The following is a 144,179-nucleotide window of genomic DNA, read 5'->3' as shown; positions in this document are numbered from 1 at the left end:
AACCACACATCTCGTTCATCGGCGTACAAAAGCGCGATAAACTGCTGTATAATGTCCTGGTACACAATAGAATTCACTCGGTTTTCGAAAAAAAATCCTCCTCCACCGACAAAGTCATCCTTGCAACTGGCGTGATTATTTTGTTACCAGCACTGCTCGTAGTTCATTTCCTCGCCACGACTGCTAGCGCCACTCCCCAGCGCCATCTCTTGTGTCGTGTACAGCCAAGACCCTCGCAAACCAGCTTCCACAGAAATTTTGACATTATCATAATAACGACCGGCGAAAAAAATAATTGAAGTTTGGGTTCGGGGACTTTTCGATCACCCTGTATAAAGACAAGAAAAAACACACAAGCACACTCACAGAAAAATAAAGAGATGTGAAGTCAAAGATAAGTACGATGGAGGGGGAGACAGGCAGTAAGACTGAGAGAGAGAGAGAGAGAGAATAAATGAAAGTGCACGGTGGCTGAAAAGAAGAGAAAATAAAAGAGAGATAGATATTGAGCAAGGGCAGCATGAAGATATGTATAACGTTCCAAGGTGAACATCGTTCAAAATTGTCCAGCTGTCAACAAGAAGGAAATGTATATTGAACATTGAACAGAGTGACTACTTCCTGATTACATATAGTACAAAGCATACATAATGTGTACATATCCGTCATGTGTATCATTGGTTGAGAAAGAAAACTGCTCCAAAGTCACGTGGTTCGGAATAATAATGATAATAATAAAAGAAACAGAGGTTCTTATAATCTCGATGAGCTACTTGCACTTTCAAAATGTCAATGCGCGGTACCTAAACCCACTTTGTTGCTCAAATAAAACTATTTTATTCGTCGTCAAGGCAAGCAGAATGAGATACGGTTAAGATACAAAGAAGGCAATGGGAGGGAAAAAAATGTCTGCAATATTTGCGTTCGCTGTCTGGTAGGGTTTGCTGGGACCATAATTTGTCATCTATTATCAAGATAGCCTAGCGGTTTGGCCTTGATCCTTCCTTAAACCGAGAGGAGCTGAATATGCGAACAGGAAGACAAGCGACACACACACATCAAGTGAAATCAAAACAAATCCTAATATTGCGTAGCGTGCACAGAACGTTGCCCACGATTTTTCGTCCGTAACGACTTGTAGCGGTTTGAGTAGGAACGTAACTTTTGCGGACCTTGACATACTGATCTGTCGCTTATTCAATGTGCTCTCCGTTTCTTCCTTTTACGAAAGTCAGGGCATGGACCGATTGGTGGAGTGAACATTACTTTCTGAAGTAGAGAACTCGGAATATGTGGTACTCGTAGGTTTCCCATGACGCTTTAGAAATAAAATACCGGACAATTATTATTTCAAAATATTGGAAAAGGAGCAACCAATGTTTACAACGTTTGTTGAAGTTCACTTTTTTTTCATCTGAACTACCTAGACCTATACTTTAAAGTGGGATCGAAACCACTGTGCCTAAAAGTAGAACATCTAAATCCTGAATATTCGCTCTTCTACATGACGGCATGTGTGTTGCCTAACTCGACCCCGGTTGCAGAACATGCCGTTGAAGATTTGCTTTGGAAATTCAGCCATCGCCGTAGAGAGATAGTCTATTACAGATAGGCAACACACATAACGCCATGCAGGAAAGCGAATATTTCAGGATCTAGATGCCCCACTTTTATTGCCGGTGACTGTACCTTCATCGGGATCGAACCAGGGAACTCTTCATTACAAGAGCCTTACCACTACGTCATTGGGAAGGTTTTTTAATGTTTACTATGAAACTATACTTAAAAAACACACTCGTCCTCAATTTTTTTTCTGAAACGTTTCCGGCAGTTTTTGAGCATGGAACGGTAGGTTTACGAACGGATTCATACCACAGTGCACTTCCCCAGTACATAGAGGGATAGAATGTAATATTATACAGAGAAGTTCTCTAAAATGAGACCAGTTTGACTCAATAATTATACTCCACGGTGGAGGCACATGGTGATTCGAGTCTCACTTTAAATTGTATGTCCAGTACCGATTAGGCTTTCTGTGCATAAAGTGGACTTAAAAACAAACTCAAACTTTACATTGAGGCCAACATCTTGCCCCTGAAGGTATCTACGCAAGAGCTGTGGTCAGGGTTGTTTTGTTGAATTTGTCTTTTTATCTCTTTTTCATCCTCATCGGTGCGATTAACTCAAAGAGCTCGAACAAGTAAATTCGTTTTAGGTTATTTTTCAAATATAATACCAGAGTCTCGAACACAAGCTACGTATAGTTTAGTAATTTAAAGCTTTGAAATATAGAGCCTCACAAATGTTTTGTTCACGCCAACGTCCGTAAAATTTGATCTTTTGATCTGAAATTTTTCATAGGAGTACTGGTCTGGTATTGAGTGAAATGAGTCAAGGCACTTCAATATGGCAGATTTATCCTACTGTAACATAAACTTTGGAAAGTACACTTGGCACAGTTGGTGCAGAAAGATATGCTATTTTTTTCTGATATCATTTCGACTCCTCACCCCATTTAAACAACACACTGATCAGAAAGTGAAATGATGTCCTGAATTTTCTGAGAATTTTATTTCATTAATACGAAAATGTATTCTACAAAAATATGAGCACAATTTTAGTCTCACTAGATAGAGAAAAGAGATTTTTCACCCACCACAATCAAACGTGTTGACCGACAAATGAAGCATCAGATCAACCCTTCAAATTATATGTAGGAATTTCAGATCCAAAATTTTAAATTTACGTATTTGTAACTTGGCAACCACTGCTCTCTTAAACTACGAATAATTTTAAAATCTTATTGCAAAATTGTATTTCCCTATCTTCTAAAATTACTGAGCCTAGTTTCTTACACAATAAAAAGCATTCTAGACAGTTTCTTCTTAGACAGGGGTTGGGGGTCTATAGCATGCGAAAACATACCTACCGCAAGTAAAATGGGTTTTTCGCCGATCCTGAAATGTGTTATTCGGATTCTCTCAAATACAGCTACCGTTGCATTGCTATGTTACTGAGATAATGCTTGATTTGTTAAATCCACTTTATGCAATATAGGCTAATCGGGACTGAACCTACAGTGGGATCCGAACCACTGTGCAATGTGCCTCCACCGGGTAGCGAACTCTTGACCCCTTGATTACAAGGCGACGACGTTACACTACGCCATCGGGGATACCACTAAGACAAGACGATCGATCCATAAAACCTGTCCTTGGCTTAGGTTATACCATGAGGGTTTCCGCAACAGTGCGGGATAAACGAATAAGGGGTAGTAGATAAGAAAAGAAGAAAATGAGTGTGTAGAGGAAGTAACGTTGAGACTATGCACACTAATAAAAAATATTTGGATTTGAGATGAATTTTATACAGCTAAAACAAGCAATGTGCTTCTTTTATTGTGATGTTAGCAGGGTGCATGTTCGTGGAAACAGCAAAGGAAATCCCAGAGATTCTGGACATAGGCTTCGGAACAGTGTTGAAAGATATTTTCAAACAGAAGCAAGAAGTCCGTGTCAGGAAATGCCGATATGTATTTCTGCAATTCACGAAACTTAATTGGGCAAACCGTTTGATAGCAACGCGATCTCTTTCAAGCCTATTGTTTGGAATGAAGATCCCATTTCGTTCTGTGAGGCGAGGCTTTCCATAAGGTTTTGCCTTTGTGAATTGCATGTTTTCAGCGCCACGCCCAAAATTGAGTGTGTGTTGGGGGAGGGAGGGTTATATCTCTCCAAACCAAACAACCCGCGGCGCTCCTGTGCCGTGATCACGAATCTCCCGTCCAATAAAAAGAACGCACCTGTAGACAACACCCACACTCAATTCCTTGGATCATTAGCACATATACTTCCACGGCTCACACGAAATCACTTCGCCCGAGACGAGGTTGCCAGGAGCGAAGAATTTGTCGCGCAGAATTGCGAAAATTGCGTGGCGACAGGGACGTCGGAACCGGGAGGGGCCAGGATGAAATACTGTCCCCACCCCCAGTCATCATCGAAGGGGGCATGATAGTCTTTTTGACTCCCCGGTCGCATCCTACAAATAGAAGAGTACATCTTTTCCAACGTACCTTTGGTCTTCAATAAAATTTGGAAAAATATTTTTGCACTAATTAAATCAAGAAGACTTAGGTGGGCAGGCCATGTGACACGAATGGGAGAGGAAAGAAGAGTTTACAGGATTCATGTTGGAAAACCTGATGGTAAGAGACCAGTAGAAAGACCAAGACGAAGATGGAGGGATAACGTTGAGATGGACCTAAAGGAAATCGGTAAGGATAAAAAAGATTGGATTGATCTTGTCCAGGCCAGGATATGGACAGATGGAAGGCTGCAGCCATAAACCTTCGGGTTTAAGAAGGCTAGAGAGTTAGTTAAAGTCCATTTTTTTCCACTACGAAGTGGATGTAAACAAAAGCACGTGTTCTAGAGAAAGCCAGTGCAGCCCTATTGGTGGATTCTGGCAGTAGTCCCTCCGCAGACCTTTTGCACCCTGATAGATAGTCCATTCAATGCCGTCTTGAAACTAGAGTAATACAGCATTGTATGCTGTTCGAAGCATTTACTAGCCTTATTCTTGCTTATGAATTCATAATCATTCTTTAGTAAAGCACCTACGGTGACATTCACTCATTCAAATAAACGAAATTCCCGCTACTTGTCCGTCACTATTACCCTCAAGCACACGGCTATTTATAGCTTGCCTCCCCTCGACCCTGCAAAACCTGCCCTCCTCTCCCTTGCCGTGTGGTGGTTCTCGAGATTTTGCGTAGTGTTTATAGGTTGTAAATATCATTGAATGTTGATGTGGCTTAAACAGCAAGTTACATTTGAAACTTTGAACAAGTGGCGATACCAAAATTGCGGTGGATCCAGAGTATTGTGTTGAATCGTTAACTTCTGATTGTCTTAAAAACAAGCATTTATGCGGTCCGCAAGGAAATTCAGCCGAACAAAAAAGCGGATGGCACATTTTAGCCGATTTTGGACTTGCTGCCGTTAGCAGAAAAGTGGACGTTTTTTTTCCTCATGGATATGAGTTTGTCTACGCTGGTTAAATCATTGCATGAGTCATTTGGTTTATTTTACTTCGCATTTCTGCCACATTTGGTTAATTGCGAGGATGAGTGATAATATGGTGAAATTGATGAAATAACACTCATAAAGAACATCCATGCCCAGGCCAAGATTCAAACTCGGGACTCCTGGCGTCGTAGCGCACAGTGATAACCACTCCGCTACAACGGACAGCTGTGTAAATTCTTCTTACATGGTATATTACCACTGACGAGAACTGCCATCGTTGGTAAGTTTTTACCTCTATTTTATTATATTTTCTTCATCTCTCGTATTTACAACAGTGTTCATTTTAAAAACTAATATTTGCACATTTTTAAAAGTCACTCTAGTCTCGAAACGTTGTGGAAAATACTGACACTGAAGCTAACACGTGCGCTGGGAGGGAGGGGCAAGTGCTGGCGAATAGAAAGTGGGACCCGTGCGCATTAATACAAATTTCGGTAACTTATTGGCCACACCTACTTCGTTTTAAAGCTGGAAACAGGCACTAGTTAAATGAACGTGGATCCAGGTTTATATATCCAGATCCAAAAAGATCCAAAACCAAGTTTATATATGAAGATCCATAAAGATCCACAAATATATAAAAATCGCAGTCAGGCCTCTGCAAATCAAGTGAAACGTGGAATTATTCTCGTAGGACGTTGCCTCTGTGTACAGTTCCTCTGAAGTTTACCAGATTTTGTACGTACAGGTGTGCTCGTGAGTAACAATAACTCGGGGAAGGGGGCCAGAGAACAGCTCAGCTGCAAATCCCTTCTTTTCTATCTCCAACTGCGTGCATGGATGCAAGCGCTCCGAGCAGAAGGGATAGAGTAAGCCTGAGCTCTCGCTGAAATAAAAATAAATTGAAAGTGGAAGAACCCCGAGACGGGCTTTTAAAAATCTCGACGAGATAAGACTAGGAATGGCCAGATCCGGATCCGGATCCGGTACTTTCGGATCCGGATCCAGAACTTTCGGATCCGGATCCGTTTTGCCATCCCACATGCGCTTCTTTGGAAAGTAAGAATGTGCTTATAACATATTGTTACCTTCTAATACACACACACACACACACACACACACACACACACACACACACACATATATATATATATATATATATATATATATATATATATATATATATATATATATATATATATATATATATATATATAGTGTGTGTGCGCGCGTGCGCGATTTGTAATTAATTAATACACTTACAAGGGAGGTCTAAGTCTCGCCCTCCAATTTCCATGAAACTTGGCAGGTGTATAGAGTCCCCCCTCAAATGTCAAGATGAGGAGAAATTGAAGTGGGGATCTGACCCTGAAACCACGTAAATATGGCATAGGAAGAAACAGGGGGCATAGGGCCTCTCTATACACCTGTCAAATTCCATGGAAATCGGAGGGGGACACAGGGGTCAGATGATCCCCACGTCAATTTGTCCTCATCTTGACATTTGAAGCGGGTTTTGCCCCCTAAAACAGTTTTTTAGCCAAAACAAAAAAAACACGTATTTCTTCCTTTGGGCCCCTGTATACACCTGCCACGTTTCATGGAAATCGGAGGGGAACTCAGGGGTCAGATCCCCACTTCAATTTGTCCTCATCTTCACATTTGAGGGCCGGACCCTGTGGCTGAGTGGTTAGCAAATCGCGCTGCAACGTCAGGGGCCCCGGCACGGTTGTTTGTGAATGTCCATTCATCACTTTCATCATATCATCACTCATCCCCATCTTCGCAAATTAGCCAAGAGGCACAAAACGCGAAGTAAAATAAAAACATAAATCAATCAATTGACATTTGAGGGGATTTTGCCCCCTAAAACAGTTTTTAGCTGAAACAAAAAAAAACACGTATTTCTTCCTTTTGGCCCCTCTATACACCTACCACGTTTCATGGAAATCGGAGGGGTCAGATCCCCACTTCAATTTGTCCTCATCTTGACATTTGAGGGGAGGTTGCCCCCTAGAACAGATTTTTAGCCGAAACAAAAAAAAAACACGTATTTCTTCATTTGGGCCCGTTTATACACACACCTGCCAAGTATCATGGAAATCGGAGGGGGACACAGGGGTCAGATCCTTACTTTAATTTGTCCTCATCTTGACATTTGAGGGGGTTTTGCCCCCTAAAACAGTTTTTTAGCTGAAACAAAAAAACACGTAATTCTTCCTTTGGGCCCCACTATACGCCTGCCAAGTTTCATGGAAATCGGAGGGGGATACTTAGATAATCTCCCTTGTTAGTCTTACACTTTGTAATTATATAACACTGCATATATTATAATGTTTTATTTTAATTTGTAAAACTGTAACTGTAGAAGAATTGTATAATTTTTGTATAACATTTCTATCTTGTTATATGTGTTAAAGGTTTCATCCTGGAATGGAATGTCTCACATTTATGTGTGTTTTCATTTCCAATACATTCGAATGAATACATATTCGTTTCAATGGCATTTACAAAATCACCTCTGACATTTTATGTTAAACAAGTAAGATTATTTTTGTGCACGAGTGTGTTAGCCGATGCGTAGCAAAGTATTTTAGGAACAACACTTGAAAAAAAATCTTGTAGGACTAACTAATGAAAAATTTCTTTGTAATCGAAGATCATAATACCTTTTAAGGTGTGGTAATATTATAATGGGATTGAGATACGAAACTCTCGGATCCGGATCCAGATCCGGAACTTTCGAAACGAGACAAGAACGAGAAAGTACCTCTGCAAAATAGAAACTGATAAAGAGATTGAAATGTGTGTTCTGTTTGTTTTTGTTTATGTACGTCGAAACTCGACCCAGTTGAAGATAGGCATATACAACTGAAGACAAGACGGAGAACGAGGTAACCTCTTCACCTAGGAGAGGAGACAAGAGACTGCTAAATATAATCTCAATACCATCTCTACTCTGCCCCTCGATTTTCAGTGCTGCAAACTTTGGAGTGCGTATTGTATAGTTCACTTCCCAACACATAGCAATGATAAATTAAAGATAAAAAGATGAATAAATCTTGCTCAGTTTATTGACTTCACATCAGGCAACATTGTAAGCATACTTGTTGGTAGTGGTGGAGCACCCACCCACCTTCTCTCGTGAGAATGGAGGAGTAGATGACCCACTCTTTTGATTATCGTCTGTTAGTTTAGACTCCTGTCCGGGGCCTGTTGTTCGCTTAGTTTCAGACGTAAGAGAGACGTGTTGCCATTTATTCTTGTGCGAAATGTGTTCGGGACTGTAGCAAGGGCCCTAGTAGAGATAGATAAGAAATCCAGAGTATGTTAGTGAGTTATTTAATTCTTTACATCATTATCATCTGTCACCTTCACGACGATGACAGGTTCTTGAGTGCATATCATTAATAAATTTACTCGTAGGCTACAGTATTATATACTTCTCCAAACAGATTTTTGTCACTTCATTTTTTCCTATTGAAAACGAGTATTTTGTACCTAAAAAAAATACCATACGCGGTATTTGCACATGTTGTTCGATTCCTTTTTATATCGAATTTCATAGGACATCTAATTCCATAGGATCACGTCTGTTCTGTGCCTGCATGATAAATCTCTTTGCTACGCCAAGCATATTTTCCTCAGTTTAGCTATGGTAGGTTACATATGTATATCCACAATATTGAACGCCTTGACTGATTGACTTCAAATGCAATACCAGGTGTCTAGCTGTTTGAAAATTACAGATAAAAAATATAAAGTTTTAATGCAGTTTCCGTAGTCAAAACATTGATGGCTGACTTGCCTCATATTTGACACCTGGCCCTCTCCAAGTACGCACTTTACGTCAAAGTCTCCACTGCCAGTGAAATAATTATCATTATCTACGTGGAGGCGATTAGGAGGAGCGATGCCCCCCTAGTTTTGGAATACAATCGCCGCTACTGCTACGTACATAAGTACATGTAAATATAAACAGGTAGAGCTTGGCAACCCTGATTTTAGGACACCCAAATGACCACGGTACATCGATGGAGGGGCAGTTGTAAAACTTACATGCAGACAGCTCCATCTTGAGCTTCCAGCTTTTAATTTGCAAGATGTCGAAGGTTGCCGTCAAATGCTATCAATCCTTTATGCACATTGTAAATTGATTCTCTTGTGCTGGGGCGGAAGTGCTGCGTCCGTCTACGGCAACAACAAAAAGTCACCTTGGCTGTGCGATCCATCTCCAGGAGGCTCTGCAGCAGATTGGTTTAACTCTGAAGAGTGCAGTCAAGTTTATTATCGCGCCTATAAACATCCGTGGAAGAATACTGTGAAAATATACGGTCCTCGTCCAAGAGTTCGTTACCTTGACACTGCGACATCCGTGGCATCTGCGTCTACAGAGAATTCATATATGTGCAGTGTATAATTGAGGCCACGTTCTCTCTCTGCATGAATCATCTTCTGTCCTTAACAACTTTTCCGCGATGCTTCATTGTCCATGTGGAGTGCTCGACTCACAACCTTACTGCCGACCCATCTACGTTCCAGTTCCGGGCTGGACATTCCAGTTCCGTTGCACTTGATTCTTCAATGTATTCGTGTGATCACCGCTCATCCTCATCGCCGCGATTAACCTGAAGATGTAATTGGCACACAGGAAGCAATGCAAACTTTCCCATCTGTTTTCAGAGTGCATGATTACCGTCAACCTTTGCTCAGTACGATGGATTTCCAATTTCTGCTCAAATCACTAACATTTCTGTTGATTTAATTTACTTTTGCGTTGATTTTATGCCACTTTTGGCTAATCGCGACGATTGTGATAAATGGTGATAGGATGAAATAGATGAAGGGACACTCACAAAGAACAACCAAGTCCAGGCCTGGATTTGAATCCTGGACCACTGACATCTTAGAGCGCTGTGCTAACCGCTCCACCAAGAAGGTCGGCAGAGTGGGGAATATACTCAATGTGGGTTCAGGCGCCAGAATGCCGTTGGTCTGCACAAGGGTGTACTACGTGGAAGTGAGTTTGAGTTTTGGGTACCTGCTCTTTTGCATACGGAAGCTTCTCCGATGGCGTAGTGGTAACGTCGTCCCGCTTTCTATTTCCGGTGGAGGTACATTGCACAGTAGTTCAAATACCACATTATACTTTAAGTCCAGTTTCGGTTAGCCTTTCTGTGCATAAAGTGGAATTAAAAGCAAAGCTTATACTATTTTGCATTCCGTCATTGTGCATGACTAGCATTTGTAGTAATTTAAAACAGCGAATTTCTACGCATACTACTGTAATGTTTTCATAAACCTTCTGTCTATACCAGGGATCCCCAAACCGTCAATCGAGAGTTACCGGTAACTCACGCTATTTTCATTGGTTCGTGAATGGTTGGCTTGACACCGCAGGTACTGGAAGCGATATTGAGGGGAACTTTCCAACTTAGGGTCTTCATGCTGATTACACCTCGACTCTAGACAGCTTACACCCCGGCCACAATATTGCGAGATAAAAACAATAACAATTATCCTACAATACACTAGAATCGTACTCAGTCTCACGTACAACTGAACTTTGACAATGATGAATGGACGCCTACTTAGGTATGTACCAATAAAATATTAGGCAAAAAATCAGCAAAACTGAAGAAAGAAAGGACCCTCATGCATCGGTTATATGTCTGTCCACTACAAAGATAAATTTTGGTGGACTAATATACCTACCAATAGTAGCTCAAGGTAACGTAAATGAACTCGATCAATCTGTTTGGCTGTGGGAGACAACAATCAATATAAAGTTATTGTCGATATATAGCTCCACATTTAAAGACAGGTGGATAAATTTTGTTGTGTTCAGCATTAGTAGTACATTATCAACCTTTGGTGTTTATTTTGCTGATACAGATCTGTAATCAGACATACTCGCACATGTTTGCTGGCGTACTCAGGAATTTTTTTTTCTAGGGGCAGCGGGATACACATTAAAATATATCGTAATTACCATTATTAACCTTCGATTTGAAAGTTGTTGTCGAGTTGAAAGTTTTTGAATGAGAGAAATGCCAATCAGGGGTTATTTTATGGAGGGATTGCATTTGAAACTTCGGTATATCCAGAGTTCTTTACTCTTTTTAATTGGAAATTTCGATTTCTCAAAATTTCGGAGGGGGTTGTAGCCCCATCAGCTCCCACCTGCGTACCCTATTGATGATGTTAGTCCTTTGTATGGACTCTGACTGTCGACGCTGCTGTATTGTTAATCGGTGGAGCGCTGTTGGTTGAACCTCTGTGGCCGAACTGTTTCCTCTGAGGCTGTGTGAGGTCGAGACTCCGTGCTGAGACAAAATAATGTTCCATTGCGTCTTTGGTAGCCAGGGGAGAAAACACAAAGATCAGGCATTACGACGTGGACAAATGGGCTAGAGCTGACAGGTCTGAGAGAATGGATGTCAAGCTGCATATTCAACTACCTTATCTCCCTAATGCTGCCCAAAGCTTGAACGGTTGGTAGAGTCGCATTTAGATTTGAGATATCCTTAGAGTACTTGTAAACGATGTTTGTAGTTCTGAAAAAAAAAATAGTGAACTCTCAAACACTATTTTCATCAGTGTTTCGTTCCTTAGAAGCCATATCTTTATATGGTATGCAACTCCATATACTTCCAGTGTAATTTCGGTTGTCTATGTACAAGGGTACAAATTCAAGTCTTGAAGTTTTGGGAATTACAACCTCTATTTTTACGTCAATGTGTTCGGTGAGCGATTCTGATTGAGTAATTGGTTCATATTTTGCTTTCACAGAAAAGTATACAGACAATATTGCCTCCAGCTGTACTTTTAGACACCTTTCATTTGCTTTATTTCTTAATTTGTTTCCGGGTCTTAGCCAGTACAATAGTGTATGAGACGATTAGTGCTTCGAATTACATTTAAAGTGTAGGGTCGGACCTCATTGAACCTCCGTTCCAACCCTGCAATTGGCCAGTTCGACTGAGCTTTTACGTGGTTTTACATTGTGTATTTCAGAATTCTGATACAGAACCTTTAACACCTGCTACGCACGTTTTTCAATACCTTTCTCTCCAACTTCGTTCTTTCATCTTTCGTGTAAGAAATAAGCAACAATAAGTAGGCTAAAATAGCTACTCCCGATTTACCTCTGTACATAAAGTTAACGTCCTCCTCCGTGGCCGTGCAATCTAAGGCGTTGTGCTTTGGATTCCACCTGGGTTCATTCTCTGGGTTCTCGACCTGTGTATAGGACCGGTGGCAACCCACCATCGTGAGGAAATTGGGGAGCTACGAGTGAGTAGCGTAACCCGGTCTGGGAAATCTCCTATAACGGCTGAGGGTTCGACGTACTGACCTCACGTCATCCCATTACCGGTTGAAGATGTCAACATCTCTAGGTAGGATTGTGGGAGGGAGACTGGCAGTCGGGAGATAGGCCAAGGCCCTTCCAGGGCTGTAGAGCCACGGGCTAGTTATTTTATGTTATAAAGTGGACAGGAAACAATCTTCGAAAAATCTTTCCCTCGTCATTATCTTATTTGTAATTCTCCTGGATACATGGAAATGAGACTAAACTAACGGAAAGAAGACAAAAATAATATTTAAAAGTAATTTTAAAATGTGGAAAACTCATCTGAGCTATTTCCTCAATGTCAAAGTTGTGGTCACACCCTCCTACAGCGGGAAATCAACGAGTGCTCGCTTGGAAACAGGCGAGTTTCTTCCAGGGTCCGCTAGCAAAGACGTCCGTGGGGTAATTGTTTCGCTCGTCTCTTGAAGCCACCGCCATGTCAGATGCTGTTTGTCTCGGAAGAAGTGAAGCGAGATAAGACTCTGATCTGTCTCCTGCCCCGATAGCATCTCCCGGGAGGCTAAGTGGCTCTTCGGCTGCGGAGTCCCGCTGGGTGACCTTCTCCGGGGACAAGTCGACCGAACATCTCATTACAAAAAGAGAATGCAGAGGACTGCTTCTCCCTTTCTCCATGTGCGTGGATACATAATATGGATTTTATGCTAGCCATGTGTCCTGTACAGATTACACCTACGTGGGGTTTGTCGAGTCGCTGCTCGACCCTTCTGTGAATTTCCATACATGAAAATTTTCTGCTGGGTAATCTTGTGAAGGGAAATCCACACATATTCCACACGTGTTGGTTGGGCGTATCTCTCCTCTGCTTGAATGACTAGGAATTTTTCATCGCGAGAAATGGATGATAAAGGGAATAATGCAAGGTACTCTTCATGCACATACGATAATCGGAACTAAATCTGCAGCTGTCTGAGATACCAAAAGTATAAAACAAGTAAATGCAAGGGTATATGAAAGATCTCGTACAATTGTCCAAGTCTGTTCCTGAGGATTACTAGTGAATAACGTATGCTGTGTGGTACTTGAAAATTTCCAGTGCGAAAGGGGAATTTTCTTTACTTCTTTCGAAGCATTACCAGGGTCCCGGGTTTGAATCCAGACCTGGGCATGGGTGTTCTTTGTGAGTGTCCCTTCATAAATTTCATCAATTATATCATCACTCATTCTCATCTTTGCAATTAGCCAAAAGTGGCAGAAAAGTGAAGTAAAATGAACCAAATCAATCAATCAACTTTCGAAGCATTAAGAATAATGCACTTGTGACTATTCAGCGATAGTTTCTCAATTATATCATAAAATTTACTACTTTAAAACTACAAAAATTTAGTGAATTTAATATTGAGACAGATAGATGGAATTTATTGAAGCTTTATTGTATTTTAGTAGTAAATTTTATTATAAAAGCTTAAAACCATCTTTGATGGTTACAGGTGTAACGTGAATATGTTACTGCATCCCCTCAAAAGCCAAAAAATATTATATCTTCTACAAACATCGATCTGTGCCTGCTACTAAGTGGACGTTCGGTGTTCTTTACATTTCCTTTGTTCGTTTGTCTATGGACATTTTGTTCTTTGTAACCATGGCTGAGGCAGGAAGCTGGGCGACTATATATCCCACGTTGCCTGAGATGTACGTACAAACAAACCATTGAAAAATTAAAAATATGAAGGAAATATGTATAGTTTTGACAAGAAAATATGATTAATTCCTCCATTTCCTCACCTTCTCATATCTTAGTAAAAGAAGTGAATGCTGAATCGTATGAAAAGTAAAAGGAAGAACAGGAACTGTCAATCTAGCCTTGACAAGAAAAGTGGAGAGAACTACACACTTACGTTATTTCTATTACCTAATCGATGGTCATTTGCATAACATCAAAGGCCAGATTTCGACTCGTTTAGTAGACCGTGTGAAAAGTACAACCAAGTACAATGTCTCTTGGATGTCGTGCTTAAGTGGAAGGAAGCGGCTCGTGTGAAAAAATATCGAGGAAAACGCACATTTTTAAACCATGTTTCCACGCGAATTGAAGACAAGTCACTGAGCACGAACACACAATAACAACAATAATTCTGTTCGTTTGCTCAAGCCATTGCACTCGACGTTAACTTGAAGCATAACTGCGTTCCAAGGTTGAATAATCAAGTTCAGAGTCATGAGATTTTTAAGTTTCTGGAACGATGGATTCAAGTGAAAAGCAATATATTTTTCAAGTTCGAAGAATACTACTGCTTTTTTCTTGTCTTGTCCTTGTCTGTTTACGATCTACTTGCCGCTGATTATGTGTTTCACTCGAAATTAGGAGAGATATGAAAGTTGTTGTGAACGATCACACAAACTCGCCAAGCGAAGACGTTTAAATTTGTGTGATTTCGTGTCTGCTTGATAATTTGAAAATATGATGTTACAGAAGAACACTATAGGACGACATACAATTTTATCCCACGGTGAATAACATTTATTTAAAGTGAAAACTTTCCAATTTCGAAAAGGAAAACAGGACAATCATCTGCCCTGCAACTGGATTACCTTCTCAGGACCTAGATGGGCATTTATCTAAACGTCCTAGACCAATTCATTATTAGACACATTAAGTCATTTTAGAGCGAGGTATAATTGTTAAAAAATATTGGCTGAAATATTTCGAAATGTAAGAAATTTGCAGGAAAATTGATTGCTTCAAATATTCATGTATTAATTAATCTATCTTGAACCCGACGCACATAAGGGTGATAACAACCTGTTCCTTCTGATATCGATACTTGAATATATTGTTAAGTTAAAAGGATAGTTATGATAGTTATATTATAAGAATTCCATTGCAAAAAGATCTGTTACAAATATCCACAGGTTCACACATGAGAAAATCAGAATCTGTCAAATCGAAAGATTTAGATTGAAGTACATATGAATGTAAAATCGGTGTTCTAAAACAAATTTCCTTTCTTTCCCATTCTGTACGATATTATTGTAAAATTTTCATACGTGATATAAGTAATCAAAGATATGCTAAGATGAACTGTACCCTTGGGCCTCGATAATTGAACAAAACGTCATCTGTGTAAATTTAATAGAAACGGCATTGAGCGTTGAGCAGGAGAACCGCCCGAGATTCGAAAGTCATCACCGAAGGGCAAGTCCAGAAGGTCCTTTCAGAAATGTAGGTAAATTTCATATCATCCTAGTACTAGAATTCTGTAATTTTGCCGAATTGGGTAGTAATATGGTGATAAAGGGTTTTCCTAAATTTGTTCCATTTTTTACATAAATTCACCGCCGCTCGTTCATCCCTTTTCTCCGAGATGAGCAACCGCCGCAGACATTCCCAAAACAGAGACTTTACCTCTCTCACCCCTTCCTAACTTCTTGGAAAGATACAGTATAGAGTGGTTACTTACTAACAAAACTTTTATAGCGATCTGCAAGCAGTGGCGGATCCAGAAATTACTGCTGGGAGGGGCGAATTTCAGAGTTGGGTACCGAACCGAACCTACAATTGTACTGTTTTATATGAACAATATATGGTTCTTTTAGCAGGAGACAGCTATGCTATACGGATTAGCTTTTTTAAGGGGTCCAGAGTGAAGTAGATGGTTATTTTAGTCTCGTATTTTAGGTAGTCTACTCAGATTGGTCCGTCAAAAGAAACAATCGCGTTGTAGATTATGAATATGTATGGGTTTATAAGCGACATAGGGAGTTTAAATGTATGAGTGCTACCAATTTATTTATTACAGACTCAACTTTTGAAGTTACATAATCCATGTCATCGTTGCATTTCTCATAATTTTACACCTAGATATTTAGCTTCCTTTACTCTTCTAAAAAAGTTTCTCTGAGTTTCATCTGTGGATGTTTATTAGCATTCAGCTTACCCTGTAGGATTATAAAGTGGGTCTCCTGGGTGGCAATCATCAATTTCGCCGTATCACACAAGTCCTCGAAAGAGTTTATCGCAATACTGGACTTCCTTTCCAACTCTGTTACAATTATTACGTCATCTGCATAGTATATTTGTGCTTTTGATCCCGAAATATTTCCTAATTTTTCTAGAGATGGTTCCAAGTTTAGATTACACATTTCTGGACCAAGAATTCGTCTCTGTGAACATCCTTGTGTTGTTGATTTTGAGGCCGTGAAGTTAGGACATCTGATATGCTTTCCTGTCCGTGCAGTAGCTTCCATAATTCTGTCGAGGGTTCCTGGGCAATACCTATATGTCTCTTAAGATCCTGAAAAGATTCGGTTTGGTTGGTACAGGTAGATGTCAGTTCAAAGCCTCACAACGCCGTCAACGTCTCTACCATCTGTGAGGGCCTCTTTCTTCTGTTGGAAGAGGGACGCAAGGCCAGTTGTACCTTACAACCTTGCGCCGGAGAACCAACTGCAATCGACTTGATATATCGCATGGAAATACACTCGATATAAATGTCGATTGCATCTGTGTATGACAAGATCTCGCTTTCATGTCCACAGCGATCTCTTATAATACACCATTCTTCCTTTTGAGTCTGCAATACTAACATGGTTAAATCTAAGGTAATAAAAATTGCACAAAGCACTTGAAATACCTATCAGTCAACTAACCTGCAAACCCAAAAGGCAAAACCGTTAGTGGTCTTACATTATATACCTACTATTTGCATACATACACACTGGCTATCAAGACTTACTTCATTATATAGCTACATTTTCCTGAAGTGACATGGAAGATCTCAGGGATTACTGCTATTACTGTAATTGTACCGTGGTAAGCTGGCCAAGCTCACCCCAACATAACAACAGTGGATAGTGGATGCTGAGCGACAGTAGGACCTTCCCGACCCAGCAATATTCCAGAGCTGACGAACTCGTACAGCTCGGAAAACGTCATGTACTATCACACCATAGTATAGGGCCACCAACGCAGAGGCAGGCCCATTGTCCTAGGTGGAACTTCCACGACGTCTCCTACCAAACGGTAAAAACCTTATCGGGAGAGGTCCTACAGTTTTACTTGCCATCCAAATAACAGGAATCCATTAGATATAGGGTGCAAACTTAACGTGTATAGTGCTTTTAATTTTAAAAAAGAAAAAGAAAACTGGCTTTGTTAGCAAAGTGTGTTTAATATGGAAACAAGGCATAATCGTGTTACAGCAAGAATCCAAGTTACTTCAGGAAAATCCTGTGTGTTATATTTTGTTAGCACAAAATATAACACACAGGATATAACTAGTAGATAAAATAGCAGATAAAGAGAATAACTAGCATTCATTCTGCAATCTGATCTATCAAGCTGCATACAGCAGCGGTGATGGGACTCTATGAGTTCACTAGGCGCCATCTAACTGAAATCTGGTTGGCAGGTATTGCCACTGTAAGACCTGATGGCCACAGGTTTATATATTTTACAGAAAAACACCTTTGAACATATATAGCATTAATAAGGCTCCTGGGTTCGAATGATGGCCTGGGAATGGGTATTCTTTGTGACTGTCCCAACATCTTCATCTTCGTGAGTGGCCAAAATTGGCAGAAAAGTGAAGAAAAATAAGCTAAATCAATGTAGCATTAATAACATAAACACGCCGGTTCGGTTCCATCTTGCCAGAGGAGTTCCCGTGTTCGAATCTCGATCTGGGCATGGGTGTCCTTCTAAGTGCCCTTTCTTTAATTCAACCACTTCATCACTCATCCGCATCGTCGCTACTAGCCAGAAATTACAGAAAAGCGACTGAAAAATAATAAAATTCAAAAACTTACGTGCTATCCTGCAGCTGGCAGCATCTCTCCACTTTTGAATGGAAATCCGGCATGAAGAACTTCTACTTTAAGTAAAAGTATAACAGAATTCTTATGCGTGTTGGGTCGTCAGTTTTTGGATGTAGTTTCATAGCTACTGAAACGAACTTCAACAATGAATAATAAGTTTTGCATGTTAAAAACATTGTTGTGCTGTTGTGTGTTATCACTTACAAGATAATCTAGAATGTAAAAGAAGTAGTTTCGAACTTAAAGAAAGTAAATATTGGAACTGAACGTGAAGTTAGTAAATCTCTAGACTTAATTTTTTGTTTCTTAATATAGCCATTTTTACATTGTTGCTCTTTACCTGTATCAGTTCATTTTGAATTTCAGATCGTGGATAATTATTGCGAATCTCATTTTATTGTATTCGTCTGAAATGTTCTTGTTTTAATTGGTCATATTTCGAAAGAAATTTCACCAAATACGTGAATTTTGCTTAATTTTCTGTTGATTCTGCTGTGTATAATGTTTCTCGATGTTTTCGAACCGCTAAATTATGATACGTCAAAAATTGTGTTTATGCTTATCAACCTTTGTAAGAGAACGTTTCATTGTTGTTTGGCTTCCTGGATATTCTAAAATCAGACGGCTGCCACCTGGTTTATTTAAAATTCTAAGTAGTTGACGTATTCAATCAAAGTGTAATGTTTCACTAGAATTTATAACCGGTTAAAATGTTGTAGTTTTATCGGTCACAAAAATTTGCCCTACCCATCTATCTTTCTCACTTCTATCTAATACATTTAAAAAAACAATAATAAGCCCATGGGACCCGAGGCCCCGGGTGCTCGCCCGCTTCACCCACCCATTGCTACGCCTCTGTTGTTATCATAATTCCTCACATTGTTACGGTAAACTGAAGGTCAGATATGAGAAGTAAAAAGAATAAACAAAGATATAAAAACGCATTCTCTGCAGTGGCCTCAGCTCCGATTTGCATTTAACGCATCTTGTAGACTCGTTCTGATACAAATTTAAACTGTAGGTCCAGTTCCGATTAGCCTATCATGAGCATGAAGTGGACTTCTCGAGCCTGTTAAACGTGGTGATAAAGAAGCAGAACGAATGAGTCTTGAATATTATTAGGCATAATAATATATCCAAAGCATGGCAGTTGGGAGGGGCTATTGCCCCTATCGGCCTCCCCGTGGATCCGCGCCTGTCTGCAAGTGACGATGAAGAATAAAACTCTATCACATAAAATGAAGAATAACAAGTTACTAGAGTGGACGAGTTGTATCTTTGCGGGTGAACCTTGACCATGACTGGCTGCGCAGTAGCAAAGGGAGGAGCTACCGGCTGCCTTAGCCAATGGGAGTCATTCTCCTCTAACTTTGTAAGAGCTGTCGACCACTGAACGGCGAGTAGGTAGCATCTACGGACATGTATCTGCGCGAATTAGTCAAGGTCACCCGCAGAGATACAGCTCGTCATCTCTAACACTGATATACTGATGCAAAGGAAGGAAATCAGAACAGGGGATAGAGAAAAAAACAACTGAAAGAGACTAAATATCAACGATGAAATGATTGGAAAAATTTTCACAATTGGAAAAGTTTCCGCTCCAGTCTCTATTTGTGGCAAGAATCCATGCCAGGCGTAACAGAGAGTTGTCACTCATTCGTTCTAATGGACATTTCCTGTGACGACACTTGGTGTATGCGTATACAGCTGAATCCTCAACAAGCCAACATACAGCATCTAAAGTTGACATCCGCATGTTTCGACAATACTTTCTCTCCGTTGAATCCCGCTTGGATATGTGTGCCGGTAGAAGGGCACATCTGTGCATTAACATACGCAGGACTGCAAGGGGGGAAAAAATCGTATTTCATTCACATGAGCCACGCACACTGGCGAGTGAATAGTGGAGAGCGGAATCCGACGTAATTCGCTTTTATGTTACGAGATTTTCGGTCGAAGGACGGTCAAAGTAACAATGCCTGATGTCCGAGCTATTCATGCACTTCCTGCGTTCCCACACGGAACACTTTTTATTTCTAACAAATGGAGGCCGCCCTCCGTCCGGTGGACGCACAATGTTGCTTAATCTCCCCGATGTTGTCATGTTTCCCCCTTTCGTGCAGAAATCACAACTAACCACAAGTCGCGTTGGTAGTAACCTACGCCTCTACGTGTCTCCGAAGTTCCTCACTAAGGACTTTTCCAGGCATTTCCCACCTCCCATTTCCTGGGGGAGGTGCAAAAATGCGAGTTTTCATCAGAGGCGTAGCGACATTCATGGGGGCCCCGGGGCAAACTTACAAGGTGGGACCCCTAGCTACTGCTATTATAGCGGCTGGATATACTAATTCAAAAAAATGCTTAATTTTAACATATGGGGTGGTAAACAAATATAATTAATTATCTTGATTATGATTGAAGATGTGTTTATTTTTTATGACAAATGCTAGTGACTAATATAATAAGAGTATGCGCAAGATCACCAATAAAATAAATACTGTGAAGTACAATACATTCTTTACTCATTAACAAATGAAGATTAATGATTAATTACAATGCTTACACCATTAATTAATTATCGTTTACAATATTACACCTAAGACTTATATGATTTCTTTCTTGATTTTTTCTTCAAAAGCATATATTACTTTGTGAAAATTGATTAGAGACTTGGGGCTCACACGTCACTATAATCTGCAACCAGTGAGCCAGTCCAACAAAAAAAAAATATTCCTGCCATTTGGGGCCCCTTTATCTCGTGGGCCCCGCGGCACGGCCCCGGGTGGCGCAGCCTAGTTACGCCCCTGGTTTTCATCACATTAAACTTTTTACAATTTTTATCATGACACACTTAGCATACATTCATTGTATTTTATGTAAACATAGACCTCAGATTTAGAGAAGGTGCCGAGACTGAGATGGGCATGCAAAACTCAAGACCACTACAAGATCAAACTGTTCGAGACATGACGAGACGACATGTACGTAAGTTATAATAGTGGTTTAATATGTTACTTTATTGAATATGCTGCTATGGTGCTTCGTAATTAGTACCTTTTACAACGAGACAAACCTCTGTAAAATCGAGACAAGACCGAGAATTAGTGTCCGAGCCTCTCGGTCTTGTTCGAAACTTAGATATAATATTTAAAAATTTACCTAACCGATTTACTTTTGCCCAATTGGAGCTCGTTTTTTAGAATTACTGGGAACGACAGAAGATAGTATCTTAAAATATGTTCTAAATTGTTTCAATTTAAAAAAGGAGGACCGAGGAACGAATTCTAAGGTAGGGATGACCTCGTAACTCTGATATCGAATTCTTACGTTCCGTTCCTTGAAAATTGTAAGTTTCTGACGTCAACCTCGTAATCCTATTGACATGTTTGCCAGCTGCAAGTCTAATGCCATATTTCTGTCATGCAAGTGGTATTATGAACATGTAATGCAGTACCAAGTGTAATAACACATTGTCGTCAGTAAAACAAATGCAGAGCTCATTATCTCTTTGGATTATGAAAGCAGATCCACAATGTCAGTACTTTGTACCTGAGATGGGTTGTGTGTATGTTAACCTTCATAATATATATATATATATATATATATATATATATATATATATATATATATATATATATATATATATATATATATATATATATATACATATATACATACATACATACATACATACATATATATATACACACACACAGGGTGTTCATAAAGTCCCGGTACCATTACAAAGAAACATAGCTCGGAAACTACATGCAATAGAACAATGTTGTTGATTGCAAAATGAGCTACAACTCTCCACATTTATATGCCATACACCTCAATGTGCACCCCTCTAGTTGCTCTCAGAACATCAAGGCGGCAATCCCCTTCTGAACATACACGCCCCAGCATATCACCAGTAACAGTTAAGATACTCTCCGTTATTCTTCTTCGAAGAGTAGCAACAGGAAGAGTGGAACAGGAGTGCGGTAAACACAATCTTTGACATCGAAGGGTGTGATATCAGGAGAGCGCGGTGGCCAGGGAATAGGTCCATCACGGCCTACCTGACAGGGAAACGCATTGTGCTTTCTCTTGTAGTGTTGTCATTTTGGTCAATCACACCTGCAACAAAAGTAAACAAACAAACCGTCATTTTGCAATCAACAGCATTGTTATATTGCTTGTAGTTTCCGAGCTACGAGGGTTAAGTCATAAGTCATGGCAAGTATTTTTTTTCCTCGCGAACAGGGGAAACACGAAAAATCTAAGATATACGTTTGAAAGTGTATGGAATGTACCTTCGAATGAAGCTACCAGATGAACTCTGGATGCAGAGGACTCTCGTAGGTAAGAGGCAGAACACAGGATATTGGACAACAGTGTTTTATTATGGCATGAATAACAAGTACAAATAGTACAAAGACGAAATCATTAAGAACAAATGTAAAAAAGATGGAAAATTTCCACTTGAATGAGGAAAATATTGAAGAGGTTAAGGAGTTTACATATCTGGGGAGTTTGGTGACAAATACAGGGGGAACAGAAGATGATGTTAGATCAAGAATTAGGAAAGCAAATGTGGCATTTATTCAGCTATATAAAGTTTGGAAAGCCAGAGAAATTTCAATAAGAACTAAGCTGCGAATTTTTAGAACTAATGTGAAGTCAGTTCTCCTTTATGGATGTGAAACTTGGAAAGTAACAAAGAAAATTACTAAAGACCTACAGACATTCATAAACAGATGCCTAAGGAAACTTCTGGGAATATATTGGCCAGATATTATCTCAAATGAAGATCTATGGAAACGTACGCAAGAGGAACCGGTGGCAATACAGATCAAAAGAAGAAAGTGGAAGTGGATTGGCCACACATTGAGGAAAGATCCATCGGCAATAGAGAGACAAGCATTGAGCTGGAATCCACAAGGACAACGTAGGAGAGGAAGGCCAAGAATGAGTTGGAGAAGGACAATAGAGCAAGAAATATGGGAAGCAGGAAAGACCTGGAACGAGATAAGGAAGATGGCTGGAAACAGAGTCCGTTGGCGATGCTTCGTTGAGGCCCTATGCTCCGTAGCGGAGTAACAGGAAATAAGTCAAGTAAGTCAAGAATAACAAGTACACAAGACTACACTGTTTAACAACCTTCAAACTATTCACCCAGGTTATCCACTGTTCGATGCCAGCGATTGTGTAGGCGTTGAATACCATCCGCTGCGACCCGAACCCGCAACCTCTCGGTTTCCAACCTGTCAAGCTTTCTTCCCACGTTCCCCCTTGTCACCTTGGCTTAGCTGCTTGTGCAGCGCTAACGAGTGCCACCTCTCGCCGAAATACTGTTACGATCTCTTCTTTGCTTGCAAACCGTTTCCCACGCAATGGCATCTTCACTTTGGGGATGAGATCATAAGCACATGGACTTAGATCAGGAGAATAAGGCGGGTGTGGAAGAACCTCCCATCCCCAGCGCTGTAAGCGACGCCTAACAATGTCCGCCGTGTGAGCTGTCGCGTTATCGTGTTGGATAATGGCGTTGTCCAAAAGTTGGTCCGTGCTGCACGGCGCAATTGTGACATCAAAAATGAAGTGTAATACGCTGCATTCACAGTGTGCCCCTCACGAACTGGAAGGCACACAAGAACACCTTGACAGTCGTATGCCAGAATGACCTCCATTTTCGAACGCTTTCACTCACCGACTGAACTTGGGTGCGTGCTTACTACCCCACCGTTGTTCACATACACCATCTGGTGGCTTATTTCGAAAGTACATTCCATACACTTTCAAACGTATATCTTAGATTTTTCATGTTGTCCCCTGTTCGCGAGAAAAAAATAGTTGCCATGACTTAATATGACTTAACCCCCGATTTTTTTTGTAATGGTACGGGAGCTTTATGAACACCCTGTATATTAAAAGGGAGAATAGTATATTAATTCAATAGTACTTTATCAATGATATTTCCACTTGTTAAAATTGCTCCTAAATATTCAAAATTAGATACATTTGTTTCGGAAATGTCTCGAAGGGTCTCGCCGAACACTGTGGCCGAGTGGTTAGCACATCACGCTGCGATGCCAAGGGTTCCGGGTTTGAATCCCGCTCGGGCTTGGTTGTTTGTGAAAGTCCATTCATCAATTTCATCATTTCATCACTCATCCTCATCGTCGCGATTAGCCATAAGTGGCAGAAGAGCGACGCTAAGTAACCAATATAATGTCATAATATCAAAGGAACCTTGCTTTCGAAACTTGTTCTGTTAACCACGAGGACCCACAGTTTGCATATCTTTCATTAAATGAACGAGTCAAAGAAGCCTTACTCATCCCAACTCTGACGTAATTTACTCTCCCATAGATTCTCTATTTGCATCTACATTACAAGAAAGATGGCTATCAGTGACAGTCAAAGACAGTGAATTTCAGCTGTCATCCAGCTAGCGTAAAAATGACCATGGAAGTTTTTTTAAAGTATTAACGGCCACTACATGGTTAGCCCAATTAATGGAATTTTAATTACATAGTTTTTAAAAGTATATGTATGGTGCACTCAACTGCAATTTATAAGCATTATTTATCTTTGTGCACGATAATATATTCAATTTTTTAAAAAAAAACAGTGGCGTCTCGTTTTTGTAAATTAACCACCTGACTAAAATTTTAACGGTAGAATGTAAATTTTACAATTACAATTTAATAGTGTACCAGGAATAAAATAGTTTCTTTGTCATATTTATTCACAACTTTTCTTATCCTTTTGGCTACTCATGACGATGAGGATGAATGACGATTAGATAAAATTGATGAAGGAATTCATCAAACCCGGAACCTTCGTTGGTGTAGCAACTACTAGCTGAATTTCTCTAAACAGAGATAGATAATTTCTAATCCTTATTCTATTTCTAAAAGTGCATATTTCAGGGGTCCCGGTGTTCATACCCGATGAAGGCACATTGTACAGTCACCGGCAATAAATATGAGACACTTAGATCCTGAAATGCTCACTTCCCTGCAAGGTCTTATGTGTGGCGATAAGTGGATTTTTAATAGCAAATTTTCAACTTCTATCACAGCCGTAGAGTTAGGCAACACACATAACGTCATGCAGTGAAGCGAGTATTTCAGGATCTAGGGGGTCCAATTTTTATTGCCGATGACTGTACAGTGGTTCGGATCCAACTTTAAATTGTAGGTCCAGTCCTAATTAGCCTATCTGTGCATAAAGTGGATTTCAAATAACAATTCAAACTATTTCTAAAAACCGGATGTCGGAAATTTGGCAATAGTATCGTCATCGCCATGTGTCACGAAAACCGATCCCACCGACCTCTGTGGTGGAGTGGTTAGAAGAGTGCGCTACGACGCCACGGGTTCCGGGTTCGAATCCCGCCCTGGGCATGGGTGTTCCTTCATCAATGTCATCATATCAGCTTTCATCGTCATCTTCGTGATTAGCCAAACGTGGTAGAAAAGCGAAGTAAAATACACCACAATCAAAACCGATCCTTTTTTACATCTCGGAACAAAGTCGGATGCACGAGAGACTAGCAAAGTGTGGTACGCCATTGCCGTCTGGAAATCATGATATCAATTTCCGAATTTAACAGGTATCTAAGTCGCATACTTAAATTTTAATAGTGGAACATGTTATTTTTATTTTTGTTTTTATTTACCCCATTTGGACAACACAAAAAGCAACCCGTTTGCTTAGTCAAACGCGAGAATTTATTTTCCAGTAATTTCCTCGTCCGTTTTCTTCAAGTGCGTGTAAACTCAAGGTAACTCGGTCAAGTTCTCTCTCGTCTGACTGCCTTTGTATACCCCCCTCCTCCTCCCTTCCCGTGCACTCGCTTTGCTTTATTCTTTTAGCGAAACCATCTGCTTTTACCTCCCACATGTACACATGTTTACTTTCGCGGAATATTGTTATCACTTGCCGCTGACAGATGCGCGGTTTTGGCGCGTCTCGATAGAGGACTCTGTGAGCGCAGCAGAAGAAATCAGGGTTGCCGGACGCACCTTTTCATTGTTTGTCCTCTCAAGTTTCGCTCTGTCCTGGATTCTGTAAAAGTTTTATAGCTAGAAGTTAGCTTGAAAACCAAGTCTAAATTTGAGAGACATTTCATGAAAAGATATGGAATTTCTTTCAACATCATGGAAACATTGTAGCTGGACTGCATTTCAAACACTTCATAACCAGGCCCGTAGCCAGGCTTTTATTTCGGGGGGCTCATCCCTTGTCAGCAAAGGTGTCGCCAAAAATATTTGTAGAGGGGGCAGAGCATTAATAAAATTTGATTAGTAGAAATAATAATGACAGTCAGTAATAATTATTACCAAGGTTAAAATTGTCATTTTACAATAGTAACTATTATAAGTTATTAAAAATAAACAAATTTTAATGAAAATTTATTGTTATTATTATTATTATTATTATTATCATAATTATATAAATGGAGGGACGTTTCCACTCGATCCACCGTATGAGTGACATTTTTCTTACATTTTGTGCAGTTAGTATACTGAAATTCATAGTTACTGTATTTTGATATTAACTTTTACGCATTCCGTTAAAAAAATACTTTAAAAGTTAGGGGAAATATTTACTCATAACGTTTATATTGTGTGACCTCTCACAAAGAAAACTATAAAATTTGGGAGTTGTGGATCCATTTATTCTTTGGATTAAATTGTAGAATATAAAAATATAAGCTGGTTTCTCTATTACACTAAACGTTTTTTCGCTATGATGTTTAATCTTGCTGAGGAAGTAAAATTAATTACCACTATACACTATTTACATTATATATTTGTAGGATTTCGGGGGGGCTACATCCCCCTTAGCCTTCCCCCTGGCTACGTGCCTGTTCATAACAATCCCAATGTTTAATTGTCATCGACAGTGGCGGTGATTAGGAGGGGAGAGGGGGCAGTTGTCCCCCCCCCCAGACACTTTTTGCCACTTTTACCCCACCTTATCTACGAGGAAAAGTAAACTGTCTTTGCCCCCATAGTTTTGGAACACAATCGCCGCCACTGGTCATCGAGAACCTTTGAGCAGACAACAATTTACTGCTCAAGTTAGCTCGCGTCCCCAGTTGTATTGTTTTGTGTACAGCCTGCATTTTGTAGACTAACGAGGCTCTGGCGTCGGGATCTTTGTCTGTGGTATAATCGTATGGCTATGTGCGTGCTGTCCTGTGTTCTGTCCTTATGTGTGATGAGTGCCCCTTTACAGCCTCGGCTTTTAAGCGAAGTAAGAATATTTTAGTCCCTCGACATTACAGTTATGTTATCTTAGTTATATCTTACTTATGGTAAGGGGCTGTTTCTAATGTTATCCAGCAGTACAGATTATTTCCCTTTTATCTTAATTACTTACTGCCAGCAGTGTTTAATGCATTTTAAAAATTTGGAAAATAAGGGAACGCTAGGAAGTTTCGCTCAGGAAGTATGAAAATGCATACAACAAATTTTTATTTTATTGACGCTGGCTACCCTGCTGTGGATACTAGCAGACAACGCTCCACATGACAGCTGGTAGTTTACATCGCGAACTTTCAGCGGGAAGGCGTTGCAGCGTGGTATCGCAGAAGCTACTACTACACGCGTGCCGCCAACTTCGATACAACAAACTTACAGTTCGGGAAAGATAGCGAAAGTGTTCAGTACCTCGCATAGTTGACGCCAACCACACTGCCTGTAATTGTTTCTGTGTACAGTGTTTTTTTGAGTGATTCTTATTATTTATCGTTTTTGGGAACAGAAGAACCGAGTGACATTTTGTTTGGATTTCATACGCAATTGTGCTTTTACCTATTGCTTTATTCTTTATTTTTGGCGGTTTCGGTTGTTAAGAAAACTTCCCACCCTGGCTACGAAGAGTCTGTCCTCAGATGGACAAACAGGTAAGTTCATGTACTAATTTCTCTTAACTTGAGTGCTGTGCAAATATTTTTTTTTTAGGAATTTTTTGAAAGGGTGAGCGAGAAAATGTTTAGCACAATTATGATTAGGAAAAAGGCTTCAATTAATTAAATTTTGCCATTACCTTCTAAAAGAAGTCCACTATCATAAACCCCACTTCGGTTCAGTGGCGTGCCCAGGATTTCCGAAAGGGAGGGGTTATATGTACATTTCTTAAGTAGTCAGTCTTCATTTTGCCATATTTTCCTGCCTTTGAATTCTTTTTTTTAATGGCACCCCTTGGGCACGCCACTGCTTCGTTTCTAGTTATTTCTGATCATTTTTTCACAAGTAGAAACAAGTATTCTTGTTTTTACAGTAGTTTCAATTTGTTTCCAGTAGCAGTAGCCCACATTTTCCGTGCATTTTTAAAAATATATGTGGACCAGCGGACTATAACACACGACTGGTTAAAACTGCAATATTTCGCAAAATAGTGAAATTGAATGGATGGGGAAAATCACCTAAATTAGGAAATTAAATTTACCCAAGGACTTTTTTCGAGAGAAAACAATTAGCCATCCCATACTGAAATACTTAAAATATTGAGTTAACACTAGATCATTTCAAAAGCTTTGTCAATTAATTTTTAAACAATAAACGAACGATCTTAGTGATACGATAAGGAAAGATTACGCACCTTTACTTTTTTTCTCTCTCTAGAGTAGCTAGGCCTCGGGATAGCTTGCTGGTTGCGCTGTCATCTGGTAATGAGGGCCTCTCGGGTTCGATTCTTTGCAGAATTGCATTGTACACAATGGTTCCAATCCAACCTCAAACGGAAGTTTTGGACCCAATTAGCCTGTCTGAGCATAAAGCGTACTGAAAACAAATTTGGCGCAATTTTTTGTGAGAGTGTTGAGAAGTGTTTTCTCTCGAAAAATTCATTGTGTAAAGAAATGAAAAATTGGTAAAATATACTGCTGATACTGACTAGGTTCGAAGAGTCAAAGTTGAAAAACACTATTCTGTTTCTATTTGCATCTTTGTGACTTAAGTATTGTTTTTCTTCTAATTTTTGCTAATCGCAGGGGTAAGTAAATATAAAAAAGAAACAGTCTACGTTATGCTGAGATAGGCTAATCTGGACTGCACTTATTGTTGAAAGTAGGACCACTGGAATCCAAAGTTCCAAACGTACCTTCACTGGAAATTGAACGTGGGATCGGAACGACTTAAGATGACCGGACCCCTCTCCGATTTTCTTCATATTTGGCATACTTACTAATTGAGACCTCCTAATCACGAATCTGAAGTTAAAAGTTGTCGAAAACGTCTAGAAATTGCAAAATAAGTAGTCAGTTTTCGGAATGGAAACCGTCGATTTTCGCGAAATTTTGTTTCACAAGGAAATGTATATATTCCTGATACTACCCCGACACCAAATTTTAACTATTTTTGCCTAACCTAACCGCACGTCAATGGTTCGTGGGGCTAGCGTCAACGATTCGCAATTATTTTGCAATTTCTAGATCCTGATACTACCACGACACCAAATTTTAACTATGTTTGCCTAACCTAACCGAAACTAACCTAACCACACGTCAATGGTTCGTGGGGCTAGCGTCAATGGTTCGCAATTATTTTGCAATTTCTAGACGTTTCCGACAAGTTTTAACTTCAGATTCGTCATTAGCAGGCCTCAATTAGTAAGTATGCCAAATATGAAGAAAATCGGAGAGGGGTCCGGTCATCTTCAGTCATACCCTTGGGATCCTCTGATTAGTCTCGAAAATTGCATTTAGAATTTAGATTCTACTATTAATACAGGCTTTGTTGATACTTAATTGTATCAATGGTTTTAAGCAAGTGATGGAGTGAAATTAATTTTGGCTGGAATATAGTAGATGAGGGGTTTGGGGATTGCACATCTTCACTTCCAATTTTACTCATGTGTTGATCGAGGTAGGAGGTTTCAAGTGTTCTCTATCTGGTCTCGAAATCGACCAATTTCTTAGCCACTTAATGACAATGATCAATAATAGCATCCATTGGTTTTGCTGTGGGCCTGTGTTCGATTCACGATAATGTACCAATGTGCTTGTCTCTCGCCTGTTTTGCCAGTTCACCTTCCACCGTCATCGCAATTAACGGATAGAGGCAGAGAAAAGACTCCAGATAATTAAAATACCGAAGCAACATGCGAGGACCAATTATAACTTTTTTCCGTATTTAACTCCCATTCTTGTCTTGCAACACACCGTAACGAAATGCCATCACTAAACTTGTCTTTTGGGCGGTGCAGCTTTTACTGAAACCTTAAAAACCCATACTTGGCATTACGTAATATACGGGAAGCTTCGTGCGAATGCATTACATTGCACGATGATTTTTACTTTCATTACACTCGCTCAGTGTTAATGAAAGGGAACTAATTTTTGTGTTCAGAATTCGAACACGTCAACCTGATAAGAATTTCGTTGAGTGCCGGGTACTTTTGCGAGCGATAGAAAATTCGATCAGAACTGTTACGTCCATCGTGGTTAAGGTCCGCATTTTTCTACACGTAAAACCTGTAGGAATCAGATCTGCTTAATGCATAATTCATTCCATATGTCCTTAACGCAAAATTTTATCCAAATCAAGTAATGTTGGCGTCGGATAGGAAATGACAATTGTTACTATTATAATCATATCACCCAACCCGACATGGTCGTTTGGTAGTGTCTCTTCATGAATTTCATGTGTTCATTTATTCTCTTCGTTGCTACTAGCCTTAAGAGGAAGAAAAGAAACGCAAGATTAGAAAATTACAAACAGAAATAACCATATCCTAACAATAACGTGACGGTAGTTTCAAGGTCAGGATCTGTGTATCGAAAGAGATAGGATTGTGTTAGCTCCACAATGCAGGCGGGCAGTGAATCCTCTGTAATAAACTGTAAGCATTTAGAGAACAAGTAGTGTACGTACTTTGTGACGTTCTTTCTTTTGAATCCGCAGATAGCCAACGCTACTGTTCGGAACTCACTTTGAAATGCACCCAGTCCCACCTGAGAATAAATTCAAACTTTATTTTTTGTAAAGGTGGGAAAAATCTTAATTTTAGGATGAGATCACTTGTAATTTATTCGTCAAAATAACAGTCGAAAATGGGTACTGAGCTTCATCATAACCAGTTAAGAATGTACGCTATGTAAGTTTGTAATTGTGTACAGAGTTGTTATTCATTATAATTGTTATAATTATTCTAATAATATTAGGAGATGGATGTAGTTCACATTGCAGGGAAACGTTGTTAGGAAGTACGTTGTACTAAATCACAATCTCTCCTGGGAGACTCGACGATGGCATAGTGGTAACGTCGCCACCTTGTTATCTATGGATTCCAGGTTCGATGCCCGGTGAAGGCATATAGCGGTTCGGACCGCACTTTGAACCGTAGGTCCATTTCCGATTAGCCTATATGTGCATAAAATGGACTTAAAACAAAAGCCATACTTCACTCATTAATATCTCCCTTTTTAAAATGTAAAGAACCTTTTGACACCACCTTAAAAGAAAACTACGCTACTTCTTGCACTTTTCTCTTATTTCTGGCATCAAATGCCGTTTGAGATCTTGGCAGGATACCAGATCAGGTTGCATAAGCGTACAAGAGCACTTCTTTGGCACTTTGCTATGCCTCGCGTGCACCCACCAAGGCGTGAAGGACGGCTTCTCCACCTGATTTAATCACTGACCTATCCCAAGCTTCTTGTTCCATCTTTAGAAATGGCACGGAGAGTGGGATTTCTGATTTAGTATTCCAATTAAGATTCTGTTTCTATCTGTGTGGATGCTTTCTCCTCTCACTGGCTTCCTGCATCAACTTCTGCACTCTCGCTTTCATCCAACAGAGTACATTTATCATCACCTTATTTATTATATTTCCTGCTTTTCTTCTAATTAAATATTCATGAATTGCTTTTGGGAGAAAGTCTAACTGGTTTAAACTAAGGTGGCATTCAGCTTTATTTTTTACACTTTCCAGTGAAGTAGTGGCCTTGTAACCAAAGGGTGGGTGTCGTGTCCGATTCCTTGTAGATTAGGGGGCCTCAACGATGGTGCAGTGGTAATGCTGTCGGATTGTAATCAAGGCGTCTCGGGTTCGATACCCAGTATAGTCATATTGTACAGTGCTTCGGATCTCTCTTTAAACTGTAGGCCCAGTCCCGGTTATGTGAATAAAGTGGACTTAAAACAATTAAAACAAACAAATTCCTTCTAAATTACGGTTTGCCAGGAGGCAAAGGTAAGATAAGGCAAAGTTCCCCGTGCATATAGCACCGTGCCATGAAGGCACATTTTGGGGATGTGGGGTTAGGCCTTTACCCCCTCATCCCCTCAGGTACACATTGATTCGAGGCTGGGTGAGCCCCAGAGCTGCTTTATGCAGAGACAAGGTCGAAAAAATTCCAACCTTAGATCACCCAACCCGGGAATCGAACCTGAAATATAATTATTGCGAACGGATATAATTTAGATATGATGTAAATATCGTGGGCGGATTAAGGTGAAACTACTAAGACCATCGATACATATTCAGAGAACATATACTAACGTACACAACAGATAAGACATCCACCGCAAGCGAGTTCAAGATCTGGGCTAGATTACAATACTGTAATATTCGAATTGGAAAAAAAAATGCTGGAAATGGGGTTCGTGCTCGTTCATGTTTTGGGATTTTTTAAGTGAAAAGGCATTGTACTTTTAATTTGAAAAATTTAAATCGGCAGTGACAAAATAGATATTATTATTTCTCTGGACCCATGTTCATAGACATGGAAACGTCGAACTCGGAAATAAAATATAGAGGCCCAGCTTTTACAAAACATAAGTAGTCGAAAATCATAGGCGTAACTTGGCGGGGTCAAAACTTTCAGGTTAATCAATTTTGAACTTAAGGATACTTTTGTCCCAAAGTTAAGACGCAAGTGTGATTCCATTCAACCCACCAGAGTTTGGCTTCAAGTTACGCCCATGGTCCAAATGCTACATGTCTATGGTGCTTTCGCTTAATCTTGAAAGAAGCCAGGTTGAAGAAACCCAAAGACCATCTGAATGGACTCTTGGACGCTTGAAGTAGAAATTATTAGATGGAGCCTTTTGGCTAGCTGGAGTGGATGTTCTTATGTTTAACATTGCGACAGTGAGATGGCTGGAAAGGATGGTTGCTTAAATTTTCCTAACCGGGGAATGCCATCCATCCGCTTCACCTCTCACTTCGAGCGTTACCTGAAACACCATCTTATTGAAACGAACAATTTCAGGCACAATTTCTAATCGATTTTTCTTTTGCCTTTGGACTTCGCGGATAGCGTAGGTAGCCTAGAATGTAAGTCTCACATACACATACATCACACATATCGGTAGCGATCAACTATTAAATAATTATGTATGGTGATATAAACGTACATACGTGTTTTACCAGGATCTGGATACTGGGCCATCGCTCTCAGCGCATCCGAAACTGTTTTATTACATTTTCCGGCGAGTGAAGTGGAAGTAATTGTACCGGAAGTCTGTTAATGATTCAAAGGAATTCGTATAAATCACCCTTCGTAGGTTTTCAGATCGTGGAGTTAACGGCAGCAGAGCTCTGAACATTCCTAACGTAAGGAGCAATTTGGTTCTGCATAACTGGGTGCGAGTGAAGTTTACCGACAGGAATAATTATCTATTCGCCACGCTTTGTATGTCCACGTCCACTTGTCGATTAAGTGTTGCGTGTACGTAGTCCGCCACTTCACACAAGAGCCCTTGGCCTCGTCACAATTTCATGGTGTGGTTAAAGATGGTGGAAGTGTTGCGTAAGGATTTATGGAATTTGGGATGTTGAGATTTGGTTCCAGTGGCATTTGGCAATTTATAGAGCTCTTTTGTGTACGATACCAGTGATTGTGAACAAACGAGTATTCGTTGTTGGTTGGTTAATTTGCTTCTCAAATTTTTAGACGTTAAACACCTTGATGAGGAATATCGGAGAAGTCCTCTGAAATGCCAAATAAAAAAAATTAACAATGTCTCTGACAATGAAGCGACGCATGAAAGCATGGTAGAACAACCAAAAGTTCAACATGGATTCGAACACACGGTCCTCGATCTTATGCGTGTAATTCAGAGGTTGCTCGATTAGTGAAATAGGCTGCCTACTCAAATTTGGAAATTTATGGACAGAAACATGAGGATAGAAAATGACATCACAAACGTGATAAAAGTCTAGAGAAATGAGGTTTTGAGTTATCGAGAACATATACCCTCGAAATTAGATCGAGGCTGATTTAGATTTCCCCCAGAGCCATTTTTTGCATACATGACACATACCCTATACTTGTTCTTTTGTCGCTATATATTCATTTACATATAGAGTTTAATTAAACCTCCGTGAATATAGTCTCGTTACGAAATTGGATTTTATCATAACAACAGCAGATATAACCCGACCAGTGATTTATAATACTCATAAAATACGGTAATTGTAGGTTAAATCAACCTTACACTCCCATCCTCCAATGGCCATACCCCAGTTTGATATAATTCTCGCTAAACCCCTAAACTCGCGGCAAAATTACATTTTCTATATTTCCATTCTCTCTGACACTTTAGGGCCTCCCCGATGGCGCAGTAGAAGCGTCGTCACCTTGTAATCAAGGGGTTCCGGGTTCGATACCCGGTGGAGGCACGTAGTGGTTCGGATCCCACTTTAAACTGTAGGTCCAGTCCCGATTAGCCTTACTGTGCATAAAGTGGACCTAAAACAACCCAATCTCTGACACTTTAATCGTGACGATAAGGATGAATAATCTTATGAAATAGACGATGGAATAAGCTGAAACATAGTCAGTGATTCGAATCCAGAACCTATCAAGGTTACCAAGGCTTCGAATGATCCCCGGCTTCGTAGTACGCTGTAATTAGCTGAGGCTTTCAAGTTTTGATGATTGGGAAGATATTTACTTCGACGACGTCGTTCGTGTCTCCAAATTTCACGACACAGGCATTATACAGTGGAGCTCGGGAGATCGTTAGTGTCAAGGCAAAATGGACGGGCGATTGATGCACCGACTGATGACTTGGGAAGGGAAATGTCAGCACATTCCTCGGAGAACAGCGACCGCAACCTGCGAAAAAACCTTCTGCACGTGCAGCTCTATTTACGGAACAATTGCTCTTGGCGGGGGACGAAAGGAGAATAGAGAAGAATTTTCGGAAAGAAAACTAAGATATGTGTACAAGTATGAAATTTCCTTACTGCCTGACAAGTAATCAGTAGTGTTGCCAGGTATTGATATGTGCTAGGAAGGATGAAATTTGACATAATCACTTGTGCACTTGTACATATACAATACATAACTAGAAAGCCATTGTTTCAAATTTCGTGTAATGTTCATAAATTTTGGACGGTGATTGAAAGACCTATATTTTACAGATAACGATAACAACTTAGTTTTTGCACTCTATCTTGAGTTTCGGCTTAGGAATGACATCGTCTCGTCTCGAGTTTTAAATGTCTGTTTCGTCCCGTCTCTATTTATAAACATCAGTCTCGATCTCGTGTCGACTCGCAAAGTATACAGTGGCGAGCACTGTAATATGGAGATATGTTGGAGCTAGAAAACATCCCTCACTCCTTCGTTTTTCAAGTATGTATTTATGTATGACACTTTTTTTCTTTCCACGTTCACTATATCGACAAAAATATTCAATATCAGCTGACCATCCACCCCATAGACAGGCGTAGCGCACGCTACCTCTGGATATGTAGATAAGAGGTTCGCCACTGAGTATAAACAACATACACACAGTGTCTTGCCATTGGCAGAGGCAATTATTGGGCGTATTGTCAGTCAGAATACCGTGAATACGTTTGTTGTCCTAGCATCTAATGGAAGTAAAAGTATTGACTCTGTGGTCTAGTTTACTGTGCATAAAGTGGACTTAAAACAACAAGTCAATCAATCAATCTGTGGTCTAGGGATTAGCGAAGCCGTAGTTTCGATTGATTGATAGATTTGGTGTTTTAAGTCCACTTTATGCACAGTTAGGCTAATTGGGACTGGACCTACAGTTTAAAGTGGAATCCGAACCATTATGTGCCTCCACCGGGAATCGAACCCGGGACTCCGTAGTTTCGAGTCTAGGGCAAGGTATTTTTATATGCTTCTTTCTTTTCTTTCGGCTGTATTAATATTTGCATCTTTCCCAGTTATAATGCTACAACACTGAAAATGTTCACAATAAATCTGTAGATGTTTCGTTACTACTATATATTCATTGTCTGATAATTTCGGTTCATTCGCGGAATCAAATTAAAATTCTGAAATTTAATGTAGACGTTGGACTGAATTGTTTATTGCTTTGATTTGATATTAAAATTAAGTGGATGCGTCAGCCATAATTGCTATTTGCACCTTTCACACAGTGCAGGATAGTTTATGGATTTAAACCACTGACCATACTGAGTTGACGCTGGTTTTTTTATTCTGAGCGGCCGTAGAGAAAAAAAATCTTGGCTACGATGCTCGTGTGCACGCACTTTTTTTCTTTTGAAGTGTGAAAACATGATTGCCTGGTATTAGCTGAATTCAACTGCTTTTAAAAGTAACGAATCTCTTCTTTATTTTTTTTACACCATATATCACTCCGCGGCTATAAATCGACAAACGAAAATATTCAAGGTGAACTCATACATATTCCTTATACGGAAGTTTTCCGGTTACGAGGCAGGACGAATAAAAAAAGAGAGAAATGAATGTCGACATTTCGATTGCTTTGTAGTTCCTAGAGCCATAAAGCGAATAAAAAGTTCTGATTCAGGGTTGCAGCAGATGTTTGATTGTTACGCAGACTGTGTAATTAAACCACGTAACTGCGTTTTAATGCCGAGATAAAGGGGCGAAACTGGAAGCTCGGGGCAAAACAAATGAAGAGTGCGATTATAGAGGGATCCATGGATGAAGCCATGTTGGTGACCTTGAAACAGTGAATTATACATTTGCAGGAAGCCAGTGGCTATTCACTTTCTTAATGAGCGATGCTTTTGCCTCCACCCAGCCACGTAACACTCGAAACTATGTGGTACAGTTTCGAAAACGGCCTGATTCTCCTAACGCGTTCCGCAAAGTAAAGCAATTCCAGCAGTGATGTGCGTTGTACGCGTAAACAAGGACCTGGTTTTAGATGACGCAATTTGTAATGCACACACACACACACGTTATCTCTGGAAAGGGGACATGTAGATGATGCCGAAAGAGAGGAAGCAGATTTCGAAAAAGGGACTTAAAAGAAAGAGATTGACTTAAAAGAGTGAGAAAATGGGGAAAAGAGAGAAGGAAAATCTGTGTAGACAGGGAGGAGAAACTGTAGGTACGTAATAGGGAAAGGAAATAGAAACAGAGAGATGAGGATAAGAGAGTGTGTGTGTGTGTGTGTGTGTGTGTGTAAGAGAGAGGTAAGAAAACAGGCAATATGAAGAGCTAGAGAGCATTTCTGCGAGGATGACGTTTTCACGAGTATATTTTTACAAGCGGCTAAATTCCGAGTTTACTAATTTGAAAGGTCATGAAGAAGAACATTTTTTCTTCACAATGTTTTCCTCGCTAGGTCTCGAGGAATTTATAGACTCGTAGCCTACATTCTATTTATCATGTAGAAAATAGAATAGTTCAGCTTACAGTAGATGGAAGTCGAAGTTTGAAAATTAGTTTGCTCTTGAAGGATCTGTCGGACATAGAAATTGGATTATAACTGCAAAACTAGCATGTGGGTATTTTTCATTGTACGAACTTTTTTGTTAGCATGCAACACTGATAATTGTCTCGTAATCAGTGGGTCCTGGGTTTAATTCACGGTGGAGGAACATTGCGCAGTGGTTCGGGTCCCACTTTAAACTGTAGATCCTGTCCCTATTTACCTCTGTACATAAAGTGAATTTAAAAATAAACTCAAACTCAATATTAATGATTGTTCTACTTCGTACTGTTCAGAGAATGGACATTAAAAAAAACTTGATGTTACCCATACAATAGGAAGTTTTTCTAATGTAGTGATAGTTTCTGGAAACGTTAATTTGTTTTATGTGCTCCTCCCTTCTCAGGTTAACAAATAGTCAATGAGGTCCTTGAACTTCCTTGAACAATACGTGTAACTCTTTTCCCCAGAATCCATGTTATTGTGCTATACAGACAAAAAACAACAACCCTGAAACAAAACAAACAGAAGAAAAGAAGCAAGAACATAGCACGTTACCATTTCTCGTTTCGTGTAAACCCGCCTCCTAGAAGTTCAAGGTTATTCAAGGTCATTAATACAAGGAGCGCACGTAATGCTATTATACACTGTGAGGCTTCTGAGAACCAAGACGGCGAATTGTTAAATTCTTTCTTTTCGGGAAGATTCCGTGACATGCTAAATGTGAAAATGTGCCCTATGATGAGCAAACCGGTCTGCGTGTCTTCCAAAGCTGCAGTGGCTATTTCGTCACGACGGGCTTGGCTAATCTTACCTCAAGTTCTCCCTTGTCATTTATCATGAGGGCTTTTTTTTTAATCTTATCCCATGTTGTCCGTGCAGAGTGGTATTGCAAGATAGTGCGTTTCTTCCGTATATTTCGTGTTTGTTTCGTCACGTCTTCCTTTTAGGTTTGAGCATGGTGACGGTCTAGTAGCTAATATGGGTGTTGTTGTCAGAGGACAATCAGCCAAAAATAAGTCTTCCTCGCAGTATGCCCTGACAAGTCTCCCAGCGGTTAGGTGGTCAGAAATCTTGTTTTCCATCTTTGTATAACTCCAGTGAACTTTCCCTGGATAGTTATGCGAGAAGCGTCAACGCCCCTTGGGCACGTGGCTGTACAAGTCCAGCTATATATAGTGATTGGGGCACCTAATCTTCTCCACCCCTCCTTTAGTGGAGGTGGTGTGAGCAGCATCACGCTCCGGCCACCAAAGTTTTACTGGAAATTAGCTTCTATTAACTCAACTACTGTCCAACCATTCAAAATTAATCAGGAAGAATAATTAACTTTGAATGCTCTTCACAATACTGGCTGGCAATTATAATTGGTGCAAGTTAAGTTTCACATATCTGTATCTCAAGGTTCCAGATCCAATTGTCGTCTATGGTTGGAGATCAATGGACAGATCTACCATGGTATGCTAAACTCCCATATAAGGATGGCGCTGACGCTTATTTGGTGTTCAGACCTCCGTAGAAGAGTGGTTAGCACGACGCCAGAGGTCCCGGTTTCGAATCCTGGCCTGGACATGGGTGTTCTTTGTGAGTGTCCCTTCATAAATTTTATATAATCACGCACGTTCATCTTCGTGATTAACCAAAAGTGACAGAAAAGCGAAGTAAAATAAACTAAATCAAACAATTAAATCTTACTTGGTCCCATAATTTCAGTACGAATGATTTAAAACGTGGCGAAAGTAGTGTTCCCCATAATCCAGACTGACAGTTAAGAGTGGTTCCGTCTGCTGCTAATTTATTGGATGGATGCATCCATCAGTGACATCTTTCTGCCTGTATCTCGTAATGATCTCACACGTTATATGTTCATTGGCTTTCTCGTAAGACGGCGCAGTTGCAGTGTAATCAGATTTGCAGCACGCTAAGGCCCATGACTACATAACAAGCTACATCATAAAGTGATTTTGCTCACAGACTGAAAGAGAGGCGGAAGCCAATATTTATGTTCACACGCCAGTCTTTCTGATTGGGAAGAGAGAGGGGGAGAAGAGTTGTATTTCTATTATTCTGGGTGGATGTACATCGTTACGAGTCGCGTTTCAGGACCCTTTAGTATGTTTTCGGATCTCGAACCATCGATCGCCTGAACGGTAGGTAAACTCGAGACTATCTTCGATAGAGGCATTGCTTACTCAGATCATTAATTTAAGAAACTTAGAGACGTCAGCTTACGGAAGGCGAATTTTACTACGGTTTTGTGTACAATCACAATAATATTTGGTACCTTTAAGCAAAAAATCAAGGCTCAAATAAAGCCTGTTGACCTAAATTAAAATTATTTTTAGTGTCTAGGTCAATACTGAACAGAGATCGCATCTGCAACCTAACTGGTGAAAATCTCGTTTGGTCTTAACAAACAAGCTTTTGGTAGTCATTAGACCATTGCTCGTATTTGTATTTTGTTATTTTACGACGATATTTCTTCACTTCTGTTGAATAGTGGCGATGAGGTAGAATGATAATTAGGCGAAAAATATAAAAAAAATAAAAAGGTCATTATAACGAGCTTCTAAACCAGAGGTCCCAGGTTTAGAAACCTGGACTAGGCATAGATGCATCTTTGTGTTTGTCCCATCATCAATTTCATCAGTTCTTTATTCATCTCCATCGTCCCTGTTAACCCAAGAGAGAAAAGCGACCTAAAATAACCGACATAGAAAGAAATAGGGGACATTATTGTTGGTCGTGCGCGATCATATAGATTAGTGAAAGTAATTGAAGAAAATTGAATAGGACATCTTAAGACTGCATCCTTATACGAACAGGTGTTCTCGTGTTAACAGCCAGGTTAAATCGGAAGCTAACTCCAATTTAACCTGGCTGTTAACCCGAGAACACCTGTTCGAATCACGTCGGCAGGAAACCTACAATTCCTATTTACGTCCTTATAGATTGACAACCCGATATTCACTGAAAATATATCTGGTGGAATACCTTGTGAGGCTGTGCCATTCTAAGAGTAAACAATGATGAAAAGGGTAAACGTGAGCGAAATATCGGTTCTTGGAACTGCAAACTATTTTTTACAACAACTGTACCACCTATTCAGAAAAACTGTTTCGGTACAAATACACAGTGAATATACCTGACGTTTTTGCGGATACCAGTGCTGTTACTTGACCCATAGAGTGTAAAGCTAACGTGGGACGTTTGGTTCTGAATACCGTTGTCCCGACAAAGCCTTACCTTTTTCCAAGCTTTACAAAGTTTCTCCCGTCGCCGATTGAATAGAAGCGGGCGAAAGAGTCTTTGCGAGGGGGCAGGGCGACAGTGGAAGAAATTCCCCCATATGTTCGCTAGCACCCTGGCATCATATATTTCATGCGTGATGGAGGCTGGGTGAGGACCAGTGTTTCCACCTGTGAAGTTTTCATTTTTGGTGTCCGTTTTTGCTTCCTCTTTTCTTATACACTGAAAGAGAGGTAATATTTTACCAACTCGCTTGCACAGACGTCCGCGACATTAACGAACACTCTAGTTTTGTAATGCAGTGGACTGGGTTCAATTCCTGATCAGGACTCAGCGGTTCCATAATCTAACCGTTGCTGTGTGCTAGGAAAACCAGAGGTTCTGCGTTCCAGACATTGTTACTTGTCAAGAAATTGAGATTTTTCATATAAACATTCTAATTGCGCGCAGAAACTAATTAAGACCAGATATGTAATTTTAATGAGAATCTGAACCCTATCAACCTGTTCTTTGAATATCAGTATATCAATAGATATGTGTCATTAGCTTCTTGATTGTAAAAAGTAAGTTTGTTTTACGTTCACTCTATACTCATATAGGCTGATCGAGACTGAACTTACAGCTTAAACTTGGATGGAACTATTGTGCCTCCACCGGGGATCGAACCAAGGTGCCTCCACCGGGGATCGAACCAAGAACCCCGTGATTTCAAGGTGAAAGCACTGCCAATACATCACTAAACAGGCCCGACTTCGTGATTCATTCGTGACAATGAATTTCCCGAATATGGTGGCTCTCTCTCAATGTTCGGTTCCTAACCAAGACCAGCAAAAGGCTGGGTCCGTGCCATGTTGAGATTTTCCTGCAGAGTTGCAAACGCTGCGAGTGAATATGGGTAAGCGTCCACCTGGGTACTTGTTGTCGTGGTCTAATCGGCACCTGGTTGAGGCACGTGGCAGATGTTAGGTCCCCGTGCGCTTGGCGTCATTCAGCGACGGTTGAAGCGTGCCCAGCGACTCATCACTGCCCCTACACAATTCACCCGCACCCTTCTTCGGGCTATGCGTCATTATTCGAGGCCTGGGGGAACGATTGATAGGGGCAACGGACATATGGCACGGGCTAACGATACAAATGCACATGCCGGTATATGAAAGGCGACCAGCACCCACAATGAATTCGTTGGCCAGGTGCCGAATGTTTATTTGTGTTATTATTTTTGCAGTTTCTGTGTTTTCCGATGATGATTTCACTCGGCTTTAGTCGGGGTGGTCGTGGGTTCTGTGTTTCACTCAGTGACGCGAGCACAATTGGCGAGCTTCTTCACAAGAAGCATTTTCCACAAGCATCACTCAAAATGTTATGATGACTGTAAATAATATTTGTTCTACTAAACAAAATGTGAATCAAATTTACAGGATTTTTATACATCACAAGGCTTGATTGATGTTTTTTTTCAACTGATGCTGGTACCCTCTCCCCACAAGAATCCAAAACGTTTTATATAACACAAATCCTTAATGGACTGATGAAAACTGCATTTTTTTAAGTAATTATTTTTATATAATATATATTTTTTGCAAATTTCATATCTGGACAAAAAAATTAGAAGGTAAAGAAAGCTGCATTAGGGTAGAAGGCTGTTACTTTCTTCCCCCCCTCAAATTTTGGCATTGATCTAGAAAACAAGGTAGCCCGTTACCACTACCACCAACAACAACCATTATTTATGTAATAAATTTTAGTTTTTTCAAGAAGATGCTTCACGCAGAGAAATACCCTTACACAAAATTAGTGCTGAAGGCTTGTAGATTTGATTATTAGAAAGATCATATGCGCATCATCACCTGTGTTATTTTCAACTTCTACCTAATACAACAAAACCAATTTTTTGGTTAGCAAATGAAGTTAACAAATAATGTCTCTGACAAAAATATTATGCAGATACGTAAAACTCCTTACCAATAACAGTTTAAAACATATCAGAAAGCTAAAATTACCGTGCCTGTGATAAAAGCAGTTTTTCAGGCTACCGGGACACTCGGCACAGAGACAGGCTCACGGGATTTCACTGGGTGTAGATCCACGTCTCAGAGCCCCGTTAGACTCCAAACATGCAGTTTTCTATCCAAAAAGGACACACCACTCACTCCCTGGGAAAGATCGGTTATTGGAAAAACAAAGTAGCTATGGTATGCATATAAAGTAATGGAGGGAAATGACTGATATATTTACGATTAATAAATATGGCAAAATTCAGGAGAATGAGAAACCACAATGAAAATAAATAAATATATATATATATATATATATATATATATATATATATATATATATATGCAAGGTAACAGATCAAAGGCCAGGATTGAATTCCTCGAACAGGAACAGAAACCTTCTCCTGTCTGTGTCAACCTGCGCAAACGAAGGTGTTATTTTCATACGTGATTAGTAGCAGCAACTACTCTGCTAATGTTACTGCATCTTACCACATTTCTTCCGGTGCCAAGTGCGATCTGTCTCCAGCACTTGGTGGGAGGATGTTATTCTTCGTGAGGATCTAAGCAACAGTTAGTGAGGGTAACATGATATGTCCGATTGCCTCCAGTACTATTGCATTTTCGCTTACTTTGCGAGTGTTGTTTCTCTTTTTGTGTTGCTGCCGAACAGTTACTTCCAGCGACTGTTGTTGTAACCTGTTTGAATGTCATGGGAAACCTAAACGGGCTGAAAGAGATTGTATATTTGGTGTCAAGTTTAGCTTCTGCACTCAGCTGCCTACAAGAGTCCGTGTAACTCATGGTAATCCGTTACGATACAGAAAAAAAAGCAGAGAGAAACGTTACGATTTATTGGTAAACTACTGAAAGCCCTCTAAAGGTTTCACTTTACATCGGTGATGCATTGATCATCAATGTAATAATAATAAAAATTGTGGTGTTTCGGTATATACTGTTATTTGGACTACATATTATGTTTCAATCAGGTAGTTTTTGCAATGGTGAATTCGATAAGGTGATGGATTGTCGAGCAGGGAACCAGGGTTAGGCTTCCGGGTTGTGGTCTCGGCTGCAAATTTGTCCGCCGATGTCCCTGCAGAAGTGGCTGCGGAACCTACTTTGATTATACCATGATGCATGCTAGGAAGAGATAGAAGTGAAGTGACTGTAGCTTGCTACTTATTGCATCATCACCTCCAGTACGATTGACAGGGAATATATGAGGTCCTACCTCAACACTGTTATGTATCTTTGTGGTATAAAGGCACATATCATCTGTGACGGAGTGACTAGTATTTGCTTGGGTTCTAGGTTTTAAGTTCGAATCCTGCAGTACAAAAAGTGTGGTGTAAAATGCAAGCAAGCGTGGCCTTAGTGTTAATTCGGGATTGGCGTTGTTCATCATCATCTATGGTGTTTTGTTACACGATTAGATGTTCAGTTACACATTTGATGGCAACCAAGTAGCTTATGTAGAGTGCAAGTAAGGCGTATATGTTTGTCCGTTCAATTCATACCATCGGATCACCATTATTAACCTAGAGAGGTAGAAAAGCGACGTAAAATAACCAAAATAGAGAAAGAGCAATATGAGTGAATAACTTTATTCTTTTTATTTGAAAGAAATATCGAACGTTTTCTCGACAGCGTATTGGCTAACGCTGTCGCCTTGTAATCAACGAACCTTGGGTTCGATTCCGGAGGCCCGATAAGAATGTCTGTATTTGTATTTTTTTAAAAAAAATCACTTTTGGCTAATATCTAATCTTAAAGCAGACAAACTACGAAAAATAATGTTTGAAGTGTTCAATTTTAGCTCAAAATATAGTTTTCAGTTTAGATACTCACTATAAAGTTGAACTAATATGATTTACAACCTATGATATATAACCTCATCTTTTGAAATAGGGAACAAAGGCATGTTCTTAGCTTCATGAAAAAACTGGATTTGTATATTACAGCAAGTTCGGGATCAACTCGAAGGTACGCATCCCCCATGAAGAGGTATTGAATTCGTTGACTCTTGCGTTCTTTCAGCGTCAGTCTTTTGGCATCTGGCTAAATGTAAAGAACTTCGTCGTTTAGGGGGAAGATAAAGAGTCACGCTTTGTCAAACGAGAACAATCCGCACGCAGTTTGACCGTTTTTCTTGCTACGTGATGTTTCGTTGGGGAGGTTACCGTCTCACCCCCACACGCAGAAATTCGTTGGCAGCAACAGACCGAGACCTCTACAAGAGAATCAAGAAGAAAACGCTTTCGTTGCGTCAGGATGCGATGCGACCGCAATTGCACCTCTCAGCGTCACGTGACTTCATTCATGCGGCCGGTTTTGCCAGTCGTCCTTTTCTTTCGGCCTTGAACCTACTTAATTTCTCCCCTTAAGGAAACATCATTTTCATTTTTATGGCTGATTTTTCTTACGCTTCGTGGTTTGCTTGGTGATTGGACGGCGAGATGGGTGTTGTGTGTGGTATGACTGAGTGCTGGAACGATGATAATTGGATTACCTCTTGACTGTTACAACCGAATGGGCTGATCTGGATTTTGACACCCATGTCCTGAAAGAGAGAAAGCCAGATTCAACTGTTCTGAAGAAAGAGAGAGAGAATGGGAAAATGCGGTTGTACCTCTTGTAGCTTTGGGTGAATATGCAAATTGGTTGCTTTTGTCGAGTCAGCCAGAGAATGTTTGATGGCAGGAAAGAAATGAATGTTTAATTCAGGTAGTTAAGAGATAGATGGAGCAAGTCTTAGGAGAGAGCTTTGAGTTTGAAGTGATGTAACGTTTTGCTTGAGGTTACCAAAGCAGTCGAATGCCCCCACCCCCCGAAAAAAAAACAGTAGAATAAAGCCCGTAGCTAGACTAGACCTTCAGATGGGGCTCATTAAAAAAAATGAAAACCTCTTCACATTTCTAGCAATATAAAATGAAGATAAAATCTGTCTGCGTGTAACACGCCAGCTACCAATGCTACAAGAATTATATATGTATATGTAAGTATTTGCACAAAATCGACATCCATAGATAACCAAATAGAACTATCATTCAAATGTAGATTTCTCAAGGAATGTCCTCTCTGTACCAGCCTTGATTGAATTTCACGTATGACACAGATTTGATTAATTCATTGTTTTGTATCAATTGGACAGCAAAAGTGATACTTCACTTTGTCTGCTGACTACAAAACGAAAAACATAAGCAAATGCAAAGCCATGGGCCCTTGTCCTCCCTGGACTTGAAAGAGTGGTGTTCTTGACCCAGAGGGAAATTTCCTTGTACGTCAATTTCCTTCACTTTTCCACCTTAAAATTTCGTTATTTCTCACAAACAAGAAATAGGGCCTCTCCGATTGCCTAGTGGTAACGTTGTCGTCTTGTAATCATGGGGTATCGGGTTCGATACCGGTGGAGGCACATTGCACAGTGGTTTGATCCCACTTTAAACTGTAGGTCCGATTCCGATAAGCGTATGTGCATAAAGTGGACTTAAAACAACAATCAACCAACCACATACAATAAATACTAAAAAAAGGTAAATAAATGGTCATTAATTGCAGTGTTTATAAACAATTAGCAATTGTGTTGTGTTGTAAGAATTAGTTGGCCTGTTTTTATGAAGTTGTAGGTGTATGCAGTGGCGACGATTAGGGGGGCAGTTGTCCCCCACTTTTTGCCACTTTTGCCTCCGCACTATGCTAAACCTTATGTACCATGAAAAAGTAAACTGTTCTTGCCCCCCTAGTTTTGGGAACGCCCCCCCCCCCCCCAGTTTTGGAACCCAATCGCCTCCACTGGGTGTATGTATTGTTTTTGGTTGAAACAACACACACTTCTTAAAAGCACATCAATTACTCTTACAAGACATACATCTTAGAGCAGCATCTTCTCTTTTTATTATTAATGAAACTTAAAAGCTCTTACACTTTTTAGCTCAATTGCGTTCAGCGAGTTAATGTAAAGACGACAAACAGAAGCAACACTGAATCAGAAACAAGCATTGGTATAACGCATTAATGCATGACGTCTAATTTCCCAATTTCTTGCACATTGTTAGAGGTTTCTCCCGTATTCACTTTCCAATCATTTGTGGCTCTAAAATCCTCCGTTCGTGGGAAAATCCTAGCTGGAAAGAAGGAAGACAGTGTCTTAAGTTTTGTATATTAATATTTTATCAAGTAAAGCGGTTTATTGGGTGTACGGTTGCAGTAATGCAACAAGACAAAAGTTTTCAACATTTCTGTCTTGGTCCTTTGCTGGGTGAAAATGTACAGAGACCCGGAAGAGGGTCCTCGTAACGTGCTGAACTTGCACAGGTCACGACATATCGTGCTAATTAATTCTGTCGCGTCTGGCGAGGACGGATAATGCGTCTCCAAGTGTCGCAACATGTTATTCAAAGTACGACCCGCGCACATCACGACCTGGATCCTCTTGAGGCAGTGTCTGAGCGCAAGAGGGCCTGGCCCCCCCTATCTTGACATCTCGAGCTCTTCGTTACTTATGCAGTCAGCTATTTCTTCATGCATGTGGCTCCTCTCGTATTCGTCTCGTAGATGTAGTAAAAGTTCATGCCATAAGTCAAATTTAGCATCTCATTGCTGATACAGTGTTTGCTAAGCACGGGCGTTAACTCTGTTCAGTCTGGAAGGCCAATAGGACAATGTCTGGATCGTCAACGTTATCAATTTATTATTATTTTCAATTTCACACACCGGGACTGGTATAGTGTTGGTGTTGTTTTTAAGAACAGATGCGTCGTAGTCTTGGTATCAGTTCCTTTGCTTGGTAAGAAGCAGAAGATGAAAACAGGACTATATTAAACAGACTGACTTATGAATGCGGGTCGAAATTGCGGTGCCTTTAGTTCCCAATAAATCTGTCTAGTCGCACTTATGCTCCCACTAAGTACATTCCCGATTTAGTTGAATTTCGATTATTGTACGCCACTTTTCTGCCAATGTAGGTTAGTCCCGACCAGGGGTAGAAAAATACAGGTCTCCATGGCGCCTGAAAATTTTCAAATTCAGTTCTAAAAAAAATATGTTATTTTAATATTTCGAGTTCGCTTATGGAAAATCACATGTATAATTAAATCAGAACAATAAACATGCTACTAAAAAAATCTGCAATCTTGCTAGCCATGATAAATTTCTACGATGTTGGTAGCCGAATTTTAAAATCTGCGGTGATATGGTAGGGAAGGCCACTCCAGCGCAAGAATTAATTACTTTTAATCCAATCTTCTATTAATTAATAAATTAAATGTTTAAGATCATATTTAATAATTTATCTTAGTTGGATTCATACCTTTCATACACCGTATATATTTGCGTAAAAAAAATGGCTCCTGAGAAAAAGGGGCTGGTGCTTGAAAAGGTTTTTCAACCCCTGGTCCCGACAATGAGGAAATAGCCAATGGAATGCACACAATCGCCCAGGAATCGAACCTAGTACCCATGGTCGCTGATGGACATGAGGCGAGAGCTGAAGACTCGCCAAGTTCGAGCTTAGGGTAATTGATATGCAACTAAGCAGAAACAATTAAAGGAAGCTGGAAGAGACATAAGTAATTGATAAGATTGGATTGAAGAGCAATCAAACTGGGAGCGATAAGTTATCAGGGCGCTTCTCATTGCGTGTGTTAACACACCAATCACTTCCTGTGACTCAGGCGTTCCGTCACTCGTCGCTGCCTTTACCTTGCCGTCACGCTCCGCTATGTGTTGTCCGCTCACCACGTGCTGCTATGAACTCACGCTTAGGGCGGCGTCTGCGTGCAAGGAGTGCATGGAAGATTGCGAATGCCATGACTCAGGTGAGACATCACTTCTAACGTTTCTTGATTCTATTTTGGTCTTTTTACCTCGATTCCTTAAGTCTTTAGCTTCGAGATTAAAGACCGAGCTGATGGAATATTTGATGTTACACACATACCCATGCCTTATTCCGGATTCGAATCTAAGATCTTCTACGCTAAGCACTCCGCCACAGAGGCTGGCTAACATGTTTTATGAGGTGCCTTTTGATCCTTTGATGAATAGCGACTTGTGTTTGAGATGCTGCTTCATTTTTACCATGCTTTTAGGTATGACGATTGCTAATACACACCCAAATGTGCATATTCTGCTTGCGATTTGAACCAGGAACCTTTGGTTTCGCTTTGTGTTATTTCTCTTTTGGTGATTTTATGTCGTTTACTACTCCTAGGTGATCACACGATGAGGCTGCAGGATGAATTTATGAAAGAGACTATTGGGCTCGAACTCTTGGCTTCATGGCACGTCACGTTATCCATCCCGTCACAGAAGCTGCCACATGGCGTGCTTGTCTAAGAACCACTTTCTTACTAATGCTTTTCTTTATATCAAAATTGTAATGTTGTGGGTGACTAGAGTAAATTTTATATTTGTGCTCATCATTCACTCCTGTCACTACAGTGTGTTTTCAATAGTTTCGATGGTTTGCTCACAGGACTGTTCCTCGTTTCGCACATTTTATTCTATTGTAATACCTGAGCTAAAAAGCTTTAAAAATTCACTCGTTGCATTCATCGAATAGGAAGAAACATTTTGATAAATTATTTCTCTGCTTAAGAATAAAGTTAGTTGAGGGTTGAGATATCTAATATTTACGAGTAGTAGCCTATACCGCAATTCATACATTTGCCCACAGCCAGCTGATACACCCATTTAATAGCTATCATAATGTCAATAAGCGTGCCGGTCATGTGTTTGTAGATAGCTGGGTTACTTTTGTTTAACACTTGCGTCACCGTTATCAGAACAAACTTCTTACTTGTCAATAATCGTGTTCAGGAAAAGCAACGAGCACATCAACCTAAGACACTAAAATATCAAGAGCTAGTCTTCGTGGTGTAACGGTTAGCATTAGCGCTTATCGGCGTGGACGCAGATAAGCTAAACAAAAGTTTAAAGCTGTAAATTAAATTGATAGAGCAAATTGTTCAACATGTTCCATTTCTGTAAGGGGCAATTAAAAATGGAACCACTTTCTTGAATTCACTGGTATGCAGGCTGCAGCATTGCAGATGCACGATTCGACGTTTCGGAATTCACCAATATCCACCATTTTATCGTCCCTTCAGACACAAAGGTGTGTTTGTGTTTTTGTTTTTTCTTGCTTGCTCAGGAGATAATGCCTTTTCTCCATTTTCTTATCCTTCTTTACTTTCTGAAATACACACACACTCATGGGCACTGTATCTTCATAATCGTTAAGATTTGATTTCATTTTGTTTATTTTACTTCGCTTTTCTTCCACTTTTTGCTGATGGCGCCGTGGCGTTAAGGTTTGAGAAACGTAACTTTGCTATTTTGTAGATTCCCTGGTGAACTTACCTGTTTTTTTTCGGTCTCCTTAAGGTAGTGTAAGAATTACATTTGATTTTAGCCACAGAATTCGCTCAATGTTCACAGTATACTTGGTTTATAAAATAAACTAGAGCGAGTGAAATTTCTGTTGTACTTCCTCGATGTAGTTCCATGTTACGTAGTGCTGAAAAAAATCCTCGATCGCTTGAGAATTGAGGGAGAAGCAGGTGAAATAATCGGTTTGCTTTGTTGAGTCGTGACATTGTCGGCCCTTGGAGTAAGGTCGCACGCTTCGTTCCGTGCGATGCTCGTTCACCTAAACAGGAAGATCCAAGTTTTTCTTTCATTTTCTGAGATCCGAAACACCGTCATTTCGATAAGTCATTACGTCACCTTTTTCTTCTTGATGTTTCTCATCTCAGCTTGTTCTGTGATGTGTTTATTCGTGACGAAGCGGTTTGATTAGCTCTTCCTGGACCACTTGCGCGAGTTTTTTTTGTGTTTGAAGGCTTCATGTCTCGCACGTTGCGTCCGAAGAACTTTTCTTTTTGTGAAATCAACATTTCTTGCAGTTCCCAGTGGGGGGACAGACCATTGGTTCTAATCCAGAATAGCTTATCTGTGCATAAAATATGGCTTGCAGATCACTACATTGACATGTATGGTATTAGACCTGTTTGAATTTTCTTATTTACACTTCTGGGGAAACTGCATTCAATTATGCCCGCTGATCAACCGAGGGGAAAAGACAAAACGGGAAGTTAATGTAACGTTATGTGTGGCCGTTACTTACAGATCGCGTCGCTTATGCAGAGGAATGTAGTGGACACCTCCGACAGTGCCTCTCCGGTATGAGTGCGAACAAGGGGCGTGGCTTCCGTTTGTTGAGAAAAATGGAGAGTCTGTGTCACTCATTTCCTCCATCAGTGAACTGTTGTAAATCCGGTGAATACCAGCTTGTGTAGACTGCTGAATGTTCTTTCCCTTCTCAGTTTTAGCCGTTGAAATAATTCCAAGGTTATGTTTTACTTCTCTTCGTACTTTCAAGCCTATGGGTAGAACGTATTTATAATGTTTATTTTGTCTACAAAATGTGAGAATTATTGATATCATTGAAACAGCTTTTGACTATTGTGATTAGGAATGTCCTAACGTAAGGTGTTTTGACTTCGATAGATTCAAGTACCTTGACATTGAAGTGACACTCTTCCATGTGTAACGTGTCACATGAAAACAAGCCAATGAAATACTGGCATGTGCTGCAATTTAACCCACACGAGGTGACAGGTTGCATGCATATCCACAGTTCGGTTAATTCGAAACGAGATCGAAACCCGCTGCCCAAAAGAGACTTCAGCAAATTAGAATGTTAGCGAGATGAAAATTTCACCTGCCGACCTTCGTGGCGGAGTGGTTAGCATAGCGCGTATGGCACGAGGGATCCCAGGTTCGAATCCCGGAATAGATATTCCTTGTGAGTGTCCGTTCATTAATTTTCGCCGGCCCCTGTGGTGGAGTGGTTAGCACATCGCGCTACGACGCCAGGGGTACCGGGTTCGAATACTGGCCTGGGCAGGGATATTTGTGAGTGTCCATTCATCAATTTCATCATATCATCACTCATCTCCATCATCGCAAATTAGCCAAAAGTGGCACAAAAAGCGAAGTAAAATAAATCAAATCAAATCAAATTCATCAATTTTCGTCGTGATTAGCCAAAAGTGGAAAAAAGAGACACTAAATAACAAAATTCAAATCAAATAAAAATATTCGCCTACTATGCGACTTATTCGGACAATGAAGATAGTGGCTGTCTCATTATATGTACTGAGCAGTGTACCAAGTATGTTTTTAACATTTTGTACAATTTATCATTTTCAAAATCAAGTCAAGATTGAGATTGGAGTTGACAAAGGCGAGACAAGGTTTCTTATTCGCTAGATGAGACAAGGTCTCCCCGATGGCGTAGTGGTAACGATCCGGATTCGATGCCTATTAACTGTGGTTTAGATCCTACATTAAGCTGTAGGTCCATTATCGATTACCTTATATTTGTATAAAACGGACTTAAAACAAAAATTAAAATTGAAACGAGATGAGGTAAAACCATGCTAAGTCCCGTCCCAGTACCATCACTAACGAAGAGCAACACCTTACATATGGAGTAAGACGAGCATGTGGGAATATGAGATCGACATTGCAATTATCTCTAGTTTTTACGTTCCTCGTGGGTTTTATGAAACTATACGCGTGGGTCTGCGGGAACCATTATTAGTTAAAATTGCTTTAAAATATAGGGAGGAAATGGCTCCACCCTGCATTGTGGCTGTCAGGGCGACTGGAATCTGAGCATGAAAAGGGCAATTACACAAATTATATAATAGAGAGTCTGGTACTTTCTTAGAATGTGATGGTTCGAGCTTAAAGGATACAAAGTCTCACTGTAATTTTCCACCCAGTTGCAGAATTGCAAACGATTTGCAGAGAAAGAGCTGACAAAAACCAGCAAGTAGAGCCGTATAATTTACATGGAACTGAAACTATTCCTTATGGAATGGAAAAGCGAGATGACTTGTCGTTGTTGAAAAGTTGCTTAGGTTTACCGCAATGTGGAAGATTACGGGACAAAATGGAAAGAAAAAACAATAAAAGTGAAGGGTGCCCGGTCTGAAGTTTAACCTGCAACCTTTTGAATACTGGTCCATCATCTTAACCACTTCACTTGTTCAGTGAGACGCAATAGCCTATCACGAGAATGGTATCTGAAATGAAAAACAAAATTACAACAGGGACAAAAGGTGTGAACTGTAAAGAAAACCACGATATGAATAGAACAAGGACACTAAAGAAAACTATGAAGATAATAAGTTATTAAACGGAACACTACTTGCTTGTTTAGTATAGTCTTAAGCATTTTTTAAATGATTATTTTTATTATCATTCCAAGTTTACGTAGTGAATTTTATGGAACTGGAAAGCAATGGGATGGAAGGGAAACTGCTAATCAGAATAGAAGAGGGGGTGTAATAGATATGCCCTGTACTTTGGATGTCCACAGTTCAAGCTGGTAAAATTTCTTCACCACCAAAATACGTAGTTATCCAAAAAGGAACGTTTATTTTTGGACGGTACCAGCAGTTTCCATATCGCGCTAAGAAGCTAGTGGTTCTACGTTCGAATCCTGGATAAGGCATGACATTTGTTCCTTCATCAATTCATCATCTGCCTCATCTGGGCCTCCCCGCTGGCGTATTGGTAGCGTCGTCGCCTTGTAATCAAGGGGTCCCGGGTTCAATACCCGGTGGAGGCACATAGTGGTTCGGATTCCACTATAAACTGTAGGCCCAGTCCCAATTTGCCTTACTGTGCATAAAGTGGACTTAAAACACCAAATCAATTCAATTCATCTGCCTCATCGACGTGATTAGCTTGGAGAGGTAGGAAAAGCTACGTAAAATAACTAAAAACACAATTTTAAAGCCTGACGACACATGGTAGCTTGTAAGTCCACGAATGATGACACCCATTGTAATTTTTAATTCGATGACATTTTAAGCCCAACGCCACTCACGGCAACAGTTACCATTCCGCCACCGAGGATGCCACATCGCCAGCAACCGAAACGGAAGTTAACTTCGGCGTGTGCAAGTAACGAATAACACAATTAGTCTACTTTTTGCAACCGCTGCGGATGCCTGCACGTGCACACGAAGGGCTGCATCTTATCATCTGATCGGCGATAACCAACTTTCACAGTTGCAGTGGGAATTTGGGAGGAAAATGTTCGGGCCCAAATGCCAGCGATTATCTCGTTAGGCTGTTCGCTGCATAACAGAACCTTTCCCGTCGTTAATTGCACCTTTCATGGCAATTTTCTCTTCTCTTTTATCTCGGTGCATGGTTCTTATGTCATTCTAGCGCGAAAAGATGGCAAACCGATTCATTCCTTAGAGCTGGAACTACCCGTCAGGGTTTTGGGGCTACAACGAGTATAACAGGATCATCGGCACCGGTAGACCAGAGAGAAAGGGAGGGGGGGGGGGGCTAAGTCACCCTTTTGCTCACCAAAATATAAGTTCTCTGAATTCTTTAGAGTAGAGCAAGAAGGAGAAGTAAAGAATGAAAGAGAGATGTAGAAATAAACAAGAAGAACGAAAGGGAGAATTCTACACATGGCGATCAAATCAAAGATACCCGAACAAAAATCTCTGGCAACCCACTCAACCAGATTATCACAGAGCAGTTAGAAGTAAATCCAGTTTCCTTGTGGTTCTGAGAATTTTTTGACAACGAAAATACTCATATTCCAACTTACGTTTTTATATGTATGTATATGTATGTACAGCCTCTTCTCGTAAATGTGGAAGTCTGTCTCGTCTCGAATTGTAAATGTCTCGAAGAGAATGCCACCACTGTCGCGAGTCTACCAAAGTACTGGTCAGGGTCTGTGATGTTTTGAGGGTGTTTTACGCACAATGGATTCAGGTCGCTGGTCGAAGGTGATTGTGAACTTGAGCCACCAGAACGACCTAGTGTTGCTTTTTGTTCAGCATATCAAAGAGGAGCACATACTTTACACCCAATCTTCTAGTGTAACAAGAAGACAGGACTAGAACCGTCGGTGAATGTTACGACGAGTATTCCAAGAACCTCTCTCACCTTGACCGGCCAGCAAAGTCTCCCGATTTCAATATTACTTGGATCGAAGAGTCAAACGCCGACATGGAGATCAGACCATTCTGGTTGAACCTCAGGAGCAGCTGATGTCAGAGTGGGTTAATGTTGATCACTTGCGGAGTCCGTGCCAAAGAGATATTCGGTCATGGGGAGGAATAACGCGATATCAGGTACTATGTTAATGGAGTCCGATGCTCTATGCTAATGGAGTTTATTTGTTTAAACACTTTTTGAATTTACGGTATATCATTTTCAGAATACAAATTAGTGCACACCTGGTTATGGCCATATTCCTAGTTTTTTTTGACACTATGTATACTTTTCTGGTGTTACATATGAGCTACAAATACTACAGTAGTAGGCTATATGAATCCTTAAACTCGAACACCGACGCGGCGTGAATCATTCCGTTGCCACATTCGCATTGAGAGAGGTGCGTCACCCTTTGTGTTCCTTCGGAGATCAAGGTGGCAGGTTTCCAAGAGGTGGATAGAGGGACAGATTACACACAACAGCAAATTGGCCACGTAATCCCCCTCCCACGCCCTCAAGTGCAGGGAGAGTGGCTGAGAAGGAATTTCCTTTTCTACTACAATGTTTCATTTCGGTCGTCTCGTCTCGCACCGGTGAGGACACCTCTTCCCGCGAAAAACTTGACTCACTCGCAAGGCCTTGCGCTTACCACCTGAGAGCAGCGTTGCCAGCCGAAACAAAATTACTTGACCGACAAATTCAACTCCACTTTGTCTCTTCTGCTTTTAGCTGCCGGTTAATCGCGACAATGGTGATGAATGACGGGAAAATAAAATGGATGAGGGGATGGGACAAACATAGTGCTACACCTGTACTTTACTCAGGGATCGAACCTGGGCGTCACTGACGCCGGCAGCGCCACTGTGACAAGACATGATGCTACGATGTTAAAATACATTTACATCATAGCCTATCTTCGTTAATTCTGCCACTCGTCCAAGGGCCCATCTTTAGTTTCTACTTGTTTCTACCAAATAAAGGATTGTGTATCTTGTTTCCAGTTCTTCTTCCTTCTACCTTTTGACACTACACATTACCAAGGTTTTATTAATATACTCGTATGTTTCGTATCTACATTTTTGTATCGTATTTTTATTTGTCTCTCCACCGAATCTTCTGGGTTCGAGTCCTGACTTATGCAACGCTAGGGTTCCTTCGTTAGATTCATCTAATCATTTATCCTCATCGTCACGATTATCCAAGAGGTGAAGAGAAGCGACGCACGGCACTCATTTGTACTCTGTTTTTTGCATCGTCATATCCTACTTACGGTTGTACTTCCGTGAAAATTTATTTAATTTTGTACTACCTATAGAACTTCCCTGATAGTGATAACTTGGTGGTTAATGCTATTGCCCTGTAATTAAGATATTCCAGTTCAATCTTAGTATTTCAATGGTTGTAATTTAACGTTAGATTCAGCCTCGATTAGAGGCGTCTTGTGAACACATGCGGTGCATGCTGCGCATGCGTCAATTGTTGGAAAAAGGACAGCTTGCTCTGCGGCGACATTCATAAGCGTTTCTACATTCTTATTTCTTCATATAGGAGAAGTATTTATTTTACACGAGAGCGGTGAACCAAGCTTATATTACATTTCTTGGATCTGAAGTGACGCATGCGTCAATTGTGGGAAAAGAATTATTACTTTCTTTCACTTCAGATCCAAGAAATGTAATATAAGCTTAGTTATGTTATAATTATGCTCATTAATGTCGTCGCAGAGCAAGCTGTCCTTTTTCCCACAATTGACGCATGCGCAGCATGCGCCGCCTCTGGTCTCGATATATTGTTTTGTGTACAAAGACTTAAAGCAACACACACACACACACACACACACACACACACCCCACCCCCCCCCCCACACACACACACACACACAAACCTACTATGTACAGGGTGACTCAAAATATTTAGTAACTATTTGATTACATTTTTTGGGCCACCCTGTATAATTTTAGCAAGAGTTAGATGCGTCTCTTCGTCTGAATACGACGACCACCACCACCACCACTACTACCACTACGTTTTCTTCTACTGCTTCGCTACCAGTATTCAATTCAGTTGTGCACCTGTCTTATCTGTGACTGACAAGTAGAAAATTAAACAACGAAATCGTATCTTTTTATCGCGGAACTGGCAACACTTCGGAAGGTTCCTCAGCGAGCGTTCGGTAGCCTAGTCATACTCGTAAATTGGTTTTGATTCATTCTCGATGTGTGAAGGAAGTCATTCGACCCCCTCCCCTTCCTTTCTGAGAGGCGTGGTGGAATTCGCTATCTACGCAGCACGAATTACTTTTGATCTTGTCATCTAACAAAGACCCGCTGTATCTGCTATTCTACGTATGCGGCCATTGTGTATCCTGTCCACGAATAATTGTCCATTGTGTGTGTGGACTTTCACGTTACCCTATGATTGCCGAATGCTTAACGTTACAATGTACTCGGGTCGTCTACAAGATGCGCGTGATCGGCTGCTTTTAGGCGCGTATCAATTCTCCCTTTTCAGTATCTTCTTTTGTGTGGAGTGATTCGAGCTCGTGTTTCTTGTTACTTTTCTTACGTAGTTTTATTTTTGGACGATTTACTCTGATTTGGTGCTTCAGTAACACATTCTGCACTTGCCCTCTCCAGTTCTCTTTCGCTCTTTTTCTCTTTCGCTTTTTTTCTGTCTTACGCTCTTTCTCTTTCTCCTTCTTTCTTCCCTTGCTCTTTCTATTATCACACGTCTCTTCTGTCACCTTTCTGTTCCCCTCTCGCTCTTTCTATTATCATTATTACCCTTCTCTTTCTACCTTCTGTCGCCTGTCTGTTTCCTCTAGCTCTTTCTATTAGCATTATTACCCTTCTCTTTCTACCTTTTGTCGCCTGTCTGTTCCCCTCTCGCTCTTTCTATTATCATTATTCTCCCTTCTCTTTCTACCTTCTGTCGCCTGTCTGTTCCCTCTCGCTTTTTACTATCATTATCACCCTTCTCTTTCTACCTTCTCTCGCCTGTGTCTCCTCTCGCTCTTTCTATTATCATTATCATCCTTCTCTTTCTACCTTTTGTCGCCTGTCTGCTCCCCTCTCGCTCTTTGTATTATCATTATTCATTATTACCCTTCTCTTTCTACCTTCTGTCGCCTGTCTGTTTCCTCTAGCTCTTTCTATTAGCATTATTACCCTTCTCTTTCTACCTTTTGTCGCCTGTATGTTCCCCTCTCGCTCTTTCTATTATCATTATTCTCCCTTCTCTTTCTACCTTCTGTCGCCTGTCTGTTCCCTCTCGCTTTTTACTATCATTATCACCCTTCTCTTTCTACCTTCTCTCGCCTGTGTCTCCTCTCGCTCTTTCTATTATCATTATCATCCTTCTCTTTCTACCTTTTGTCGCCTGTCTGTTCCCCTCTCGCTCTTTCTATTATCATTATTCTCCCTTCTCTTTCTACTTTCTGTCGCCTGTCTGTTCCCTCTCGCTTTTTTACTATCATTATTCTTCCTTCTCTTTCTACCTTCTGTCGCTGTCTGTTCCCCTCTCGCTCTTTCTATTATCATTATCACCCTTCTCTTTCTTCCTTCTCTCGCTTGTCTGTTCCCCTCTAGTTCATCTCTTTCTCTCTCTCACCTTTTTCGTCTGACTTGCTATTTCTCTGACCCTTCTCACTCTCGATTCTCTTCACTTTCTTTCTCCTCTCTCCTTTCCCCTTTTCTTCCTCGCTTTTCCCTCTCGGTCTTTCTTTTCCTCTCAATATTTCTATATCTCCACCCTCTCCATTTTCAGTTTCCTTTTCGTTGCCTCCTCTTCCCCTTCTGTGTCTCGCTCTCTGGACCTTCCCGTCTTGTCTCTCCCTCTTTTTCCTTCTCTCCTGCTCTCTCTTTTTGACTCCACACTCCTCTGTAAGCCTTGACCTCCATGTAGTTTACAATTCTCCTTCTCAGCCCTTTAATCTTCAGCATCCTCAAATCTCATATCGTTTTCTTCTCTGATGAAACCTTTCTCGAAATATTTTAAGGCACCAGATTCTCTGCTGTTTTGAGGTATATGCTCTCTTTTATGTATCTTACAGGAACGATTTTAATTGGTATAGCAACGGTTTTGTGGTGTTCGAATTCTTATTTTATGTTGCTTCTCTGGTCCTTTAGGCTAATCAGAACGATAGGATGGCTGATGATTAGATTAAATTAATGAAGGGGCCCTCATAAAGAAACATCCATGCGCACGCCAGGACTCGAACCTGGGCTATCGGTGACGGAATCTAAATCCAGCTCGACCACCGGGGCGACACAATTATTTTGAACAGCATTAACAACTGGTTAGCAACACTGCATTCCAGAGAAATTGCTGTATGTATTTGATGTAATTTGGTCATTCGGAAACTTAATTTGTTCAAAGAAAGAGCCGCTCCTCAATTTTTTTGAAAAATGTATTTCATGGCACAAACCTAAGAACAGATCTCGACTTCTGTGTTCTCTTTTGGCCTCCGGCAGTTTCCAATTAGGTCTTTTCCTTTTGTTCATAAAATGGCCGGCCATAAATGTCAGGGTAGGATGTATTGTTTCTAGAACTAGGCTTAAGGTTGCACATTGGCCAATGGTATAACGCGGCACCGCTTTGGGACCAAAGAAAGAGGACGGGAAAGAAATGCAATGGAAGAAAAATGGAGCACATGAATAACATGGCGGAAGAATGAACCAAAAACCTGCAGCTAAATTAGTTAACTTGGAGTTGCTGGCATCGCATACCGAAATGTCTGTGGTTTAGTGTAATTGGTGGATTACAAGAATGTGTTGAGTTCGTTAGCATAAATGCTATTTGCGCCCATTAGAATGGGTACAAGTTCTTTAACAGAACTAACACGTCGACAGGTCTGAGGATATAAACCAACCACCACATTTTTTTTTCTCAAAGGGCATCTGTTTGGGAGAAAGCCCTAATAAGCAGTATAAGAAAAAAACGTTATATTCTAAATGTCTGAAAAAATTCTTAGGCACCTGTAAGGAATAAGAAAGTATTTTTCTAAGGAACATATTTCGATTTCGTTATTTGATATCGTGCAGTAGAGGCGATTGGGTGACAAAACGTGGGGGTGCAAGGCAGTTCACTTTCTCTTGGTAGACAAGGCTTAGCATTGCTATAGTGCAGGGACAAAAAGTGGATGCAACTGCCCCCGCCCGAATCACGACCACTGATGTCGTGTATTAACTTTTGGAAGAATTGAAAATTTCATCCTCACAAGTCTCTGAATATAGTGAACACATTCATATATTCTCAAGTTTTTTTTCTTTTTATTGTTGTTCATTAGCGTATCTTTTTGTAACTTTTCGGTTAATCTCTACGTTGAGATTGATCAATGACTTGGTGAAAATTGGTGACAGAAAGAGAAACAACAAAGAGTTTCCAGTACTTTACCTGGAATCAAACGTCAGAATTGTAACCCCTGGCCGCTGCTGGAATAACACAGACTATTAACGAAGTGTTTTCATAGCCTACGAAACTATGGGGCTTCTTTGTTACCAACAACAATAGCTGCAACAAACCAACCCAGAATCAGATGGGCCCTTACTGAAAAGAAAAAAAACGAAGGCAACATAAACAAGACATCTACCTTTTGTAGATCTCTGTACTTAACAACAACACTAAATAGGGAGCAATAAATTAGTCTTGTCATGTTTCCCGCACTTGAAAACCGGCGTGGGAGTGAAGAAGGCGAGCGGAAGCATCGGTCCTTGCGTTCGAGCCCCAAGTGACGACAAGGAAAGGGCCCGGCTATATGCACGGATATTAAATGTACAGTTAGTATTTGGCCTCTAGATATTTGCTCATGTTTTTCCCTGCGTAGCATGCGGATGTTAATAAGGCTAGGCCCACGCGGGTTCTCCTCAATGGCTGCTCCCTTACGGTAGCGAGAGGGCAGAGGATTTTTGCCAGAGGACATGGCTTGCAAAACATCAAAATTGCACGTATAGCTCGAGATAGCTAATTAACTCTCCTTTGTAATTTCCCTACAAATGTAATTGGTACCAGTAGATAATTGAAGATCAAATAAGTACTTGTCAACATTTGTTGGGATTTTTTTCGGAATTACCGTCACAAAACTATTTATACAATAGCCTATCTAGTAATTAAATCTTGTAAAAGATTATAGATTTTATTCTCGTAGAAAGTGTGAACCTTCTGTCAATATTATTGTTTGTTTTTTTGTACGCCAATGTAAAATCTCCATAGAATACATTTTATACGTAAATATATTGGAGAAAACCATATTTGCGTGTGCGACAATGAATGTGAAAATGGTTCATAGTGTTGCAAACTCAAATTACTTGTATCCAGATTTCAATATTTGTAGCGAAGAAAAGTTCCTACTCTCTCTACTCTAGCGATTTATTGAATTGAACAAGGATGCCGGAGCTTTAATACAGTGTTGCTTAGGACCAAGTCACTCGTATTTGTGGCCCTACCTGCAGTTTGAAGTGGGATCCGAACGACTGTACGATCTACTCAACAGGTATTGAACTTGGAAACCCTTGATTACAAGGCGACAACATTGTCACAGACCATCGGGGAGGCCCCTCGAGAAGTTGTAGCAATATTGTATATGAGATGAGTATACTTCTAGATTTTTGATCAACTTTTTATTTCATGCTATTTACATAACTCGTACAATATATGCATAATTAATCTATTATCTTATACATTTTTCTTGAATTGAATTATTTCGTGACACTCAGACACGTGTATATATGGTGAAGTGAAAACTATTTGTTTCATTACCATCAAGAACGCACGCATGATTTTTTTCTCAAACAGGGCAGCAGTGCTCAAAGTGGGGAGAACGTTTACAATGGTAACCCCCCAGTTAAGAAAATTCTCATAAAGCATCCCCTGCTAGGATAATTGTACAGGAATCCGCCCAACCATTGCATTTTCTCCATGTTGATGCATACAAGCATGCCCAATCTTTCTCCAAACTGGGCAAAGTTTTCCCCCATAAATTTTCACTTCGAGCACTGGGGAGCAGAGTATGATTTCATATCTTACCCTTTAGTCATAAAAAACTTGTTTTACCTTTTAGTATTATTTTTACAAATCATAAAACTGAAATTGAATTGAAAATACCTTGGCGTTGTTGTCAGGTCGATACTTGTTTTGCTTATTTTCCTCTGTTTGACAGTAACCTGCCTTAAGGCTCTACATGTTACTTGTTCCGTTACTGCCACAGGTGAATAAGATGCAAAAACATAATAAACTAACAATACGGTTCATTCGAAATAATAACTACCATACAATTTCCTGTTATTTTTCTGTACCATGGATATAAGGGAAATCTCTTTTTCTCTCTCATGAATGAAAGTTCGGACGTTCAGATAAAAAAGATATAGTAAAGAGACTATTTATTTCTTGTTTAAATATGTTCAAATGAATTACAAATGCAACAACCCCCACATGATCCAAATTAATTGAAATTACATATTTTATATATATATATATATATATATATATATATATATATATATATATATATATATATATATGTGTGTGTGTGTGTGTGTGTGTGTGTGTATGTGTGTGTGTGTGTGTGTTGTAGAGGTTCGTTCGTTGGTCTAGACCATCAGAACTATCTCTATTTAAATATGATTACCCCGTGACCGCTAGCCCTCTTAGACTAGCCACAGCCACTACCGGCATCGAGAGAACTTCCACGGTCTCTCCTCTTGCAACGAAAAAATGCCAGCCCCCGCTACTCAATAGAATCCCTTATATAGGCGATTCGAAAAAAGCCAGTAAACGACTTCTTTTTCACCCCTCCGGGTTTTTAAAAGACAAGTTTTTAAACTACCCGCTTTCTGAGCAACTGGATTTCCCAGACACGTAGGCCACCTCTGTAGCACGTTTCATTAGAAACTGAATAACAAATATTACCTTCACCAACCCAAGAAAATAATATTAATGAACATATACCAACATTTAATAAAGAAAAGGATCATGTACTGGTTCTACCATTACATACTTGAGCCCGTTATTTAAATGGAAACTGGATTCAACCTGCTTCTTTCCATAAACATGAATCACTTATTTGAAGCATAGTTTTGTCTTTATGTACTATTTCACGATGCGCAGGCAGGTATCAAACAGAGACCACCTTATCTGTTTTCATGCCACCTCTCATCCATTTTTCTCATGGTACAATTTTGCCATTTGAATTGTGAGAACTTTTTTCATGGCTTTCCCTCTGCGGGTGCTTTTCATTACCATAATTAATTTCAGTTTTGCGTTAATTTTCATTTTTCTTATTTTATGTCGTAAAATTGATATGCAATTTGTTTGTATGTTTGTAGCACGTTAACGGACAAATTGCCTTGACTGCTCTTAAGTTCTGCAACGGTTTCTTGTCCTTCTGTTGCTTCGTTCGAGCGGTTGCAGCCCCCCTAAACGCAACACTAGCATCTTGATCACAAAGGGCTACTTTTCTTACTTTTCTGTGTGAATTGGGTCACTCAGTAGGAACATACGTGCGTTTTTACGCGCTCGTAGCGACACGCAGGAAACCAATTAGGTTCTTTGAGCCGGAAATCAGTGGAAAACGGCATGGCACGCAACATCGCATTATGTTTAGGTTGTAAAACAAAATGATTCGAATGATGCGTTTACTGGTTTTGGTGTCAGGGCTTCCGAGTTTATGCAAATGTTCATATGTGTTCAGTACTCAGGTCATCGCCTGTTCGAACAGAAACACACGAACAGAAATCTTTACTGTCAAGGAAAGAACCATGAAAAATGAAAACTCTCTACTCTTTCTCGTCCTGTTTCTCCTCCTCCTCTCTCCTCTTTCTTCTTCTTCCCTCTCTCCCTCTGTCTTCTATCCTCGTTATCTCTCCTTATATTCTATTCCTTACTTCTTCCCTTCTCCTTTTCCCTCTCGTTTCCTTCTCTTTCTCGTTTCCTTCTTCTTTTTCTTTTCCTTCTCTTATTCTCTCTTTCTTCCCTTATTCTCTCTTTCTTCATTTATTCTCTCTTTTCTCTCTTTTCCTTCTATTTTTCTATCTTTTCATTCACTTCATCTCTCTCTCCTTCTGAAGCGCATTTATCTAGTTTTCTTGCTTGCTTAATGGGAGACAGAGGTGGATCCCCTGCAAGGGCGTTTGACCTTTTGACCCCTCTGACGCCATTACTAAACGGAAGAGGAAGGAGTATATAAATGAAGCGAGAGATAAAGCTAGCAAGCATGCTACCCTGAGCAAGGGAGAAAAGATATAGCATAGTCTTAGTTGTATAATAATATAATACACACACACAGAGAGAGAGAGAGAGAGATGGGAAGGCAGAGAACAGTATGGAACAAAAGTACCTATAAGATATAAATGGACGAAGTAGAGAGATGATAAAATATATTATAAGAAAATATATTACGTTTATCCAAGGGGCACCCACAACGTCATTTTTACCATCATAAGCTCATTTTACTAAATACTTCCTTCCGTCACATAAGCAAGTAACATGCAAGCCTGGAAGGAAACAAAATAATTAGTAAATTATGAGGTGGAACTATACGTACAGTGAATATAGTTACTTAATTTACTTTAATCCTGCCTCTTAGCTAAATGTATAATGACGCATGCACGATGAAGTCGAAAAATATATTGCCCAGGAAATACATCTGACGATTTCAGCATTTCATGTAACAAGTAATCTTGTAATATATTTTCAGGGAAAAATTATGTGTGTTGTAATGCAATGTTGTTGGTGCTTGTCTTGATTTATGCATACGTGCGTGCATTGCATGTGGCTTGATTTTTCGGTTTCTAAAATATCGTCGAACCGATAAAATATGGAGTTACACGCTCGCACACAAAATCAAGAGCTGTACAAACTGTTTTCCTTAACTTCGGTGAAGAAGAACAAGATCTGGTTTGGTGAGAATAGAGAAAGGGGGAGCAGGTGGATGTCTTTGATTTGTCCTCGAGGTTGTAATTAAACTAAACATCGTCGTCCGGTTCGGTGGTGACAAACGCGACCCGAAACCCCGATCTGACATTCGGAGGGTGTGAGCGGAGAGCCAGACAGATGCTATCGGTCGCCAGCAACCCCTCCAGAATGTCCAACAGCCCTCCCAAGGCCTCGCTCTCACATACGTCCACTTTTGTTATTCCAGGAGGGACCCCGGCGCTCATATGTAGTCTCCTCACGAGGAGCAGAAAAACTCATACAAAAACATGTGACAGAAGAGGCTGGGTGGAATTGGTCGTGTTTTGCCTCTGTTGCACAGGTGTTTGGAATGAAAGCCTGGATCTTGGCTTTATGTTGAGATTGGATTTGGGTTGTCTACGATTTCAATAGCACCAAATACTATTGGAATAGTAGAATGTCTAAATCCAATCTCAACTTATAGAAAGACGCAAGAATCTTATTTTATGTTAGCAATATTTGGAAATGAACTGTAAGAACAGGCTGACAGTTTAAGATTAGTATTAAGCTTTTTCAGTGTGCTAAATCATTAAAAATTAGTGAGAAAAGTCCCATTTACCCCCCCCCCCCACACACACACACACACATACACATACACGACAGACGGCCTGAAAGGGTGAAAGGTACAGAGAAACAGAGAAAGCATGCAAGAAACAGGAAAAAGAAAGAGAAACAAAATCTTAGTATCCACAACCTTTGTCCACCCTTGAGCTCACCCATACCAAATTATCTGGCAATGCCACTGATTTACTCGGCTTCATGCCTTACCTTATCACTCTTATCACATTGAAGTTTTTACACAAATATACTTATTTCTTAACATTATTAATATTATATTATTTTTTCTCTTTTTAGGTAAGTCTTTTCCCACAATTTGAAGAGTGTTCTTAGGAAGTTATATTGAAGCAGATGTAAGTAAGGACACTGTTTTTTCTATAACTTTTATCTTTGTTCTTTTTGAACACCTAGTAAATGCGACTGGATTACACGGGTCTCACTAGTCGCACATCATTTTGAGCTCCCTCGTCTACTGACGTCAGGGCGGAATGCCTTCGTTGTCAGGTTAGAGACTTAAATCTAACCTAACAACAAAGGCATTCCACACTGATGATTTCAATACCACCAAAATCTGCATTGCAATATTTCGGGGCTTGACCAAAAATGTATTATTTATGCTAAGAGAACTAAACCTAACAAGCCTAACCTATCGAGAACGTTTATCGTGACGTCACTAGACTAGGGAGCTCAAAACGGTGTGCGACTAGTGAGACCCAGATTACACAGCCTACGAGTTCCAGAAAGATATCGGACATCATTTATTTTTCACACAAATACAATCCCTTTTCAACTGTTGGAAACTATTTTCTTTAATCTTTTGCGTTATTGGGCAATATATGTGAGCTTGGTTCTTGTATGTCTGAAAATTACGGGAAATATGAGTCTGAGAATTTATTTTATTTTGAAAAGTTGCGGAAGAAAAATTACATCATAAATATTGTCAAGACTCTTACTGAAACAGTTATATTTGAAATATACATTTTCAATAAAAAAAAGTGCATTTGCATATAAACCCTCAGTCTAGTAGGGGTAATGGTCAAAGCCTGAAATTTTCCGGTATGTAAACTTCCATATCGGAAAGGAGAACTAATTGGTACTTGCACGAGGAAATTTGAGAAGCACAAGCCAGGAAGTGGCAACACCTTCTTGTATTTGCAACTATTAATATCGCTTATCACTGCCGACTTGTATTTTACGGTTGGGAATCGACGCAAGCAATCACGCAGTTCTTTTCTACGGAACAAATCGTTGCTCTGCACTGCAGTCAGGGTTGCCAGGTTCTAAAGGTAAATCTCATCCAATAAAAAATTAAATAATTTCGCTGTGTAAAATTTTCCATGTGTGAAAGTGTGCAGGGCGGAAACTTTTGAAAGCATTGGGTGGGCTACAGATAAAAAAAACCCTCATAAATCCTCCCTTCCGTGTATCATGATATTAAAACGCACCAACAATGCGCTCTTACTTTTTCTTTTTAAAAATTCTGTTATTTAATGATTTCAATAAGCAATCCACCACAAATCACTATGATACATATATAATCAGGGGTGCCCATCCCCCTCCCACGGCCAATGGCGCAGTCCCCCTCCTAAAATCATATAATGCGTCCCCCCGGGCCCCGAATCATATCATTCGTCCCCTCAAACCATGTTATAATCTCTATAAAGTGCGCGTATTTAATTACGACAGCGTGTCTACTGACAGTAACTATGTTTTTTAGCTTTACAGAACATTATAATTTATCTGTCCCTCCTCTCTAAACAGTGATGTCCATCACCCTAGATCATGAATGCATTACCCCCCCCCCCCACCTTAATTAATTAATCAAAATCCCCCACAATAGTTTGGATGAATACATAATAGTTGATGTTTATTTGAGTTCACTTTTCGAAATAACGGAACATTGATTGCTTAAATGTAATAAATTAAATTATATAAATATGCATTTAAACAGTGTTTGTGAATTGGAGAATAAGATTTATAAAATCCACACATTTAACACTAATTGTTACACAACTTAAGATAGAAAATTCAACTGGCCAAAGGAAATAACTTGCTGCAGCCCCGCGACAGGTTAAGTGTGCAGTAACATTTCACACATGTAGACCCACACGTGCGCGCAGAATATAGTTCCGCTGCAATACTGTCGATTTTCTCGCTGCCTGTGACATGAAACAGCTTGACGGTTGAGGAAAGATTGGCACGGGAGATGCTGAGCGCCGTTCTCGCGTGGATTAATACATAAAACTTGCTGCAAATTTAACCTGTCGCGAGGCTTAGATAGAAATTTCTAAGCTCAGGGCGAGAATATAATACGGTTCCTCCTTCAAAGAACTCTCTCCCTCTGTTTGAGGCAAATATAATTATTTTGGTAATCCATAGCAATAATTATCTGGATTTTATCTTCAATGCAAATTTCACTTGTTAACGTAACATTGTCCTGTGACAAGAAGAAGGGGAGGAGGGAAATCGAGTGGGCAGAGCGAACAGAGCGAAGCAGTACACGCTGCTGGGAAGGCTGGTAACTGCAGTCGCTCCCTCCCCCCCGCCCCCTTTCATGCAATCTCAATACTCTCATGTGTTCATTGGTGGAGCCGTCTCGAGCTACTACTTGCGTAGAGAATTTTTCTCGTTCGCTTGCTCCAGGGTATAACTAAAATGCCAGCCATAATCAAAGACTTAACGCTGATATTGAAGAGTTGGATGTATTGTCCCCCCAACATTTAATTCTCATTCCCCCCAGAATCCAAGTGCCAATTTAAGGCCTAATATGTAAGATTTAATATTGCCCCCCCCCCAATAACACATATTACCCGTTACAATTCACTTGGAAGTCTACAAATTGATATCTATACCTAGGTAAAGCAGCAATGGTTAATTGACGTAATCAATGTAGCATTGGACACAAGTTTGAATTACCATTGAAATTTTAATTATAAAAATACCCCCCCCCCCCCCCAAAGCTCCAAACTTGAGTGGACACAACGTGCGTCCAGAAACCCAGCTGTGGGCACCCCCTACCCCTATATACATTATTTTCTTCATCTAATGGATTCAATATTATTTGAAGGTAAAAAAAATCCCCCCCAAAAAATCTCGAGGCGCAGTCTGCGCCATAATACCCTCCCTGTGGGCACCCCTGTATATAATATTGATAATAATAATAATAATAATAATAATAATAATGATGATGATGATGCGACAAAATTATTGCGTGAGCTCGAGCCCCATGTCCCATATAAGTTGGCTCCACTGAATGTGTGGTTGATTCCATCATGAGAGGAAGTGGAGGCAAGGCTACAAATTTTCGATTTCGGCCATAGTACAGGTGGTATGGTCAGCACCACATGCCTGCCGCCTTTACCGATCTCTCATACCTATTGTATATGCCAAACACCCAGAGCCCCCTTACGCATTACTTCGACGCAAAATTTCCACTTGAGATTACTCATCCAGGCATCCTGCAGGTCATACTCGACTGACTGAATCACAATGGTTAATTAAAAATGTAAATAGAATTAAAAGTGAATAACATTAGTTTTATGTGTAGGTTTTTGAATCTACAGTTCAAAGTGAAATCAAAATCACCGGGAATAGAATCGGTTATCTTCTATATCGTCAGTTGTATGTGTTTGGTTCCATTCACACGAAAACTGTTTGTCCAGTAAGATCTAAATGTGAAAAATTACAGCTATCGCTTGTGCATTCTACCGTGCCATGAATGCAGAAAGTAGGATCCCACTCATTCTCGATCTCTGCCACATTGGAGGTGATGTGATCAGCACTATGCTCCGGCCGCCTCTACACTCCAGGGTTACCCCGGGTAATTATTGGAAGCTTAATGTGCCCAGTGCTGCTCTATGTCGGACATTCCTGGCCCAGGAATCGAACCCGGGTCTCCCGCGTGGCAGCCTCGCAAAATGTTACAAAAAATTATCTCGGTCGTGGGATTGTTCTCTTCAAGGAGAGGGGGTAGATCTCTTACGTACAGCAATTAATCAGCAAACTTTCTTCTCTTGAGCGCTTACTGCTTCTGCGAGCGCGAATATATGACGTCACCATGGGAGAAAACTCAGATCTACTTCAGGAAGTCCCCCTGTGTGTTGACGATACGTACGCATTCCCAGAATGTGTTTACGGTGCAGGAAATTCTCAGCCAGGAAAAATTCCATAAGCGTGCAGTGGTACATTAGGACATGAAGAAAAAGCGCTTTCCTCCTCCTCTTCTCGTCGTAAGGAACCGGCGTCCAATTGATGAAGCGATAATGGGACGAAAATAGTTCTCACATTTACCTGTAGATGAGCTCTAAGTAGGAAAAAGGATAAACAAAGGTTCTGTCCCGTCGTGTATAATAAGTGTACGGGTGGAAAACATGTTTTTGTCAAAAGCTTTTGCATTAGTGCACACTTTTTTTCCTGCGGATATCCCTGGAGTATATATGCTTCCTTTGCTGTTATTTATTTTTGTCAAATTGAGAAAATATTTTGTAAAAATAGACACTGGTTGCTTGAAAGAAATAGCCAACTAAATTTACAATAAAAAGTAGAATCTAAAAAATCATATGCGCAACTTCACTTCTAGAATTTTCAACCTTACACAGAAAACACAATTAACCAAAAAGTTTGGTTATCATAAATTTTTATTACAAATTATTTTTGGCGAGAAAGATATTGCAATGGGTTGTTGTGAGAGTATGGATACTGCTTGTATGGTGTTTGATTTTCTTGAAGATGAATTAAAACTAACAAAATTTAATATACGCAGAAAAAAGAACAGTGAAACCTCGTTAATCCGGACCCCGATAGCCGGACTTCGCTTAATCCGGACAGGAAAAAAATAACAGAATGTAAGGTTTTAAACGTATCTACCTGTACGTACTGCATTGTCGTATTGCTTTACATTTTACTGTACTGTAAAGTGTATTTAGGCCTATGCCCTTTAAATACGCCATTATAAACGTGTTTTGTTGCTATAAACGGAGTTTTAATGCACTTCGGACTTTCGTTAAACCGGTCAACTTATTCTCCCATTAGTCCGGATAAACGAGGTTTTACTGTATTAACAAAAAGTAGTTTGTCGTAACGAAATTTTGCTTAAATAGACGACAAACAAATGTTCTCCGGAACCAAGTTATTTTAGTAATTGTAATAGATAAGCATTTGCTTAGTTAACCAAATAAATAAGTCAAAATTCCCAAATTTAGTAAAGCAAACGCTACCAAATGTATTGCTTGCGGCTACCAAAAAGCTTCGCCAAACGTGTTATTTTTTTAAAATTCAAATAATTCTGTTCGCTCTCTCCCCCTCTTTGTGTGTTTGTGTGTGTGTGGGTGTTTGTGTGTGTGTGTGTTTTAGTATAAACATAATTATTAATGATAATATATTTATACGTGCCATTAATATTATGTTTAGAAATCTAACTCCGTGTGCTGTTTCCAAACCGATAGGTTTTGTACATGGTATGAAAGTGTTTGTAGCTTGTGAAAGATTCAAGTATTGTACCACATTCGGGTAGCTGAGATAATTTTTAATTGCTGCTTCTCGTTTTTCCGATCGGAGCATTCATGGAAGCAGCTCACTCGGAATTCCTGTTGGCTTTTTTCAGCGCCGCGTGGCAGCGAATGTGACGTGTCGCCTACGTATTCGGATGCTTGCAGAGCAATTACGTGATTTCATCGTTTTGTGCGTCATTATGTGCCTTTGGTATTGCTTACGCAAAACTTTTTACGTGCTCTTGGCTCGCAATTCTGCACGTAGCGGTTTCACAATGTGTTTTGCTGATATTCAGTAGAGTACCGAGAATTCTAGCTAGAAACCACATTGAAAACTATCGTGCAGCGTGTCATTGCATTGGAAAGCATTTGAGTGGCTAGAATGTTCTAGATGAAAAAATACAGTACACGTACACGATATTGAAGGATATGTAGTTATAAATTCACTCAAATGTTTCCGAGAAATAAGCATGCATATTTGGTTCAAGGCCAAGCACTCCTAATTTGTACCGGCCTGCCAAGGAACAGTACGTTGCTGGCGAGACTGTTATCAACAGTGGTGAATTTAGGGGATGGCCCGTGATGCCCCCCCCCCGGAAATTGAGAAGTCCACCCCGAAACATTCAATAACCTGGCAGAGCAGCAGAAATTTGGCAACCATGTTCACTTTAGCTTTCTTTCATTCACTTTAATTTAACACAGTACTCTTTCTGTCTTTTCGTAATAATAAGCAATGATTCAGTCCTTCAATTTTAATTGACGAATTTAAATTATCGAAGAATCTTATCAATTAACACAAACATTCGAATTTTAACTACATCTGCAGATGTATTACACTCATGGGCCATAACATCAATACGAATTAAAATATACGCCATTCCCGGACGACTTAACCAAGCAGGAGAAAATATTAGCCCAACTGGACTCTTCTTTGGACAATGTTCTGAAATTTGTGGTGCAAATCACAGCCGTTTTGAGGGTGACTAGGAACTCACAGAGTTTCATTGGTGATGTAATCCACAGATATGCTGCAGAAAACCTAGACTCTTTCTTACTTTGGTGTAAATGCTGTAGTATTATTTTATTGATTCTCATAATTTGATTCTTAAAACGATAGTTTATGCTTAATTACACTTTAGTTAATTACACATCAGAAGTAAAGGACAATTTTAAAATATTAGTATTGTTTTATTTGCATTATAATTTGATGCTTATAACATTCCCCCACCATGAAGTTTGATGTCCCCCTTCTCCGGAGGAAAGTGGCTGGATTCGACACTGGTTATCAACACAACGTTCTACCTTAAGCAATGCCATCTTTTGAGAATCGAACCCGACGTGAGAGAGACTAACCCGCTGCGGTTAACTTCATATCGTTCCGTCTGATCTTTGATGGCGAAAGAAGGAACCAACAATGAAGACTATCCATGTTGACCCGTAAATGTACGATCCCATCCAGCAGCTGTCAGAAGAGCAAAAACGCTTAAATTATTGATCACAACAGAAACACCAAGCTCGGAGGTTAGCATGCCTTAATTTTCTTTTCTTCTTCTTCTTTTTTTAAGTATACTAGTTGAAACCCTATTACCGACCACCTACCTTGGTCAGTTCTTTAGAATTCCTGTATTTATTTTTTCAAGATTCGACCTCTTGGGCCACGTGGTCGGGAAAAGGTACAAAGAACTCCCATATTGCCATCAGTGGTGGTTTGCATAACCAAGAGAACGTCGACAGGTTGTTAATTTTATGTTCAAAGAGAGAATACGTCAATGAAAGGCTGCTGGTAATAAATTGGATTGGCAGCGCTGAACAGTGCACTATCTTCTGTACAATCCTTCTGGCATTTACTGCCTTGTCATGTTGGAAAGTTGAATTTCTTTATAGGTTGGGGAGTCAGTATTTTTTTTTATGAAAGCACCACTTCGGTATTTGGTGCGATAGAAAAAAAAAGGAACCCAAAAACGTGTTTCTCAAAACGGACAGAATCCGGTGAAAATCCCCAATCGGCAGGTGAAAATCGCAGCTTGGTCAGCACGATTTTTTTCCATTCCTTCGTGATTTTTTTACGTCCAGGTCACGACGTTCGTTATCAATTTATAGCTGCGAGTGAAAGCGGCTCCAGGCGAAAATCGGAAGCAGCAGCGAACGGGGTTCGCGGGACGTCACGATGGGCAGCAAATCCATTAGGTTCTTCCCAAAGGAAGAGCTCCCACGCCCACCCGCGCACAGGCCAGACTGGCCCGTGAGGGACTTCCGCCAGTGCAAGCAGCCGCGGTGTGTCATCAGTGAAGTACGTGCCATGCCAACCTTTCTCCCTACTTTCACAGTAATGCACAAAAGAGGTGCAGTAGAAATCTTGTAAAAATCATTGCTGCCTGCCTCTTAGGTGGCAATGTCTGCTTGTTTGAAGAAACCATGACGAGTTCAAGTTGCAACCTATGGATTGGATCTCTGTGCATCCGGGTAACCGACACGTTATTTGATTTTTACTCTCTAACGTCACTTTTTCTGCACTTTTGGCTAATCACGACGATGAGGATGAGTGATGACATGATGAAGGGACACTCAGAAATAACACCCATGTCCAGGCAGGGATTCGAACCCGCGACTCCTGATGTAATAATGCACTGTGCTAACCAATCTGCCTGCAACTACCAGATAATATAGTACTCCTCACAGAATGTTTGGAATATTGTTATACTAGGCACGTCAAGTTTGGAGCACAGTGGCATATGTTGGCGAATAGACGAGAACGTCCACCAGACAGATACCATGTGTTGTTGCATTCCAAGGTCGTGTCTATCATCTATTGTCTAATATAACAATATTCTAAACTTTTTGTGAGGAGTGTAGAAGCATGGTTCGTGTCATTGCACGACGCCAGGGGTACCGGATTCGAATCCCAGCCTTGGCCTGGATGTTTGTGAGTGTCCATTCATCAATTTCATCATATCATCACTCATCCCCATCATCGCAAATTAGCCAAAAGTGGCACAAAATGCGATGTAAAATAAAGCCAATCAATCAATCAATCATCGCACGGTAATCACGAGTTTACGAATTTGTTTCCTGACTAGGTTCATTTTTCTATGGCCATGAGCTCCACATGAAACGAATTGTTTCGACCCGATTAGTGGAGCTGAAAAATAACCTTGCCGAGGGAGAATAGCAATTGTCAAATTCGACACTTCCGAAGGTCATCAAGTTCGATTCTTGGGAAACACATGGATATTTATCCCATCGTCTGTTTTTATCATTTATTGTCAACGTCGTGATTAACCCAAGAGGTAGAAATCCAACGCAGAATAACAAAACAAAGAGCATTCTACACTTGGACAATCGGGTCCTTGGTACAGCATTTCAATAATTTCTTATGGAAGTTTCGCAGATTCGGATAACTGTCCCTGGAATCAAAATATGGTGGCCCATGACAAAAGACATGTATGTCTATATCTTTCCTCTCTTTATTTTTTAAGGAACAGAATTCATTTGAAGCAGTGCTTGAAGTGAGGAGGGGGGATGCTGGAGGGTGGTAAACCCTAACTAGTAAATATTACGCAAAGCATCTCCATGTTAAAAGGTAGAAGCATCCCCAAGGTTCAAGCAAATATCGTCCCACCTAACATTTTCCACTTTGTGTATTAACATGAAGTATTTATAAAATGTAAAATATCGACCAGATATTATAACGATTCTTTTGAAATCTTACTTATTCCGATTATTTTTAGTTATGAAGATAAACTTTATATGCTATCAGTATCACTACCCACCGCCGTGCAGTATAGCAACCTATTTACTGTATTTATGGTTAGCGCAGGTAACCATCGCCCCTTGGTCTTTAAAGAAGGAGCTTGAGCATGTAATTCGAACACACATTGCTCTTCAAGATAATTCATCTTGTGTGGTGTTGATATGTTGTTTCCGGACAACAACGCTTTTATCGCCCTTCATTGTTACTGTATCTTTTCATGTTACTACACCACCAGACTGAAGCAGAAAGCGAAAACCTGTTACTTTCCTCGCACTTAATTCTTAGCGCAAAGAAACCAATCTGCAGATAACTGAACAAAAGGCAAAGCCCGTTACATCACCAACCACGCCGGAATATGCCTGGAACCAATTACCGAGCAAATTAAGCAGCAAATAGGTGGCGTTGTTGTTCCCGAATGGCATTTCTGGTAGCAACAATGCGCATGCCCTTTGGCGGTCACATGATGTCCAATTGTTCCCTCCGCATGGCATTGTTAAGCTGCCAACGCCAAGGATTAATGATAAGACATGGAGTCGTCTGAGAATTTCTTTCTTGGCTCGCTGGCCTTGCCTTCTCCGGAATCAGCTGGCGAAGGTCCTGCGGAGATCATTGATAACTCTGCGGGTTGTTTATCTTCCGCTGTGGTCGAACCAGGGTTGGGAATTATTGCAATGTTAAAGTTCGTGCCAGCAAACATATTACCATGTGGTCCGAAGCATTATCCCATCTGTCAGCCTCAATCTCACTGAGAGTAAATATGATGAATAATTTACTAAAACCTCCGTATGTGATAATTCAGAAGAAAATTAAAACCCTGTGTCACTTTTAACAAAGGAAAACCAGTGCACAGAAACATCAATACTTGTTCTAAAACTAAAAGTACCTCAATTCCTCTTATATGAATATTAGTCATTACTTCTTTCTCTGCAATATATTTATTGCTATTATATTTATGAAAGAGGTTGGTGGTTGAGTAAGGAGTAACCTACTGACAACACCAGAAATACAGAGTAAACTTCATGTTCGCACAAGCATCGATTCGGAATTTTATGGAAGAACTGATCTCTTTTACCAGAGACAAATACAAGCGGACAAATTAAATTCTTAAACAATCACCCCCGCCTGTTATTTTCTACCTTTATGATATTATCTAGAATAAAAATATAAAGAACAGGTTAAAATGGATAGTTCGAATGTGTAGTATTTCTGGTGAAAATTGCAATTGTTTTATATTTTTATAGAAAACATATTAAAAAAAAGATCTTAATGAGGAAGATGCCGAAACAAGGTATTTCGAAAGTAATGCATATTTGTTTATGCTAAGATTCGAGGCAATCATGCGTGACAGCAAATATGACAATTTTCTAAAAGTTTCTAACCATGGAAAGAATGTATATGTCTTTCCCATTGTTTCTTCTGGCTTCCTCAGTTATGCAGACACCAAGATTTTTCAATGTCCGTGCTACGGTACTGCATTTTTTTACTTGATCTATCACACGAAGTCACAAATGTCATGCATGACGTTTAGAATGGCTTGATATATAGTATTTAGTTGACATTTTAGTAGTTGATGGAAGTATCTTATAATTCCTTTATACCAGTCTAAGTTACTGAATTTTTCAACTCATTTTGACTTGTTCATTCTGCCAGATTTGCTATAGTGTAGACTTATTTTCTTCCAAGGTTTCACATGTTTTTACTTCTAATGGAATGCTTTAGCAACTTGAACCGCGTTAACCGTTAACGAGAAATAACTGAAGAACAAGTTAACGTGACACACCTTTAAAACAGAAAGTACTTCCGATAATCACAACTCTTCTAACATTTTTTTTCTGACTTCTTAAAATATTTCTTTTTGAAAATCTCACGTGGTTCCTTTCACATCCTCCACGTGTTGAAGCAATTGCAGCAAGAAACAGATAAATCATCAAGGAGAGGGATGTATCGCTAAGTAATACATGTCTATAACCTGATGAAACAGGAAGCATGGGAAAAAAAAAAGAACATATAAATCTGGCGGTTAAGGAGAACCTGTCTTAATTTCCTGTGAAAGTTAATAACCGTTGAAGTGGCTCTCTGCCCGCCTGTCAATTTCTGGCTTATCATGCAGAAATTCCTTACTTAAAAATGGCGTCATAGGTGGCGATCTTGCCGTCGGGTGTCACTGTGCCACTTCCCTTTCCTTCCGTTTCGTGATATCCCCGTATTCTCATTCCGGCCAGGAAACGAAAGAAGAATCCTAACTTCTGCCCCAGCACTTTCATTGCTTCAAGATACCTTCGACACCAGTAGTTGCTGCGTAATCTTGTAATTTGAAAGACTAAAAGAAGAGAGAAAAAGAAGTTTCACTTACACTCCCAGCTGTTTGTTTTTTGCCTTCATTTGTAGCTGTCTGATATAATTTGCCTTCTTGTAAGCACAGGCTCGATTTAAGCCTTTTCTTCCTCCTCCTCTATCTGTGTTCATTTATTCAGGTAGTTTTATCTTGTGTGGTCTCATGATGCCATTAAGGGAAGGAGAAAAAAGCGCCGAAGGTGGTAAAGATATAGACGAATAGATAGTCGAGAAGATCGTTACAAATTCTTTTTTTCCTCCTCGCTTTCAATGAGGGGCTCATTTCATTATCGCTTGGTTTAGCAACCGCGAGTAACCTCAACACTCCGGCAGAACCTCTACCTAATATGTCCACTAATAATTAGTTTCCGCGTAGCATTCCTTCAACAAACTCTTGAAAAGATTAATGTTCGTGGTGCGGCGGTAAGGAGGTGCTGGAGGGCACAGCCCTTGAATTCATTGTGCCCCTTCACAGAACCGCACATACGCAAAAAGAAAGGTTTGTTCAGAATAAGCAGAAAATAGATGCTCGCAGTCACATTTATTGTAGTAATTCTGATCAAATCTGGCTAATTTGTTTGGAAGTAAATCACTAGCGTACGAAGGAATTTTTCGGAGGGATTGGAATTCTAAAGCTGGATATTACATTACTTTCGTCTTAAAACAGTTTTTCAAATACGAAACTGATAAAAAAAGGGGGTTATTCCAAGGTGGGTTTGCATTCACCACTTTGATTTTTCTTGTTCTTCACCGCCTTCTTTGAAAATTATCATTTCTAAAAATTTCTGGAGGGGCTGTAGCTCATGTGCTCCCCCCTGCGTACGCCGATGTATCAAATAATAGTCAAAATTAACAAATTTCATACAGGCTGTCATGTATATTTCCTTAAACAGACGAAAAATTTCAACCACGGTTACAGTTTCACTGTTGCCACTAAATGAAAATATGACTTATCTATCAATAATTGGGCAGATAACGGCTTTATATGCAAAGCCGTATAGTAACGTAAATTTACTATTTCAGGTAAATTTTAAAAATATGCCAAATTCTCGAACGAGACCGAGAGTCTCGGATTTTACTCGATTTTACATACGTAGGTCTATCTCGTCGAGACGAGTCAGTCTTTTCTCGTTATCATCCCAAGGTGATATGCACTTATACTGCCAGTGTGAACTTTACACTTTAAGAAAGAAATATGAATTTATGTAAAGAATATCCGTCCATTAGTGATTAGTTCTACCTCGCATGGCTTAGGAAGTTGCAAAGGACATCCCTTCGCCATGAATTTCTCTTGTAATGCAAGAAACAGCAACTCATTGTTTATTTGTCTCGCTACTGATAATGTTTGCAGAGTTATGGCCACTAAAAATGAAAGCGCGAACATTCTAGATCATAAGCCCTCAAGAGTAACAAGTGAGAGCTTTTCTTCCCTCTAGCATTATAATTGACATTGAGTATTTGTCGTTTGGCAAGAGATAGAAGGTTCGTTGTCCTGCGTGACCTTGCTTAATTTATCCAGTACATGTAACTCTTGTCAACGAAATGAATGCTCTTGTTATAATGTTATAACTTGGTTTTTATTTTTTAAGATAAAGATTAAACAACCTAATTTTCTTAACACTTCCTGTGTAATTTTTACTTTATCCGTATCCACAATAATTATCACATAGAAACTGCCAGAGACAAAAATAGAATTTCCGTTCATTCCTTCTTTCATGGTCCTGTGTTCGATTCGCCTGCATTACATGGTGATTCGGATTCCACTTTAAACTCTTTAAGTCCAGTCCCAAATAGTGGGCCTTCCCGATGGCGCAGTGGTAGTGCCGTCGCCTGGTAATCAAGCGGTCCCGGGTTCGATTCCCGGTGGAGGCACTTAGTGGTTCGTATCCCACTTTAAACTGTAGGTCCAGTCTCGATTAGCTTTACTGTGCATAAAGTGGACTTAAAACAACAAATCAATCCAATCCAAATAGTCTATCTAAGCATAAAGTTGACTTCAAGCAAACCTTGAACCTGCTTGCTGTTGATCATAAGAGGTAAAGAATGTTGTAAGATTGTATTTGAATATACTTTGTATCATAGATAGGCTAATCGGGACTCGACTCAGTTTAAGGTGAGATGAAAGTCACTGGAAATTGCTTGCGCAGAGAATAAATCATTCTCATCGCTTTCGTCTGTGAATTCGAGGAAGGAAGTTCGACATCAACGGTCGTCCTGATAGAATATGAAGGAACATACACGAACACTTCTATTGCTCGATTACTTGACACATATGCGAAAGAAATAAAATGTTTAATTTATAAGTTACTGACAGTTGAATTAGATTGATTTAATGGATAATGGGAGTGCAATACTAGAAGCATAATGTTAAAATGTAGCTGAAATACATAAACATAAATCCTGTACACGAAATGAGAACTACACTCATCCAGGTATAGACTGACTGCGTACGCTCATGGAAAAATATTTACCGTGGAATGTGAATCGTCGTCAGATATGTCGTACACGTATGACCGTTGTACTTGCTAGTGTTCAATTAAACCGGAACCCTTTCTGACGTACACCATGACGTCACAGTAACATCCATAGAATGACGAAATTCCATTACAGCACGTCATTGTTCTGGACACAGTTACACAACAATGGAACAGCACGTCTAGGACTCGATAAGAATGCTCTCCTTTGAATGTATTCTTTTCCTAGTTTTTAATGGATGTAGTGGGAAAGCATTCGGCGTTTTTGAGCGCACAAAGAAGCTCTGAACTTAATTCCTTTTTAACACGAACTTTAACGCTATTTCAAAACTTCTCATGCGTTGTCTTTTAAAATACTTCCGCCCCTTTAAAGTCAGCAATCAATTAATCGCTTGTAAAACTTGAAGGAAATTTTCGATTAGAACCTGAAGTTACCACAGGTGACATGCGAAGATCAATTTTCGAATTCCCATAGTGTGTCCACGAACTAAAAAGTTCCATTTGAGGAACGTGCTGCGATTGCGAAACCAAGTTCTCTCAGTTCGAAGGAAGTAACAGTTGTTTTTTCGGTGGAGGAGGATTTACGCTCATGGACTTATAGCCACGTCTTGTCTTTTCATCCTCGTATTTAGTATTGTCCCAAAATGATGCGAGTGGAGAGTATTAATAACCTAATCTAAATAACGAAACTACAATATTTTTGTTTAATTAGAAAGTGGGAGAGAAATTTGCTCGGAAATACTGCATGCTTTCTTTCCTCTAACAAACACCTTCTGTTAATATGTATTAGTTCGTCCGAGGTATTCTGGTATGTATTCGGTGTATGCTTGACCTGGTAGATGAGTGTGAGCCAACTAGCATCAATGTATGCCATCTTTGCACAGAAAATTTGTCACTTTTCAAGTTCCATCTGCGTACCCTCTCAAAAGCACAGGCGCATACAAATTGTGCTGGTAGACAGTGGCGGCAATTGGGGGGGCGTGGGGGGGGGCAACTGCCCCCTCACTTTTTGCCACTTTTGCCCCAGCACTATGCTAAACCTTATCTACCAAGGGAAAGTAAACCGTCCTTGCCCCCCCCTGTTTTGTCACTACTGGTAGATATTATAAAAAGAAGCAACTTTTCCAAATAAACATTTCCTCAGGAGCGTTTAAAGTCTACCCTGTACGCATTCAACCCAACATAACAATTGAGAAGTTGGTAAACTGCCAAGGATGCGTGTGTTTATAGAGAAAATACTGCTATTGTTCTGCGAATACATTTGCCTATTTGAACATCCATTGAGATTATGAAGCAAAGGACCTCAGCTTGAATATTCCCTGTAGTCTTCCATTCAAATGGTTGGTTGGTTGATTTGGTGTTTTAAGTCCACTTTATCCACAGTAAGGCTAATCGGGACTGGACCTACAGTTTAAAGTGGGATCCGAACCACTATGTGCCTCCAACGTGTATCGAACCCGGGACCCCTTGATTACAAGGCGGCGACGCTACCACTGCATCATTCGGGGAGGCTCCTTCCATACAAATGGATCCCTATGGTGAAATGTACATCGAAGTGTCCAAAAGAATGGATGTACAGTTTGAAACGGGGAAGTCATAGATAGTTAGTTTATTCCAATGAAAACATTTCCAGACATTAAGTGTAATTGGGACGTTCCCGTGGTAACGTCGTCGGCTTGATATCAAGGGGGTCTCGGGTTCGATATCCGGTGGAAGCACATAGTGGTTCGGATCCCACTTTAAACTATAGGTACAGTCCCGATTAGCATTTCTTTGCATAAAGTGGATTTGAAAACAAACTAAAAATAATAAAAAATCAAGTTGAATTTTCTGGTGATTTGTTTAGCTCAGTCGTTAGGGCGCCTGACTACCATGCGAGACACCTGGGTTCGATCCCCGGGGAGGGGGGGGGGGAGAACCGAGATTTTTTGCCACCTGTTCAAGTGGTCCCAGCGTCGGATAAAGTGGATACCTGGAGGAAACTCTCGGGAGTAAAGGCGGCCAAGGGCGTGATGCTGATCACATCACCCCCACCTTCGGCCGTGATCAAGAAAATGTGGGGTCTTCACTCCATACCCTCTATACGCCTTCATGGCATGGTGCAAAGCGCAGGGAGTACTTTTGTTTCTTCTATTTGTATCCAGAAACGCGAATCAATTTTACGCTAGAACTTCAGCCTTGAAACGTGGTGTAAAAATCTTTTGTAGAAGTTGTTCCACTTCAGCATTTAGGTGACAGCGAAATTATTAGTGACACCCGAACATTCGTGGACACCAATTGGCACCCTCTCACGAAAACATCTCTAACTACTGCACGTAGATCTAGGAACAAAACTTCCTCTCGAGTAAACGCTGGTTAATATTCGAGTACAAAGTGAAAGCCGTTCCCCTTTCGGACTGTGGATAGAAAGCGAACATAATTATGTCCCTCCGCAAATTCTTGCTTCTTTTTTTTTTATATATCATGATCTTCCCTCTCCCTCTTTTTAATTATACCGTTTTCGATTAACTCCTAAAAGGTGTTATTGAGCCTTGCTAGGAAAAAAAAAGAAAGAAAAGAACGTCCCGAAGGCCTGTATTGAAACAACACGCACAGATTGCAGGTTGTCTGGAGCAATCAAGCCTATGGCTTTTTCTCCTTGAGCTCTGCGGCCATTGTCCAGCCGGTCCCCTCTCCCCCTCCCTTCGTCCTCGCGAGTCATGTAACGAACATTAAGAAGCCGAATCGTGATTCACTTTACACAGTCATCTATCACGGATCTAATTCATCAGGAAATGTACGCCGTGCCTATGAACGAAAATTGCGGAGAAAGCTCGTGACAGTTGCTCAGTTTACTTACGCTGTTTGTGTGCTCGCAACCCCTCCCCCCCCCCCTTGATTGTTTTAGTAGCGTTTCTCGCTACAGGAAGCAACATTCTACGGTATACCCCCTTTCGTTAAGATAAGTGGCAGGGCCACTGCCTGACCCAAATTTGGTTAATGCATCCAAGTTAACATAGTTGAATTCATTGCCCTTCATTCCCCTTTCGCATAATCGCGAAGTATCTGAGGTTACGTCATTTCTTGAAACACACTAACACCTTTTCTACTTCATTTTTGCGCGAAAGCCTTCTTCGCGTGTTTAATTCACCAGCCAAAGTCTTTGATGTCGCTGTTTGATGCTGTGTTCTGCCATCTGAATATATAATATGGCGAGGCTTTCTATTTGTAGTTCTCAAAGCTCTTAGGCAGAATTTCAATTAGCAAACATCTTGCACTTGAGCCCACTCGTGTTATCTCCTTGAGGGTTAATATGCAGATGGTAACATTGATGGTGCTCCATACGTAATGTCAATTAATAAACATCTTGTACGTAAATAACCTTAAATCTGTAGTCAATGAGTTGCAGCCGTTGGAAAATATTGCCAGCAAGGAAAATGAAACATGTGAAGAAATGATGCAAGTGGTGTCGAACGGAAGGTCCTCTACGAATATAAATACCAGGCCGTAAAAATACAGATTTGTTACTTTACGGTCAAAGGAGACACGGTGCTCCAGTCGGTAGGATGTCTGACTGCCACGTGGGAAACTCTGGTTCGATAAGGCGGTTCCGGGGTTTACCCAGCCTCGAATAACATTGAAGTACATGGCGGCAATAGGGTAGAGGCGGCGGGAGCGTGGTGCTGATCACACCACCTCCACAATGGCCGAGATCGTGAATGTGTGCAGTATCTACCTCCACAACCATATAGCCCTCCTCCATGGCTAGTTGCAATGTGCAGGGAGGTTTTTTCTTGTCACAGTTCTCACACTAGCAGCTACTTCTTTATAGTTTCAGTCTTGATTAGCCTATCTGAGCATAAACTGGACCTATCATAAACTTTACTTTTCTCTGTACAGTCACCACCATTGTTAAGACACTGTAGTGACCCGGGGCACGTTTTGTAAGATCCTCATCGAAGACATTACCGCTCGTCCCGTCACTGGGCTGGGAAAATGGAATCACCGCCCTTATATAAACCGGACTTGGCACGGATATGTGTCTGTCTTTTCATATACTTGAAGTTCTTTGCAGATCGATGATGAACTGACCAATGAAGTAACGCCGCACGCAGATGGCAGATATCTTCTACAAAAGTCTACGAAAGCTCGTGTCCCGGTATGGCAAGTGTCTTTCTTACCAATGGTGGTTACCATAAAGAAAAGTGGTTTCGGGTGCACAATTCTGATCCTAATAAATGTGTGACAAGCATGTGTACAGATTTTTTTAACCTAACCTAATTATTTTCTGTAAACCCTGTTACAAAGCATAGTGGATTCACCGCACTGTGGGTATTTAATATTACAGTCCCGTGGAGTGTAAACACGATGATTGCTTTTCATTCTTCTTTGCGGATTCAGCCAGCAAATTCACTGATCCGGGTCATTGGCAACTTCTGACCGACCTTGGTCTCACATACCGAGAAAAAATAACAAAAACTGAAACGACAACGAAGCTCCCTTTGTCCACTGCACTCGCTTAACGAGCACTGGAAATATGCGAATTCACATGAAAAGTGTATCATCGAATGTAATGGGCGGGGAAATCCCACTCTGCGAATCGCCTGCTTTGATATTCCATGTTTTATTTCTTTTTCTTCGGCCGAATAGACCAAGACAAATACTTTGCGATTGCTCCTATCCCGCTGAGCGATTTGTCATCCGAATGACCGCCGCTGTTCTTGGAGCCGATGCAACAAAAGATCAAAGCGAAGATGACCTTGCAGTGTTTCCAACTGGTAGCGCGTATCTTGGTTCTTTGGTGTAAGAGATGGCCTTTTGTTTTTGGAGCTTATCCAATATTCGTTTCTGTTATTTTCCCATATGGGTTGCAAGAGATTATAAGCTCCATAATGTACTGTAGATCAGTTCTTCCGTACCCTATGCAGTTCTATACTATTTTTGTTACCATAGAATTCTGAGGGGACGTCGTGAGGTAGTATATATATATATAGCTCGCTTAAGTAGGTTAGATTCTCAGCTATTCGGTTAAGAAATTAGGCCACCTGCCTGAAAACTAGAGAAGAGAAATGTCGAGTTTAAATATGAAAAAAGAACACAACCGTTGCTATTATCATTCAGACAACTATAACATTTCGATTCTTCACTCTTATTTGTATTAGCTTACTTGCACTTACATGGTTGTGAGTAGAATACGCTTTCAATATTAGTTTCCAATTTTATATTTCCCCCTACGAGACTGTAGACGAGATTGTACTTTTTGAGATTTCAATATAGATCGCTAATTAAAATAATTCCAGAATTTAAAGTCCAGATAAGCCCGAGAATACAAGAACGAGACTATTTAAAATAGCCAACTTCTGCGTTTTTCTTTACCCCTCGGAATTTTATCTTAACACTTCATCAATGCAAGTACAGCAATGGCAATAAAATTGGGACACCTAGATCCTGAAATACTCACGCTTCCTGCAAGGCGTTCTGTGTGTTGCCTAACTCGACGACGGTGGTAGAAGTTGCCATTGACAATTTGCTATTAAAATCCACTTATCGCCTTAGAGTTAGGCAACACACATAACGCCTTGCAGGGAATGGAACATTTCAGGATCTAGCTGTCCCGTTTTTATTGCCGGTGACTGTACATTAGAATAGTTCATGCTCTCGGAACCATCCTTATACCTATATCAACCAACAAGGAGAGGCTGCAGCCTAGTGCAGGATTTCAAGTTTCTTAATCCACACTAGACACAACTTTATCTTGTGAGTTGGCCACCCTGCAACTTCACCAAGAGGGAACATCATTTCTTGACATCATCGAAGAGCAGACGGGAGAGATAGTTGATGCGATATTTGATGCGGAACAGCAACTTCAATTAATTCGCGCTTTTTCTTTATTTTCCTCCCAGGTGAATAGGCCTGCTCCCCCTGGCGTCTCGAGAGGGGGAAACCATTGTTGCACGAGGGCGATTAGTCAACCTCGCTTCGTGCTTGCAAGAAGTGATGCTCTGCTGGGACATTGCGGTTCTTTCTGAGAAAAATTAATCCAGTTAATTTATCTCTCACCTTTCTTTCACCCTTTGCGGCCGTTTACTCCTCCCATCCCCCTTCGTCAGTCCCCTGGACCGTGATGTCATCCAGGAAATAATATTCATGTGCTGGCATCTACTTAACGGTCAAGGGGAACCTTTCGCTTTTCAATCTTCACTTTCTTTTGTGTTGTTTTTGCTCTCTTCGATCGGTGCTACCTCCACGGTTCCTTATCGTGATTTTTCCTTCGCAAGGTGAACTTGCATGTTTCAGAGCTCGACGTAAGCTCTGTTGTTGTGAAAATGTACCGACCAATGGAACACGCCCCTTTTCTTCACCTGAAGATGACTGGTTTCTCACCTCTGCATCGGAAACTGTTAGGGTTTTCTTTCTCGAGCTCCATGTCCCCTAATAAATTGAAATCTTTAATTAATATTATTCGTTAATAATGGAAATACATAACGTTATGAATTGGTCAATGTTGTAACTTCATCAGTGGGTTCCCCTCCAAAATATTCATATCTATTTGAAGTTAAAGGGTTGCAGTAGGTCCGATAATTTGCGGATACTTGCTACATCGCTCAAAAATACCTCAAATGAGTCAGAGTTAAGTCCCTTCCTCCAATATCCACCCTTTCAGTTAACTATTGCATACTTATGTTTTAATCTTCCCAACTGTTTGTCATCTGTTGGGAGATGACGACAGTGTTTTATCAAAGGTTTTTAGCATTTTGAGAAGAGCTGGTCTCTTCCACTGTGTGTGAGGATGCTTTTAGTTCATTCTTACTTCTCAATGAGTTGTGTTTGTCTTGTGCAGGACCCTTTACAATCTTGCACCTTAAACTTTTCTCAAGGGGCTTTTAACACCCTTTGTTTTAACATTTTAAGTAAGAATTTTAGGTAAGGGGATATTTCCCCGTATACATTGAAGGGTGCAAATTGGTCATATGTGTCGATGCACTCAACAACTTTAACTCAATCAATCACGTATGGAGCAAAGGTCTAAGGGTGCCATAAGAGCAGGGGAAAGCAAATGAATACAGAGTAAGAAAAATAACAGAGAAACTGAGGAAGTACGTAGACACGTCGACAGAGGAAGAGAAATAGATTTTTAAACTGAGACGACGCATTTGTAAGATATTAACGACATTTTCAATGACCTGCGGGGGATATATGGGGATCATATGACTTTTCATCGTTTGAAAGAGTTGAACATTCTGTCAGTTGTAACCAACACCGTGTGTTTCCGTATACCTCAAGGTAGCACCATCTTTCGACCCAATTCATATTCACCGCCTGTTATACCCAACCAACATTTTCCCCCCCACGTTCATCCTTGCACGTTGAGGAATGCAGACAAAAGAGAATGGAGTATTCTTCTCTCTTTCGATGACAACGCGCGAGATCTGTTTGACAAACGACGGTTCAAGGGTAGGAGTAGCAAGAACATTGATTTTTTTAAATTATACAATCATTTCTTCCGCTCAAAAAGTAATTACAATTTCAAACTATTGTTTGATAACATCCATACTATAAAGTAACCATTGGAAGAGTTATTTTTTGTTTGTTTGTTTGTTTTGTGTGCTAGACTGGGACCTTCAGATTCGGACACTCATCATTATTATTGTCTATAACCTAAATTAGATTTTTTGCGGGAGGGAGGGGGGGAGATAATTATATCTCCATCGTGAAGTATCTTGATTTAAGAATAAAAAGTGGCATACCGGTCCGAACTTCATAAACGTTAAATAAAAAATCCCTGTTGAAAGAATCTTGAAACATAACTAAATAAGTTAGTACTAAGGATACGACAATACATTTGCACTTCTGATACTTTCCGAAGATACAGGCGTCGTCACCGGTTGATCAAATAGTTTTAACACGCCATCCTGCTTGCTCACTCAAATAGCTACACGAGAAATTCCCGTATTTATGTAGAGTATAGCAAGAATTACATAGACACACATGAATAAAAAAATAAAGATAAAGAATAAGAGGCATAAATTGATAGATATTAATATAAAAAGGTAGAGAAGCAGTGAAAGAAAGGAAAAGAGAAAATATATAAAAGAAGATATAGAGAACCTGACGAAGAAAAATGAAATAAAGAAACATGGAAATAAAAAGAAAATGAAAGATAATAGTAAAGGAATAAAGTTGAGAGGAGAAAATAAACACAAGAAGGAAGGAAAGAGAACAGAAGAGGGAAAGTGAGAGAAAGATAAAATATTTGTCGCTATGAACCATAATTACCGAAGCAGAGCTCACTCGAAAATATTTCCTCCCCCTTTGATCCCAACCGAACGACATTCTCTGGCGATTCACTACGCAGTTATAATAGAAATGTTTGTTTCAGATGTTAGAGCCAATCAGATTGTATTTGTGCTGTATTTGATATTCGTTACGGAACAATTTAGAAACCAATAAATACGCCGAGCTGCCTTTCAAGAGCAATTAGACCTCTTCATCATGAAGAAATAAATGTAAACAACCGATAATTATAGTATCTTAAAAGTTTTCTATGAAAGAAATATCGATTTATGTATATTTGCTGCAGGCATTCATGGTGGAGGAATCACAGTAAATAGTTCTCGATTTGTGTAACACCGCACATCGTTCAGTAAGAAGCCGGTTTGCAGGCATTGGCTCTCAAAGAACTATTTCGCTCCAAGTTTTCCTTTGGGGATATTGGAAAAATGTTTTGTAACTCCAAATATGCCAGTTCAGATTTTACCCTACTTATAAAAAAGCAACGTCAGGCATAGTCGGAGTTGTCAGGACAGATTGGGACAGGAATTACACAACCTCATCTAGAAATATGCCTGTCGACAAGAACTGAAAAGCATGCAAGAGGCAAATTTCAAGATATCATCATTTTTTATTATTATAAAAGTAAATAGGTGTCGCTGTAGATCATGGCCGGAGGCTAGACTTTGCGATATCCCCTCAAAAAAAATCGTCCTGATTGTTAGGGACTCATAGGAGAGAGATGTTTTGTAACGTTCAAGAGGTATGTGTGCTTGTTGATATGGTTTACATTCTAAACATATACAAGTAAACAGTTAATGTCTCGCTTGTGCAACGTACGGTGCCGTAAAGCACATATTGTGTGATATAATTAGCTAGGGGTGGCCAGATCCGGATCCTGGCGGATCCGAAATCCGGATCCTAAAATTTTTCGGATCCGGATCCGGTACTTTTGGATCCGGATCCGGAATTTTCGGATCCGGATCCGTTTTGCCATCCCACATGCGCTTCTTTGGAAAGTAAGAATGTGCTTATAACATATTGTTACCTGCTAATATACATATATATATAATATACATACACATATATATATATAGTGTGTGTGCTCGCGTGCGCGATTTGTAATTAATTAATACACTTACTTACTAGGGAGGTCTAAGTCTCCCCCTCCGATTTCCATGAAACTTGGCAGGTGTATAGAGCCCCCCCCCCCTCAAATGTCAAGATGAGGAGAAATTGAAGTGGGGATCTGTCCCCGAAACCACGTAAATATGGCATAGGAAAACCACGTAAATATGGCCTCTCTATACACCTGTCAAATTTCATGGGAATCGGAGGGTGACACAGGGGTCAGATGATTCCCACGGCAATTTGTCCTAATCTTGACATTTGAGGCGGGTTTTGCCCCTTAAAACAGTATTTTAGCCGAAACAAAAAAACACGTATTTCTTCCTTTGGGCCCCTCTATACACCTGCGAAGTTTCATGAAAATCTGAGGGGAACACAGGGGTCAGATCCTTACTTCAATTTGTCCTCATCTTGACATTTGAGGGGATCTTGCCCCCTGAAACAGTTTTTAGCTCAAACAAAAAAACACGTAATTCTTCCTTCGGGCCCCTCTATACACCTGCCACGTTTCATGGAAATCGGAGGGGAACTCAGGGGTCAGATCCCCACTTCAATTTGTCCTCATCTTGACATTTGAGAGGAGGTTGCCCCCTCGAACAAATTTTTTTCCGAAACAAAAAAACACGTATTTCTTCATTTGGGCCCGTTTATACACACACCTGCCAAGTTTCATGGAAATCTGAGGGGGACACAGGGGTCAGATCCCCACTTCAATTTGTCCTCATCTTGACAATTCAGTGGGTTTCGCACTGTAAAACCGTTTTTTAGCTGAAACAAAAAAAAAACATGTATTTCTTCCTTTGGGCCCCACTATACACCTGCCAAGTTTCATGGAAATCGGAGGGGGACACACAAATCAAATGCCCACTTAAATTTGTCCTCATATTGACATTTGAGGGGGGGTTGCCCCCTAAAATCGTTTTTTAGCCGAAACAAAAAAAACACGTATATCTTCATTTGGGCCCGTTTATACACACACCTACCAAGTATCATGGAAATCGGAGTGGGACACAGGGGTCCGATCCTCACTTCAATTTGTCCTCATCTTGACATTTGAGGGGGATTTGCCCCCTAAAACCGTTTTTTAGCTCAAACAAAAAAAAAACTTATTTCTTCCATTGGGCCCCACTATACACCTGCCAAGTTTTATGGAAATGGGAGGGACACAGGGGTCAGATCCTCACTTCAATTTGTCCTCATCTTGACATTTGAGGGGGTTTTGCCCCCTAAAACCGTTTTTTATCTGAAACAAAAAAACACGTATTTCTTCCATTGGGCCCCACTATACACCTGCCAAGTTTCATGGAAATCGGAAAGACACAGGGGTCAGATCCTCACTTCAATTTGTCCTCGTCTTGACATTTGAGGGGGTTTTGCCCCCTAAAACAGTTTTTTAGCTGAAACAAAAAAAAACACGTATTTATTCATTTGGGCCCGTTTATACACACACCTGCCAAGTATCATGGAAATCGGAGGGGGACACAGGGTCAGATCCTCACTTCAATTTGTCCTCATCTTGACATTTGAGGGGGTTTTGCCCCCTAAAACCGTTTTTTATCTGAAACAAAAAAACACGTATTTCTTCCATTGGGCCCCACTATACACCTGCCAAGTTTCATGGAAATCGGAAAGACACAGGGGTCAGATCCTCACTTCAATTTGTCCTCATCTTGACATTTGAGGGGGTTTTGCCCCCTAAAACCGTTTTTTATCTGAAACAAAAAAACACGTATTTCTTCCATTGGGCCCCACTATACACCTGCCAAGTTTCATGGAAATCGGAAAGACACAGGGGTCAGATCCTCACTTCAATTTGTCCTCATCTTGACATTTGAGGGGGTTTTGCCCCCTAAAACCGTTTTTTAGCTGAAACAAAAAAAACACGTAATTCTTCCTTTGGGCCCCACTATACTGCCACGTTTCATGGAAATCGGAGGGGGACCTTTAGATAACCTCCCTTGTTAGTCTTACACTTTGTAATTATTTAACACTGCATATATTATAATGTTTTATTTTAATTTGTAAAAACTGTAACTGTAGAACAATTGTATAATTTTTGTATAACATTTCTATCTTGTTATATGTGTTAAAGGTTTCATCCTGGAATGGAATGTCTCACATTTATGTGTGTTTTCATTTCCAATACATTCGAATGAATACATATTCGTTTCAATGGCATTTACAAAATCACTTCGGACATTTGTGCACGAGTGTGTTAGCCGATGCGTAGCAAAGTATTTTAGGAACAACACTTGAAAAAAATTCTTGTAGGACTAAGGTGTGGTAGGTAATATTATAATGGGATTGAGATACGAAACTCTCGGATCCGGATCCAGATCCGAAACTTTCGGACCCGGATCCGAAATTTTTGGATCCGGAACTCTCGGATCCGGATCCAGATCCGAAACTTTCAGATCCGGATCCGGATCCGGAATTTTCGGATCCGGATCCAGATCCGTAACTTTTGGATCCGGATCCGGATCCGAATGGATCCGGATTTTTCGGATCCGGATCCGTTTGGCCATCCCTAATTAGCACCACTCTCCAGCACTACCGCGTCCAGATAACCATCGACTTCCGTGGCGGAGTGGATAGCCCAGGACGCTACAACGCCACGAATCCCGCCCTGGGAATGGGTGTTCTTTCTTAGTGTCCCTTCATCAATGTCATCATCATATCATCCTCGTCGTCGCCATTAGTCAAAAGTGGTAGAAAAGCGACGCCAAATAACAAAAATCAAAACCATTGAAAAGACAGCAGCTTGTGCAGGGGCATTTCCGGAAGAATTAAATGGATTATATTTGTGCGTGTTGAAGCTTTTACCACGTCGGTGCTAATACCCAACCAAGTGATTTTGAAGGACGCCTTCATGCAAGGCGTAGAAAATGCAACCTCACAAAATGACCTTACATGGCCACTTTTCAATGGGTAGCCAATTTTTTAATTTGTAACAAGGGAACGTGAGCATGTCGAGTAAATAACACGGATATTTAGTTCTTTAGCGGAGAAAAGATCCAGAAGTTCGTCCCCCAACCCCCAGTCCAATAACTTTCATATACATTGCACCGAGTACAGTGAGTGTTATACATGTTATAAATATTTACGCCAGCAGTTGTCGTCTAGTGGAGTATTTATAATTTCATCCTATGTGGTGGAGTTGTTTGTATAACTAACCTAGGTTCGAATCGTGGATAAGGCATGGTTGTGTCATTCTATTCGTTTCGTCATCTATTGCATTAGCCCCTCCCTATCGTTGCATTTAGCGAGGTGGGATGGCGACGTAAATTAAACAAAATAGGAAGTACACCCAACGGCAAGAGAAATGGTAGGCGAATTATCCATCATTTTCAATCCATCTGTTTTCCACAGTGTGATGGCCATTAATTGAAATAAAAACGTTAATGAGCAGAGGATAACATCTGCTTCGTATCAGCAGAATTTCATATTTTAATACAACACGGGAAGTAGAATAAAAAAGAATGAAAATAGTGATGGACAATTTGCCTACCATTTTCTTTGCCGTTGGCTGTATGTAAAGCTCTAAATTTGCGTACCAGTTATAGTAAGTACCTTAAGGTAGTCGCAAAATAATAAACTTTTAAATTCCCGGTGAAGGCACGTGGCCCAGTGCTTCATATTCCACTTTATAAACCTATCGTATAGTTCCTATAATCCTATCTTTAAATAAAGTGGACTTTAAAAAATACAACTATTTATTGTGTTTTAGAGCATTTCAAGGGAGGGAGCCGAAACACTACTTAAATACAGGATGCTCTGGATGGGGCGATTGCCTTTCCATCTTGTTCTGATCGCTCTCAAAAAAATGAACCTTGGAGCGTTTCAAAGACTCCCTTACACGCGCTTCCGACTCCTGAGGGTATCACGACGTCTTACAAAGAGTCCGCTCCACCCTGATTTTTTTCCTTTAATCTTATAGGTATGCTGTTACTTTCTCCACAGAAATGAACGAATGCTTTTATAATCCATTTTAATTATTTTACTTCAACTCACTCGGTCGCCGGATACTTTCGATCTCGTCTTGAAGTTCCCTGGTTCGAATCCCGACCTGGGCATCATTCCCTGGCCAGTCCGCGAGCACGCTTATATGGATTACCTTTAATTATATACTTTATTTTGACGTATATATTAATGCGTATTGATTCCGTCAAAACCTGTTTTAAGGTTATTTTGCGAGTCAGCTGATCGTGGTGTTGACATTTGCACAGTCAATTGTTTCATTTCGCATATCCTTGTCTCTCTGTACATAATATAGATGAAATTGCTAGTTAGTCCATATGCTTATTTTTCCGTGAAGCGTTTGGGAGAAACAATATTAGTTCGAAAATCTTTGTGAGTGCCCCTTCATCAATTTCATCTAATCAGCTCATCCCCATTGTCGCGACTAGCCAAAAGTGGCAGAAAAGTGACGTAAAATAAAAATAATTATCTTGGGAAGTTTTTTCTACTCGTTGCTTATTTTTACATAAAATAAGCATAAATGTTAATGTACTTCCAAATAGCGTTGTGGTTCATGTAATCACCTCGCCGGACCCTGTGGCCGAGTGGTTAGCACATCGCGCTGCGATGTCCCGGGTCCCGGGTTCGAATCCCGCTCGGGCTTGGTTGTTTGTGAATGTCCATTCATCAATTTCATCACTCATCCCCAGCAAATTAGCCAAGAGGCACAAAACGTGAAGTAAAATAAACTAAATCAATCAATCATGTAATCACCTCGTATGCAAGAGATCCCATATTCAATTTCTCATGAGTTCACATTTTTTTAACAGGAAGGAGAATGGCTTGAGATAAGGTGTTATTGTGTTCTAGGAAAGTTTTTGCTGGGACAATTAATTGCTGTCAGTGACGTTGACTTGAAACAAATTTGAGGAAGGACCAGGGACAGGATGGGTATTATTTCTTGGTATGGGGTGATGGTACTCTTGATTAATTTAAGAGAGTGGCGGAAAGTACCTTACCCCTCCAAATTGCGCATCTACGGTTGCTTCAACTGCAATACTTGTCTCACAGTTGCGTCACAACTTAACCTAACGTAAGATTACCACACACAACCCGGAAAAGTATCAGTATTTGCTATTCTTTCGTTCTTGCTAGAAAATCGTAGGCCAGGACCTCGAATTTGAGAGAAGTCCTACAAAAACATCAGCAATCTGTTCCAACTCTGGAACGACCTTCAATTCTTCAGTAATTGTGAAAGAAACTAAAGAAAAATCTCTGCGTTGCCATTTCTCCATTGGAGAAGGGCAGCTTGACGTTAGCCTGTCGCTTCCTAATGAACGAGAGAGAATTCTAAAGGATCCAAAAACTCACCTTTCACGAGAGAGTCGTGACTTGTAATGGCTTGCTCGTATATTATGTGTTGTGACACATGAGGCAGCGGGTTAGCCATGTGTTAATACCTCTGGATGCAAGTACGTGTTTGGAAATAAGCACTTACCTGCGGTAGACAACAGCGGATTCTTCCCGCGCGGAAGGTAATTTATTGAAGCTGCACGTGAGGCGCCACCGTCGATGGCTTTCTTTCCAGTGTAGGCGTGCCTTTATGCTACTTGCACAAAATTTACCAGTGTGTGATTATTTTCATTAAGCCTGTGTCCTTTCCACACCAGCAGCTTCAGAACGAGTCACGCCGATTCAACTGGCCAGCCATCTCCTGCAATTTCTGATTTTCCTAGCTCGGTGGTCGAGCACGCTGAATGGTCACTCACTGTCCTACGAAGGTTCTGGGTTCCAGTCCTGGACAGAACATGTGTGTTCCACTGTGTTTGTTCTTTCATCAGTTTCATCATTGCGATTTTCCTGAAGACGTTGGTAAACGTGGATTATAGCTACACACAGCAACAACAAGCTTGGGGCTGTGATTTTATGATGTTAACAATCAAAAATTAACTCCTCTCAGAGAGACTTCTTTGAATTGTATTTTAATTATTTTACGTCACCTTTCTGCTTCTTTAAGTAACCTGATCGCGAATATGACAATGAATAGAGGTGAAATTGATGGACACTCGCAAAGGAACACCCATGTTCAGGTCGGAACTCCAATCCGGAACCGTCGTTGGCGAAATCAAGAATCGAATTCTCGACGCCAGGGCGGGGTCAAGACCTCTCATCGCCCCCTCCTCAACCCCCCCCCCTCTTCATCAGACAAGAAACTCGATGAGCAGATGCTCTTTTAGACCAAATATGCATTTTTTGTATGGTATTACCAACTTCTTTAAGAATTGCCCATTAAAGCGCCACGGACATCGATGAGCCTCATCAACCCACATTTTTTATTCATCTTCTCCAAAATAATAATAATAAAAATAACAACTTAAAAACACCAGAGGCATGAAAAGGGTACAACTAGCAGCGACTTTTGAAAATCAGAATGTATTCCTTCTTGTGAAATTTCTGCGCGCATCAGTTGGACAATTTTGTGCTGAGTCTGCCTTTGTAAAGGGGTGGTTAGCGTAATGAGCTAGGAAGCAATGGATCCCAAGTTTAAATCAAGGTAAAGCATGAGTTTATCAGGGCGTTTGTTTAATTAAATAATTATCATCATAATGATAATCTCAACAGGTTGGAAAGATGTGTGAAATAATCAGAACAGAAAGGGAAGGTTGTAACGAAGTTTAAAAAACAATAACCAATAATTCTTGTCATCACAGAATCAGTGATCAGAACTCTGATCACCACACATTCTGAAAGCGTGTTCTGGTCGCTTTACGTGTAAAAAAAGCAATAAAAAGATTTGATTTTCTTCTGCTAGATGTCTCTACAATCTGGATCGTCTTTGATAGAAACTTGTGAAAAAGTGGCAGGTGCTACTACTAACTTGATGAAATCTTGAAGTGGTAAAAGTGGATTCAAATTTTTATGGAAATACTTGTTTAGTATGCACGACAGGCCTCCTTTATTTAGCTTGTAATGGAGTGAGATGATGTTATTACGTAATTTGTGGGCTAAGAAGCAAATATCGTGTGGATTTGATAGATGAGTTGGAAGAAATTGTGTCATGAATTTAACTCGTCCAGACACTTTAGCCTTCTTTTATCTCGACTCTAGAATTACTCCTGTTCGATCGCATTTCGCAATCTATTATTCAAGTGCCGAAAGCTATATCCTCGAAAGTTTGCGGGCCTCCAAATGGCTTAGTGGTAACGTCCTTGCCTTGTAAGTCCCAGGTTATGCACCTGGTGGAGACACATAGAGGTTCAGATCCCACTTTAAACTGTAGGTCCAGTTCCGATTAGCTTATCTGTGCATAAGCTTCAAATAACAATTCACACACGCGCGCTCGCAATTAAAGTTAAATATCGGCGTTACAGGGGAAGGCGACAGGTCTCATAACGCCGCATTTGGTCCAATGTTCTTTAGAAAATAACTTCCATCGTGAGAAGGTGGTAAATTACTCCACTGACAACTAAATAAGAGGAAAAATAATCTTGCTTATGAAAATTTGGACACGCCATAGTTTCTAGACGACCTGTGCGTCCAGTTTTCAGAAAAGAAGCGATGTTCAAATGCCTTTCTTTACACACAGGAAATCTGCAACGAAACACGTTAAATACTGCGCGGCTACAAAAAAGAGAGGAGACTATATTTGCACAGATGATGAATGTCCACGTTGGAACTGAGGCTGTGAATGTATTTTATTTTACGTAGCTCATACTCACGTGGGAACACTCACTCATACACACTGCCTTTCTTGCAAAAGTAAATGAACCTTGTTTGGGAAATGTAGAGTGTGGAGTATGTAATTTTTTTTCAGATTTGTGTAGTTTGGAATTTTGACATATGTCAGTGAACGAAAAACATAACAAATGCATTTAAGCTCGAATAGCTTCTATGCCATAAGCTTATATTAGTAAACTGGACGCTAATTTTCTTTTGTGTGGAACAGAACATTGACCCCAAGAGGCGCCACAAAGTACGCTTCTACATTCCAAACATTTAAAAAGCAGTCCTTTTTATCTTGATAGTTTGGGTTCCATACGACTTGCATTCTTGCCTTTCACAATCAGACAAGCATTCGACGTTGTTTTGTTTCTTCCACGTTGTTTCAATTAGCTGTATTGAATTTTCAATTAACAAACGTTGGTTAATGTTCTCAATGCCGAGAAAAACAAAACCAGCTATAGGAGACAGGAACAAAAGACAGATAGAAAGTAAGAACTCTACCTCCCTTACGTTTCTTCTTATTTTCGTCATTTGAAAGAAGAGAAAGAAGTCGAATGTAAAACACATGGCAAACACATGACGTCATGAAGGTTGAAGTTTCAAATTTATTCCGTTGCGGTGGCACATACATCTCCTGTAGAGACGTTGAGGGATGATACGTGAATACATGAACTTTCACACGGCGTAATAATGTGGTGAAATCACAGTAGGTATATGTTTGCATAAATTTCACGTAATGATATATGCTGTGCTTCCTCGAGACCAACATTTCCGCTCTCTTACGGTATCTGGACGTTGGGATCGCTGGTCTTATCTTCCTTGAATTCGAACGCGTACAAGGGACCTGTATTGTCTTCTATCCTCACATATTTCTTTCGGTACAATGCTGTGGACATCTGAAATGTCTCATGTCTACAAAAAGCTTTGAACGTCTTTGCCCGCCCAGCTTTGGTAGATTTTTTTATGTCAGGCTTGACTTACAAGGCTAGACCCACCATCTAAAGTGCCACACCAAGCAGAAGATAATTCCGTGAACAACCTTGCAGTTTTCCACATTGTTGGTAGTTGTAGGTAATCTCGAGTCACTCCACCCATTCATATTTTCGTGATTGTATGTCCATAACAATTACTTTATCTAACCAAGCAGTGTCGGCAGCAAAAAGAAGGAGGCGATAATATTTTGCAGAGCTAGTCACTCCCAAGCCGGATATAACTAAGTCAGACTCTTGTTCCATGTTGCTTCTTGCATTTGTTGATCTACCACTGGGCCTCGTTGAAGAACGACAGGGTATGAAACAAGCTTTTATTCGAAAGAAAGATAGAACACTGAAAAGACATCAAATCTTTTTTCGGCTTGTTTTAAAAATAGCTCTCGTCTGTGCAGGATATGAAGTGAGAGATGAAAAAGTCAAATAACTGTAACTCATCAGCTCAGGAACTGCTGCTGATTGCTAGTAAAACAGGACGAAAGTTTGAGCTTTCTCATTACGCTCCGCCCGAGACCCGCTGGCCATCAAAATGTGGACATTTTTGTGTGTTTGCCAATCATTAAGTTTGGATGATAAATGGGCGGGAATGTAGCTTCAGGCGACAGTGGCGCCAATGTTCAGCGTTGTCGATGAACCGTGAAGAACGAAAGTCATTGATTGGGCTGTTGGCATATGGTGCTAAAAATCGGAAGTTTTCATAAAATGAATATCCTGGAAATCTAAAACCCAAATTAAAGATGTTCAATAGTAAGTTGAAATTTAAAATGTCATCATCAATCATATTTTTAAAGCTTGAGGTAAAGTGAAAAGGCCTAATGGTCTCAAAATTGGCAAATATACATTTGATAGTAAAAGGGAAATATAAAAAATGACACCTAGCAAAATCTGGATATTTTAATTTGTGTTCTAAATTTCGTCACCCCCATTTCCTACAGGTGTTCGTAAAGAGTAAATTAATCGAACAATGCCTGCAATAATAATGAACAAAGAAAATATATTTGAGATTTGTATAATATTTGACATGCACCATAAAAATAATTGTAAAATGGTAGAGCACTTCACAGGGATCGAACCCTGTAAGCACATGCCATAAACGAATTTTGTTGGATCAATTAACATTAGAAACTATTTTGCACATCTTATGCACTTCTCTCCGTGTTTGCCCATTGAAAGTAACCTTAGGAGTTTATCCACAAATTTCCAGTTGCGGAAAAGGGGGGAAGGGGTAACTTGGAGCGAAAATGACCATAAATTGGGCCTTTGTGAAAATTTTTAGAGCGGCGTTGGGCTGTGTGTGGATAAATCACTTGTACATCTCGACGTGCGTGAAGTGCACAATGACAAAGCAATTTCGCGCCAAACGATCTAAAAGTACGTTGTTTGTTTAATACTCTGCAACAAACTTTTTGACCATGCCTCGTATTTTTTTTCTCAATGTAAGCTGACCATCTGTACTTAATTCTTCAATAATAGATTCAACCATTCACAGACAGGCGAATATTTAGTCATAGGTACTGTGTTATGGTCGTTATAAATTTCTGTGTTCGTTCGATAATTACTACATGCAGTGTCAGCATGTATGAATTAGTTAACTTCAAGCATGGTGTAACTGCCCGTTTGTATTCTTCTTCCAGTCAACGATTTCCACCGACATCTCTGTTGCCTCAAATTACGAGATACCTGTCACGTGGTACTGGTCTCTTACCTCCTCGTGGTAGCGAGAGAGACTTGCAGAATATCATTATTGTAGAGATCAAACCATACGTACAGCAATTAACGGTACATTAATTTCGCCCATGTCTCCGCCGTACATCCGGTTACGATTGGTTACTCGATGTACAAGTTCTGCCCCCTTTCGTCCTCTTCGCTCAATGGCTTGTTTATTCCGCTGGTTGATTTAGAATCGTGTGTTGTGGGGATCCGAAGCGGGGCCCACGGTCGCACACATTGCATAACGCATGCATGATAGAAATCCGAATGGGATTCGCCCTGCAAATGTAGGATGTTGCTTTGCGGCAGGGTGCTTCATATTTTTGTCAGACGACTGCGTATATAACCGGTCGCCTGTCCGGCGATTCGGCCACATGCTGCGAAATCCAAGATTAACGTTATGCTGCTTCGAGACTGCGCTGTACATATAAAAATTCTGCGGAGAAAAATTGCTTCCACAACCTGTGAAAGTCTGTTGCTGAAGTATGGAAGCTCTTTGTTTTATTCATCCGATCCGACCTTGACTTTTTTTTTAGTTCGCGTTGTCTGATTTTTATCTTGGCTTTTGTTTTCCTGTCGGGCGATCTCGCTGCATTGGCCTGATTTTCCTCTCATCAATGACGAACCAGTCTCGAGATGTCATTCTGTCGCCTATCAACATAAATATTGTGCTATTATTATTATTATATTTGTTATTATTATATTTGTTATTATTATTAACTTGTTCAAAATATAACCTTCAACTGTTTGTTCACCGGGGCTGTAACCTAGTGTATATATTTTCGATTATTTATGTATATGCGAGGGGAAGTCTAAAAGTAAAGTTCGAGTCCATTATTATATTTCTTTTTTTTTACTGGATTACCTACGTGCTTGAGATAGGTTCATCGTGCACTTTTTCACATGGCTCACTTCCCTGGCAGCAAAAAATGTCATCTGATTTCCATATGTGCATCACAATCCTAAAATTCGGCTCATGAATGGGTACAAAATCATGATAATTTCAATCGGTTCTGCTCCTTGACCCAAAAACCTATCAAATATCCTTTGCTCCACTTACCGCATCAAGCACATGACGAATCTTAGTCTGGATGCTCTTGTCCACCTCTTGATTTAGTTCATGTAACCAGAGAGTGACCTGTATGCACTATATCAATTATACTTGGAGTATGGGCCCTCCTATTTGTGTATTCACCACATAGTCGCTATCATATTGGCCATCTTTAATGTGCCTCTTGCATGCATATAGTCTTAGGATGAATCTGTAGTGCACATTATTCTTTTCACTACGATTAACCTAGCAGCAGGAAAACACGACATAAATTGTATAGAGGTAAACAAAACGAAGGTATTTATGTCCTTGTATTTTTTAGTATAGCTGTCACTGCACTCTAAGGGATTGAGAATGAATTCCAGAATATTACTTTTAAGTGAGTTTAAACAATACGTAAGAATTTTTGGACCTCCCTACTTTATGGCTCACGTTACAAGGGTCTTGAAGATAATGTCCCATTTGGATGCCTCACGACTCCCGAAATCATGAGTAATTCGCCTACGGACCAAAGCTCTCCGTGAACATTTTTTCTTGTTCTCCATCCTCTCAGATATTTCCCACTCCCAGAAATTCCCTTATTATCCCTCCCAATTTTTTGAACCACAACGAAAATCTCAGAAACGCATGCAGTGTGAAAGAGAGTACACTAAATGCTACATGCTTATGTGCTTAATATGGCTGTCATTGAAAATATTGGTTGTTACTTCACGACTGTATTTAAAAAGGATCAGGGTTAATATTTATCTGCTTGCAGAAGCGAGCACTCTACATTATAGTAGAAACCATACACTTATCTGCAGTGGCATGCCCAAAAGGGGGTTGATGGGAGTCATACCCCCCCACTTTGGCTCACTATTCCTAAAAAAAGAACACTGAAGGCAGGAAAAGATAGCAAAATGAGGACTGACTACTAAAAAGAGTATGCTAAACGCCTCCCTCCCTTTTCGAAAATCCTGGGCACGCCACTGCTTATCTCTGCGGATTTGATGAGACTCACATAAATGCTTTGAAAACATCAGCCGACTTCGATTACTAGTCTGTTTATTCGTGAGTACCAACTAGTAAAGATATTGAACTCCCTACTGGTATGGCAACATAGCCAGCCTAGGCTTTACAGCGTATCATACAGCGAATCCAGATGTCTTAGTTTCGAAACTTAGAAAATACATCGCTGGTTCTTTGTGTTCATCTCTTATTCATCTTTGTAGTTCGCCATACATTCTTACCGTCGCAGTTATTACAAAGATAGGCAGTAAGGTGAAATTTAGCGGAAGAGAAAACGTAACGAAGCACGGCGATATTGCGAAATACATGACTTTGATTGGTTTGTCTTAGTTCACTAAGAGACCCATGTATACCAAAGAATCCAAGTAGATCCACTTTGATAGGTATTATTACATGGTGGATTAAAATTATCTTCGAAAAATCCCTGTTTGGCTCAGAAAATACCCATTGGGAGGGAAATTTCTCTGCCATCGTCAGACAGCGGTGGCCAGTCACTACAAAACCAGAAGGTCACAGCAGGAGTGGCTACGCGGGATTCTCAGGTCAACAGGTCAACGCTAAAATCCTGCTGTACAACAGCACGCTGGCATAAACTTGACAACAGCACCGCCGAGAAGATCTTTAATTATATCCCTTGTGTGCAAACACGAAAATCGCGTAAATTTTCTCGTTCCCCTTCCCTCACTCACGCTGAAATTTTTACCCTCATGGCAGCGGAAACAGTCTAAGTGAAAACTAATATAATTGCAAAGGAAACAAAAGAACAGAGTGATATAGGAGTGTTTTTTTCTTTTTTGAAAGATCAGGTAGGTCGGATGAAAACAACATGTGGGACTTATACGTGAGTGACGATGTGATAGTGAAAGCATTGTAAAGATAAAATTGCTTCGGAAGAAAGCTTTTGTTTCTCCTTCTCTGGCTATCAATTTTCAGTCTTCTAGCTTCAGGCGTGCTTGCTGTAGGATATTAATGCAGTTTTCTCGCTACGGACAACTTTGTCTTATTCACATGAGATAAACATTGAACATCTTTGTTTCTATGGTTTTCTGCTCAACTCTCTTCGAATTTTCTTATTTTTGCAGAATTCTGATACCAATTTCAGAGAACATTTGTGACAAAAAATCTTGGAATATTCTTTTACAATGTTATGGACCCATGGGATTTTATTTATTATGTATTTGTATGTAGTATGTATTTGTCTTATTTTGCGACGCTGTTTCTCTTACTTTTGGCTAATCACGCCGCTGAGGATAATTTATAAGTAGATGTAATTTACGAAGGGACGCTCAAGAAAGATGCACATCAACGCTCAGGGGCCGGGACTCGAACCTGGCACCTTTGCTGGTAGGATCGCGATTGGACCGTTCAACGGGTTTGTCCACGGATGCGACTTTATTAATAATATACCGATCGCTTATCAGTGTGTTCTCTAGTTATTATATATATATTTTTTTGTATTCTCTCTGGATGGTTAAGAATAATTTAGCTTGCAAACCAGTTGTTTATTTCTCAAATGCAATAAAACAATAGATCGGGCGAGACCTTGGAGTCGTTAGTGGTGTAAAAATCTTGCAAGAAGTCAAACAGAGAGTATGTTTGGTTACATTAATGCATGTTTGTTGTTTGTGATGGTTTGCTGGAAGATTGTAGCGTAGCTGCATCAACAGTATTTGAATTTTCACATTTACGTCGCTTTTCTGCCACTTTTGGCTAATCTTGACTACGATGATTGAGTGGTGATTACAGAGAATTGATGAATACACTCACGCAGGAGTCGAACTTATAACCCGCAATAGCGACCTGGGTCGCTGTTTTCTGGCACTGAGGCAGTCGTCGAATGATTTAGAGATGCGACTAACAAGGGTGAAGTTTCATAGATCGTTTTGTTCCCGTCTTTTATATATACGTGAACATGAAGTAAACTTGCATGCTCGCGTATGTGTGTATTTGAAACTGCTACGACCAAGGGCGCCCGTAGAGCGGGAGGGCACTTGCCCCCACTTCTTACAATTCAAATTTTGAAATTGTAGTGTGAAAACATAGACGAGGGATGCCGTGAAAGACAGTAGGTTAAGTGTGTATGCAAATTATCGTAGAGCTCCACGTTTCCCGTACTTTAAGCACGGCTGCCCCTCCCCCCTGAGAAAATATCCTGCGGGCGGCCGTGACTACGACAACCTATGTTCTTTTCACACAATATGGTGCACATTGTTGCATGCAAAAATGTACTGTGCATATAATTAGGCACAATTTATCTGCACCTATTTAACACATTACTAACACATTATATAGTGTAGCCAGGGTTAGCTTTGTAAACCTAATTTTCGTATTTTTTTTTTTTTTAAAAAAAGTGCTGCCAGAAGTATTCGTTGTACGTGTAATAAATTTCGTAAACTTTTTACAGTATCACATTGTTGCAGGCACTGTCATCCGATTCTCACTTGAAAGGGTTTGAAGTCCATGGCCCATGGCCACCTGTTGAGCCTGATGTAAATCATTTGTCCGTCCGAAGAGACAAAACAGCGATTAAAAATTCCCAAAGTGGGTCCAAGGAATGCCTCTGCCCTCGCCTTGGTTGAATGATTTTTGCCAACATTTGTCTTTGCATATCCTGGTGTTTGTAGAACAAATATTTGGTTATGTCGCGGTAGTCATCTTGCTATCCTTTGATCTGAGTTTGCGCTAGGACGTTCACAGTTTACTCCCAAATTACAAATGACAACCAGTAACGTGATTTTTTTCCCTCCCCACACGCAGAAGACAAGTACCAGTTTTTCCAAACCGCAAACAGGTCGGTTTCGAGCTGCAAAATTACTGGTTGGTTGAGTATTCATTGTACATTACCCTTATCTTGCTTTTTTCTTTCTTTTCAGACTCGTTTTTTCTTCTTTTTCCTTCTACTTCTCTCGTGCCACACTTGGCTATTTGGATACCAGTTGCTGTTTAACTAGATACCTTACATGTTGTTGCCCTTGTCATTTAGCTAAACACTCGAAGCGTTGTTCAATTTTCAGTGCGTAAACAATCGGCAAGCTATCTTTCTTTACTTGCAGTGTTGCCATATCATGCTAGCATTGCGATGCGTTTATTTGTTTATTTGAGTAAAAGTGTGTACTATCTATCTATCAGGCAACAATGCTCAAATAATATTCTGTTGCTTCAATTGTCCAAGTTGTTAACAGTAAACCTCCAGGAATAATGGTGGCTATAGCTGTAGCACTGTAGTGATAGATTCCCTTCCTTTGACAAAGTGCGATCGGCGTGAACTATTGTTTAACTTATTGTAACTTATTATATTATTTGTTGGTTGAGGTTGTTAAGTTGACCAGAACCTTGAGTACATTTTCTACTGAATATATGTTCCGCTCAGTTTTATATTAAATATTTAAGGTAGTGATCACTGAGCGTGGTGATGATCATATCAACTTTCAATAGCAACGAAATCAAAGTATGGTGTGCGTTATCCTGCATATAGGTTATCTATCCGTGACAGAATGGACCCTACAAATTGTAGTCTAACAAGGGTTGGCTCCTGAAAACATTGTTTTCACCTGTGGTGTCCCCTTTAGTGTTCTTCTTCAAATATCTCTCCATTTTTACTGAGTGTATATCTGTATACATTTTTTTCTCTTTTAGTGTGGTCAACAATTTATGTAGCCATTGCTATTTTTAACACCTACTAAAGATTTTTTTTTATTTAGCGTCTTTTTTCTGACACTTTTGTCGAATCGCGACGAGGATGTGTGTTGGGGACATTGATGAAGGGACACTCACAAAGAACACCCGTGCCCAGGCCGGGAATCGAATCAGGGACCCTACTAAAGATTTGGCACAACCAACAAAATCATCAGCAAGTGCTAGTGACAAGCTCAGAAATCTCATAATATATATGTGGGTGTGTTGGGGGAGAAGGACGAAGGGATCAGGATTTATTTTTCTAGTATTCGGTGCTATACCCAGTATCTGACTTTTTAAAAGGAAAAATTGGACCAGTGGGGAAGATTATAATCGTTATTTACGTTCCTCCTCCACGGACACACTACTGGCACGAGTTACACCACAGCGGAAGCACGTTATTGTGCTTCGCGAGCCAATTACGAACTTTATTAATTTCTGTACGAAAAATCATTTTCCTGTAGTGAAACAAAAATCCATAACCTGAAGGATGAAGAAACCGGTTGTATTATTGCAATTATCCACATCTGAATGTGAATGTTTGATTTCATATTGGCTTCTGTGCACGAATATACAACTTCAAAAAGAAAAGGGTATTTGTGGTGAAGCATTTCTAGATATTCTTGGTTGTTGAGTTAGCTACTCTTCCAGGCTTGAATTGAAAAGAATTGTTCATGGTGGCCTGTTCAGTAAACTAATGTTGTTGTTGTTCCTCTCAGTGGAGAGAGATGGAACAGGACGTAAAACGAAGCCAGAAACAAACAAGAATCAACAGGTTTGGATCGTTTTGATGGACAGTTTCGCTCTCAATGATAGCGAGCGCAGTGGCATGGCATTTGATCGCACTTGACAGAAACAGTTGCCGCTCTTCACTTGTCATTGTGCCCACGCCTGGACATGAAGGAATGTCAGGTTGATGTTCTTCGGGAGCGTTGAACACAGTTTTTTCCCCCCGAATGCAAGGTCGAGGAGAAACTGAATGCGTATATAGAAGGCAGAAGTCTGATTTTAGTAATTCCGTGCATCGCAGGGCGTGGTTTTGTGCCTATTGAAGATAACGTGTAGATGTCACTGCTGTGCCTCGCAAGCAAATTGGAGACATGGGTTTTTACCAACTTGCGTGTGTTGTTGCTTTTTGTGTGCTTTTTCCCTCTGTCCACGTGTCGTCATATGTGCCCGGAACTGCAGCTAGTGACATGCGACTTCGTGAGAGCGAGTAACAGAGAGGACAAGCATGTTGCCAACTCTAGGCGCCATTTTGCCTCCCCCCCTTGAATAGTGTTCGAATTGCATAAAAATATAAGGAAGAAAAAGTTTAAAAATATATTTTCTCACTACTATATAATGTATTTTTTAGCGTCGTTGTGACCTACCTAATAGAAGTGCGATTACAATAACAGTAGAAACAATGTGCAGTATTGAAGGTGAAAGCTGCAGGCCATTTTAATTTTAAAAAAATACAGTTCCATGAATCACATTCTTTCCACAAGGATTTTGACATGCTAGTAGTAGGCTACATACAATTATCACTTTCCTACCTTAAATTAAATTCTGATATCCAAAATTATGTACGGCTAGTGTTGCCCACGAGACGAGACTTTGGCCTGTCTCGTCTCGTGGAAATGCTGTCTCGTCTCGAAAATATTAGTTTGTCTCGGGACACATGATCAATCTCGTCTCGTCTCGAATTTTTGAAAGCCTGTCCCGTCTCGTCCCGTGGGCAACACTATGTACGGCATATAAAGTAACTATAATAGTAGCCGTGCTCGAAGTGTCAATTGTTAGTTGGGGTTGTTTGAGTTTTTGGGTTAGCTGAGGGAAGCTCCTATGTTATAATAGGAGGACAATGAGGCAACTTCGAACACTGAATAGTTCATCCTATCCTCAGAAAAGAATAAATTTTATTTTTCCGGTTGGTATCGAATTTAGAAATACAGAGCAAGTTTTCCCCTCCAATTCGAGCATCGGAAATTCCAGCTTGGTATCTGGCTCAATATGGGCATTTCTGATTTCGGATATATTTATTCAAAACAAACTGCAAAATAACCTTTTTGTGGAAGAAGAAATAATGTGACATTACGCTCCATACATAGGCGGCAGGTCTATGAATAGGACACGTACAGGCACGCACGACTAGATTATAAGCAACCTATCCTTCATTCAATTTGATATACAGCTACTGGCTCAGAATCGAAAAAAGTATATACAGCAAAGAATATCATATTTACTTGCACCAGCACACTGTTGAATGCAGAAGAAAAAGCGAATAATAAGCGACGATGTATAATTTGAGAACACATACACTTTGTGGTCGACAATGAAATTCGCCGCCAATTACAGGAATAATTAGAATATTGGTGGCTTCTATTCAGCATTGCTATAAGATGCTATAATAATAATATTTTGGCAGGAGGAAATATTCTTAGTGTGAAGAAGTCACCGAAAAGTCGACTAGGAATAAGTTCACCCCTTGACGAATATGTACTCATAACGCGACAAGATCTGAGGTAATATTTCCACGCTCTTTCGGAAAGTTGAATTGAAGCAAATGGCATTGGATTGACAATATCCAAAAGACACTTTTTAAACTGTAAAATCCAAACAACACTGTAATTCAATTACGCATTACAATCTCGTCGGCCTCTGTGGAGGAGTCATTAACGTAACACACGCTAAGAAGTCAGAAGTCCTGGGTTCAAATCAGGAATTAAGAGTGTTTCTAACTATTTCGCTTATTTTACGACGCCTTTCTCTACTTCTTGGTTTAATTGAAATTTAACGCGTGTTTTATTTGTTTTTATTATCTTTTTCGTTAATTCATCATATATCCGTATCGTAAATTGCTGAAAAGCCTCGAACCAAAATACAAAGTATTATTTTACATAATGAAAGAAAAAGGAAGTAGTGGATTGAATTGCTGGACTTAGTGAGAGTTCAACAACATTGAATATGACCTCTGTGGCCATGAGTATTCAACCCATTATTGACAGAACTGTATATCGTAGCAATTACACTACAGAGATAGGGAGACAACGCAAAACAGAGAAAGAGAACACTATACCCGAAGTGCATGGACTTGTACGTATCTCTTTAGATAGAGTGAAAACTTTTGCCTGTTGATGTATCAACGATAGGGCCCCGAAGCAAGACGGCGTCAATGCAAATGAAACGCAACACACCACTCTTTATTTATTGTGTCATTTTCAGGGCAAAGCACACGGTCCTGATTAGCAAAGAAACCCGGTGAACGCCACAGAAGAGGCAAGGAAACATATCCAACTCATTGTCAGGTTTTCTTTGCTTCATTTGGAATTCAGGACGACCGGGGATGGGGGGAAAAGGACCCGTTTTGGGGTATATTCCCAAGGTGGTCCTCGGTTGAAATCTAACAAATAACCGTTGGGCTATTTCACACGACCGTATTGCCTAATATGCTCGTCAGTTTTTTTTCATCTGCCCTTTTTTTTTATTCGTGTGCCTAGTTAGTTTTCACTTTTCACACGGGTATTTTTTTAAAAAACTTGTAGTTGACAGGTAAAGGACGAGGAGAAACGAAAAGACGTGGGCAAGCATTCGGAAAAAAAAATAGAACAAGAAAGACAAGACCTGCTCAACAAACCTACAAGCCATTTGTCTGTCAAGAGCAGTAATGCTATTAATACGAGAGTATATCCTTTACTTTATTCTAGACAGATAGATCTTTCACGTAACTTGATCCAAATTTAGTGTCTCTGGGTTTGAATCCCGTGTTGGCTATGGGTATCTGTTTTCATGTATACTTCATCTTAGGCTTCTGTCCACTAAATGTTGAGAATTGAACTAGAGATATCAATAACGGGGAATTTGATAACCAATCTCGTGTAGCCTTACTTGGCTACAAATTTAATATTTATATTCATTGTAGTTTCCGAGATGCACATAAACAGACAAAAGTACAGAGTGTATGTGGACTCCGAGGCCATAATCAGAAATAAGATAGCAATGTGTTTACTAAAATTTAAGGTTATGGTCAGGACATCTATTAGCAAAACACTCTGCACTGTTCGTCAGTATTTTAGGTGCAGGTGGAACGTGAAAATTGGCAAGTGTGGATTAATTTAATCTGGGTTGCACATTTTACATATTGATGAAAGTATTTTTCGGCCAAAATTAAGTAAAATCTTACGTTTAATAATACAAACTGTCGTATGAGAACCAGAGGAACGTAACTCCAAAAATGTGGGTTTTTTTTTAGTTTTGTTAAAATGAACTCCTCTGAAACCGGCTTCCGTGTAAGAGAGGTTAACACAGCGCGCTATAACGACAGGTCTCCCGGGTTCGAATCGCCTGGCCTGGGCATGAGTGTTCTTTGTGAGTGTCCCTTCATCAATTTCATCCTCATCTTCGCGATGAGCCGAAAGTGGCAGAAATACGAAGTAGAATAAACCAAATCAATCAATCAATCAATCAAAACTCCTCTGAAGAGCTCTATTTGGAGTCAGATCGATATATCTCCACTTCTAATTCTTAGCAGTAAGGTGGAGTCACGTATCTCTAATTTACTGACTCTTTTTAGGAATCAGACATATTCGTAAGAATACATTATTTTCTCTCTTCCGTAAATTAGATAAATTGGACTTATGTCCTTCTGGTTCTCATGATTATCTAAATAGTAAATTTTATATATATAATGCAATATTACGTACTTTACCATTTACCAACATGTTTTACAAACTTTTGCAGAATATATTTTTATGTTGATACTCTATACAATAAATATCCAGGCTCTAGTGATTTTATACATAGGCGATTCAAGTTCACGTTATATTTTGCTCTTCTATATTTCCTTGTTTCGATGAAAAATAATATTTCTGTTGAAATATTAATTTAATCAAAAACGTACCTGCGTACAAGAAAATTCAACATCTGGCAACACTTATACTCGTTGTAGTGAAATATGAGATTTTCTAATTAACGCTATGAAATTAATAAGTTTCATTTTCCAGGATTAGTTTAATTTTTAGTTGACAGACCTATTTGCACAATACAACTCCCACAGAAGCCAATACATAGCTTAAACTGAGGTTTAGTTAAACTGTGTACTTTTTCTTTTTAATTTGTGTTGTCAGCCTCAAGTCGTGTTGCCAGTTACAGATTTTAGAAAGTCAGAATGTAAGCAGATCGGCGAGAAACGTTGGCGGAAACCTTGGAGATGACAAAATATTTTTTTCTGAAAAAGAAAAAGAAAGATTAGGAAAGCTGACCGGTAATTGCGCAACACTATACTTTGATTAATGGAACTTCAAGTTGAATTTTATGTAGGTTCTAGCCATGAGACGAATACTAAGAACTAGCCCGAAGAGTCACAATTTGGGTGGGACTTGAACCCGTGTTCTATAAATCAATGTTCAAAGGCTGTTCAAAATGGGTGGGGGAAGCTTCTTTTAGTGCGGCGATCTTCGAACTGTGTATACTGAAATTTGTCATGCTTTTTCTTTATTGCCCTCTCGAATGGGGATGCTAGAGAGAGAAGTGAAAATAGAACTGTCAGACAATTATAATCCAGTGGCAATTGGCGATCGATTCTAGAATAGCGGTGAAGGACTGATCCATAAAAAAAGAAAATGAAAAGGAGATCTATACGACAAGATCCATGTTTAAAATTAAAGCTAACGTCGTATTTCTTTCTTCCGTGCGCAGGTTTCAAGTTTGCTTTCGACGTTAAAGCAGTACCTTTCTGTTTTTCTTGGCGTGATTGTCCATATATTTCACAATCATATCCTAGATGTTACTTCTTGTCCTTAGTCTGCACTTTACGACGTGACAGTAACGGTATTACAAGTATTAAAAAATAGATCGAAAGAAGTTGTTCGTGTTCTCGATTTAATCCGAGAAAGGACTTTTCGTTATTTGGTGGGTAAGTGAAACCTGTTTGAGTAGTCTCTGAAATAGTCTTTTCACCTTGTATAATACTTACCAGATGAGGAGTCGTTTACAAACAATGTCCAATGATTCAAGCCTTCCGCGTTGACACAATAAAATTTGTTTTCCACACTGTGAATTATATAACTCCAATAAAATATTAACTTTCTCGTAATATTAATTTCTTAAGGTTTTGTTTATTTTTACGTCGCTCTGTTACCATATTAGATTAGTCGCGACCTTAAAGATGATTGAATGAGCTAGAGATCAAACACAATGGTATAACCATGCTTTACAAGGATTCGAACCCAGACTCCTGTTTTCGTAATTTATGCTAACCACTCCATCATCAAAGCTGGCAGCGATGCAGTTAGGGGTGGGGCCAAAGGGGACCGCAGCCCACTGTGTCAAAACTTAATAGGCAATTTTAGTGATAAGAATTAAATGAACGTATATAGATAATGATGAATGTGATGGGGAAACCTTTGAAGATTCGAATTCAGGATTTCTAGAATTGGAGCTCGTTCTACTAACCCCTAGATCATGGAGTTCTTAATGTAATTGTATTTTTTACAATAAACTAATAATTAGTTTACAATATTTAATTATTACTCTATCATCTGAAATGTAATCGAACACGTTTTCAGTGCAACATATGAATTTATATAATTTATTTTTACGTAACCCACCCAAAACTTTGTCAGCCATCTCGTAGTTCCCACACACCAGAAAATCTGGCGTCACCACTGGATGCAGCGCCTGAATGTTTTCCATCTTCCCAAAGTAATTTTGAAGAATTATTCATTTCCAGAATTCCAAATCCATTGAATTTCTTCGGCAAGCATCCTTTTGTTCACCATCGTTGAAGGAGCTGCAAGAGTTTGCAAAGCCATATCGGGAGAATAAAGTAATTTCGCGAGCGTGTTCTTACGCCACAGGCCGTCTTGCTGTTGCAGAATCCAATCATCGTTCCGGTGGTCCACGGGGGAAAAATTTGAAACGTTCCTCCGGATACAGCGACCGTTACTCCATCAACCCTGCAGCTGGATTGTGAGAAAGCTGCCTCTTCACATAACCCCAGTCAATGAGACTCTCCTGCCTCGCCCTATTCATGTGGAAATACGTTGGACCAGCATGGAAACTCAACGATCGCCTCGCCCCTCTAGGAACCCCTACCACTCCAATCCCGGCAGAACAAACTGTCTCCAACCGTCACCGTGTGAACCATTTGCGCCTAACTGGAGCACCGTGAGACGAGCAGAGACTTCTTCCTACGGAACCAAGAAATCATGTTTGAAAAGGGTTTCGTCGAGCCAGCACTGGAGCGTCAAGATAAAGGAACTGCAAGGCTCGACAATGTCCGTTACAAGCCTCAGCTTAGATCGCCGGCACGTGGGAAAGATATCTTGCCTAAATAGGTTTATCGTGGGGTTTAAGCTTGGTATAAATGGTCGTGATTGTTCTCAGTGTACAATGGCATTGAATAACACAAGTTATAGAAGGGGTTTAATCGGCCGGCTGAGTTTATAATAACGCGAGTCTTCAAAAAGAAATGTCTAGGAGTGTCGTACGGATTTTATTTTTACCTTGTTTGATGATTCATTGTTAGTCTACCAGTCTGACTTGACACTTGCACAAACGTATGTTTTGTTCTTCCATCACTACTCATTTCGGTCCTTATCTTACCAAATAGGTAAAGACAAAAAAAAGAAGAAGTAGTAATATATTACAGGTAACTTGAACAAGCCAGTTATGAAAATATTAAAAAACTGGGTGAAAATTTCCAGCAAGGACTAATATTTACGATCACTAATTTCAAACTACGTATAGACAAGGCAAGGCAAAGTCATTCCATGCCAAATCAACACCTGAAAGTGTAATTTTCGACTTGCTCCCTTTTGATTTTCATGAAATTGAGTAACAGACGTTACAGATATGTACTTCTATAAACTTGTATATCTGTTTTATACTTTCTGAGTTCCAGGCAGGGAGTCAAACTTGTGAAAAATAATGTACCTTTTCCCCACCATCAGTTCATCGTTTCTTTCACCTAAAAGATAGAAAAATAAAATAAAGAACATGTTAGTAGAAAGTGCGTTAAAAGTGCGATATATTCCATCTATATTACCTGTGTAACCAGTCATGCATGGCATCAGAATGTGCAAGGACACACGTCCATATCAGCTTGGAAAGTATTAAGCTTTGTTTGTATGCTAATAAATATTCGTCATTAATGATGAAAAAATATTTATCCTTGACACAGAATATGTAGCACTCATTCAGCCTATTGTTGTTGCTTTGATCATTTATAATTTCCAGGAAAGAAAAAATCAACATTATGAATGTCATTTGACGTAAATTCTTCACTTGTCCGTTAACAACAACTTGTCTCTTGAAATGCATTTAAGCACACATCTTGCCGTTGGAATAACCTTATGGTATATCTAAAAAAATGAGTTTTTAGATACGCCTTTTAGTTATCCAACGACGATGTGTGTGTGTGTGTGTGTGTTTGTACTGAAACCTCCGTCATCCATTGTTTCTATAGCTATTGGTAGTGCTCGTGGAATCCTAGAAACTGCAGGCGTACCTCAAAATCGTATTTTTTTTAGATGTGTATTTTTGATTGTTCCAAAGACGATTTGTAATAATACACTGCTGGATAAAAAAGACCGGACACTTGCATTTCAAGAAGCAACCACTTACAGTTACTGTAACATTGGTCATGATATGTAGGGAAACAACATTGTATAATCAAACATAAACAAACAAACTTAAGCAGTGATACTTAACTGATATAAGTAATTGAAATTCAGATGTCTAATATTAAGGTGTCCGTTTTTTTTGTCCATCAGTATAAATCAAAACTTTGGTCTGTGCAATGAATTTTTTAAAATCTTGAATACCTTGTAGCTGAACCAATTTTTATTTATTAATATTTTCATGTTTTTGCAATTCTTCAACCGCAACTGTGGGCCTTTTATCCTTGATCAGCTACAGTTGTTGCGCATTCATATTAGAATTTCAATTTATCAATGAGCCGGACCCTGTGGCAGAGTGGTTAGCACATCGCGCTGCAACGCCAAGGGTCCCGGGTTCGAATCCCGCTCGGGATTGTGAATGTGGTTGTTTGTGAATGACCATTCATCCATTTTATCATTCATCCCCATCTTTGCAAATTAGCCAAGAGGCACAAAACGCGAAGTAAAATAAACTAAATCAAATCAAATCAATTTGACATGTCGTTTCTTCCCTCTGATGCATGATAGTGATAATGTTTGCTAGTATTCTCATCTACGAATCTAAATTTCTAACAGACAAACATTTTGATAAACTTTATCAGCATCAAAATCTTTCGGCTGACGTAATGAAATTATAAACATTTTTGGTGGAGCTAATAGTTTCGAAATTCTTTTCAGTTGAATATTCATTCAAGTTTGAAACTTTTAACTATCGTATCAAGTGTGAATCGTGATGCAGAATATCGAACAAACTAGTGGTCTTATTTTCATTCTCGATTAATAATTCTCGATCTCATTTCGACTCTCGCTAAATTGACAAAATTAAAACTGCTATCGAAACAATTGTTTTTAGGAGTGTGTGATTATGTATTAATTAGAACATATTTTAGAATCGGCGTTTGAACTTTAATTTTGTTTATCAAAAAGTTTTCTTTAGCACTTCGTAGGTTATAACAGGCTAGATCAGGAGAGTAAGGTGGATGGTGAAGTAGTTCATGGTCCTATTTCTTAACATAAGTTCACAGAGGTGTATATATATACGTATATATATATTTCCACTCCTCCTATCGTGCGGCGGAAACTTATGTAAGCCTCTGAGCGTGTAAGATGAGTTGTGTTGTACTAATGTAAACTTTCCTTGCTTTGCAGTCGTGATGGGAGGATCGGTGAAGGAATGCCGCTTCCAGCGAGCACGCAGCAAGGTCTTCCACGAGTCCGAGTGGGGCGTGCGAGGAAGAGCCTTCGAATGGACGGAGGACGACAACGAATTCTGCCTGAGCCGCGGCTCCCCGAGCCACAAGAGCCAGGATTCCGGGTTTTCGGACTCTGAGGAGCCTGCCCAGCTCGAAGTGAAGCCCCTCGACCTGTCGTCGGAGCCCGGTTCGCCCACGCACACGTCCACCCCGAAGTCTGACGCCCGGACCAAGACTCGGCGGCGGTGGCTCACGCTCGACCACGTCGACCTGCCGAAGATACAGGGTGACTATAATGCCCCTAAGCCACGAAGCTTGCCCAGGAGCCTTGGGAAGAAGTTTGGCCGTGCTGTAAATCTCCTCAACTGGTTCAAGTGAGTACGCTTTCCTTGTACTATACATCTACGATATACCTTTTGCTAGTACAGAAACTGCAATTCTTGCCACTTACAGCAGTCGATGGACGAAAGTTATTGTTTAAACATGAAGGGAAGTTGTTCAAATAGGAATTAACTTCCTGGAAGTACATCGACAGAAATTTTTATTGTAATTTCTCTACATGTAAAGCCTGAATCACACGGAACTGGATATCCAGTAGGAACGCTCTAGTTGACGCTTGACTGGCTACCCATTTGCTAGTTTTCGCCTCACACGGTACTTGTTATACCGTACTTGTCGAGAGTCTTTCGTTCCCATAATGGCGGCTGCGCGAGATGTAAACAACGTATCACTTCACACTTTTAAAATACGATAACTATTCAACCGAAAGGAATATCGCTTCGTATTGAATGGTTTTAGGTAGAGAAGAATGGCGCTGATTAAATACATACTTTACAACGTTTACTATACGCGTATGTAAAGAATATTTTAGTTTTTTCAATTGTAAACATGCCTTTCGTGCTGTATGCACTCGGAAACCACAGACAAAAAGGCTACTTTGCAAACTCACAGATTATCTTCACATGGCCAAACTTTGCTCTGATTGGCTGTTCCACAGAATCTAGTCGAAGAAGTTAGTAGCAATTAGAACATGTCCTATTCCTCAAAACCAGTCAAGCAGTCAGCCAGGCGGCCACGATTTCTACCTAGAAAGTCAGTTCATCGCCAACAAGGGCATTCCAACTAGAAATCCAGTTCCGTGTGATAGGGGCTTTAGTTTCCATTGTAGACAACTCATTGCTTTGACATGAAAGTTATGGAAATATTAGGTGTAAACGTGGGTTATTTAGTTAATTCGGTTTGCATTTTGTCTTGATTGAGCCAAGAAATGTTTTAAGCAGAAATATTTTCTTTAAAAAATAAGCAAACTGCCATGTAGTAGCTTTCGGCGGTTAGAACAACTGAATGTTAAGCTAAATATCTAGGTTTGGTATCTGTGTTTTCCTATCTGGTTGTCTGTTTCTATAATATTTCTGTTTTACTTATTTTGTCACTTTTCTATCTCTATAGAGTAAACACAACGATGAGAATGAATGATTATTAGACGCTATAATTTGATTCGACAAACACAATTTACCCAGAATTCGAACCTTGAATCCGTGTCATCACACCATGTTACACGAACCACTGCTCAGAAGAGGCTGACTTTTATCTGATTGCCTCGTCCATTCTCATTATCGCGACAAAGCTATAAAAACACGTAAAATGATAAAAACTCGATGCAAGACACAAGCGAATTGAAAGATTTGGGTAACGCTGTCGCCTTCTAATCAAGTGTCCTGGCTTCGATTTCTGTTTGGACATTGGTGGATTAAGGTGGAGACAATCACCTCCTCCCGAGACGTTCGATGGGCGATTGTCCTCCCAATGATATCTAAAATCAAACAATTGCTCTTTAGCGAGACGTCTGAACAGGGTGCGAAATCATTTAAGACTAGTGTGTGTGGGGGGGGGGGGAAGAAAGATCATAATGTACAAACCCCCTTCCCCCACAAACATACATATAAATTATACGATATAATGTTATTAAAAGTAAAAATAAATTACTAAATTAGTAATTAAAATAGTATTATTGTTAATTACACACAAAGAAATAAATTTGTTATTTTTATGTACAAGTATATCAGATATTATAATGTAGCAACCTTTACTAACTGGTTAAAGATGTTAATAAATTATCAAATAGTTGAAGTGTTTTTTTTTATTTTTGCTTCATGTTAATATAAATCAATTAGATTTCATAGATATTATTGTTTTACATTATTTGAGAGAGGAAAAAGCATTGAACACTCACAACTACACTAATTTGTGTATGTTGTCGATATTATTCTTAGTACAGTATATTTGAATGGCTTATTGCAGAAAGGAACCTGAGTCACTTTTGCACAATTCTGAGAAAAACGATGAAAAATCGTATAATATTAATAGTGTAAGAAAGAAATGTGCCGTTGTTGGCTCAAATATTCAACATAATGAATAGTTAATTTTGCAACCCTCAATGCACCCCCCTGCAGTATGCTGCTAGACACAGTGGAGATGAAAAAATTAACTCCGATACCTCAAAAATGTGACTCAGGTCCCTTTCTGCAATAAGCCATTCATTTGAAATTAAAAGTAATTGTTTATCTTTTGTTTGTTGTAACAAAAAGTCTCCCCCCGGGAATTTTTGGTGGCGGGGATTTTTGTGGCCAAGATTGTTGGTGGGGGAGCCCTCCCAGGATTTCGCACCCTGCGTCTGAAACAAAATAAGAAATCGTTAAAGAGCACAGGTAATAGTTTCCTTTGATGTCTAATATAATGTAATATTTCACCCGTAGTCGTGAAAATTAACAGTAGACCAGCAATTAATTTAAGAGTAAATGACGATCGTCGCTGTCCTTTCTAAATATAAGTGATCAAGCCTCGGGCCGAGCTGCATACAACTAACAATAAGTTTTCAATTAATTTATCAGTTTTAATTTGATGTCTACTTTATACAGAGTTAGGCTAATGGGGAATGAATCTACAGTTTAAAGGGACCCGAATTACCGTGCACCTCCAGGGCATCAAACCTAGAACCTCTGGGCTACAAGGTGACGACGTTACCACGCCATCTGGGAGGCCATGCAATTCGCTATACCCCGACTATTGAGATTTGAATGAGATGATCACCTCGAACCAAGACATCCGAAAGATAACAATAAATCGTCAGTAACCGTAGATCAATGGAGTTCGCACCTTTTGAGACAGCTTGTAAAACTAAAAGAAAAATAAATCATCAGTTAATTCAACGGGCTAGAGTTTGGGTACAGAGTAAATTACTCTATGGTTTTGGGGATAGTGTAATGCTTCGTATCCCTCTTTAAACTACAGGTCTAGTACGGAAACGTTTGACAGATTCGATAATTTTAATAGCCCGCGCTCTCTTACAGCAGCGATCATTTTGCTCGTGGAGGCAAACAGAAAGAAGTTCAGGAAAATGCCTCCTGGCGGCGCTGTAGTACAGTGGCAGCAGCGGGAGCAGTCTGGGATATGAATGACTTGGTACCAGGCGAAGAAGAGTTTTTCGGGTGCTCGACCACGGTTCATTGGTCTTTGTTCCGCGTGTTTGCTCGTGAGGGGAGACACCCACAAGAGTCCGGCTTCCTGTGACAACTCTCCCCCCCCCTCCACACCTCCCACCACGAGAAAACAACTCACGACATGTTATTAACCAGCATCCTTACCTGACGAACTGACTGTTAACCCTTTTCCTTCCCCCTTTTAGAAAATGAGCTCCCACGATGCATGGATGTCTAACATCGAAACATGACTCCGAAGCTCATTTCATGATTGCGTATGCTGATAGTCTGTCTTTGTAAATTTGAGTTGCTGGCATCGTCGTATTTACACATTGTTTATCAGTCTCTTGACCCTGGATAATCACGTAGTCAAATGCTGGCAATTTGACCTCGGTTCAGAGGTAACCGAGATGTTTAGGGTCAAACAAGGCGAAAACGTAAGATTTGAATTTCTTATTGTTAACAATAGCCTTTACTAGTGATGACCGTACAGTAATGAGCGACTTGGGCGTATATTCCCAGGCACTATCAGCCATATTGGACCTCTGCGGAAAAATATAGTGGGTTGCTGAGGACATTTTTCGTGTGGGTTAAGGCGGGGGTGTTGAGGTATTGGGGTGTCTACGTAATACTTAATGTAAAATGTTTACTAAACCTATGGGAGAGTAGTTAAAATAGGCAAGAGTCAGGGAAAACTTTTGTATCTGTTTTGAGTTAAAAAAAAAATGATACGGGGCAATTATCAAATGTATTGTAAAAAGAAAAAAACTGCGCGCAAAACCGATGTGTGGTTACTGGTTACCATTGAGTGGTCAGGATAATAATGATAATAATAATAACATTGAAATCAGAAAATAAGAACAGTGCAGTGCTGCATGTAAAGTGCATTGAGATCTGGCGGTGATCAGAAAGAATTGGAAGGGACTATGTTTTTTTACATTCGCCTAGAGGAGGCGACATTTTAAATCCAGGTATTTTCTTACATACCAACTCGTGTGACTTAACCAAAACAAATTGCTGAAGTCTCGGATCATTGACGTTTGTAATAGAGGTGGTTTTAAGTGATGCAAAGAAGCTTATGCTATTTAGGCCCTTGAGTATTCGCAAACAGATGCAAACAACAGAGCGCCTTTTGTAAATAATGCCAGCAATTATTCAGAGACATGACTCGCAGCCACCTGCGCGTGAGTTTTTCAGCCCACAACAAGCAAACACACAGCTTAGCACAAGAGGGCTTTGTGGAAGGAAGGGTCCGATCAAAGGCTATTCTAGCATCCACGCGCAACGACAAAGAACGCGCAGGAAAGAAGAAATAGACGAAAGGAAGAAAAAAATCCGATTCTGCCCACGTGGCCATTATTGTCGCTACAGGACAGAAACTTATATTCTTGCTTGGTGGAGCTACACGTGTTCTGAGTCTTGTTCGACGTATTGTCATACAAAGATGTATGTACCTGAACACTTCATCATCCCCCGATGCACGCAAATCTATGAAGTATACCTGGTCGCTTCCGTTTCCTGCCCTCCGGCTTTGATTCGGGACCAGGGACTAAAGGAGCGCGACTGTTAAACACATGTCCATCCACAGGAAGGACCATAAAAAAAAAAATGATACTGCCTTATTTTCTATTCAGATTTTATATAATTGTTTCCTTTCTTTCATTCTTCTTTTCTTATATTTTTCCTTTATTCCCTTCTTCCTTTTATTTATTTCCTCTTTTACCCTTTTCTGTCGTTTTGGTGGTCGATCTCTGGTTCGAGTCCCGGCCTGGGCATGGGTATCCTTTTGTCAGTGTCATGTAATCATCACTCATCGTCCCGATTAGCCAAAAGTGGCAGCAAAGCGACGATAAATGTAAATACAAGGTACGAAATGTTCCCCTTCTGCTTTTCGTTTCTCTTTACAGTCTTTTCTCTTCTTGCTTTCGCGTGTATTTGTTCTTCAATAACTTCATTTTTGCACCTATACTTCCTCTCTCTCTCTTTCTCTCTCAATTTTCTTCTGGTTCCATCTGTAGAAGAGGTGTAAGGCCAATAAATTGGACGCATAAAAATGTAGGAGGTTTTGGAAAATTTTGGGGTATGTTACGGGATTTTGGAGTGTGTGGATAAATTACTGCTTTCATCTCTCTCTCGGCACTGACGACGTCAGGGAGTTGAGTAGTAGCTAACGCCCTCTCAGTCGACCAGCCCACACACCTCAGGCAAACAATAAAATCTACGTAAATTGACGATCTACCTCAAATATCCTTTTTCTGTATGGTATTTATAAAGGTATCCGTCTGACTAGTCTGTCATAATACATTTAATTTATTTTCTTTCCTCTTCTTATCTACCCTATCCCACCTGCTTCTTCTTCGTGAGTTTTTTTTTTAGGTGAGCTGGATGTTACTGTTCCCTTTTATTAAAATAAAAGGTAAAACTACCCTATACACATTGGAATATGTAGGCATACATGGTGACATTTGGAGGTACGACACTACATATTAATAGTACCGACGATTTGTGAAGGTGATGTGATCATCATCACACTCCGACCGCCTTCACCCCAGCACTCTCAGGGTTGCCCCCAGATACCTTTGCTGGGAGAGCCCCAGAGCCTCTTCTGGCAGGGGCATTGTTGGAAATATTCCCTCCCGAAATCACCCACGTCGGGAATCGAATCGAATCCGAGTCTCCCGATGTAAGTTTATTGTATGGTTTGTTTATAAATAATTTAACTGTGTTTATCCGGAATTACTTAACTATTTCAAGATGCATTTTCAATTTTGATCCCTCCCCTTGAAGATTTTCTGTGTGCGCACACTTTTAACAGAAATCCGAATTTATCCGAAACTCGAATCCAAATTTTAGAAGATTCGAATTTGCCTATTTCTGGTCCATATGTCCTCGTTCCTTTTCATTAAAAATTACAAATATGAATGAAGAGTCAGGAAATTGGAAGTCCAGATGCCGGTATTTTGGCTGGAGGGAGCGAAATCGCGTTTCGTTCCGTCTCATCTCAGCGTAAATAGATGTCGGTACATCCGATATCGCCGGCAAGCGGAGCGTTCCAGCCGCTACACGAGCACGTGTTCGAGCGGCACAATAAATAGATCAAGGCACTGTACCATATGTTACCGAACGCTATCAAGTGTACAGTCACAAACAATAAAAATGGGATACATACGTCCTCAATGCTCGCTTTCCTGCAACGTGTTATGTGGGTTGCCTAACCCTACGGCGATGTGCGAATTGCAATTGCAACTTTTCAACACAATGTTCGGCTATCGCAGTAGAGTTAGGCAACACACGTAACACGCTGCAGGAAAGCGAGCACGGTGGATTTAAGTGTACCATTTTTATTGCTGACTACCGTACATATGATTTGATAGGAGCAAGGGTATCCATATTTTCGCAGTCCCAATTGGCTTCTCCGTGGAAGAAGGGAACTTTTTAAACAAAACTTTGCCAAAACTTTTGCCGTGCCAGAGCTCAAGTATTCGACCAAGATGGATATTTTTTATTCCAGACCGGAAACTTTGTCTCGTGGACCCTGTTGTATCTAGTTGCATTGTTCGCCACATCCAATCACTGGCGCTGATTACTTCATTACGTGGCCATAGCCACAAGGTCTAATTATCGCAGTGGGTGAACCTCCAAACCAAGTCGTCATGGAGGAAGCGTCGTGACTACAGTTCGACAGCTAAACGCTGGGCATGCGAGGTTCGCTCTCCCTTCCCCTTCCCTCTCGCCGTTCTTCCTTTGCAATTAACCTGTGGAGTTAGCTCGCAGCACGAATAGTGTAAAGAAACAAGAGAAAGAAGAAGAACCAAGGAATGGAGAAAAAAGAAGACTGTGTTTATAATTTGACGAGGCGCAATTTAGCAAAATCTCCTTGGAAGGCGTGTGTTTATTTTACTCGTTGCGTGGATACTGTTGCCAACTCATGAGACGCGAAACTCGCTAAAAATCATCCATAAAGAAAACTATTATCAAACCTGCATGTAGCAAAATAAATAAATAAAAAAATCAAAAAAAAAATCAGGAAGCATTGTTCCTACAACTGAACCGATTCTTATCATATTATTATTACTATTGTAAGGTAAAATAAAGTATTGTATTGCTTTAATTTTAGCTTTGAATAGTAATAATTTTGCAATGTAACGTACTACAAAGCGTGTCCTCCCGTTTCGCCTTATTGCGTTTTCACCTGCCCCAATACAATTTCAAATGATTTATGTGACACGAACTTTCTAACGCGAAACGGGAAATCCCATTTCGCCTCACCTGTTTCGCCTTACACATAAAAAAATTTCCCATCTGGGAATATTATCGCCTTGAAGGGTAATTCATAATGGGGGCGCAGAGCTGTTGCCTACCTTGGCTCCTCACCACGAACCCCAGGAGCACCGACCTCGGCCAATCTCCCTCCGTGCGGTTCGGTTAGGTTAGGTTAGGAAGAAAACGAGTCATATGGTGATGCTGGAAGTTGGACATGCACCACCTACACAGAAGATGAAGTGGAGGCGTCTCAACCAGAGACTTCAGCGTTTGAAAGAATTGTTTACAAGAGGAGACAATCACCTAATGGCGTATTTAGGTGCTGCATCATACTGCATCCATCAAGAAAATTGAAATAAATTATACTTGTAGTATGAGTCCAAGAAACACGCGATAAATTCGTTATATCAATGTAGCATGGTGTTTTATTACATTAATAATAATGACCCTTCATGTCGATAATATTCCCTAGTGGGAAATTTTTTGTGTGTAACGCGAAACAGGATAAGGCGAAATGGGATGTCCCGTTTCGCCTTAGAAAGTTAGTGTCACATAAATCATTTTAAATTCTTTTGAAGGTGAAAACGTAATAAGGCGAAACGAGCCGTAATCCTACAAAGCCATATTTTTCAGTTTAATCCCTTCATTACATTCTAATTCTCTTCTAAGTATGGTGCAATAATCGGATTAGAAATGTTGTTCGTGGTATATTTCCTTGATACATTCTCGGGCATGGACGGGGATTATGTGATTCACTCGTATTTTGTGTCAAATTACGCCGGAAATTTCCAGAAAAAGTTGTACTTCTAAGATTATAAAGTAACCAGGTTTAGTTATTTTTTCGCTCGAGTTGGCAACCGACTGCTTGGACAACGCAACAATGCTTTTGGGTGCGAAGATTGATGAGGCACGTGATGTGCATGGTTGGCTCTCAGGGTTTTCGAACGGACTGCTAAAGCCAATAAAAGCCACGCAGGAGATTATTAGGGAGAACTTATCGAGCTTCGAAGGGCGTAATGCGAAAGAAGGAATGAGCATTTAAATATGTCTTTGTTCTTCCCTGGAGACCAGATGGAACTGAAGAATAATCACCACGGAACACGCAACCCAAAGTATCGAACTTAACTGAAGGAGGGCTTCTTCATATTGGAGATCGAGCTAGCGACAATAATGGCCAGCGAGAAATTCCCAAAATCCAAATTTCGAGTATCATTTAAGAAATTTATTTAGGAACTGACAATAGATTAGAAATTTGTGGTCTTCCTTGTGTTTGTGTTTGTCTTCACATAAATATCTTCTCACATTCAAGCGGATTGAAGCACATTTATTTCAACAATTTTTTCACAATGCTGGCGAGTGTTAGATTTCTGCTTGTATCGCAGTTGTAATCTGATATCTAAGTCGATTTTATTAATCCAGATAAAACTTATTAAAATATCATTAAGAAATGTGTTATTTCTCATGCAGAACTCTTCACCTTTCATTTCACTAATCAAAGGCATGTTTCAGAGTCGGTAATTTCTTCAACTTTTCTTCTTATTGTACAGAATCTAATAATAATTAATACCTCCACAACCCACATGCAAAAATTCTAGTTTCCGTCCGACATCAGACCACTCCATAGATGTACCTCCCTCTTGTTCACTGCTTGGGCTTCGCTTATAAACTACGGGAAATGTATTTTCCCATGACGATATTCGTGCTGAACAAATGGGGACTATGATTATTTCAAAATATCAACTTTTTTATGTTTGGTAATTTTCTCTTTGCATCACACTAAATAATAAATTTCCGCGACGGAAACTCTGCCGATAACAAAATTAAATCTTCTTAAAATACATTTATTTTTTGGAGTATTAGGATTGAAAATTATGGTCTTGCGCTATGCATAGGTTTCATCCTTCAGCCAGCACAGCTAAATAAATGCACTAAGCAAGTGGACAATCATCGTGGTCACAGTTTCCGGTAATTTTTCCTCTCATTTGCAGTATTCGAACACTGAGTATGTCTCTCGTGCAAATTGATCACTAGACATTTACTGCTGTTTAAACTATAGCATCTATAAAATTTGCAGTAGTTTATCGCCGTTACAAAATTGCAGATTTTACTCTCTTCACCCCAGTATCTCACTTCTATATTGCAAGAGTTTTCCCTACATTTTAGCACAAGTGATGCCGTAATGTCAGGGGCGTGTAATATATAAGATGGTTCTGAGCTCAGTTATACCATAAAGGGTTGATCTTTAGAAAATGCATAAGTAACTGGAGGAAATAATATGCAAGTATGTAAATAAAAAGTCCGTAATTTGGATGCTCTGATTTCGGAGAAACAGGTCTTATCTTCCAAACATATCCTTCTGGCTAAATAACTTGCTATCCTTTGTAATATGCAACTGTCTTCAGCACAACTGTTCTGCGGGTTGCATACATTACTTGTCACCATTGTTCTTGTTTCCAGATTTTGAGGATGAATAACATAAAAATCAGCAACGTCGGTTCTCTACTGTGTTCAGGATTCGAACACAAGATTTCTGGTTTTGCAGGCATCTACATAAAACGGTTGCGAGTGGTTACCATTACGTAGATATGGACCAATCCAAGCCGCTGTGTTTTATTTAGTTTGATAAATACAGGGTGGCACAAATATCACTTTGTTTTTAAAATTACAAAATCATTTTCTGTAGTACTTAACATTTTTGTGTTTTCGAAACAGACAGTTCATTTTGCTCGGTCCGTGCTCTCCTGAGTTGCTCACACCGGGTGCATCCATAACGGAACCTTGCGAATCAAGTTTGTCTGGTAGATTGTACATAATATTTTTTTTCTGCGCCCCTAAGTTCCTCTGTCCAGTTTTTGTCTCTACCTTAACGCTTTGAGTTCATGATTCACGATCTCGTCACATAGAGTATCGGGACCAAGCCATGAGCTTGACATTATTTTTATATATATATTTTTTGTCTACTCACCCATTTCATCTAATCTTCATTCATCAAATCGTCTCGATTAACCGAAAGATGCAAAAAGCGACGTAAAATATAGCAAAATGTAGTTTAAAATATATGAATATATATTTACATCCCGTATTATGTGAAAATAATAGAATAATTTTAATTTAAAACTATGCTGATTTTACATTCTAAAGCATTATTTATTAACATACCGGTATCTAGATGATGCAAACAACATGTCTGTGAAACGTTACCTATTTTAAATAATGAATTTGCTGATAAATAATGTATTGCACAAGACGTAAGACAGTTAGTTGTAAGAATTTCTGGATCTATCTTCTGCGGACCCTTGTCTTACAATCTGATTTAAAGTTAATCATCTACATATCATCCTCATGATGAGGACCTCATCTATTTATTATAATTAACGATGGACGTCTCTTTCAGCTCCAGTGACTCCACGAGGGACCCCGTGAAGACCTGGTTGGCCGACCTAGGCACCCTGTATGAGCCAGAGTGCATGACCACGCTTCAGAGCAAGTCCCTTGCAGTGGACGTCGGCCATTTTGTAACCATCATGGCTGCTAACACCAAAGACACAGTACGCGCCCTCCAGCAACAGGCTCACGTGATATCAGCCGAATTCGCCAAACTCTGCCAGTAAGTATCCAGGATGGCCGTTCCGTTCACAAGTAGGGGCACTCGATGTATTCCGTAGATCCAGAATGTTATATTGAAACTGGGGTATAGTTCATGGTGTAGTATTATTAAGTAAAGCTGGAATTTTCTGACGGTATGGGGGCATATACCAAGAAGCATGTTGAATGTAATTGTGAATAATAAATTTAATCATGTTAACTGGATATTTTTAATTACTTGAAGAGAATAAAGTTCTAAAGAGGTGGCGAATTCTGTCCTCCTCTCCCCTGGCTAGCAGAGATGGTAAACAATTCAAAGAAAAGTCATAAAATTTGTGCATACTTTTGTAAATAAGTATGCAAATTAGTTCCTTGGAATGTTTAGTAATTTTTAGTAAACCATATTCCAATTATTTTGATGGGCACAGTGGTTCTAGTTCTACTTTAAACTCTAGGTGTATTGTATGACGACAATTCGTTTTTTTTCTTCTTTTCAAATAGTCAATTTTTTCAAAACTAAATCATATCAAACTTTGCCAAACGCCTTTTTAGGTAGTTACAGAAAATGTTATGTGGATAACATTTCTTATTGTATATTCTAGCATTGTACAATATGATATGGACATAAAGGGCCGTGTGAAATGCTGAAACATCTAAAAATATTATACTAACTTGTTTCAGTGTATGTTATAATTGTACTTATTTTTAAAATTGAACTGAACAAGTAAAAATCACACATTAATAAGCACCGATGTCCCAATGCGAATACATTATTTCACTTTTCCGCACTCTTTCCAGGCGAATGGAGTTCCAATTTTTCGAGCAAGTTCCGCCCCTGGTGCAGAGTTTAGTGGGCCACGTGACGGAGTTCCTCCACGACTACCACTCGACGCGGGAAGTGAAGATAACGAAGGAAGAGCGGGAACTTCTCGACGCTTGCGAGAGGCTGAGGGAGACTGTTGCCTCACCGAAGCTTCGAACCGAAGACCTTCCGAGGGATGTGGCCACCTTGGGACACTCCTTCACCCACCTCGTGGACCTTATTCTCAGCAGAGAAATCAAGGTTTGTGTCTGTCTTTATGCTTTTGGGTTTCTTCTCGCTTGTCACTTCGGTGTGAAAACACCCGTGTCGTGTGTCGCTTTGGTTTGAAAGCTGCCGTAGACAAACCGCGCAGGGCAACAGGTTAGAAGACTAAACTCAACGCACTTCAGCTATTGCACCAATATGTTCTTATATCCAGTTACATTCTTCATTCAAAAGTTTCCCACGGTCAAACATTACGGTATGCAGACGGCAAACTTTATTATTATTATTTTAGATTTTTTTATGTCACCAGGGCGAAATATACGTAATAGTTAAGAGATAATGAAACGTTCATGCGAGGTACTTACAACTTTAGCAGAAAAAAAATCTGCTTTTTTGGTCACTCCAGATCGTACCAAATAGTCGAATTTGAGTATTTTTACTCATCGACGATACGTATATAGGAATGTGACTGATTAACCGTTGTTACTGATTTACTATTTCCAGTATAAGGGGAAAAAATGAATTGTTCTGTTTAACGAAACAAGTTTGGTTTGATAATCACAAAAGATTGGTAATTTTACCAAGATTTTTGGTAATTCTAAACGAATGTTCACGATTGCTAAAAGAATTTGGGGCTGGTGAACAATCATTTGTTTATCTCTTATTTAAAGAAATATTTGATTGCCAGAAAATATTTTGATCAAAGGGTTCCGCGTTCGATATTCGGTGGAGGCACATAGTGGTTCGGATCCCACTTTAAACTGTAGGCCCAGACCCGATTAGCCTAAATGTGCATAAAGTGGACTTAAAACACCAAATCAACCAACCAACCAACCAGAAACGATTTATTGGTTGTTTGTTCCCTGTGACACTTCTGCTGTGCAGTAGTGCCAACCTCAAAATAAATTTAGGAGGGAGGAGGCAAGATTGTGATAAACAATATTTTGCATACAATGTCTGCCCTTCGTGCGGCATTTAGGGGGGCTGAAAAGTGCCTTGCCCTCCACCCGCATGCGGCGCTTACGCTTTTGTGTATCCAAATTCATGTAAATTATACTCGAGGTGTCGAGACCACTTAAAAAACGCCGTGTTGCCAGCAAAACACCATCAATCTCTAAACAGTTTTGCAACCTTTCGACGCCCACAGCCAAACATACGATTACGACATAATCTTGTTAACAGAATCAGTCGACCTGTCTGTAGGAAGTTTTCGGTAGGAAGTTTCCAGTGTACTGCTTAGTTAAGTTGCTAGTAAGGCGCTTACGTAGGAGACCGTGTTCATTCCTGAGAGATCATGGTTTGTCGCTTTCGCAACATACGTAACCGACCAGACAAGCTTTGAGCACGTTCAGCTTTGAGCACGTTCAAGGGGAACGCTCTGGTTGACATGACCGGCTAATGGAGCGATCCTCGGGCCGTTGGTGTCATGGCTACAAGGACAATCTTCGGGTTGTTCCTCTCTCGAAGTTTCTGCCCGGTCAAAGTTGAGTGTTTGCCACCATGACTAGCACCGCGGCTGAATTCATAGCATGTGGCAACTTGCAAAGAATTTCTTGTTTTGATGACCCCACGTTGGACACGAAGGTGCGTAGGAGGTCTGGTAAACGTGAGCGCCATTTCTTTTGCCAAGGTTTCCACAGTGCACGACTGTTAAGTTTCTAAACCTTTTCCCCAGTCTACGGAACGTTGCAAAATGGCTTCCTTAATAAGATAGGTACGGATAATGTTGATTGTAACAACGACGGTTTGAAATGTAGCCTGTATTTAAGCGGGCTAACTTCCTACTTTGAGTCGTGATCTATTTTTTGCAACCCGGCTAGTGTTGCCCACGGGACGAGACGGGACAGGCTTTTAAAAATTCGAGACGAGACAGCATTTCCACGAGACGAGACAGGCCAAAGTCTCGTCTCGTGGGCAGCACTAAATCCGGCCTTCCGTAAAAGTGGTGAGGTGGTATGATCATCGTGATGTCAAGGAATCGAAACTCTTAAGTAGATGGAATAGAATTACAATGTACGATTCAATGGAAAAAAAATGCCTCATGGTTGTACAGATCTGTACATATCAATTCCTTAACATAATACATTCTTGGACGCGAGATCTGAAATTTCCCCAGGTTCAATTGTGATTTATTACACAATTTCTAAACCACTTTTGAACTTGGCAGGATATATATATATATATATATTTGTATTTTTTTTTCTTGTTATTTTACTTCCGTTCCATCACTTTTGGCTAATCGTGACTATGAGAGATGATCAGATGAAATTGATGAAGGGGACACTCGAAAAGACCACGAATGCCCAGGCCGGGATTCGAACCAGGGAAGGGAACCTCAGTGGCGAGTTCGAAAATCGACCACTAAATGCCCTCGGTCACCGAACCGGCAACGTGACGGAATTAAAATCCAAAACTTTGTAATAAATCTGGGATTAATATAAAAGTAATGGGCGATTTTTTTCAAATTTTCCTCTCCATTCGAAAAACTTCTGGGATATTTCAAAATATGAAACATTACATCAGCTTAGAATTCCTTCTAGAGCATTGACGTGAAATTTCGTGCAGTTTTCTTTCACTGTTGTCTAGATATTATCAATAGTTTTGTGATTACATAAGTCTATTAAACTATTGATAATATCTAAACAACAATGAAAGAAAAGTATATGAAAATTCACGTCAATGCTCTAGAAGGAATTCTAAGCTGATGTAATGTTTCATATTTTGAAATATCCAAGAAGTTTTTCGAATGGAGAGGAAAATTTGAAAAAATTCGCCCATTCACATGCCAAAGGTCCAGCCGAGCCTTTCTATCCCAAACGAGTTCGATACCGGTCTGGGCATTTTTCTTCTGAGAGTCGCTGAACCAATTTTATCTTAACAATTGCACTCATCTTCGTCGTCTCGAATAGCGAAGAGAGGAAAAATAGCGACGTAAAATAACAATGCAAATACAATAAAATAGTAAATGGCGACAACTTTCCCCAAATAACGTATTGAGAGATAAAAATTAAGCTCATATATCCCCCAAAGGAAGAACGGCATCAATCCTGAACTGATTTTAATATGATTACCACTTTATCTGTAAGATTAACGTATTTTGCAAAATATTGGTTTCTTTGATGGCTAAGCTACTTAGTGCTATCGACAATACTCATATCAATTATATTGTACATTACACACTACACTCACAGATAAACTTATAACGTATCATTTGTTGACCTGTGGGAAATGTCAAGCGTGTTGCTTTCGCCATGACACTGAGCCAAAAAGTGCGAGTGGCGCCTCTCTTCGGTCGATTGCAGAACTTCTTGTATACAGTAAATTATAGCGCAGAAGGTTTGAGTTCCATATCTGCATATAATGCGTTTATCTGTGCTACACTACCACACACTAATCAATACGCTCCAGGGCCGGAGTGTGATCTTTCAAACAGTGTATGTCTAGCATGGTGAATTCCCCTTCATCCTCCCTTCAAATATGTAGTATGTGCATTACTATATGTTAAGAAAACATAGTGGATGCTTAGTAGTGCTAGCAAATATTTTATATGTAAAAGATATCTTGTTAAAGATATGCATAGATACTGACTGTGGCTTATTTTTCAGGTGTTGGTGGCCGTTTTGGAGGAACCAACTTCAGACATGGCTCTGCGCTCAGCGCTGTCCAGCCTTGCCGCCCTCGGCCTAGAAGGTTCTCACCTGAGTCGCTTGGTGGCTCATTGCGGCGGAATACGAGCCTTACTCTCCATATGCCTCGAGTCCAGATCCAGCGCCATTCGAATAGCAGCTCTTCGGGCGCTCGCAACGGTTTGCTGTGTTGTAGATGGCATCAGGGAGTTGGAAAAGGTATGAAGATAACATTGTGCAATTTTGATTGACACCAAAGTGTTTGACAGGGCTCTATTTATCTGGAGGGATTTGTCATCCTTCCCTCCTATATATTTTATCCTGAGTTACAGAGAGTTTCTCCAGAGGTAGAGTTTGAGAGGAGAGAGAATGTGTGTGAGAATGTCCACCTAAGATTCACATTTATGAGTTCGCAAATCCTAAATGGATTCCTCCAATAATGTAGATATCTTGGACACAGCCTGTAGGAAAACATTGTTTCCGCTGAGAATATTTAAAATTCTCCCTCTCCCCAATCTTCCTACATTTATGTTCCTCCAAAAAAGTAGTTATAGTAAACTGATTATAATGGTATAGTGTCCTTTTGTAAAATATTTGACTCCTCTCTGTGATGCAATTTGCACAGCAACCTTAAGTTAATAAATGTAGTATATGATATATAAAATCTGCATCAGAAAAGATTATTTAACGTGAAATCTTCAGAAGGTAAATATTTCAAGTTTTTTCAGTTTAACTTGCTCAGAGTTTTAACTCCTTGATTAACTTATTTTTAGGCTGGTGGTGTGGAGATCATTGGAGACATTTTGTCAGAAGAAAGCAACCCAGAAGAGGAGACATCAGAAGCTGCAGCTGTCCTGGCTCAGATAACTGCTCCTTGGATAGATGACAACCACCATGTGGAAGGGCTCTCTCAACATATGCAGACTCTGGTGACATCACTCACACGTAAGTGGTGTAGTTGTATTCCTCCTCTTACTTTATTAATGTAAACAAAGGTCATAGTCTCTTCTTTATCTCAATTCATGATCCATATTTGATTCAATGGTTTCTTAATGGAAATGAATAACATAAAATACTCATGTACAAGTTGGTGGTAATGTTTTGGCTACACAGTGCTTTGATTCATCCCATTTACCTAATATTGGTGGGAAAGCAATGTAAAATAACAAAAGACAAACACATACTACTGAGTGAACTATATAGTTTACACAACAACATTTGATAGTGTAAAACTCTCTCTGCCTGGGCTGAAAAGTGTCATGTGGTTGTGCTTGCAGCCCTGACTTTGAAGCTACGTCTTAACAAAAAAGAAACTTCATTATGCTTAGTTGCATGGGAGACCAAAAAAGGGTTCTGGTGTGTGAAAAAGTATAATTATTAGTATTAGTATGAATATTATTATTGCTGCTCTTCAATACACTTACCAGACCAGGTTACGGATTGGGTATCCAAAGTTTATCAGCTGCCTTTGAGTTGGCTAATATTTCCAAAACTACCGTTGTTGGCAGTATTTCTAGCCATAAACAAGCATAGATTGACAAACATGACAACATGACAGGATTGGATTCATCTCAGATGAATCAATATCAAAGTTCCCACTGAATTGAAAATCATTTTATGTGTGCTTATTGTTTAATGTTTATTATTATTATTTACAGGTCTAGCAAGTGGCACATCATCTTGTGAGACACTTTTGCTCGCCTCAGCAGCCCTGGCAAACATCACATTCATGGAGCCTCAGGCTGTATGGACTTTACTGGATTGTGGAACAGTTGGAAAACTTTTGAGGGCTGTCCGCCGGTGTGGTCCCAAAATTTCCGTCTTCCTACAAGACCAGGTGGCTACACTGCTTGCAAACATGGCTGCGAGTCCTGAAAGCAGAACTCATCTTGCAGACCAGAGAGCCGTTGTGAGTCTTCTCTGCTTCCTGCAAATTAGGCCTTCACCTCTGCAACGGTCTGCAGAGATTTCAGCAACGGAGAGGGTGCAGCAAAAGTCTGCCATTGCACTTTCTCGGTAAGAGTTCTACATTATTTTATAAATTACATATTTGATTGGTTCACGTTCATAACAGATATTCATTATACTTGAAAGCTAGAAAAAATCTCAATAACACTATGCTAAATCATTTTTAAACTGTTCTTCTATAAAATGTACATATTAGATTTTTGAATGTTGTTATTTCTAGGTGTGCTCATTATGCTTCTCCCCAGTTGCAGAATGCAGCTCCCCCACCCCACCCCCATCTCGCAATAAATCTTGGAACATATCCTACCCTCATGATGTAAAGTTTTCAGAAAACAGATAATATCTATAAATCTTTGAAGATAAACAAAATCTTTGCAAGTTCACTGCAATTGCAATTAATAATAATAAATATCACTATCAATACTAATTTTTTTTTTTTTTTAAGGACCCATTGCAGATAACTTTAATTTCCTCTTTCTTTCATTATTAAAGTTTTCCCCAAAAGTACTGAATATGCAACGTGCGTTTAAAATCACTCTGTTGCCACCTGATACTACCATAGCTTCTAATCTAAATCATCCTTTGCAAGTTTGATACCTTCTATTGCAGTGTGTGTTTGTAGTGTATTCCAAAGTGATGTGCGGTGATGCCGACACTTGGGATAGCATTCAATGGCGTGCCCAATGAGGGTTGGTGGCAGTGGCGTCTCCTGACCCTGAACTCAAGGCGTTGTCAAAGAAGGAATGTTAACCCCTCCCCCTCTCATTTCTGTGACCTAATATTACTTATTTTCTACGAACATTTTTGGTGTAAATTTAGAAATATTTAGAAAAACATTAAATTACATAAATTATTTAAAATGAAGTAAATACTTCATTTAAAATATTAATATTTTTGAAGGGTAAGGACAAGCAAGGACTGTTTAAACGAGAAAATTAATGTTCAATACTTCGCCATACAATTAATTTTTAAAGCAGCAGTTTGCAACCAGAGGGGTTCGTGGAACTCGCATCACCCCTACAAAAAACACCCTGGACATAAGAATGACCCGTTCATTGAAAAATCGCTAAACTGCACATTCCCGGTTTTTCCCCTTACCCTTCATTTATCCTTCCAAAAAGTAAATTTTGAAAAATCAACTTACAGTTACTTGAATTCCAGCTCTATTCTTCTATCTTTAAAGAGAAAATTTGGATTTATCCCCTTCTCTCAGCTTATAAAGTAATTCTTTCTCGATGGAGATAATTCAACTGACCACTCATTACAGAAGATCCATTGTATGTCTGAGCAATTAATTTATCCCCACACTTATATTTATCCATTATTTCAGTCACGTGACTAAAAAGAGCTCCTGCAGTTTTATCGGCGCTCATGTCATGAAACCCAAGAAATCTTTCAATGACTTTTTTCTGTGAGTCCGAAAAAAACGTAACATCGTTGACACCTGAGGTTTATTGCTAATGTCTGATGTTTCATCGACAATGATAGCCACAAAGTCTGTGTTTTGAATTTCATTGTAGATTTCATCTCTCAGAACATCGAAACTGAATTTATTAAATAATTTTGAATACCTGCCGAAGTACCGCGAAAAACTGTAGAATTTAATAAATGTTCTTTTAATGAGGGATCAAACTCGACACTTGGAATAAGGAATTCCATGTAATTGCCCTTATTTAGAGATGCTGCATTTTCCTCATGGCCTCGGAATGGCAGTTCTTGCTTTGTTAAATAGTAGACGGCGTTAATCAACCTCTTTAATATTTCCCTGTTCTTTTTTGCTTTTTCATTGTGTAGCTCTGTTTCAGATTTGCGTTGAGTATCCAAAAGACCGTCAATTCTAGTAGGGGTGGCAACAAAACTACTAAATTTAAAGAAACTAGAAAGATGCAATTCAGACTCACTGTGTTTCTTCACTGCAGTATTGAGATTATTCAAATCCGCATACCCTTGATAATTCCATACACCTTTTTTAGTCGAAAGTCGGGACGGGATATTTTTTAAATCCCGACATTCGGGACGGGAAATGTTCGAAATTTTCCGAAGCTCTTGAAAAATCGAATTCTACACGTCATTTTCAACTTAAGTGATTGTTATTGCATTTCTGATACAAAAACTAAGAATTTCCGATAAGTTCCAGACATTTGCAATGCTGAAAACATCGAGAATTAACAACTTTTTACAATGACCATTCGGTATTTCCCGACTGCTCAGGATCCTGAAAAAGTCTGGAAGTCATTTCCCGAAGTCGGGATCGGGACAGGAAATTTTTTTCCCAATCCCGGTGCCGACTTTTCGGGATCCCGCACTCCCCTAAGAATAATAAACATGTTCAACAGTAAAATTTATTCACCACATCACACCCGCAAAGCCAGTCTGAAATTTCATAGAGTTCTTTTCGAAAATGTCTCTCAAAACCTTTTCCAGCACCACTTTTTCCTTTAACATATGTTGACATCGTGAGATTCGGACATGGTCGACCATTGTCAATCACTTGTTTCTTCTCTGAATACGAAAGCGAAGAAAAGGAATCATTTAAATAGTTTTGCACAACACTTCCACTATTCTCCATCTTAAAATAATCACATCACTTCACACCACACGTTTAAAAAATAATGCACAACAATCACGAGCAAAACAACGCGGAACGCGGGGTGAATGAAAGCCAAACCGTTGGGAACAAATACAACGCCTTGAGAAGCTAACCATGGTGGTGGGTGGCAGGATGCGCATGCGCGGTCATCCTATGTTTCGGCAGTGGTAAGACGTTGTATTTCCTATCCAACGTCCTGGCAGTCTGGGACCTATCTGCCTGCGTGACAACCAATGCACGCTGCGCCGTGTTCGTAAACTACCAGGCGCTCGAAACTGACAATTAAAGAAAAACGCTCAAAATCGTAATTTATAAAAGTACAGATACTTTCTTCTTTATTTCATTTTCCTTTGGCCGTTGACACACGACTTACACACCCAGAGAAATCGCCACTGGTTGGTGGGGGTCATAACCCCCCAATTAGGACAAGTATTGCTAAAGAAGGAAAAAATGTCAAAATGAGGAATGTCTACTAAAATAAAGTACACATAACCCCCTCAAACCTCTTTCGAAAATCTTGATAATATAAGTACTGCAGATATTTTTTCCCTGAGTGCTTTAGAGGATTTACAAAGGAATCGAGGTGGAACCAATTCCCTATCTGTTCCAATAGGAAATTGGAGATAGACTGGGGTACTTGAAACCACGACCATTCAACTATTTTGCAGGGGGCGTGGGAGGTAGAGGCAGAAATCTTCTCTTTCCCTTCTGGCGGCTGTTTCTACATTTTACTGATGAGGTGGAGGAAAAACCAGCTTTGCTCGCTGATCGCACTGAGGGGCGAGAAGTGCGTGAAAAAAAAGTATTGCATATGAACTGTGGCTTCAACAAGACAATAAATATTGTGATTTGAAAGTAATTAGAGATGTGAGATTGATTGATCTATCTCTGCACATCACTGATTGTTTGTTATAATTCTGTAAATCATTCAAATTTCATGGTCTTTTGTAAAAGTGGAAATAAAAGGAAATACAATCACACTTTCATCAATAATTATATATTCCTTCATGTTTTGGGAATTGAACAACACAATAGTGTAACAATTACACAGAAACAAATTACTAGTTTTTCCTGTCCAACTTACCTGTAGCGTAGAGCTTTGTATAATTTCCGTTCTGCCTGTAGCAGAACCCCATTGAAGTTAATTGAACCTTTAGAAGCAAGTTACATGGAAGAAGTCAGTAATTTGCTTCTGTTTATGTATGTAGCTATTCTTTGTCAAATGTAAGAAGAAGTATTTTATTACAAAAACAGTTATGTAAATGTTTATATGTTAGGGAATGCACTGCAACACTTTGTGAGTTTTGGCCAGCACAACATTAATGTGTCATTGTTTTCTTTCACATGCTTGGCTCTAATTTTTAACTTTCATTCTCCATAAATCATCTTCTATTTTCTGCTTTCCAATTCTTTGTTTGCCTTCCCTTAATGTAGATGCAAATGGTTTCCATTTTGTTATTCCTTTGACAGTTTGAGCTTCTCCATCCTTTCGATACGGCCAATCCAGTCTGTCTTTGAGATTTTCCATGCAACAGTCTACAAATATACTGCTGGACAAAAAAAACCGGACACCTTAATATTTGACATCTGATTTGCAATGTATTACAGAATGTTTGGCAGATCATGTAGTACGTACCATATGCACTATTCATAGATCCGGACTTTGTTTATGCATTTGTACTTAATTCCGTTTCTGCAACATTTAGTTAGCCTTCGAATCAGAATTTATGCGTTATCACAAAAAATGCAAGTGTCCGGTTTATTTTGTCCAGCAGTATAGATGATACACCATGTAGTAAAAAATATTCTGTAGAATGTGAAGTGAATATAGAAATATTAGATTTTTTTGTTTAGGGTTAAAATAACAAATATTTGTGTTATTCTTTCAGATTGTGTAGTGAGCCAAGTGTAGCCAAGCAGGTAGTGGAACTTCGGGGAGTGGAGAGATTGGTGAAATTGTGCAAAGAAGACAGGGAGAGGAACCACAGTGATGGAGTCCTTGTTGCATGTTTGGTGAGTATTATATTATATATAAAGGCACAAACAATGTAATCTTCAATTTAAATTGTTATTCTTGAATATTTCACTAAAAATTATTTGGTAATTGCCTTCAAAATATATACCTAACTTATAGAATTGTGTATTTAGAATGACCAATTTCACCACCTTTGTTTCCATCATCTGTATCACACTGAAAAGTAACACGTGTCTAATCGTGTTTCTACTTCCATTTCTAAAAAATAGTACAGAATATGTATATCATTTCAAATGTGTTCCTTTTCATACTTAAATGCATTAAGATAAGTTCAATATCTTGCTTTCTAACTTATCATCTTCATTTCAAAGGCTGCATTGCGGAAAATATCGTCAGCTTGTGGAACCAAAGTGATTGAAGATTTGGAAGCTCTAGAACTGGTGGAGCCTCGACTGCTGGACTCATTTCTCATTTACTCCTCAAGGCAGGAGAGCTATGTATAGACGTTCACAAGGATGAAAACACATTAAATTACATGGCATTTGTCTTGTCACAAGGAATGTGACAATTGATTTAATGCTAAGTGTTGATGTGAAAGTGGCAGTGATGCATGTAGGGGAAATTTTCATTCAAAATTCTTTTAGGTAAACTTGTGATAAATATGTTGTGGGTGTTCACTGATTTTTGCAAGGAAGAAAACTCTAATATATATACCGAAAAAAGTTCATTCAAAACTAATTCCACATCCTTAAAATGCAATTATATTTGTTACCAAACATAGAATCCTTGATGCTGCACTCTTTCTTATTTGTGCCATGATGCTGCAGACAGTCCTTACAGTATATACACATCTTTTTTAGATAGATTGTAGCAGGCGTACATTTTGATGGGGAAGATAATGTTTACACATATAAAATGTTGTTTATGCCAGCCTTGCTCCCCCCCCCAATATATTTGAAGTTGGTGCCTTTGCACTGGGGTTAACATAAAAAAATGTAAACTTACAAAACTTTGCCATGGCTACCACACCAGACATTTTGACCATGCTTCTGCTGATTATTGCAAGTACTTCAGCAATAGTTTTATAGTTTACGTTGTGTGATCTCTCACATAAAAGTCTTATTTTAGAATTTTGAAAACTCAGATTCGTTTATTCTTTGGATTTAGAATATGATTGAAATTCTTTGGATATAGAATGTGTAAATATAAGATTCCGGCATTTTAAGCTCTTTTTTTTTGTTTAGTTATTCATAGTTATTCAGCCAGAATGCAATTAACTGGGCTTTATTCCCATTACCTGCTATCAAAATTAAAAGCTTCCAGGTTGTTTTTTTTTCTAATTTGAAATGTACACTGTCAATTTCCAGCAAATCCCTGCTCTCCCTTTTCTGATGCCTATGACTGTGTCAAACCTGACCTAAACCAACAAACCAGTCTGCGTAATATAACAGTTACAATTACACAGCTTTACCAAAATCTTTCGGGCACAATAGCTAGAAAACAATGACCATTACAAAGAAAATTCTCTCTGGCAGGTACTGGCCCTTAAAGGACTATTGTACCATAAAGTTGTTATTTTTTTTATTTAGTTTTCAAAAATTTATATATTTTACGAATAAACCTAGGGAGAGTATTTACAATGTAATGTAATGTTCATTGTTTCAGATGTAATAACCTAGTATATTTTTCTTGCAACTTGTGTTAACTTTAACTTAACAAATTTAATAAAGCAATTACCCACAATACAAGGTGACGACCATATTGTACCTATCAATTTGCAACTGTAAGCTTATTGTAAGACAAACTGCTCTCTATTTAGATAACAAGAATACAGTAGAAAGTTTAGAATGACAATACATAATAAATATTTCATTTTGTATGTATTATTTATCAATCTTTTCATACAAAGATAATGGGGAATTCCTACAATTCCAAGTTCGCAAATGCAAACTTTGGATATATGTGGATATACTACATGCCATACTGCTATTCGAAGCACCTTTTAAAATATCAATCATGCTTGCACATATTTTTAAAATTTCATTGTTTCCATGAGAAAGAAATGTACACTGACAAATGTTGTGAAAAAAATAACGTTTTTAGAGTTATACATCACCCATCAACTTTTGTTTGTATATATTTGTAGTTTGTATATTACAGAATGTGTTCATTAGAGATTTTCCTTATGTTTGTAAGTTTATATACCTTCTTGTATTTCCTGTGCTCTTTTTATTATAAAAAATATTTCTTAATATATATTTTAGTTTAAAAATTGAATAAAAACCAGAAGAATGTTTCTATATAAATTTCAGTTACAACATGAATTGTATTGAGTATATTGTACATCAGCATTTTAAAGAAAGGTTTGTTTGTTTAAAAACGAATGTTTGTAAGTTTCTGTAACAATAAAATACATCTCTCATTCCTTACCATAAAACATTTTTATGTGTATTCAGTTTTCTTTTCATGCTTAAAAAAACCATTTACATGCAGATTTTTGTATTGTATTTATTTGATGAACTTTGTCATTACAATGACTAATGTATTTTTCTAGTCTGAAATAAATTTTGTATAGAGAAATTTATCTGAGCAATTTGTGACACCATTGACATTATCAGACTGTCTTCCATGGTGGAGTGGTCAGAGAGGTCCTAGGTTTGAATTCTGGTTAAGCATGATGTTTTACTGTTCGTTCCATAACCCATTTAACTCATGGGCGTGCGTATACCCTCTGATTAGGCGGGGGGGGGGGGGGGCAAAAACTTGATGAAAGTTTAATCGGGAAATAAGAACCTCATTCCGTCTCACTGTTTTACTGTATGGGTACGGAAAAGTGTGTGTCTGGACCCACCAAAAAATCACCTTAGTCTTAGTGTAATTTAGGTGTAATATAGAGGCAGCATAACTGACGAATAGGCATGTGAGAGTGTTTACTAGAATTTTGCTAGAGAATGAAGCAGTGTAGTATAATTACGTAGGTAATAACGTACACCCCTCCCAATAGTTGCTTGGAACGTTCATCGGCTTGAAACTACTTCATTTTCTTTAAGAGCATAACATCGTTTAATAACGGTGATAACATTCACCTGCACTAAATTTCTAGATGAAGTATTAGGGGTATGGATGTTCAGAAGGGAGGGGGCAAGGTGGGCCATATTCCCCCATGAAAATGAATGTCAACCTAAAAGTACATATTTCACACATATAATTTGATTTGTCACAGTAATTTACGAGAGGGCAACACTATAATGGGGGCAATATGCCTAGTTTCCCCCTTGGAAAAAAAATACTTTGCTTGACTCTCCCTGGAAAAATCTGTGGACGTCCATGGTTACAGGGTGCATTTGCTTCCCCGTGCGCATGCCTATGATTTAACCAGTTCATCATAGGTGCTCATAAACACAATTGCATTGCAGATCAAATTTGCTGGGAATGTTCGTACCACAAGACAAAAGACTGTCAATTCTTTTGCACAGAAGCTCACCTGTAGAGCAATTATCTTGCAATTAGAAGAATGCTCGCCTCCAAAATATAAATGCAGTGTATTAGTAAATAAGATTTTTTTCTGCTGGTGGTTAGCATAAAGGAAAGTTTGTTGTTCTGCTAATTGTACTGTAAGCTATTTATACTGTAGTACAACTATCTCGCCTCTAATTCATAAGAAGCAAAGCAGGCAGAAACACTGAGATTATACTGATCAACTTACAAAGTCTTAGTTTTGCATTTAGGATATTTTCCGTTATTCTCTACTTTTGGTTAATCACGACGCTAAGAATGTGTAGTGAACTAGTAAATAGTAAATCCTCATAGAATTCCAAAGAGTCGGATGGGGAAATTATGAAAATATATAGTGCACTGGAAGTCTCTGAAGATTAAAAGTTGAGAAAAAAACTAGAATGAAGAATAATAATTGAAGTAGAACGTTTGTATGAGGTGGTAGAGTAATTTAATGTGAGACACATTTTCGCATTAAAACTAGTACAGCATCTGGTGTACAGCATTCACCAAAAATCTTAGGACATTATTTATACTAGACAATTCAAGTTACAAAAAGCGTTGGTGGATTGAACATGGAGTTGGGCTCAATTTCAGGGTAGTCGCATGCACAATATGTCGTGTGTCAAATAAACTAAAGGAATACAAAAGCATTATTTATTTATAAACACAAATAATTCAGTTTTGATAGCACAAATGTCGAGATACTTTATGAAGGAAATAGAGATCTCCTACTTAAAGAAAATTGATTTCATTTCCTTGGTGATGAATGAGTCTACAGAAAAGCAAAGAAGAGATGAGAGGAGCAGAGGATGAAACAAAGCAGAGGAGAGAGAGTTCCAGAAAATATTGGCAGAGTGCCAGTGTTTGGAAAGTTACTTTTAAAAAGGTAACTAGTTACAGTTACTTGCTTAAAAAAAGGAACTGTTACAGTTACTCATTTTAAAAAGTAACTCAGTTACAGTTACCTGTACTTCAAAAGTAACTAAGTTACTTTTACAGTTACTTTCTGCTGAAAATTTTCTTCCAACCAAATTACACAAATCGATCATTAATTGTAATAACATATTTTGTGAAGACTAACATGTCTTTTACTTATGTTACTGGTACATAATATAAGTCTTCGTATATTTATATTTATTACAAAAAAAAGTGGTCTCCCGTGCTTTGCGCGATGCCATGATGGCGTATAGGGGTTGATCATGGCCGAAGGTGAGAGTGATGTGATCAGCACCACGTCCCTGCCATCCTTTACCCCCCCCCCCCTCCAGAATATCCTCCAGATATCCACTTTATACAACGCTGGGTGAGCGCTGGAGCTGCTTCAACAGGTGGAAAAAAATCTCGTATCTCCCCCACCGAGGATCGAACCCCGGGTCTCTGGCATGGTAGTCAGACACCCAAATGACTTTTCTTATAAGGAATACCCCTATGCTGTAGTATCCCCCGTTATTCACATCTTTATATTTTTTTTCTACCGGGAAATCTTACCCCTTCTAAATATAAGAAGGGTTTAAGGGGGCAGTCCCTTTTCTACGGTGAAATTGTACCCCCTCCTAATAGAAGAATTTAAGGGCAGTCAATTTTCTACGAGGAGATTGTACCCCCTCCTAATATAAGAAGGATTTAAGGGGGTAGCCACTTTTCTACGGGGAAATCTTACCCCCCATACATTAAAGAAGGATTTAAGGGGTCAGACACTTTTCCACAGGGAAATTATACCCCCCTCCTAATATAAGAAGGATTTAAGGGGAGTCACTTTTCTACGGGGAACTTATACACTCTCCTAATATAAGAAGGATTTAAGGGGGCAGTCACTTTTCTGCAGGGAAATTGTTCCCCTTCCTAATATAAGATGGATTTAAGGGGCAGTCACTTTTCTACAGGGAAATAGTACCCCCTCCTAATATAAGAAGGATTTAAGGGGGTAGCCACTTTTCTACGGGGAAATCTTACCTCCCCTACATTAAAGAAGGATTTAAGGGGTCAGTCACTTTTCTATAGGGAAATTGTACTCCCCTCCTAATATAAGAAGGATTTAAGGGGAGTCACTTTTCTACGGGGAACTTATACACTCTCCTAATATAAGAAGGATTTAAGTGGGCAGTCATTTTTCGACGGGGAAATCTTACCCTCCTATTATAAGAAGGATTTAAGGGGGCAGTCACTTTTCTACAGGGAAATTGTTCCCCCTCCTAATATAAGAAGGATTTAAGGGGAGTCAAATTTCTACGGGAAACATATACACTCTCCTAATATAAGAAGGATTTAAGTGGGCAGTCACTTTTCGACGGGGAAATCTTACCCTCCTATTATAAGAAGGATTTAAGGGGGCAGTCACTTTTCGACGGGGAAATCTTACCTTCCTATTATAAGAAGGATTTAATGGGGCAGTCACTTTTCTACAGGGAAAATGTTCCCCCTCCTAATATAAGAAGGATTTAAGGGGAGTCACTTTTCTACGGGAAACATATACACTCTCCTTATATAAGTAGGATTTAAGTGGGCAGTCACTTTCCGACGGGGAAATCTTACCCTCCTATTATAAGAAGGATTTAAGGGGGCAGTCACTTTTCTACAGGGAAATTGTTCACCCTCCTAATATAAGAAGAATTTAAGGGGAGTCACTTTTCTACGGGGAACTTATACACTCTCCTAATATAAGAAGGATTTAAGTGGGCAGTCACTTTTGTACAGGGAAATTGTACTCCCTCCTAATATAAGAAGGATTTAAGGGGAGTCACTTTTCTACGGGGAAATTATACACTCTCCTAATATAAGAAGAATTAAAGGGGGCAGTCACTTTTCTACAGGGAAATTGTTCCCCCTCCTAATATAAGAAGGATTTAAGGGGGCAGTCACTTTTCTACAGGGAAATTGTTCGCCATCCTAATATAAGAAGGATTTAAGGGCAGTCACTTTTCTACGGCGAACTTACACACTTTCCTAATATAAGAAGGATTTAATTGGGCAGTCACTTTTCTACGGGGAAATTGTACTCCCTCCTAACATAAGAAGGATTTAAGTGGGCAGTCACTTTCCGACGGGGAAATCTTACCCTCCTATTATAAGAAGGATTTAAGGGGGCAGTCACTTTTCTACAGGGACATTGTTCCCCCTCCTAATATAAGAAGAATTTAAGGGGAGTCACTTTTCTACGGGGAACTTATACACTTTCCTAATATAAGAAGGATTTAAGTGGGC

General features: G+C 39.7%; 1 protein-coding gene across 1 annotated transcript; it reads left to right on the top strand.

Annotated features, from left to right (window-relative positions):
* Nucleotides 1-27,715: 27,715 nt before the first annotated feature.
* insc (spindle orientation adaptor protein inscuteable) lies at nucleotides 27,716-139,560 on the top strand. Its single transcript, XM_083144082.1, has 9 exons — nucleotides 27,716-28,066; nucleotides 114,924-115,341; nucleotides 126,104-126,316; nucleotides 127,093-127,357; nucleotides 130,927-131,166; nucleotides 131,721-131,892; nucleotides 132,606-132,963; nucleotides 137,395-137,518; nucleotides 137,852-139,560. Exons 2-9 carry the CDS (start codon nucleotides 114,929-114,931, stop codon nucleotides 137,981-137,983), a joined length of 1,917 nt encoding a protein of 638 aa, XP_083000208.1. The 5' UTR covers nucleotides 27,716-28,066; nucleotides 114,924-114,928; the 3' UTR covers nucleotides 137,984-139,560.
* Nucleotides 139,561-144,179: the final 4,619 nt, after the last annotated feature.

Source organism: Lepisma saccharinum, chromosome 1 (genome assembly GCF_977018435.1).
Source record: "Lepisma saccharinum chromosome 1, izLepSacc3.1, whole genome shotgun sequence".
Taxonomy (NCBI): Eukaryota; Metazoa; Arthropoda; class Insecta; order Zygentoma; family Lepismatidae; genus Lepisma; species Lepisma saccharinum.
The sequence above is the reverse complement of the archived record's forward strand: the minus strand, read 5'-3'. Positions and strand labels throughout refer to the sequence as shown.

Coding starts and splice junctions, on each gene's coding strand:
- insc (XM_083144082.1), top strand. CDS start 114,929: ATGGGAGGATCGGTGAAGGAATGCCGCTTCCAGCGAGCACGCAGCAAG. Junction 126,317..127,092: donor GAATTCGCCAAACTCTGCCA/GTAAGTATCCAG, acceptor CACTCTTTCCAG/GCGAATGGAGTTCCAATTTT. Junction 137,519..137,851: donor GAGTCCTTGTTGCATGTTTG/GTGAGTATTATA, acceptor TTCATTTCAAAG/GCTGCATTGCGGAAAATATC.